At 36.0% G+C, this 144,179-nt stretch overlaps 1 protein-coding gene across 1 annotated transcript; it reads left to right on the plus strand.

Moving 5' to 3' along the window:
• The first annotated feature begins 14,452 nt into the window (after positions 1-14,452).
• Positions 14,453-71,687, plus strand: FLRT2 (fibronectin leucine rich transmembrane protein 2). The gene is made up of 2 exons (XM_061998680.1): positions 14,453-15,076; positions 65,452-71,687. The coding sequence occupies exon 2, from the start codon at positions 65,880-65,882 to the stop codon at positions 67,866-67,868; it is 1,989 nt and encodes a 662-aa protein (XP_061854664.1). The 5' UTR covers positions 14,453-15,076; positions 65,452-65,879; the 3' UTR covers positions 67,869-71,687.
• The last annotated feature ends 72,492 nt before the right edge of the window (positions 71,688-144,179 follow it).

The following is a 144,179-nucleotide window of genomic DNA, read 5'->3' on the forward strand; positions in this document are numbered from 1 at the left end:
TAGTGGCAACACAGGAGGAAAAAAATATTAAGAGAAAATATAGTTTGTGAGGAGGAAAAAGAAAACAAAAAAAGCAGGAATTTGTCATTTCTAGAAGACATGCATGTCTAGAAGACATGCATGGCTATTTCATCTTCCACTTTGCATTTTCTTTGCATATGGGAAAGCTGAGAGAAAGTTAAAAGCTGCTAACATTTGCTAACCGTCCTGCAGGGTCAAAAATATCTGTATAAAATACAGGAGAAGAGATTAACTGGAGCATTTTACCTGACCTTTTTCTCATTTTCTTTTTAAAGTTATAACAGCACAGTCCCTAGTGTTTGTTACATTGCACTTAATGATTTAGGACTTGAGATTATAGGGTAAAATGATGGGAAGTGAAGAAATGAAAGGATTGGGGAAAGAAAGAGAAAAAAGGACTACAAGAAAAGAAAAGCAGGCAGCATAAGAATAGTTATGCCCTCTGAGGCAATAGATAAGTCAAATTTTAGAACTAACAGAAAGAAATATTTAATCCACAGCATACCTCAGCATAGATGAATAAAATAACAACCTCAATTACATAAGGTGAGTAGCCAATCCACTGGCAGAAAGGAGATGAAAGCTAGGGAAAGTGATTAAATGGTAGCAGAGTCAGTCAAAAGGCTTGTATGTGCTATAACATTTATCAAGGCAAATTAAATGGCAGGAACAAGTGATCTCTGAAATGGCTGGACAAAAAAAAAGGACAGAATTTGTGGCAGAGCAGCAGAGACTCAGAAGACGGGAAATCAGAGGTAAAGTCCTGTTTGTGGCCTGGAGGGCCAGGAGAATGGAAATCCTTCTGGCTGCTGCAGTTAGAAATGGATTTTTTACCAGCTGCCTATGCAATACTATAAATGTGTTCCATTCCTGTTATATGACTAGCTGTTTTGTGTCAAAGCTCCCGAAGTTTCTCCAGAGCCATGTTATACTCAATGCTGATGAAGATCAGAAAATATCCTAGAATTCCCCTGTCTTTCAAATATGGGAACCTGCTAGCCGTCTCAAAGTACCTCTTGAGAATGAATGGTAACATTGACAATGGGTGATGCATTCTGATGGTTTGGATGGAAAATGAGGCAGTGCCAGCTGATACGAGTGGATGGGTGAGTGATGCTGTAGTTGACATAGAACTGGTAACTAACAAAATAATGGAAAAAAGGAGAAAGTTTCATTACATAAGACAATTAAGGATCTGAATCTATTTTACTTGTGAAGAGAAAATTCATACGCCATTTGATCATTATTAATAAGCAGTTGCATGAAAAATATGATGTATAATCTGTAATATGGACCAATGACTGAAAATTCAGGATAGAGAAACTCAAATGTATAATTAGCATTGAAGACAATCAACCATCATGATGAGTTTTCAAGACTTTTCTAAGCTGTATATTCTTTCTCAGTTAAAATGTACCAGCTTAATACAAACATTTTAAAATCAAATTAGGCACACGTATTAAGCAATGCTTCAAATTAAGCATACATATTAGGCAATATTTCATAGACCCACTCAGATGATTACATTATTCCTTTAAAAATATAACACTTGTTAAAGATTGGGTTTTTTTCTTTTTATGATAAAGAGCATATAAAATTAAAAGTATTTACAAAAGTAATTGAAATTAAACCAATATATAAAAAGTTAAGAAGGCTGGTGAAGTATTTTTTCACTTTTGTGATGACTTCTGCTTTTTTAATGTTGTTTAACAATTTGAACACACTATCAGAAATTTCTGTTTTAATGAAACTAAAAAAAAATTGTGGAGAGGTATGAAACTAAACTGATCTTCAGCAGATTTCTTGTGGCCTGTTACTATTTCCAGTCTAAAGAACTACTAAGCACTAAATAGTTCTTTGCTCACCTGATCTCCAGTAAATAATGTTCGTAATCCTCTGAAACCAGACTGCATGATGTCATGATACTATAGTTAGGTCTGCCTAGATCTCTATTAAAAGCAAAAACAAATAAACAGACTCATGCACATTCAGGCTTTCTTTTGATAGAAAACACCATGGTTTCATTGACTCCATTTAAGTTATACCAATGCATATCACTTAAGAATCTGAACAATAAAGTATATACTTTTTTAACCTTCTACAGGAGTCTTCTGTCTGATAACCTTTATGTAATCATGCAAAGAATTTCCTTGTGAAGGAAACGACACCCATTTGTCCAATCTTACAGATAAAGTGTACGGTATCTGTATAGCCCATAATTAAGGTTTTTGACATTTATTTCTTTCAAAGTAGGTCTTTCAAATTTGGATTCTTCATTTAAGTTCAAATTTAGATTACTTTCCTGGGCATCGTATATACGTGGAAAGATAGCTTTGCTGATAACAACTACCCTAAGATATAATGAATGATGAAACAGCTACCTAGAAGGAAAAAGATCTCAAAGACAAGGATAAGCAGACACATGAGAAGAAAAAAATTAGGAAATATTTCAATTAAATAAAAAAGAAAACATGATGCAAAATAAAACCAAGACAGAATTAAAACCATTAGCAAAAGACTTTATCTGGTCCTAACCACCAATCTAGTCATTATGAGCTGGCAATTTTACATCACAAAAGAAATTACTTTCAACAAGGAATTCTAAAAGTTTAGACTATGTCAAGGGCAGTGTTCAAAGCATAAAAGACAGACTAGGAAAATGTATGTACACAACTATGGGATACAACAGTCCTGAGATTTGTCCTTCTGTGTTTTGGCATATTAGTATTGTAGATAAATATTAGTGTTAGTATAAAAGCTTGCTAAATGTGGTAAAATAGTATCATCAGTATTTCTGGGGTGAAATTGCCAGAAGGTTACGAACACAGATGGTAATTAAAAAAATTAAAAGCAGAAAGCAGTTAGCAATCAGTAATGGACGGTTGAGGAGGAGTAAATAATGAGGAAGAATGAAGACAAGTGCAGAAAGACATATAGAGCATTCAAAATGCTAACAGATGACAGACAGTTCAATGCAGATGAATGAAATGTAATTATGACTTTGATGAGCCTTCATGGCACAAGACTACTCTTTGTTCAAGATAAAATATGAGAAATATAGTTGAAAACAGATGAAAAAAAGGGAGACAAGTCAGTGTGCATCATTGATGACTGATAAAAACCAGAAAGAAAGAAAAATCAGTGCAATTAATGAGTCTTAATAGTCCAATCATGTATGTCTGCATTAGTGTGCTCATGCTTCATAAAATACAAGCATTTAGAAAAACAGTGAGAAACAAAAGGGAACTTCTTCATATACTGTTAAATACCAGGTGCCTATCTGAGCACTCAGATAGAAAAAGATCATCAGTTTCCCTGACTTCTGCCTCTTCATCCAGAACTTTTTTAGAGCAAGATATACAACTTGAACAATTGGCCAAGTGGTTTATGGATTTTTTTCACATTTCTCTAAAGTGGCAAACAATGGCATGGCTAGAAGTAGCAGACTGTTGGCATAGCTATACCAATTCCCTGATTCACAGCATTAAAAATTTTTTAGACAGTATAATCTGAATCAGCTGTCTCAGTAGAGCTTGCCTTGAAAAAGGAGGCATTTTTTTCTTTTTCTCTCAGAAGTATAGAATTCTAGATTTGTAATAGTAACAAAATACATTGGAAGCAATTTCATGGTTTTTTTTCTTTTTAATTACAGCTACAAAGAAGATTTTCCAAAATTATCTACTTCCATGTCTCCAAGGATAGCTTTCCTAGGAGATGATTGATTTCTTAATATTATCCCTTGTCAATCTAGAATAAGCCTAGCTAAGTCAAATCAATTCTATGATAGTATAAGGTAAGTGACAGTAGACCAGGCCTTGAGGGTATAGGCAATGAAGACTGCATAGGTACTGCAATGCACTCAGCTGAGCTATCACATGGCACAAACACGATTCAGCATTTCTGGATAGTTTAGAATACAGAAAGGAAAAAAAAAAAAAAAAAAAAAGAAGTAGGGGGAAAAAAGGCAGAAGCAGAATAAATGATCCAAAACAAAGAAATGCAGCTTTAGCAGTAACAAGAAGTGAAATAAAGCCAGACCTACTAGCTCCAATCCTTTCTCAGTCACACAACTGAGATTAAAAACCTAGTGGAAATCAAAATGTCAATCTAAAACACGGTGTGAAAATCTAGAGGAATATTGATTAGGAATTTTTTTTCCCAGTAATTCTCTTATTCACTTACTTTATATCATTTGGTTGAAGGTTTTGTTGGGTTTTTTTGATCTTTTTTTCCAGTTTGAGGATTTGCATTCTTTAGAGAACTCTTTTTTCCCCCTTTAAATTAGAGCTGTGACAATTGATTCATTTGCAATGGGGGATCAAGCAGGACTGTTTAAAGTTTTCACCTCCCTCAGTTGTCCGCCCATCTTTTTCCTCATTTTCCCTCAACAGAGTGAGCTTTCTTAGACTGACAACTCCTGACAATTGCCAGTTTACAGCATAGCATAAAAGAATAGAAGCTGAAAAATGGCTCTGGTCAGTTCTAGTACATCTTTTGCTGTCAATTGCCAAGTTTGAAGAAAACATTTCAGTAATAACTGCTGCACAAAAAATACCTGCAGGAGCACAACAAAGAGCTTTGAGCAATAATTGGTGGGACCATCTCAGTTAGGTAACTGTAGAAGTCTGAATGTCTCAAACAACTGCCTTACTCTAGAAGTTACTTATATCAAATTATCATCAATTATAAGGAAAATCATACTACAATTGTTCAAAATGGCACTAGTACACCTTCCCTGTGAGACTTTTGAACCTCCCAAACAGTAATGAAAAAGACAAAGAAAATATCAAAACTTTCCATTTTTTATGCAATACAAATATCCTGTGTGGACTGGTAAAATTATCTGTTATGTGAGAGAAGAGATGGAGCTTGTTTGTGAGGTTAGGAAGTGACCCTTCAGAAAGTTGCTGTTATGTATTAAAGAAGTATTATATGTTTTTATTGAATTAAGTTTTCTGTTGGCTAATATAATAAATATCGGAGTTCTGGGGATATCCATAGGTCCTGACTGTGTCCATCCTCCCCTGGTAGCCTACACACACCCTCTACTTTGGTGTAGGGCAGCTTGGGCCTGGCAACCAGATCTAGTATGATCACTGTTGGAGGTGGGCACATCTCCAGTCCTGTCTTCTAGATTGTCCTTCGACATATGTGATAGCCTTCTTTGCAGTTCTGTCTCGGGTCTTGGGTGGATTTGGAGTCTGACTTTCCACCCTGTTGTGTCTGGAACTGTTAATAGATACTGTCCAGTCTAACTCTCTGCCATAAGCCTGGCTGAGAGCACTGCTTCTGCCTTGGGTCATCCTCAGTTTCAAGCTCCTTCTCTCTTGTGGAGCAGCCTTGCTCTAGCTGCTCCCTGACAAGAAGTAATAAGTCATTAATAAGTCCAGTAATAAGTCATTAATCATGAGAATGATAAAACTGGCCATAAAAACATTCAATGGCCGGTCATGAGTCAAAGATCAAAGAAATTCAAGAACAATGACAATGGAAATATATAATGAACCTATTTTGTTCAACAGTGGTTGAGGTAAATTATGTTGAGCAAATTAATGAAACAAGCTCCAAATATGTTCCTATAGTGAAATCCTAGCTTACCTCTGAACTTGGAGAAATCTTCCCTCTACCAAATGAATGCTAACAATCATGCATATGCTTCAGAAGTAAAATGAATGGGTCAAATTCTGAAAATGGTCCTCTTCCTAACTCATTTTGTTTGAACTCACTAAAAGTCACCAATAAACTATTACACACTCTAGCTGCTTCATTCTCTTCAGGGAGGATTCCACTGCCTACTAACTCTACCAAAAGAATAGCTTAACTTCTTAACATTCTTTTTGCCTGAGGCACAGAAAGAAAGATTATTTTATGATGTAAGTAAAAAGTTCAACTTATCCTCTGGGTATATTCTTGAATCTTCTTCATAACTACTCTGCCTAGGACATTCTCTATGTGGTATGTTTAACTAATAAGCCCATGGTTGATTTCAAGTGAAATTTGTCAACACCAAGTAAGCAGAATTAACTGAAAACTCATTGTGCTTTGAGGAAAGGTTGGTTTGAGTAAAAAGTAAATAGATTGCAATTGCTTAATTATTTATTCTGAAAGAGAATTTATATAGATATACATATATATATATATGTATGATCCATAGAAACCTTCCCATGTGCTGTTACATTTGCATAGAGCTGTTTTCTTTATACAAAATGGTCAGCACTCTCATAGGCTGCATGAATATAGTACATACAAAGCCAATACAGACCATTCCCCAGGGACTGTTCAAGGTCTTGAGAATTGCAAAGACTGCAAAATGGAAAACTAAGAGGAGTGGAATTTCCTAACAATGACCCCTGGCTGAATTAAACTCACCCTAAATTTGCAATCCTGGTGCAATTCTGCAGATGGGTTTTCTTGCCAGAAGGTTCCTTCAGTATCCCATTGGGGAAATAAGTTTTGAATATTTCACAGTTCTGCTATACTATGGGAATGGATTTGAGAAAAAAAATCTACTGGTACTAGTAACTAACTGTTCGTCAGAGCACTAATGTAGTAAGTAGCCTCATACCTCTCAGCTCTGTATTTCTACTTCCACATAGCACACTTTCCTCAGTGAAGCATATCCCTTCTATTTCTCTGCCAGCAGGCTGTGGTTATCTGAACAGGTGATGAACCTTTCACTGGTTCAGTAGAACTCATCAGAGATCCCTGTCCCTTCGAACATTTCCCCTAAATCTAAAAGGCAACGCCTTCCTCTTCATAAAGAGGTTATTGAAGTGACATAATCTCTTTTACTAGATCTTAAGTTTAAGACTGAACAAAATTAAGCTGGTGCATTAACTTTTGAAAATTATAAAGAGTTGCTGATTGCTGTGATAACCTTTCTATCCCCCTCAGTCCACAAATCTGTGATATGGGTGCTTTGCACTGCTGAACAGCAAGACAAAAGGTTTCACAAGACATTTTCACTGCCTCAAAATCCTCTCAAAGACCTGAAAGCTTATTGCCAATTTATCAGGATTCAAAACAGATACCATCTGCCTAGTCATTCTGCCCAGGTTTTTTTTGCATCCTCTCAGGTGATCAGTCTGTACCACAGTGACATTCTCTTCTGCCCTCTAGTAATAGGCGCTGGACAGGAGACCTTCTGGCTCAGTGGCATGTAAAGATTATTGCTCATTTATTTCAGAGTCTGGAGGTGCAATCATGTAGCCTCCAATTCTCAGCCTTGATGGTCAAGGTAATGGCTTTATACATTCTTCTTTAGGTAACTGGAGCCAACTTTCCTTTTCACCTATGCCTTTTATAAAAATATGTTCTAAATAAACAGATGGGAAGGATTAGAAAAGGCTTCACAAAATGGCATTACCTCTTTATCATAATCAAGAGATTAATCCAGAAGTAGCAAAAATCAATACATTTCAATAGAAAATCTGTATTCTCTTTTGTATCCTATTACACATAATTAGCTTATACTGGAATTAAAGAAGAGTTAACATCAGTTAACAACAGTTGTCAGAAAGATCTCAAAGTATTTAAAACAGAGTAGTTTGCTAGCATTGAGTAAAGTGCTACATGGAGATCAAGCAGCTATAGAGCTCTAAGAGCTATGCTGTGAGCCCTGGAGTCTATATTATAAATTGTGGCATTTTTTTCCTTTTCATCTCTTTCAATAATATCAAAAAACTTCAGCCAAGCTATTTGGGTTTTAGGTTTTTTTTAAATCTTCTGTCCAAATTTTATAATTCTAAAATCTATCCATCCATATTTATTTTGCTGAAAGAAAACTGGCTGCTCTTAGATAATTTAGAGGCATTCATTCTGTAATTGTAAGTATGATCTTCAAAATACAAAAAGTCACAGAAACAGAGTCAACAGAGTCAAAAATGAACAAATGATTTTAACTTGCTGAACCTACGGATAAGAAAGTACAAATGAATTTCTTTTTTTAATCGGTAGAAAATTAGAATGAGTGAGCTCTTGGAGTCTCTTGGGAGATAGGGTGGATGGCCTTGTGATCAGAAAGTGATGCTTTTTCTAGAGTAGATTGATAGTGTGCCTTCTAGCCTTCTCCACTTAGAATAAAAGAACAGCAATGAATACAAAAGGGCCAACTTAATGAATGCTGTGTGACTTTCACTGAGGTGGTGTTTTGCTTCTGTATAGTGCAGTTAGAGTATGTTTGATAAAAGTGTGTGGATTTTTTTTTTTCAGAAGCATATAGGTTCATTGACAGAATCAGAGTGGAAAAATTTCCCTTATTTTAAAATGTGTCTGTGACAGTGAAAAGAACCTTATGATTTCAGTTAGAAATTGTTAAAGAAACAACATACACAGGCCATTTGTATACTGTTCACAACTTTACACTTACATCTTCCACTGCCACCATGGTAAGTGAACCATAAATAAACACTTTTAAAAAATTTCTTTATATATTCATTTATTTCAGCCAGTTAGTTTTATTATTATTCTAATTTTCTCTTACATTTTGCATACATGAAAAACATAAAGAACCAATGCATAATGATGTTTAATGACTGCCAGATTCTCATGTCTGTTATGACTTAGCCATCTCAATGACTTAAATTTAATTAGATGCAATTAATTGTTTGCTGGATTAATCTATATTTGTGCAACTATTTTCAGTAAGAAAAATAAGGTGAGCAACCAGTAATTTATGCATAGAATTTTTACTTTCCTGTAGACTTTCTGCTTAAAATGGTATGGCATAACATGTGGTACAATTTGTCATAGTTTACTTTGGTGACAAATAGTGGTCAGGAAAATATACTCTTTATTGTTTCAAATACTATGTTACAGTTCAGTCTTTTTGCCTTATATATTTATATATTTTGAATATATCTGTAAGATGGCATATGGATAAATCTATTTTGATTTGAACAAAATTTGACATGAGTCTCTAAGGTGTTCAGAAGAGAAGGCAAGGGTGGGTGGGGAGGAAGATTTCCAAGAGATTTAGACCATCTTATTTCCTGGTTTTATTGGAAATCAACTTGACAAAGAGGCTGCAAACAGAAAAGCTTGGAGCATTCTCTCCAGTCTTAAAGATAAAAAAAAAAGAAAAAAAAGAAAAAGATCTATAAGACTCCTGGATTCCTGTGTCTCCTGAGACAAGGCAGTGAAGAATGGCCAAAGGCAATCCATAAAAATAGTTTATCATGATACTGTCAAGGGCTAAATACAGAAATCCCTTGGAGTAAAGAAGGGAGAACCTCTAATAGGTCAAGGCTATGAAGTGCAGTAACCCAAGGCATTATGCATATTATTATAAGGTGATATCTATCAGCATTTACAAGTCAAAAAAAGAAGGTAATAGTGAAGGGGGAGGGATGAAAGAACGGATAAAAAGCACAACAAATAAGGATAGTCTAATAACATACAGAAGTTTTATTATTCATTTTATTTGGAAATAAAATCTAATCCCTGCTCTTCAAAATGGTAGAAATTTACCATGTGAGTCATATCGTAAACTCTACCAAAGTCTGTTTCAGAGCCAGTATGGTATTTTAATTTTAAGCTCACCATAGAAGTGAGAGCTCAGAGAAAATTTGCATTGGGTGTGGGTGTTTCCCAATCTAATTTAGTTCTATCTAAAGTGTATAATTTCATGAAAGTGGAAAGGAATACACCCATACCTTCATCTTGCCTAGAATCCAATACAGTGTAACAATACCTTAATAACACATTAATCTGCTATTTTTAAAGTCCTTCTCCCTTCCCTTCTCTTCCCTTCTTTGATGAAGTATTTATTTAGTGATTTTTTTTCCTTCTGTCAGCTGCATGAATGTAAAGTCTGAACTGAAATTTGACATTATTGGAAAAAAATTAGACTATTCAATGCATTTTAGACCAGCTTCACTGTTACTTCTAATTCCTTTTACCTTCTCTCCTTCAAGATGAAGAAATCATTATAGCTGTGGAAAAAAAAAAAAAAAAAAAAAGAAGAGATTTATGAAGAAGACACTTCAATTTTTATAATCTTTCTTAATATGACCTCATTTCACATTCTCTTTAAAATAAGTGAGGTTGTGTTATGCATCAGTGGACCATCACTCCAGGCTAGCCATCTTCTATGATCACAGATAACTTAGAATACTTTTTCTATTTCTTTCAGTCTACTGCCTCTCGACCATGCAAAGCAGTTTTCTGATAAATACATGCTTCACGATTAAAAAGGAAGGACGGGGGTGGGGTCATGCACCAGTTTACACTGTGTTGGAGAGAGAAAGCGGGGAGACACTTTCCCTGCCGTGACTCTCCCGGCCGCCGAGCATCCTCACACTGTGCTCTGCTGCCACCTTGGCCGCGCCGCGGGACCTGCAGGCCCTTTGGAGAGGGGCTGCGGGCTGCTCTTCAAGGGAGCTTTATATTGCCTGTTGTGCTTAAACTCGAAACTGTGACATGTAGGTAGGAGGAGATTTTTTTTTTTTTAATTCTGACCGCTTGCTTATTGCAAGATTCTTTTCCCTTGTCCAGCCTTATCTTACACTTCTAATGAAGAGAGAGCACTCTGATTCCCATTCACGTGCACCGACCTGCCTCCCTGTCCTTCCTACTGTGTGATCACTGGGGCTCTGGAGGGAGCTCCCGGCAGACCATCGCATGTCCAGGTCCTCAGTGCCATACAGCTGCAGTTAGAAGTCCCCTCTGGTTTTTTGGGGTTTTGGTTTTTGGGTTTTGTTTTGGTTTTTTTTTTTCTTTGGAGGAGTAGGGGGAGCACAGAAAGGTGACAGAAACATCATACTGAAAATATGACATAAATGAATATCTGAAAACCAATGGAGTTTGCTAATTTCCTTGTTTCCCTCTCTACATCTTCGTACTAAAGTACTACAGTTTGATATTAGGCTTCAGGCTGGTAGCACTGGGTTTGGGAAGCTTTCATACACTTCATTTCATCTTTGAATTGCACATGCTTTTTTCTGTCATTTTTAAGGCTCTCTTCTGCTTCGGAGGATACATTTTCTGACATACTGGAGTTTGCTGCTGGTAAATATTTCCTTTGACTACAAAGTGCATGTGTGAGAACGGCTTTTTTTCCCTTTTTTTGGTGGGAATGTTTCTTTCTCGCTTGCTCCTTTCTTGGTTGTTATTAATAACCTGTAAACAAGCTGAATCTAGAGGTTTTGAGTGAAATCGCACTTTCAGATCTGTAATTTCAGCCACATCACACTGAGGAAAGTGCAGAAGCTCTTTATACACGCGTGTGAGAGCAACTCGTTCATGAAATGCGTATGACAGTTTGCATACCAGAGTTGGTGACAAAGTAGGAACCACAGGTGAGTCCTCAAGAGCTCTGCTTCTCTGAGAGGATTTTTCCAGCCCCTAACCACAGACGAGAAGTATTCAGCTCTGCAACTCCTCCCCAAAGTTGGTGGTTCTGATTTGTTTCAACTGTAAATAACCAAGAGTAAAAAATGACACGTAATAAAAAGTCCACAGCCAGGCAGCCGTGCGTGCTGAGCTTCCTCTCAAACAAGTGCTCCCCCATGGTCTGAGGTCTCGGTGCCCGGCAAAAGAAAAGGCTACAAAGGGTTAAGCCGTCGACTTGCTTGCCAAGCAAAGTTTGAGGAAGAATATGTCTAAGGCTGAACACGCTGCAGCCCCGCGTTTGAAACCTGTCACACTCACTTAGGAGCTCTGCATCTCTGGTTGTCACCGGTGAATAATGATCACACGGCGATAAGATCGCTGCGCAGCGTTGTGCCGGAGCCTCCGGGGGAAAGAGAAGAAAGGAAATTAGGACGCATTTAACCGCTTTAGCAGAGTGTTCTTCAGTGTCATCGCTGGGTGCCAGGGTCAAACGACCGGCTGGACAGCAGCTTGGAAAGAAAAAAATTTTTCCTTCTTTCCTTGAGAGAAACCTTGGGTATGGTGATCATGGGCAGCTATGGAAAACAGAGAACTTGGTGGTGATCCTTAAAATAATATCATGCCGGAGCCCAGCTGTTCTGTCACATTCTCCCCTTTCAACTTGCCGGACCCAGTGGGCTTTGGGTGACCTTCCGAGGAGGACTCACCTCCGCAGGAGCAGGTAACACCTAGTAAAGTCACTTTCTGGATTTATACGATTTAGATTTTATCTGAGTATATTTCTCTGCTTTCAAGTGTAGAATGATTTAGGCCAGGGGCAGTGAGGGAGACAGACATAATACGCCTAACTTATCTGAGTCCGTGAGTCACGGCAGCAGCCTGCAGCCTTTCAGAAGTTTTTAGCATTCCCACTTTCCTCCGTGACTGGGGGCACAGGGGGCAGAAATGCCTGTGGTCGACAAAAGTCTACTTTGTGTTAGATGTTATGGACGTGTTGCTAATATCGGGGACATGGAAGGGATGGGTCGAGTGATAGGGATTTTTTTTTTTTTTTCACGAGAAAGTGCAGTGGTTGTCTGTCAGCTTTGGGAAAGAGACATAAATCATACGTTCTGAAGCGGATCCAGAGCCAAAAAAAAAAAAAAAAAAAAAAAAAAGACAGGTCTTAGAAAGTAAAAAAATATCCAGAACAGCCTTTAAAAAAAGATTGTTCACTCGCCTTTAGACCCTACGGGGCTTCTGATTCTTTCATGCATCGGGACCAACCGGGAGCTGCAGGTAGACTCGACTTCAGAGCAGCCTCGTCTCTGAGCCGGGGATACAGGTTCGCCCCGCGGGTCTGACCCCTGCCAGACCTGCTTCTTCCCGGCTGGCTCCCTTCTCTCCAGCCCGGGGGCCTAGAGTAGACCCTGACCCCCGAGGCAGCGGTGCCGGGAGGGGAGCGAGGTCTCTCCTTCAACTCGTTTCCCTTCGACGAGTCCTCTGAGAAATGCCGGACTGCCTGCGCTTCCCCCTTCCCCCCCCCCCCCCCCCCTTCTTTCGGCCCCATCACTCCGCACACCCGCGTAGGTGACGGTACAACCTCTTCTCCGAGCGTGTGGGCAGCGAGGCGAGGCTCGAGGCTACCAAGACGCAAGGGATGTCCTATGTCCCCTCGGAGGGCACGGGGTGGAGGGCAGAGCGGGCGCGGGGAGCGGGGAGTCGCTCCGAACCCACCGTGCCTAGGCTGATCCCCGAGGCTCCGCGACGGGCTCCTTGGTAGAGGCTTATTAAGCCTCTGAAGTCGTGAGTAATTTAGTATCCTCCAAGAGAAGGGCGAAGGAAGTGCGGAGACAATGGCAAGTGATTCCGCTTCTGAGGTACGGCTGAACAGAAAATGCAAGCTAGTGAACAGCCAGGGATGAGGAGGAATCAAACCTCAAGGCACTTCAGTTGCCTTTTTTGTTTCCTCGACACATGGCATTGATCAGCTCTCCTCTCTTCCATACCTCCTCAACCTCTCTCTTAAAGTAATTTGCAGCAAAAGCCTCAATGTGTACTTGCTTTACTAATGGAAGTTTGAGTTAAATACTCTTCGCCCACCTCACATCCTACCTTGACATCTGTATCCTACCTCCGAAGTGTTTCTTGGTATTAAACACTCTTGCCTTCCAGTGGACTTGTCAGGACAAGGCAGCAGCTTACTAGGGAACTGAGCGGCAGTGGAAGGGTTACCCCGTAACAAGGGCAGACAGCCCAGGGTGCGTGCATACACATACACACACATACGAACACACACATGCACTAAATGTGCACAGGAGACGTGGTGGGAAGGGGGGATGTCGGGGTGTTAGGGCTTTAGGGCAAAAGGCCATTTCTTTAGCGGTTTTTAAGTCTTTCTGACTGATGCTGGAAGTCAGATGGAATACTAAAAGAGATCTGTGTCTTCCCTAAGGGTTGGACTTTTTTAAAAAATCTGTGTTATATTTATTACGTACAGCTATTGCCTACCTAAAGTTCGCAGGGGAAGAAGCAGAGGGAACGAAGAGGGTGGGGGAGGCGCGCTTGTCGGTGGTTGCACATGAAATATCGCCATGTTGGTGGAGAACACGACTGTAATTATTGCTAGCGAGGGCATTTCCCAGTTAGGATCACAGCTCGCAGAGTTTTTCAGCTCACTCCCCGGCTTCGTTTCCGAAACACCTCGAGAGCTCCCAGAGCAGGGGGCCGAGGCAGCTTCTCCGCGAAGGGCGGCGATGCCCGCATCTTCCTTTCCCCGCAGCCTCGGCCCCGCAGACTGACGTGGGGCGGGGGTCAGGGGGCTACGCAGCTCCTTGGGCAGCACCGCCCGCTTGGTTCCTCTAGCTGAGAGTAGGGGGCAGGGCGAGCCCAAAAGGGACGGGGCTCACTAATCTGTCCTCAGCAAGCACTGGGTTAAAAGCGAAGGGGGGGGGTGGGGAGGAAAAAGAGGAAACCTAGCCTGACTTTGCCTCTTGGAAAGCTTTAGGTTGCAGCCCTGCCTTCCAAGCATTCTTTAAAGTAGAAATGTGGGAGGGACTCCAGGAGAGAGAGAGAGATGGCTATCAACTGAATTCATTACAGTAAACATCTCCCTGGGGTGTCAGGCAGGGAGGAAAAAAAAGGCACGACTTACATTAGCAGGGAATAGTCAGATCCTATGCATCATTACTGCTAAGATCATCCTGCAATCCAGGCTGAAGGCAGGACTTGGAGAGAGCCAGACACACACACTCATACATATACTCACATATATGTGTCCGACGCCTTCTCCGACTTCCGAGGGTCCTGGGTCTCCGTGCCTGCTTCTCATGTGATCCTTTCACCATTTCCAGAGGACAAAAGGAAGAAATCCAAGACCAGGCGAACCCGTGGTCCTTTTATTCATTTTTTTTTTTTTAAGCGGAGAAGGAGTAGCAGCGAGGGAAAGAGCGAGCGAATCGAGGAGAGAAAGTGCGTTGGGGATGCCAGAGCCGCGGGCTGCGCGCCGGAGGAGGAGGTGGCGGAGAAGGGGGGAGGACGATGCTTCTGCCTCGTAAGGGTGGAGGAAGGCGCGGGAGCTGCTCCGGAGCGGCGGCCGGTGCGGAGCGGGCCCGCGGGGCCGGCCGAGAGCGGCGGAGGGCGGCGGGCACCACCGAGGAGCGGCAGCGGCGGAAAAGTTTTGGTGTCGGAAGCTAGAGGCGTGGAGGAGGATTATGATCGGCGAGAGATTCGCAGACACCGCCAGGTACAGCTGGGATTTCATTTCTCTCTCTTTCCCTTCCTGGTAATCCTAGCCCTGAGCGATTTAAAGCCGCAGTGCCCTTTGCCTTCTCCGAGAAGGCAACGTTAAAGGAGCCGGGATCAAGTTGTGTGTCAGAAATATCGCCTCCGCCTCATTAGAGCCCCATGTCTGCGAGTGTGCAGCGCCGGGTACACACACGCACCAATTTATGAATGGCCGGCGGCAAGTGTTCGGAGGGTCCCAGGGTTATTTTACGGCAGCGTGTGGGTGAGGAGCTGTACTCGGAGCTCCGAGTAGCTGTGGCGGGTTCCCCGGTCTCATTTCAGTGCCGAGCGGGCGGGTGCCGAACCTGACCCCCTCCCCGCACGGCGCCGGGCGGAGAAGGGAGAGCCGAGAGCTGCCCCTGCTGCAGGGGAAGCGGCTGTGCTGCCACCACCTTAAAGTGTTATTTTCACAAAACCACCTCCTGTCTGGAGAAACGGAACCTTTAAAGGTGAGCCTTGCTCGGAAGAGGCAACCGGCTTAGCTCGGCCCTGGCAAGTGTGAAGAAATCTCCGGGGAGAGCAGGGAGCTACTCCCGGCAGGAGAATCCAGCGGGTCTCCATCAGCAGCCGCCGGAGCGGGGCTGGTGTGAATGAGTGGGGCGAGGCAGAAAGAATTAGATCAGGAATTTCGGAATTCAAAGGAGCCTGGCATAGACCTGATGAGTTAGACGGTGGTTCCTGACAAAATAATAACTACTGTGGGGAGGGGAAGTGAGAAGGGTGTGAATAAAAAAATAACAGATCGCAAAAATAAGTCAAGCAGCTGAAAAGACCTCGGCAAAGCACGAGATAAAAACTATGAAAGATAAAGAAATCTGCAAAGTGAGAGAGTAAGTCTCCACCTTCTTTTCGGAATCAGTCAACAGGAGCTTTTAATTAATTTTAATGGAGGAAATCTGTTTTAAGGGTTATAGTAAGCTAATAAATCCAAGGCACAAGTAAATACCTGTACTGTGTGTGGAAGGTACTGATTAGATTTCTTCAAATGCTGCTTTTTGCAATGCAGAGCTCAGCTAAATTGAACGGGAGAGGCTGCTTGCGTGACACACACACACACAGAGACACACACACACACAGTTAAAGAGCGGTTTATTTACTGCATCTAACTTTACAGTGCTTGCAGGGAAGTGAAACTAGTTTAGAAATGGAAATTGATGGTTATTTGAATTTAAAAACCCCAACTAGCCAGGTAAAAAATCCCTGCAAACTTCAATGGACTTAACTTCTTGCTTCATTCACTGATGTGGTCTTTCTGCAAGAACACCTTTATTTATTTATAGTTACAGAGGAAATTCATTAATTGCTTTCAGCTATATATATTTTTGGAAGGAGAAAAATCCATCTTGGCATTTTTTCAAAACACTTAAAAGTGTACCTATACCTCCATCACCTTTCTTCCTTTAAAGAGTCAATATTAGCAGTGTTATCAGAGACATGTTTGCAGAATCAAAAAGATACAACCGATGCTATTTAAAAGTCACCATTTCTAAGTGTAAAAGTGATGTTAAAAATGTTATTTTTCTTGTGAAAATTATGTGAAAGGAGAGATTTAAAACATCACTACTATTTGTAGGACATTTGCCATTTAGACAGTTGCTCTCTATCCTGGTATGGTAGCGAGGCAGTTAAAAGTAAGAGAGTTCAGGCCTGGAATATTGTAGGGGAAACAAGTCAGAGCACTGTGTAAATATAGCGTCTGTAAAACTACCTGTGACTAGAGCAGTCATCACTGTTTTCCAAAGTCCAAGGCTCTAGCAAGAATTGGTGCTGGAATGCACCCAGCATTCTTAAAAGAGTCTCTTCTCACATACACCTACACCCTATGTTTTGTATAAGGTGATGTTATCTGCCTTTGACTTTGAGAGTCTGGATCTAATTTGAGCCACTGTTACAAGTCACATTTATATCCTGGCCTGCTGGATAGTTTGATTTAGGATGTAGACATATCTCCTTTTTGCAACCATACACTCTCCCAGTTGGAATCTGCATTACACAGGCTATGGTTTCCTTCAAGAATCAAGAATGTGCTTGCCTTGAACTGCTTAAAATAGCAGTACCTAAAATGTGGGATGTTATTAGGACTGACTTCCCTCCCCTTCCCGCAGAAAAGAAGGAGAGATGTAGTTTTACCAAGTCAAGAAAACAAAAAAGAGTTCAAACAAGCACCACTATCAGGCTTTTCCTGTATTGTATTTTCTATTTAAAGGATGAAAAAGAAATCAAGCTTAAGATAATAGTGTTTCCAGGAAGGTGAGAGCTTTATTTCTTAATCATTTCTGCTACCTCTTTAATCTCAAAATGAGTTCCTTTTTCAATAGATTACTTTCATGTAACTTTCAGGCTTTTACCAGATGGATTCAAATCCAGTCCGTTAGTGACCTCTATCTGTGAGAAGTGTATAGTCAATGGTAGTTTTTTTCCCCTTTTTCTTCACCATAGTGGATGGGAAACACAGGCTATAAATTGTTTTGGTCTTTTATACCAGCAAATCACCTAGCTTGTTAGGTTATCAATGTCATATCTATTATGGATAATGAGATTTCGTAGTGTTTGAAACAGGAAAACAAGAAAACCAAACTACAGTTCCAAACATGAATTAATAACTTGAAAAGAATTCTAAATCTGTTCCAGCTATTCCAGTGATAATATTATGAACATTTGCAAAAATAAAAATAATTTATCCAAGTGTTATTGGACATCAATAATAAAGAAATTACATTTATGTTTGTCTGATTATTTAATACTTACCTAAAGCAGACTGACTGTATGTGAAATTTTATTGCCCCTGAGTGCTTACATAATAACTGAAACTTGAGACAAACCCTCAGACCAGATACACCATAAGTAGACTTTCTAGTAGCAGGGTGTTTAAAATATGTAAAAAAAAAAATAATCCAACTGTGTCTATATTAGGAATACATGTCAGAGATCAAGGAAAAAGGGAACTTTATAAACAGATGGTCTCTTTTAGGGGATTATTAAACCCAGCTTCCCAATACTAATTTGTCTCTTGTTTATATCTATGGCTATATTCCATGTTTTAGTTAGTGATTGTAAATGACAGTTGAGGACTTGATCAGCAATATCCTTGGGTAGGTGAATATCATTGTTTGACATTTCCCAGATTGTAGTTGATTACCTCAGTACTTGGTAATATGATGTTTTTAGGGGCTTCCTTCCCTCCCCCTTGGGCAGTCTTTTCAGGAGTCTTTCTGCCAACGCTTTTTGTTTCTTTGCTCAAAAAACTCAAACGAGATGGAACTTGCCCTAGAGATATAAAAATTGATTATTCTTTTCTTTTAGTTAAATAAATATTTTTTTCTTCATAAAAATAATAGACAAGAATAATATATAGTTATTATTATAAAGACAGCTAATTTAACATACAGTGAAGATATGCGCTTTAGTTCCCCTACAGCTATATGTAACCTACACCTTTCAAGTAATTGTCTTCTTTTAAAGAAAAGCAACTACAAAAAATCACCACTAAAATATGTTCTAGACAGGTATGTTTTATTCATGTATTTAGTACAAACTCAAACCTTAATCTGTAGATAATACTCAGAAAGGAAGTGTTTGAAATACAAATTGTTATCTGTTTAACAAATTATATTCTCTTCACATCAAACAATTTGTCCCAGGAACAGTGCAATTTAATCTGGTATTTTCAGACACTGGTGAAAGGTGTTTCTTGACTATTTACCCAGCTAACAGGTTTTTTTTTTCCCTATCTTCAGTTCCGTCTTCTGATTTGGCCCTTTGAACTGAATCTAAATTAAATACTAGAAACAACTTAAACCACATCAATCATGCTCTAGTCAGCATTCTTGAAAACTTAATAATGCATAAAGAGGTCCATAAAATATCTCTTCTAAAAAAAATTGTGCTATTTATCATCTTTACCTAAAACCAATCTCCTGTATATTTTATTTCAAGATGTAACTGCTTTATTTATTAATTTGTTGTAAAAATAACCTTTTCTAGACTACTTTAATGCAAAGATGTATCTACAACACCATACAGTACAGAAAATTGTCTATCAAAGGTAGACGGTTATTGAAAGCATTCCTTCGCTTCTTGTAGGCAAAACTCAATAGGCTTTTGACGTACAGGATCAGATCATTGTTGGACTTTGTCCTGCAAAGTGATGATTTTACTTTGGCCCCAGGGGAGAGGTGACTTGATTCCAACAGGCCCTGGTCAGTATACTGTAGGATCTCACCCTTACTAAGCAGAATAATAAAGGTCACTGGTAATACTCTGCCTTGGCCTTCAAGTCAATAGGTCACTTTCATAACATTTAATCACCAGCTACTTATTCACAGGGTAAATTGTCATGGTAATTTTCTGCAATAGTTGTGGATTAAAGACTGCAGAAAAAAAAAAAAAAAAGAAGAAAAAGAATAATTTTGAAAGGGAGTTTAGACAATAATCTGTAGATTAATGTAGTGCTCAGCGGTCCGATTTTACAAATCCTGGACCAGATAGGGAACTGGAACTTCAGAATACCTAAGAGGGCATTTACTTCTTTTTATCATCATTTATTTGTGAGCATACCACAGTGAAAAGGTTTGGATGAAGGGGAAGAAGTTCTGCTCATTCATCAAAGTTCTCATTGCCAAGTTGTCATGGATAATCTAATTATCTTAAAAATGCAGAATTATATAGACATCAAAGCAGTTCCTTCCTGAAACATTCTAGCTATGACTAAACTAATCCAAAACTATTCCACAATCTTTATTCAGAGAAAATTTACAACATTTGTCTAATATCAGGGATCTTGAGGGAGAATTACAGGCAAAAGATTTAGGAATTCCATCTTTCTGATTCATTACCTGTTCACTGTCATACACTTTTGTGTTCAGCAAGGTCTGGGCAAGCTGATATGAGACGCTTCTCTCATAGTAATTACTGTAAACTGTATGGAAGTACTACATGACCCATTAAGAGCAGGAAAGGTCAGAGCTCTGAATGAAAAGTCTCATCAGCACCATAAGTGTGCAGCGATGTCATTCCCAGTTCCTTCTAGCAGCTTTTGCCATTCCTTCATCAAAAACAATAGGGAAAATTAAACTACAGAGAAGAGCTTTTCTCAACAGTGGTTCCAGACCTGCGCCACCATGTATGAGTAACTCCTATGTCACTGAGCTGTTCCATGAGTTACCCAAGAGACATCATGTGAAAAAGGGTTGCCTGTAAGAGGAAAGGACACCATGCTTCCACAGCATGTCCTAGCACTGCTGGGAGCCTTCGTTGATGCTCATATACAGTCCTTAATCTTCACACAGGTTGCAGAGGACCAAAGCATGGTCAAACTGCAATCATAGGATCATCAGCCAGAGGCTTGTAGGTTCTGAATTCCAAATATTTATTTCTCTTGAGATGTCCTGTATGTTTTTCCTACAGAGAAAAAGAAGTGCAATATTAGAACTGGTATTAAGTGGATATGATATTTGCAATATAATTGGAAATGAACACAACAATAAAAAGTATTATTTTATGTCAACATTTTACTGACAGAACAAGAGATTTAATATACAGTTCTGAAGAAGAAATGAAGGTTTTATATATTGTATACATATATATGATTTGTGTATGTGTAAATTATAGGTGACGATGACTTTGTCTGTAATCACAGAGGTCTCCCTCAGCCACTTCAAACCATATATCGTTAATCTTCATTCAAAATGAATTTCACTGGTGAACTACAAATGAAATTAAACAAGGAGGAAAACATGTTTTTCCTTCAGTGTATTGGAAGTTTCTATACTGGGTAAACAATCCAAGGTGCTTCCAAGGGATACTGCTCCCAAGGCTTATGGAAAAGGTCTGTAGCAAATTTACCTGTGCTTATGCAATAGGACTTCACAGCTGAAATCCTGCTTTTCAATTAATGTATTTGATTCCAGAATTAATCCTCCTGTCTTTCACTAGGAAGTTAGTTTCACAGACATTCTTCTCATGATTAGAGATTATTCATGTGAGTAATAATTTGAATACCCAAAAGTGATGTCATTTAGCTGTAATTGAAGATGATAGAACTCCAACAGTGTGTCTGTGGTGTCTTCATGTGTGTATGGGAAAACAAGCCATGTAGATAACAAGTTATTTAAACTACTAAAATTGCCTCTGTATTAGGATTGTAGTAGTATACGTGTTTGTCACAGACATAGCCTACATCAGTCTACTTTAGAAACTATTTGTAGGCTAAGCATCGGATGAGCACGACATGTAATGAATTGTAATTTTGCTAAATGAGGTAGTTTGGATGAGCCTGTTGCATGCCTGAAATTCTAGCTGAAACCATGTGAGGTGTTTCTAAATGAAGGAAGATTTGTTAGTAGGACCTTATAATTTCATTTGCAGTCTAGGAAGTTTTTCCTAGGTGGTGCTTCTTGTGTCATTGAAAGATTTGCATCCAACTGAATGTACCAAATTTAGTGATCTTGTTTGTCTGGTTTCACAGGCCACCTCTGGACTGATCTAGGTTTAACCTTATTCTTATCTTTAACCACTTAGTTTTGGAGTTAGTTGCAGATGCTCCTAGATTAAACATTAGTTGTTGAACCATACGAGTTGAAAACTTACTGTTTATTTCATAATTTGTTACAATTAAGTAAAAAAAATCACTGATACTTGAATTGGTATAAGCCTGGATCAGGTGGTTGGAGGACTGCTTAATATTTTAATATGTTAATATGCTCTGTATGTGTATTGCATCATGTTGTACTGATCCATTACTGTAAGTCCCCACATTATTCATTGAACAAAAGAATCTGGGGGTGGAAAAAGACATATAAGGTTAATAACAGCTCACTGTTATCTCTCTAGTACACTCGTAAAACTTTAATTCTTGATGTAAATGTTTTCAAATATTTCATTTTAGACATTTTATCCTCTGAACTGCTCATAGAAAATGTATTTCCAACACAAAATAAGTAAATGAAACAAGAAAAAAGGGCTATTGTCCAGATTGATAATTTCTCCTTCTTTAAAACAAATTTAGCAATCTAACAACAAATTTCTTCATACTGAAGATAAATATACAGTCAGAGACTGAAAAAATTAACAGAACATGAACACATGCATACAGACATACAAGGTCATTCCCAACTGTATTGCTAATCCTATGTATGAAATTGGTATATGCCCAACAGCGATTTTTGAAATAGCTCGTTCTGGTCCTGTGCCATGCTGCTCAGTGAATAGCTGCTTCTTGCAGATGTAAATGATGATATACAGTAAACAAGTAAATTCAACAGTAGATTGTAATATACTTTTTACTAGAAGTCCTTTTTTTTTATTTGAGAAATTATTTTCACTATTTGACAAATTTCAGAACCTTATTATTTATCAGTTGTGCAATGAAATAACAGTTTTTAGTTTTAAAAAAGTGTCTACCATTTTAACATTGAAAATACGTAGGAAAGCACAGTGGACATCTCTCATTTTTTTAAATTGTGGATCGCGAATGCCAAAGACAGAACCAAGTCTCTTATACTTGCCCAGAGATGCATAAGCCTCTGTGGCAAACCATCTGACAGTAAGGTTACTCTAATTGCTTTATTCATGTCGTGCTGTATCCAAATCTCTCTTTCATTCATGTGGCATTGTGTATTCAAAATGAAAAACATCCATGCAGTGATACATACACACATAAACAAAATGTAAAAAAAAAAATAATTCTGAGAGAATTAAGATGGCAAAAGATCATATAGCTAAATGTGTTTCCTTCTGAAGCTTAGGTAACTTCTTTCTTTTTTATTATTTAACTAAATAGCAGGGCAATTTGTGATATTGTAGAACCTTGAAATGGAAACTGTATATACAGAACTGTTTTCACGAGTAGTACAAAACCGAAAAGAATAATACAGTTGGATTTCTTTTTTTTTTTCACTGATGGCTATGGGGTACTGGCCCCCTGTCTTTACATTAGATTCTTAGGTTTTTTAGCAGTGTATAAAATTCGGTGGTTTTTTTTAGAAAAAAAGAAAAAAAAAAAAAAAAGCCCACAAGCCAAACCCAACCCTAAAGCAAAACCAAAGGAAATCCAAACTCTCAGTCCAGGAACTATGGAAATTTCAATGCAACAAGGTAGTTGTTTTCTGTCCCACACTGGATAATCTTATTAGTATCTATTTAATTCTAATATTTAATATCAAATGCACGTTTCGACTAGATAATCTATTATCACAGAAGAAGTAATTCAGATCTATCCTCACATCAGCAGAGTGGATCTTTATAAATCTGGTCTAAATGAGATGTTAGAGTTGCTGCCAGCAGCTCTGGCAACAGGACTGTTGATCTGCCCAGATTCTCTTTCCTGCAAAAAAATTCTTATCAACAGATCCACACATCTTACATGGTGTGACTGTGGATTTACAGATAAGAGAACAAAATGACTAAAAGCAGATGGATGGCATAAGCATAAATAGGTCATGAGTTGCCAGCTGTGGAGCTTGATCCTGAGCACTGGGAGAGGCGATTATAAATTTCAGAACCCCTTTAAGGATAAGGAGCTCTCTAGGTAGAAGGATTGGCTTTAATTCTTTGCCTTTGATTTGAAAAGTTGAAAGTGCATAAATCAGTCTGTATGAGCAGAGATGACTCTGAAATTCATAACCACTCATCTTTGTGACATTGATGAAACCTCTATTGGATCAAATGCATAGGTATTCTAATTATAAACCTCTGATATTCAGAACTTCCCCTAGGCCATCAATATCTCATATGCAATCATATTTTACAAGCTGCCAAATGATTGTCTGGTTATACATATGCTGAAAGAGAGAAGACATCCTACAGTCTAGCCAACCAGCAACAGAAAGGTGATTCACTTTGAGCAGCAGGAGAATAAACACCTTTAAGTTTCAGATAACATCAGTATCAGTTAAGAAGCTGCCTAAGTCTTGTGAAGATAGATTTGATTATCTTGGGAAGGAATGTTTAAGTATGTATTGTCTTCTGTTGAATAATAACCCTATTTGACAGAAAGCTATTCTTTGTAACTCTTTCAGTGATATTCTAAAAGAGTATCTCCTGCTTATTAGAAGCAGAAATAATGCAAAGACCTGCAGCCTTGCTATGAAATTTACATTCCCACTATCAGGGGTACTTTTCTTCATATGTATTTATATTCTGGTAGCAGCATACCCCTCTCTTGTTTGTCTATCTCACTTTCACTTTATTTTTTAAATATGTGTGTCAGCACAAGCTATATCTGAACTTTTAGTTAACTCTTCAGCTAAGAAAGACCTGTCTTTTAAGATGGGGTTCATTCTGTTCTTTTAGTCATATCAAGTACATTAAGGACACAAAGAATCTTAAAGGTACTAACAAAACTAAAATAAGCAATAATGCTGGTGAAAGCTTTTGTTTCCATTTAAATATTTCCCCTACTATTTTTGCAGGTCAAGTATTGCAGTAACATGTGGAGGGAAGATAAAAGCAGGAAAGGGAAAGTAACTAGAAAATAACTGGAGGAAAAACAGGATGAAAGTGAGCAATGAAAATTGTCCAGACTGAATGAAATGTAGAGATAAACAATCAACTTTCTGTGCAAGAGGAAATCACAGTTTCCTAATGATCAGTTTTAACCACCTAAGCTGTTATTCATCTGAGATGTTCAATCTGGAGGAGCTGAAGGGGAGACAAAGATCTCTGAAGTTCTTTCTGTGGTGAGCATAACACATGGGAATCATCAGACAGACTTAAAACTATCTGAGTGTTAGCTCTAGAACAGAATCCTCACTGGTTTGGTGGGTCTGGTTTGGTGAGCTTTGGTGTATTCCCTCTTAATATTATTCTGTGTGCTCATTTTGTGACCTTAGAAACTGTGCATGTTAATTGTAAGTAAAAATCTATACAGATTAAATATGTGGTGGGTAAAGCAATTAGTAAGTAACTAGCATAGGTATATACAGAGAAAGTCTGCTTTACATAGATAAATCAAAGGGGAATGATGAATATTATTTTTTTACTTAAAATATATAGTGTAGGTCCTGGCAGCTTTTATGTTCAGTTTTCTCTTGCCTTTAGACCTCTCATTTGAAAGCCGTGAGATCCATCATGTAACAAATAAGACTGAATTAAGCAATCACTGGGGTCAACAGAGTGAGGGCGAATTGAACTGAAGTAGGTCTTTATTATTCTTGCTTATAAGAAACATGCTGAAGAAAATGATCATCATGCACTGCAACATACAGAATTACGATGTTACTTTTGCGTCATCAGTGCATTCATGCTGTCCTATTGATTAAATCACTGACTAGGTCAAACATTGATCAAAGTCAATATTATAGTCTAGGTTTGCGGCATGCTTTTCCTCCTTGCAGCTGAAGGCAAGACAGAATTCAACACTGGATTCTAAAAACAGCAACGGGACAAGAAGTGGTGCATGCTGAGGATGGAACTGGCAGCAGCTGGAGAAACTCCCTACATGTGTGTACATATGGGAAGGTTAGCATTTCTCTTCCCTCAGGCACACCAAATACCCACAATCATCAGCAGCGCCTAGTTGATATGAAGGAAGGAGATAATTGTGGGGAAGGTTGTATATGCTTTTGCTTTGTTAGAGAGGGTGTGCATTTTTTTATGATTTCAGCATTCTTCACATGTTCTGTTTTTAATAATATTTGAGGCAACAGGTGACTCTACTTATATCCTTACTTGTAATCTTGCAGAAAGTCTAGTAAAGACTCTGACGAGAATTCAGTTACTGTAACCGTAAAAGAGAAGAAAAACCTCAATGGAAAGGTGGCACTATACGAGTTAACATGTTAGACCTTCATTCATTCTTTCGCATCAAGCTTCCTGTGAGTAATAAAACACAAGTCAGATGAATTTGACTGGTCTTAGTCAAACCTCTCATGGATAGTTGCCCATACAGGAATAACTATTGCGTAGATTAGCTCTGTGAATAGTTCCAGGACAGATGTGGGACTGAACTGCATAGATAAAACTGTTCTGGGGAACTCGTGTGTGATACTTCACTCTGTTGCATCTGTCTTGCCTTTTCATAAGGACTAAAATTCAGCCAAACATGGTTTTTAAGTAATTGTTTCTAGAGTGTTGAAGAAAACTCACATGTTGTCAGATTTGCAAATATTTTACTAGACATTTCAAATAAATGAAGTACAAGGGGAAAATAAAATACCCTGAATTACTTCTTACTAGCCAACATTTCATTTCTGAGAACAGGAAGAATGTTAGAGCTTCTGACCCATCATTCCTAAGATAAATAATACAAAAGTACAATATTTTTAAAGCTTAAGAGAGGACAGAATGACACAGGATTTCTCTTGCTGAATACAGTATCTTCCTGTTTCTATTTGAGATCCAGACATAGTTTACCATGATATATATGAAATGAAAAGTGGACTCATGTAAACCCACCACTATCAATAGAGGTTCATTTTTCCTGTACCTGCCAGAAGTGAAAAGATTTATTAGATAAGGAGGATTAACTGCTTTTTCACCTCTGTGTCCTCTTCCTCTGTTCTTATAAAGCAGAATTGAGCCTAAGTCACCCAGTACAAGTCCCTGTAAAATGCATGTTGTCAGAAGCACTATTTTTCCTGATGTAAAAAGACGCGTGGCAAATGAAAGTTGTAAGGATTAACAACAGAATTTGATCAAAGGAATGCTGATGCACAAGTATGTTCAGAAAGCTGCTTGATTTTAGATGTGTGGAACTTGCATAAAGCAGGGCTGGGACAGTTTACTGCAGCTGAATATCCACAGCAGAAACTAGAAAACCCTACTGAGTTCCTTGTTAGTGCAATGACTGTAAGCCAGCCTTGCTTCTTTAGCAATAAGGGGAAAGAATTGTAGTCCAGTAGCTGACATTGTACTGTTTGTGCCTTAGCTGCCTCTGAGACAGTAAAGGACCCTGCTCTACAAATCTCTGACACAAAGTAAATATTTTTTTTCTCGATCTAACTGGCGATTTAAGGAAATGCTAGAACATACAATTGTCTAAGCTCAAGTTTACAGCACCACTCTAGCTACTTGGCACACAGTTTGGGGTTTCAGATTCCTGTGTAGATGTGATTATGTAATTTACTGAAATATATATTAATACTTCATTTGCATTTCTTATATCCATCTCATAGAGCAATTGCTATATCCATAGTGATTGATGTATTTTCCATGGCATTTTTCGTGCTTTCCACCACTGTTATATCTTATGAAGCTTGATTTTCACATGCATGTGACTGCTGTGGGTATGTAGTATGGCTCTAAAAAAAATTATCAGCCTAACCTTCATCTCCTTTTGCCAGAGGACTACAGACATGAGGGATTTTTTCAATGCAACTATAGATTTTTGGCATTTGCATTAAATTTTAAAGTGGTCAGCTTTAGTGAAATAATTAATCTGCTACAGGAACTCTCTACCATGAGAGTAGGAAGAATAATGACAGAGGTCCTCTATCTATTTGCAATTTTTTATTTTCAATTAAGCCTGTAATTGTACATATTCTGATGATGATGTTGTCTAAGAAAGATAAGAAGAGTATGAGGAAATTACTTTATTGTTACTAGAGAAAATCAAATGCTGCTTTGTGGGTGTATATTTACCTCCAGAATCTCCATTAAGACTTTACACTGCTGTTTCCAAACAGAAACGGGCAGCAAAGTGTGTAAAGCTTCGCTGGCTGGTAGCCAGTAATGTCTTTTAATACATGATTCAGCATCTTTTTTCCAGTACAAATTCTAGTCATACCCCAGAGGCAGTTAATGTCTAAGAATACGTGTATCCATTTTGTTAGTCGTTGTTTCCTTTATAGAAACTAGTAAAGTGTTTTGCAACTAGATGTAAAACAGTCTGAATAATAATAAGCCACACTGTTCTGTTCTTTTCTATTTGATTTATATTCTACTGATCACCGTAGTAGCTTAATGCCAATCTGTAAAACTTCAGTGAAAGATGTCGTTACAAAAGATTTCTGGAGTGCTTGGTAGTATCAAATGACTATTTCATGGAGAGAATTATTAATACACTACATGAGACCTGGTCAGTTAGAATTGCAAAGCTTTAAATTCCCTCCTGAACATGAAATTCAGGGCAGTGCTTTGTAGCCATGATTATTTATGAATTCATAGATCAATATATATATATATATTATAGATCAATATATAAATATCAATAGATATTTATAACTCCATTGACTTTATACATAGGAACAATCTAGGTAAGTAATTAGCAAAATTATTTCATTTTTTCTGCATGTTCCAACTGCAAATAACAGTATTAAAAAATGACTCCCAATGGATTATTCTTTTACAAATGTAATATACAGCATCTCTCTCACATTCTTTTCCTCTCTCTTTCCAACTGCTATTGTAACCTCCAATGCTTAAAACCCTATGTATACTAAAACCTAGGATTTCCCACCAAGATTAAAGGGTTGTACCCTGTCCTATGATTTTATCTATTTTAACATCTCTTATCTGAGAGAGCTACTTTAGGAAGGAGTTTCCTAATACATATAGGTACAAAGCTGTTGTTTTAGACTGTGAGGAAATGAGATTAGAGATGATCTGACAAGAAGCAAATCTCTTCTTTCACTCTAGCTTCTTTCTCCCAGGTAATTAGACAAACTGAATAATTCAGACAGCCCACTGTCTTCCTTGCTTTTTGGGAATTTCCAGTAGGAAGGCTGTCCTGGTTACAAATAAGTACTTGTGCTCTGTAATTGCTGACAATCACATGGAGCTTCTTATTTCTTTCCCTTATATCCGTTACTATGCTGCAAATAAAATCATGTGAACTAAAATAGAGGAGGATCTTTCAGGCAATTTTTCACTGTTTAAATTATCTCATGAAACCCCAGTACCAATAAGGGAAAAGGAAAGCTAACACTTGAAATAGCAAGAACTAGTGTGTAACTGGTTCCACTTTCACCACGGCTTTTCTCCAGTATAAATCAAGGTTTATTCTTCTGAAATTTGGAATTATTTGATAACTACATAACCAAAATTGCAGACACTTACTCCTTGTTTCAAATCTTCATCTACAGAGTAAAAGAGAAAGAAGATGAGTATCCTTACATCAAACCAGTTGACAGTCTTACTACAAGACACATTCAGGGCTGTATATAATCAGAGATGTAGTGCATGTGCAGAACTGAGTAAAATGCCTGAAGTGAAGGTGCTGATGGTTTGTGAATCAATGCGTAGAAATCAGTGCATTGACTAATCAAATAGGTAACTGGACAGAGCTACTTATTTGGATGCACCACCCATATCCACAGTAGGGTTTAAAAAGCAACTATAAAAATCCACAGGATTTTTGAAAGCAGGATCAAAAGCAGAACATTTAGTCCGAAAGGAATGTCCAGAAATTCATTTTTTTAAAGCATCTTAGATATGAATTAAAAATACTAAGTAATAAGGAAATGAAAACAAATCCACTACTTTTTAACATACAATGTAAAAAAAAAAGCATTCCATAAACTGCAAAATTATCACTTTTTTTGAGCCATGTTTATTGTTTTATTTTGGTGATTAGCATACTATCCTGTAGAGAAACTCAAACATGTACTTAGTATGTGTTGATTTTGCCACTTTAGTTTGTGAGACCGAGGAGAATAATAAAAATAAATCCAGCAAAACAATTGTCTACTTCCAGTGCAACTGCAAGCATTAAAATAATTACTATAATTCCTAAGGAAGCTACAACTTTACAATATCTACTTTTTCCATACACAAGGTGAATTTGGAGTAAATAGGGGAAGGACATTGTAAGATTGTATAGAAAGTACAGCAAAAATCTGAAGAATACTGTAACAAAATGACTATTACTGTGACAACTTATGTATATATCACAGAGAACTGTAGGCAGCTGTGTTTGATTTCTAAGGGTTTTGCTCTCTGTTGTAGCAATGTAAGCCAGGAATATTTTCTCATGAGTATTTCAGTGCATATAGAGTATTACTCTTGAGTAGAACTGATTCCACATTACTTGAATTTAATGATGCTGAAGACTATATTTTTCCTCTCCAAAGCTTAATTTTGATGCATCTGTGCTCATTTTGCAGTCATTCCATGCCGAAGCAATAGAAGTTTCTTTGATTTTGCCCCTATGTTCTCCTCTAAGGTATTGTGCCTGTGAAATGCAGGCCACTATTTTATGCTATATATCACATTGATTCTTTCTATTTTCAGCTTGATCAAAACTAAATTTGAGAAGCAGTCTTCTTTTCACAGCTGAAGTCAAGTTCTGCAAAATTCTACATACTTTCAATTCCAGTCAAAGTTGTTAGGTTTTGAATAATTTTACAGGATCTCCACATATATTCAAACACACAAATGTCTTATGGCTGCCTCCATTTGAAGGATTAGGAGTCATGGCTCATTATATTGTTAGTTTTTTGAGTGAGAAAGATTTAAATTTGAATTTTAGTATGATCTAAAATATGTCTTAGACAGTTTGAGATAGAAACCCTTTCTAATGATCAAAATTTTTCATGCTGATGACTTTTTTCTTGTTTAATTGTAGAAGTATCACCTGCAAAGTCCACAAAACAACAGCAATAAGAAATAAACCCCATAAGAACAGGGAGCAAGTTGGCTGGTATACAATGAGAATGAAATAAAAGATCAGTCTTTTTTGGTAAATTATTATATGAATTATTAAATGAAACAATGGCAAAATGTGGTCAATCAAAACCAGTTTCCTTCTAGAGACATGGGAGGAATGTTTGTATGCATACTTCAAACATCTTGGTTTGTTTGAATTGCACAACCTGTTTCTATTCTAAAATGTCCCAAACTGATTTCCCAAATAGAGAATGTTTCTTGGAATAATTTTCACAGTATGAGGCTTATTCTAGCAATTGCTCCTATATACAGCTGAAGTTTTCCTCCCAAATGTTACCTGGAAAGAGAATATTGTAATGAGTGTGATTCCACTGCGCTGAAAGTATGAGATTCAGTTACTTATTTGATATTTAGTATATATGATGACATTAGAAAATAAACTCTGTAATTTAAACATGCAGATCTGTATGTCACTTGGTCTATGCCAACATACTTTTCTTAATTATCTCCTCATTAGATTGAGTTATGCTGGTTTAGGATTTGAACCAATGAATGAATGGTAAACTAGGTGATCTGATCTGTAGATTTACTTTGCAAAGTTGCAAAAAAATTAAAGAGAATGACAGGTATGAATGGTGAATCCATTCCTTTTAAATTTAACACAAAGTAATGAGTTTTCTCTTTGATATTATTCTCAAACTTAGCTGCAAATTTTAGAAATATTTAAATACATTTCAGATAAAACAGTTTGATTTAGTGAAACAGGTTATCTAAAGTAATACAGAATTACTTATTTACTGCCCTAAATACTGTTTTGATCTGCATAAACCCCTGAAATTTAGTACCAGCTGATTGTTATAGGTAATTAATTAATTTAGATGTAGTCTATTTTTTAGGTACTTGTGAGTGTAATAGCACCAAAATAGCTGACAGTCTCTGTTTAATAATAAATGAATAAAGTTCTTGGAGTCAAAGAGTTGGGTTACATTTTAGCCTTCAGCAAAATCAATAGAAATAATTTCTGCTGCCATCAAAGAAGTTCAGTGACTTCTGACTACCCTTTCTGTATCCCTTATGGCTAATTAGGACTTCATTCAAGCACAATATTGACTAGTTTTTGAATCTTTTAATATGCTTCTCAGCTCTTTGTTTCCTCTGTTATGCAAAGGGGCATCAATTCAACATAAGGCTACACAGAAATGCTTTACTTCTGATCTGATTGCTAGTTTTAACTCTACTGTAAGGTCCTACAAACTACCTGGAAAAATAAATATTCCTTTTCTTCCTACTCAGTGCAGTGATGGAACATGGATATTGAGACAAGCATGCAGTCCAAAGCCAGATAAAACCAAATATTATAGAGACACCTGCAACTTAAGCTAATACATACGAGTTCTGTATATAGTTCAGACTCTACTGCATGTTATCATCTTTCAGCAAAACACTGAGAAAATAACTTTGAACTTAAATGATCTAAAGCAATTTCATAAAACCAGGTGCTAATACTTACATGTGTGTTTTGCCATAGAGACTTGTAACATTCAGACTTGAATTCTTCACTCACTCTAGTAAATTGCTTTATTTAAAAGTGCTTGTCTCCAGATAATCAGATTAGAAACAGTGAGATATATTGAATATTCTTTGAGAAATGGAAAATTGTGATGCTTGTCTCACTAGATGGAATGTTATCGTTATGCTTTTAGCCTTTTTCTCAAATAAGCAGAACATCAGGATGTGTTTCTAAGAGCAAAAATTTTACATAGTCTCCAAGAAATTATGGAAATCTCAATTCTATAAAATTAGATTTGGCAAAGTAACTGGTTATTAATCTTAAAAACATGTCTGCAGTGACTGGGCTGGTAGAGCTGTCATAAGGAAACTTTGTCATCTCTAAAGAGAAATTAGTTAACCAAATTTTGTTATTTTTAATAGCAGAAAGAAATAGCCAGAGTTGACTCTTACCATAGGATTCATATCTTCTCAGTGAAAAAGAATGCATTGACTACAACATCATTGTCTTCAGTTGGAGCTGAGTGAGTAATTAAGAAGATACTGAGAATACATAGCACTGAAATAACAGTGAGTCTATTGTACAGTGGCAGAGTTTTTGCCTAGACACCTATTAATAAGATATATTCCAGATCTTATATCCTTAAGCCCAATTTACTAAGCTATTACACATGTATACATTTCCATTCACTTCAGGAAACTATATTCACATAAGAGAAGCACATATGTTGCATCCAACAGTTAAAATAGTATGCTGTAGAAACCTCTGGAAAAATACTGAGATCATTTATTTTATTGAACTCTTTGTGTATCCCATTCTCTTTTCTTTTCTTGGTCCTCTCTTGCTCCTATTGTGAATCTCCTCAAGCTCCTTTTCCTTCCTGATGGACTTTGGTGCAATACATCATTTTAAAATAAAACTTACTGCAACAGAAATTCCTTTCTGACATAAGTTGTTATGTTGCATACAAGATAGGGAGGTATATTTTATACTTGGATACTTTAGGTGGCATTAATAACATCAATATTTATATTGCCATAAGCTTAACTTGCACTAGAGTGTCATTTATATAGTGTTATGTTTCCTGCAAGTATACTTCCTGTCACATAACTTCTGGGTTTGTGAAGGTAAACATACAGCAGAACAAAGCTATGTGTATGGTTTCCAGTATTTTAAATGTTATAGCTATAAAAATAATGACCTTTATGCAGCCATCTGCATTTCTATGCAAAGCCTCCAAACACAGAGGTTCTTTGAGATTATTAATAGCAATAACATCATCTCAGTAATGTGAGAACTGTAGCTGTCCAGATTGAATGTTACTGCTAAAACTGCATTGGAAAATATTCCCATCTGTATTGGTTAAAATTTAAGTATTAAATCAAAGAATCACTCTTCCATTTCAAATATTTCTCAAGCATTTAGAGCAAAATTCTGGAGAGTTGCTATCATCCAGAAGTTATTAGGATTATCAAGAAAGTGTCGAAGATGTCAGAGATAAATTTTCACTAATTTTTTTTCCTACCAAAACATTAAAAATGATTTGGGGCTTGTGATTTTTTGTGATAAGCTTACCAAGTATACTAATAATAAAGAAGAAAGATTTAAATCCGCTGCACTATTTATTTTCTCTGGACTGATCAAAAATGCAATAGTTTTATTTCATTTACTTTGATTCAAAGTTTCCAGAGATTTAGGATAGAAAATGTTTTCATTTATTAGCATGAGTCCATAAAAATAAGCAAAAGTTGTTAAAGCTTTTTTAGATTAAGTACACAAATATTGTACATTATCATAATGTTCTTTGGTGCAAATGGCCTGAAATAAAATTTATCTTTCTAAAGAATTTTTATTTATAGTTTATTAGATTTATTTTTGGTATTATACTGTCATTTTCATTCCCTATAATAAATTGATGCCATACTGGAACTATTTAAAGAGATTATAGTGTTGGTAAATTTTAAATCATGCTGCTTGCCTAAGCCCATATTACTGAAATAATGCATGTTGAGCACTTTCCTGAAATCACATGAAATCAAGTACATGAATCGGCAAAAACTATCACCAACACTGCCAAAAAACCCACCTTTAAAAGTTTAGTGACATAAGCCACTTAGTGCACTTGTGCTTTAGGAGATTAGTGGAAGAAGTGTGTTGTAGAAACTTAAGTGAAATCCAGACTCTGCAGAAAATATTGGGAAATTTGGCTTCAAAAAGATGAGATTTCACTCCTAGGTGTTATTTCTTCAGATCTGCTGCAGACTCACTGAACTTACTTGGTCAAGTCATTTAAAGTTTGGTCATATTTGATTAAAAATTATGATCTATCCCAGAAAGTTTATTCAAAATTGAGTTGATGAATCATGTATTGTATGTAAAATGATTAAAGATGATGCAGTGAAAGACAATCTTTCTATGAAATACCCCATAAAAATCTAGATATCTCAATTTCTTCAAAATGAATGCCAGCAGCAAAAGAATATCCCATGTTTTGTTTTGTTGCTTTATTATTTTTTCCAAAGGAAACATGCATTTTTCACAACAAAAATTGTTAATATTGTGAGGAGGTTACGAAACATAGAAATAGCTAACTCAGAAAGGAGGCGCCAAAAAGAAGATAATATTATAATATAAAAGCTATTAGATAGATAGGGAGAAATAGAATATTCCAAAGTGTCTTTTTCATTGTATCAGATCAAGAGTCTATATACAGAACACTATAAAAATAGACAAATACCCACTAAAACGACTGTATACTCCTTGGTTGGGAGCTATCTTGCTGAACTCAGTGTTACAGAATATCTATAAAGTAAAAAAGTTATGATCAGGACAGATATTAGCTAGTTATAACAGAATATTCTTAGTTGCAAAATAATAATATTTTATGGATATGAGGATATGTGCTCTTCTAAGGGAGTGAATGAGAGAGTTGTTAATCAGGTAGGAGCTAAGTAGAAGCTTAGAAACTTGTTTACAAATATGTAAACAAATAGAATTTAGGATTTCTTTAGCATTTTTATCTTCAGAACTTTCTGAAGCATCTGGTGATGGTGACTGCTTTTGACAGGTCTGGCTTGCCCTTCTCCGTTCTGTGATGTATGACATATATTTTCCATATGAAACACTATTTTTCCTAGACAAGATCACTTACCATATTGTTTAAAAAATTGTGTGATCTTTTTATTAATTTATTTTTAGCACTAATCCTCTCATTCTGTCTGATACCTGTAACCTTTTCAACATCTACTTACCAGGTTTAGTACTGATTAAAGTGCATTTATCTAAGCTACTAGTCTCTGTTACTGAGCTATATTTTATAAAGATTTTTTGTGCATATTTGTATGCATTTGTACATGAATGTTATCTATGCCACATACATTTCTTATGAGAATTTTCAGCCTATGTAGCATTTTCTGTTTCATCCAGCAGAACTTGCAAGAAACTCAAGACAGTTAGCATTTGGTATGACATCACAGTGTCATTTACGGGGATATGATGATGCCATAGATAGTGCTTTTTATTTTTAAAGTAATACATAAATATAAGCAAATTGAACCTCCTAACCTGGCTTTGAGTGGCATATATTTCATTATCCCTAATGTAGGGAAATGAAGAGAGAAGTTTTTATAACTCCTTCCAAGTAAGTTAAATTAGTTTCAATATCAGGGTTAGAACTCTGTTACTAAGTTTTCAGTGAAGATGACATTGAAAAATGCAACGGCAGAGAGGCTAATAGAAATATGTATTTCAAAACTGATGTTCTGTCATCTGAGAATGCAGTAAAGAGTTAAGTACACATAAATTTCATCCTGGAAATCTGGAAGATTTGAAACAGTAACTCCCTCATAATTGGAGAATATATGAAAAGGAAGGAGAAAAAAAGAAGTGATGACCTTTGTTATTGTGGCTAATCATTCCCTTGCCTTTGTCACAATCAAGGATTTAAAATACATTTTGAGACAAATTTTAAGAACAGATAGCTGTGAAAAATGGGATGAAATGCAATTCACATTATCCATAGAGGGAGTAGTCATGCTAGACTAGCCTGATAGCTGTATTTAAGAAGAAAACCAATTTTTTAGAAGAATATTAGAGAGCCCTTCTTTTATCGGGACTTCAAGAGAACATCTGATATGATGAAATTATTTAACCTGAGAAAGAGACTTGAGGACTTACAAAACTTAAAAACAATTAGTTTTTAACTGGAAACAAACTAAAGGAAGGTGGCCTCATTAATGTCTACAAATATGTAAAGGGAAAGTGTCAGGATGATGGAGCCAGGCTCTTCCCGGTAAAATACAATGATAGGACAAGGGGCAATGGGTATAAGGTGGAAAATAAGATGTTCCAAAGGAATACAGGGGAGAATTTCTTCATTGTGAGGGTGATGGAGCACTGGAACAGGCTGCCTAGATGGCTTGTGGAGTCTCCTCTACAGACATTCAAAACCCACTTGGATGAGTTCCTGTGTGACCTACTCTAGGTGGTCCTGCTCTGGCAGGGGAGTTGTACTAGATGATCTTCCAAGGTCCCTTCCAACCCTAAAGATTCTGTGATTCTGTGAAAGAGGACTATCAAAAGGAGTAATTTATCTCCAGATATATTATTATCAGAATTCTTCTAGCATTCTTTGGAGCTGAAGATTACTAGCATTTTAATTTATGACTTCATTGGGAATAAAGCAAACCAATGACACAAATTTGAGATAAAATCTTTTTAGACTACTGCAATAATTGATGAAAAATCTTTGACAATTTTAAGACACAGAAATAATGGTTTTATGATGAAATTAAGCAAAAGAAACAAAAATATTGGGAATTGCTACATTTATATTAGTAATTGGCAAAAAGCTTTAATTTGCAGACTACGAAAACAGCAGATGGGAAGGGAGACTGTAAGTCAATCACAAAACATTTGTGTGACTTGGCCATGACAGAGAGGGAAGGAAGGAAGGAAGGAAGGAAGGAAGGAAGGAAGGAAGGAAGGAAGGAAGGAAGGAAGGAAGGAAAACATTTTAGTACGTATTAAGCAAAGTATTTCCCATAGGTAGTGAAAACTTGATAGTTATTAGTAGGAATGGCTAAAACTATTTGGAGCATTGTAGACATTGTAAAGAGTATTAAAAAAAAGATGTTTGAAGTGGAGTAGGTACACAGTCCAGCTGCCTTAATAATTAGAGGAATGAAGAAGCTATTTTACATGAGAGGACTGAAGGAGCTGGACTTAGTCTAGCAAAATAATAGCTGAGAAAAAGTATGATTACTTTCTATAAATAAACAGTGAGGAGATGGAGGATGAGCTATTTTTTGCTAGAGGAGAAGGTTACACAAGAACAAATGCATATTATCTAGCTATGAATGTATTTATTCTGCAAATTCATAAAAGGGGTTTTAAGATGGAGCTCAAATGAGATGAATGGAATTATATGACATGATTACTTATGATAGCAGGGAATTGGATTCACTGACCCAAGGTTCCCTCCAACCCTTAAGATTCTGTGATTCTGTGACCCAGGATGCCTCCTCTAGTTCTCCAGCATGTGCTGTGGAAATTGCAGTTCTCTGCTTGGACCAGTAGATCACCTGATTCTTTCATTAATGGCTTCCTCTTCTGAGATCTTGTTCAACATTATTTAAAATCTATTCGATTTTCTTTTCCAGTAGTGATGCAGTCAGGAAGACAGTTTTGGATTGGTTTCTACTTCGCTTCCTTATTCTTTTTTCCTTTTTCTCTATCTTTTTATATAAGGGAAGTAATGCTACACTTCTGTGTTTTCCAGTGAATTTTCAAGTTTTCCTTTATGTATTTGTGGCAGAGTGAAGGTTGAGTGAAGGCAACAAAGTACAGAAAATGTAGGTGGCAAACTTTATGTATGAGTAGATATGAAAAACAACCAGTTTTACAGCTACCGTAACGCTACTTCAAATATGAGTAGTAATGTACATTTTAATTTTGGTACAAAAGACATCAACAACTACTTTGATTTAACATTAAAGAAGTATTTTATTTTTACAGACATACAAGACATTCAAATAGAGATGTAAATATTTCTCTGTAGGAGTTTATTGTATAAGTTCTGCTGATTCTACAGAATTTTCTCATTCTTCCTGATCTCTGAGCTGATTCTGTGAACGATCTGATGCCTCAAAGTGCCTTATTGGCTCAGGTGACCTAGTTGACTCAGATCCCTTTCTTGTTAAGTGGTGTAGACAGAACTGTGTTTTCAAGAACAGGCATTGTTGATAATTTGCCTAGAAGGACATGTGTAAGCTATGAACAGCTATATAAAACACTTCATTGAGACTTGAAGAATTAGCTCTATAGTCCTTGGCCATGATGTTGCAAAAACTTGTAAGCCAAAAGAACACGTGTAACTGGTCAAACGCCATATACAAAAAGTCTCTTCTCCAGACAGAAGGTTTCCCTTTCACTTTCATTTGGTTTTGAAAAAGAAATATGGAAACTTTTGGAATACAAGTGAGTGATTTAGGTAAGTGGTAGCAGAAAGAAAGGAAATTATGGAAAGTGTTAAGCAAGTGTTAAACTTTTTATTCAACCTCTGTGAGTTATGAGGGCTGTTCATACTGTTCAGAATTTTGTCTCTGTCTTTCTGCTGCTGAGCATGTGTTAGCTCTGACTGTGGTATTGTCAGGCATGTTAGAAAAATATCTGAGGACTATGAGAGCAGCAATGCACAAAAATTCAAACTTGTGTGTTGCATTATGCCCTGTCAATCATAGTGAATGTAGCCTGACACAGCATGATATTTGTACCCAGATGGTCTCCAGGGCTTAAAATTCTTAAAAGGAAAGATTCTCCTAAGCTATTAAGAGTTTCATCTGAATAAGGAATGAAGGATGTGCCCCTTTGGAAACAATGGTGTCTCAAGAGATACCTATGTCTTTGTCAATTTAAAATTATGACAAGCAGTAGCAATGTATTTATTGTATAGCAGTAACTGTATTAATAGCTACCACATAACAGCTGAAAAACATTCCTTTTCTATATGGGCATGTTGCATTAGTACATTAGCAAGGATTCAAGAACAGAAGACAGACTTTCATAGAGAATCATGCTGTTAAAATAACATTCTCTCCTGTGCCCTAACTTTTATCACTGGAATTCACCATCCTGTCATAAATTGCTGACATCAGTGTAGTACAGTATTAATATTATGTCTTTAACCCTTTCAATACCATTTCTCTCGGTAAACATATATAGTGTATTTCTTACAGACACAGATTTTCTTTAGAGCTCTCACCACTCTTTCAAAATGATGATGTTAATGATGATAGTTCTTTACTTTTCATTTATAAATGAAAAAATAATTAGATCCTGTGTATTTAAAATGTTCATAATAGCAGAGTTTAATGAGTGAGAGGGAGAAGCATTCTTCAGCTATTCCAGTAGAATTTTCTTTTATTTTGGTGATGTAACTCCTTTCTCTGTATTGATCCTAAATTACAGTTCTTCTCTGTAGCTTTTGAGCTACATCTGTTACTGTGAAGCACAATCTTTGCCATTTTCTTGGTAGTAATTTTACTCTGCAGATTCTTGGTTTGTAAAGAAGTACATCTAACTGTAGGTATGGCTGAATGCAAAGTAAGAAGGCAGCTAGAATGAATGCAGAGTAAGACAAGGCTGTCAATTTACAAGTTATGGATAAATTTCTGAACTTTTCTACAGCTGAAAGGGGAGTGAAAAACAAGTGGTGTTTAGTGACTTGAATGACTGTAGAAAGGTACTGCACATTTGTTGAAAATGGGAAACACAGATAATCTATCGCACAAATGATCAAATCTGAGTTTTTTAACCTAGAATCACAATGCTAATCACAACTCTGAGAACTTTTGTCTTTTACACGCTAAATTAATACTTGAAATTAATTCTTCCCATTCAATGCCTTATGAAGCTTGTTTGTTTTCTATAGCACATGGTAAATGAAATCTTTCATTCATTTTGGTTTTGTCCTGCATAAGTACCTTTGCTGCCCTGCAGCAAAGCTTGTTTCAGATGTAAAAAATACTCCATATACTGGAGATCCTCCCCTCACTGTATCAGGCTGCTATAAATTCACCTGTTTTTTCTACCTTTCAAATGACCATTTAATTTAGAATCTATATTTTTGCAGCCCTGCATAGCATGGAAATGATATATTCTGACATTTGTTTGTCTATAGTTACATTCAAAGGTGATAACTTTGTAAAAAAGTTTATTAGATGTTCTGCTTCTGTCATCCAATTCACTGGCAGTAATTCTATCATATACAGTATGGCCCAAAAGTATTCTTGGCATAATTCCATTAAATCTTGCTTTTTATTTCTGTCAAATTCGACTCTCACATAGTGAGTCTGATTTGGTATGGGATTTAACTTATGTCAGGTAAGAGAACAGAAGTTGTTAGAAGGTACAATAGCTTAGATTGCCATGACTGACATATTCACCTTTGAATGTATCTTATTTTCTTTCAATGCACATACAGGGTGAAGAGACAGAGGAAAACTAAAAAAATGAACTTTTAAGCTGCAAAATTATATTTACTATACAGCCAGCTATAACAAGAGCTCATATGGTTTAAAATATTATTTTGACTTCATTTTGCTTGGAAAAGCATAGAATAGCTCACATATATCTTCTTCCATGAAAGAAGGACAGTGAAGTTTCTTTGTAAGAAGCTGATTATGTACTAAGAAAACACAGTATACAGATGGAAAGTATCACTGTGGTCCATCCCTGGAAAAAATACTATATCTTCCATTCTCCACTATCATGCCACTATTTCTGGAAGTGATGACAGACTACTGAATTTCCTAAGCTGCTTGAACTTCTGTTGCTTCTGTTCACACAAGCTCTGTTTTCACTTTTTCAGGACCCTGTTGGAATCCAAGAACCCCATTCCTTTGCAAACTACAAACTTCTTCAGTGTTTTTGCTGTCCCCTATTGCAATTCCAGTTATTACTTGATTTCTGATTTTTTTTTTTTTCATATATGTAAGGTCATACTCCACCATCTTTTCAGTCTTCCTTTAAATTCTAAGGTGTAAGTGTCTGCTGCAAGCTTTGGGGATTTAGCTGAAAGCACCCATTAATGATAATGGAGATTGTACATAAATCTGTGTGCAGCACGGAGAAATCTGTCCCTTCACTTTTTTGGTAAAGGATGATATGAGTGGCATTAATTTTTCTTTTATTTCATCTTAAGAATTATAAGAATGAAGATATTTAAATGGCTTTTCATTTTAATACAGAGTAAAAAGTGTATTAAGATGCCTATACATTGTTCTGTATTTACCCATCACATCATTTTAGGAAGTAGAAAAGATTTATTTTTGACATTGTCAATAATTAACTATTCTAGTGATGGTTTATCAGACTGAAAGCCTTGAACAATACAGCACAAACACTGTGGAAGCACGATCCATGCTTTTATCCTCTTTTCATACACATATTGTCTCACTCTATCCTTCAACTTAGTCCAGAAGGACCTTTCAGTGAACAAGTAGATAATTTCACCTGCATGCATATTTGCTTTTTTGGCCTCACAGAGGGTTAATTACCGCAAATGGGAACTGTGATTTTTGCTGTGCACACCTGCCCTGTGCTGGAATCCATTTACTTATTTCATCCAGAGTGGCCATCAGCTGGCAACAAATGCTAGGGCCAGCTGAAAGTGACTTGAAATAATATGCCAAAGTTTGAGGGATCCTGTATTTATTTTAGAGCAAAGATTTCCTCACAATTACCTTAATCTAATATTATGACTGAAATTTATGTTCTTTTCAGGACAGTATTTCTAATCTAAACTTTTATAGGCTGAAACTAGGAGCAGGTCATACAGAAACTCTTGTAGATCTATCTAACTAATGTGGAATCTAGGGCTAATTGCATTTGACCCCTACTACTTCAGAGCAAATTTACACTGTTTTAGCACTAAATCCTGATTATTTTTTTTTATTTGTCCCTGCAAAAAATCAGTAAAAATGAGAACTATGTTGAATTTTGTATTTTTAAATTGTGTTTTCGTGTTCAATAGTAATGACAAGTAGAACTCTTGAGGTTTTCCAAGGCATCTCACTTCATCGGTAATAGTTTGGGTTTTTTTTCAGACTCATTAGTTAAAGTTGTTATCTGTGACTGTGAGATGTGGACTTGGTTATGTGAACATGACTATGGCACCTTGTTGTCAGAATATATGCCTGAAAGGAAGACTGAGTACACATAAGTGTAAATATAAATTCACCTTTTCCCCCTTCCTGGCTTCAAAGAGCCAGGGCAGGCTGTGGGAACATGGCCAAGAGGAGGTGCAGTAGCTGATTATCTGTTCACTATACAAAAAAGTGTGAGACTGGCTGGAATCAACTTTCAGAGTCATCTAGTCCCAGGTCAGTGGTTGGAAGATGCTAATTTGTATATAAAAGTAAAATATCAGCCATATGGGAATGGTTTTAATATTCAATTAACAATTTAAAATTTGACAACGTCAATACAGTAAAAAGATTTTCAATGTCATTGATTCAAGATTTTCCACCAGAAAATATGCACTGCTGAAAAATAAATACCAGTCTAGTACTAAGCATCTAAAATCCTATTAGAAATCAAACTGTCTTGTTGCTCAGAATCTCCAAAATACAATTCTTTAGTTTTCTGCTTCAGCTAGTTCATGTACAGTATTTTTCTACTGTACAGTAGAAAAATGTAAAAAGTAGAAAAATGTAAAAAGGCATGTAAATCAAGTGTCACTGTGATGCATGCACTGCTAACAGCACTTAGACTGAAAAATGTCTTCATCTCTCTGAGCTTGACTGCCATACCTCTAAGTTTCATTAACTTTTGACAGTCCTTCCTGAGACTGAGATCTTATTTTCTTTGTATAATCACAGTCTCTAAATGGTAGGAATAATAATTTGGCATTTTGAAAACAGTCAGATGTTAACATTGTTATGATAATATGATTGAAAATGAGGAACTACCTTAAAATATTCAAATGGTTGCTCATGGAATGTAGTCCTAGTATTAATTGCCTCTTACTTTTTCTTAAATAAAAATACTTGGTTTTTTTCATGTCTATTATTCCCATCTGGGCTTTGACTCAATAATTATAGTGGTAACTAATTGCAAATTCTGTGTTTAGATTTATCAACATTTCTTGTACAAAGGATTACTGTGAGCTCTATTTTCAGAAACTTTCCTGTCACATTTACAACAGACAATTGATGTTAGTGAAGAGAGAGCCCCATGGATTTGTCTCAATTAAATTTCTGATTTGCTTGCAAATGTGAAGTGATAAAAATTGTTATTTCCATTCTTTTACTTATGAGTCTATAATCAGTATTCTCAGAAAAAGTACAGGATACAACTTTTCCAACCTATTAGAAACTACTGGTAATGTTTGGAGGACATACTTCATTTTTGACAGGGGCCACCATAGTTAGGGTGGAGATGAAGGCCAGCATCTTCACATACATACATCCTTTCCTCCTCATTATTCTGAGAGGAGGCAAGTGTGCTGAACATCCCATCTCTGAGACTGGGAACATATTTGAGTACTACCCATAAACACCTCTTGTGATGTATGGCCTCATCCTCTTCTGCTGACACTATCAGTGAAGCAAGTGAGATAGGAGTTCCTGTATGGCTCTAAGAACAGCTAAAGAGTCTCAGCAGTCAAGAGGTGAGAGTTAATCTCACTCAGCAAAATTTATGGGCTAGGAAGAACCTGCCAGTAATGCATCATCCCTCCTAGGGGACTCAGATGACCCAGAGTCCATGTACTCTTGTCGCTAGTCCCATCATTTGTCATGGAGAAACCAAAAAAATGGGGAAAAAGAAAGCCCCCTCTTCATTGTCCATGGGGAAATAGTCTACATGGTCATCAAGATTAATTTCTACACAACTATAGTATCCTGAGAGCAGTTCTTCATATGCAAAACACTAAATACTTAAATATTTTTTATGCATATATTGCTTACCTATAGAGAAATGTTCAGAACTAGTCTTGAATAGAATTGGTCTGACAGAATAAAGTAGAATAATATGTAGTGTTGCTTATTCCCAGTTGACAATTCCATCACTAGCCTGGCCTCAAAAAATGGGTTGCCCTGGGGGTCAGATGGGCCAGAGCCAACTATTTAATAGAGGCAACTGCTTGGCATCTGCTTACAATTGCTCTCAGATGGCAAATGGCTGTGCAGAGGCTGCTACTAGCCAGAAGAGTTTAGAGCAATTTGAAGTGCCTCTAAATTTTGCAAGTACCAGAGCTACCTTAAAGCAATAGAGCAGGCATTATAATAGAGCAGAGATCTATGATTTCTGGGATTTGCAAACCCTTGTGGCAACTTTGTATAGCTGATATGGTCAGTACACACATGAGAATACTGATTCTGCACTATTATTTTTAGTATTAGTAGAAAAATAATGTAAGAAGCCTTGCAAACATTTGCATAATTTGCTTTGTCTACCATCATATGCTATAGGCCAGAAAATATGATTTAAAGCACAATTCAAGATGAAAAGTCAAAACAATTCTGGAAGTAGGAGTAACATAGGATCCACAAGTAAGAGCAACGTCTTACTTGTGAATTTATTAAGGGTAACTCCCCATGTGAATATAGGAAGTGAAACATGGTTTCTACAAGGTAAGACAACAAATAATACCCTCTCTCTGAGAACAACTGGGAAAACGTTTGCTCTCAAACCCAAGCCTGGCAATCAATTACACTTAAAACGTGTTTTTTCAAGTGTGCACTTAAGACTGTGCTGCTGCTAGAAACATAGGAGGACAATGCCAGAGAAAAGAGGGCAGTGTGCGTTTACTTCCTTTCTCCTTTGCAGGTGTTGTCCAGCAGCCAATAGAGGAAGCCCTCAATTATTCATCAAGGCAGGTAGACAAGTATTTCCCAAAAGAGACTGTCAAAACCTTGAAACAAATATGGTGCAATCAAGAAATGTATTTAATTTCTCTGAACACCTGGAGGTAGTAACTGCTAGGTAATCCAGGACTCTTATCACAAGTTTATGTTGTTTATACACAGAATTTCTCTATTCTGGTTAGAAGCCTACTGATGTACAATTCTGTTTCTCTGTTTCACATGTCTTTGCATTGGTCTCTATGGTTATGTGGGAAGTCTACTTGTACATATTTTACTTTTAACCATAGAAGGTATTTAATGATGTACTTTTTCTATACTTTTTGAGTCCTTGACCACTTTTTTATTCCTGATTCCTAAGATCTCATTCTGCATTTTTTTCCAATAAATTATCCAATTTTTCCCCCCCAAGAAATTTCAGATTCAACTTCCTGGGTATTCAGTACTCCTTTGGTACCTAGCATCTCCAAACCCAGACATTTAATTTAAAAGATTTAATTAAAAGAAGCATTTGAAACAATTATTAAAACTGGTAGGTCAAGAGATCTTTTTACTCTCAGCAGGAGAGTGTCTGCAGCTTATTATTCTAGTTACAGCTGAAGTCAAATTAGACTGAACCTAATGAACAGATCTAGCTTCATGTCTGTTTTTTTATAGGTTTTCTAATGTTCATTGTTTTCTTAACTGTCCATTTGCCATTTTTCTGTTTGATTGGAGCTTCATTACTTAATGTTTCTGCTATATTTGAGAGATGAAAAGTCATTCAGCAGAAAAGTACATTTACTCTAAGTGTTAAATGTTCATATTATCTCCTATGGGCAAAGCCTGGACATCCTTAATTTCATTTATTTAGCATAGAAGACTTCTTTCAAGGAAAATACGTTTATATTCCATGCTCTTTTTATTGATACCATTTTGGGAAAATATCAGCACACTAAAGAAAACAAAAAATTCAGTCCACAAATCTAAGGGGACCTTAGCTACTGGAGACCCAATTACTTTGATTTTTAAGAGAGAAAAAAAAAAAAACCCTTAGAAATTCTGTTTTGAATAATTAAGAATCAAAGACATGTTTAGTTTCCAACCAAATACAATCCTTATAAAAACCCAGATACCATTTAATTCATGTAAGTCATAGGAGAGAAAGCATAGCAGTCAGAAATCAGTCCACTCTTGTTGAAATCCACAGAAACCTCCTGGAGTGGATTGTGCTTCACCCTGGGGACTGGAGAGATGAAGTAGAAAGAATGTAGAGCAAATGCTCAGAAAAGAGAAATCTATGGTGGAAATACAGACATGTGCAAATTTAGTTTATTTTTATGAAATAGAGAAAAGAATATCCAGTACTTGGTTCTGGTTGGGTTCTTTCTCATCATTTCATTGATATCAATGGAACCTTCATTAAGATGGGGGGTAGGGAGGTGGAGAATAGAAGAGAGAAGGAGGGAGAAAAAGAAGAAAAAGCAGTTGAGAAAATGAAACTGACAGCAAATAAAATAGCATTGATTTTGTAGAAAGATGTGAAGATAAATAATAAAACAAGAACAATGCCTGAAATAAGTTAAAGTTTTGGCTGAAGATTTTTAGCAAGGCTGCTAGAACATACAGTGTGGCTTTTAAGTTTACTTCAAAAGAAATCAAGCCATGGCTGCTAGATTTTACACAGTGCATGATGACACATTGCATCACCAGATGAAACTTTGGAATAAGATTTCATTTTGAAAAGGGAATTAGACACTTAAATATCCCATGAAACTGGAGCCCATTATCTTGTTTGTTATTCAGGTCTTTAAAAATTCCCTTGATGCAGAAATAATTGCATGCCTGAATCAACTGACTTTATGTAAAACAAAGTTTCAGATACTTTCTTCAAAATATTGCTCTCAAGCCTATTACGTTTAGTGTCATTCAGAACAGTCCCAAGAAACTTGGCAAAAATTGCCTTTTTGCTTTTTTTCCTAGTGTACCGAAAGTTCTCTCTTGCAGTTTTATGTCCTTATCATTCCACAAAGTATTAACTGTGTTTTTCTAGTCAGCTGCTGTTGTTAGCAATATAACTATTGCATCAATTGCAAAGCGGTATATCTTGAATTATAAAGTGAGATGGAGAAATCAAGTGATGTGATTGTCATTCAATGCAGTTAACAGAATATAGCACTGTAAGTGGTGATATTTGGTCCAGCCCTCCAGGCTCATTGACTTCAGTAACTCTGTCTATTCATGTGCATAAAAATTCTTTCAAGATCATACCCAAGGTTAAAACATGGGAAAATGGAAATGGGAAACTTTACTTCTGAAAACAGAAGGCCAATTGAAGCTAATGGGAAATTTTTCATTGATTTCAAAGGCAATAGAATAGAATCAGAACCATGAAGCTTCATACATGGGAAAGGAATCAATGACTATGACTTTGTACTTGTTTTTCAAAATTATGCTTGTATTATAGACCACCTTCTTTTGCCGATTTTAATATTCTCTGGCTTCTCTTGAAATAAAGCACATAGTTTTGCAAATAAACCTTTGTCCCTTTCAAAAATATAAAATAAACAGGAGAAATAAAATTAAATAGAACTTGAATATTTTAAATTAAGCAATAAAATAAGTATCGCTACTCTACTAACAATACTGACACTAATTTTATGGAGAAAACATACAGGATTAGATGCTATTACAACATAGTAGCATGACTTTTGTTTGATTGTTTTTTAAGAGAGGAAGAATGTTCACATTCTCAAATTTCCTTACCAGATTGTGACATCAGTTTTAAGAAATAAATATTTCTCCACAAATTTTAGATACATTTAGAATACAACCTGCAAAAAAACTTCTACAAGTCCATTTACCAATATTTTAAAATATCTGTGTAATCCTTCAGATTTTTATTTGAAATATAAAAATATCATGCAGTATGTTTTCTACTTAACAAGCACAATTAAATGGCTAGTGTTCATCAATAGAGGATTTGGTCTTAGAAGGAAAAATTCCTGAAAATTGGAGAGAAGAATTACCATGCCTTTTTCTTTATGTCTGGGAACATTTGCATGAGTTTGGGAAGACTTTAAAAACTGACTTGTGAAGTGCTGTTTTGAGTTTATGTTACATATCTTTCTATGAACATTTCCACCAGAAAACCAATCATAGGAATTATGAGCATTGAACATTAAGCAACAAGCTCTCCATAAGACAAATAATAAGGACATTTGCAATAACAGCCATCTTATTGCTATAATTTGAAGAATACTTTATTGTATAATTTTAAATAATATATTTTAGAAAATCATGGTATTTGAATCAAGAGCACTCCAACTTTGGCTTCACAGTTCCGTTCAAAAACCACAAAGACAAATTTGCTTTTCAATTCAGAAAAGGCAGACTTGCAACTTTTCAGCATTTGAAAGGACTTCTGTTGCCCACTGTCAGAGTGAACAAGGTAAAACCAGCATAGTCACTCTAATAGTTGGTACTTAAAATGAAAATGGATTTGAATATATGCTGTGGCTTTTGGCAGTATGTGTTTATGCTGTTCTATTACATAGCACAATAGTTTCCAAGCTGTTCCAAGCTGTCTTAACCACAACATCAGGGAGGTTGTGTACTTGTTTCCTTGCAACCTTGTAAATCATACTGTTCATTTACATACTTTCAATAAACAAGAGAGTTTCTGCAAGTGCTTTTGTTAAACTGAGTTCCCCACTGTGACACCAGTCATCTTCCCTATACTTGCATTGCCTGAGTCTGTCTGAGGTTGGTAGGAAAAAAAGCAAACCAAAATAACAAAGCTGGAACAGCCAAGCCTCAGACCATTAAGGGCCACATCTTCAAAGCTGGATGTCTAAGCAGAGAGAACATGTGGTTTCATTGATTGAATGCAGACTAAGAGACAGGAACTTGTAAATTTTAATTTTACGTGTGCACTTTGCAACCCTTAAGCAACTTTATTTAACTCTGAGGAAGATCTAGCATTGTATTTTTTAGAGTTGCAACACCAGTCGTAAAGGCCAATGGAGACTGAAGAGATATTTTGAGCTGTCCTCATTCTAGGCTGCTCTGAGGATGCAAGAAGACCTTCTGAAGGAAGCTGAGAATAACCTCACAGTTACATAAGATGCCAAAGCCCTTGGCCTTACTCCCGTATATCCCATATGCTACGCCTTATCCTGCATTTTGTGGAAAAGATAATCTGCTTTTGATATTGACTGTGCCAAGGCAGTTTCCTATGAGGAGACTAAAGATTTTCTGCAATCCCTATATTCCGCCACATTGCTGTATGGAGTCCACAACTGAACCCAAAACATATAGCCACTATGTCTCAGTTTCTCAATCTAAACTGAAAAATAAAAATGCTTTTTGAATTCCAGGAGGAGGCTAATAATGCTTGTCATGCAAGGATCATTAGCTAATCCTGGGCAGAAAAGCATCTGAAGCACAAGGCTTCATCTCCCAGGAGAATATGGATAGGGTCATGAAAGGATTCCCAGCATTGTATTACCTTTCAGTGATGAGGCTGCCTGTGACAGTAGGGCTCTGGACTCTGTGACCCAGGAGATGAGTCCCAGACCCAGCATTCCCTTAATACACAAGTGAGCCAGCGAATTCGACTGTCTCTGGCTGGCAGCCAGCTGTTCAGAAACATGGTCAATATTGTTGTTCCAGGGCAGAGCTCTTAAATTCCAAACTCACACATGTAGATGAGTGCTGGGGTGAATATAATTAATTGTATCTTGTATTATGAAAAAACAAGTTCACAAAGTCAGTGCATGAATATATGAGGCCTGGTCTTTTGACTCCTTATTTTGTGAATGAAGATTTGAAACCTGAGAAATTTGAAACACAAGTATTAGAAAAGGAAAATTTCCTTTGCTTCTGCTATGACACTGGCTCAATGAAGCCTGTGATACTGCCACAAACCCTGTTTCTTTGCCCATTGAATGCAAGCCAGCAGAGGACTCTTTATCTCATTTATTTTATCTTTGTAGTGAGATATCTGGGACAACCTACCCACACAGCTTGATGGAGGATGCTGTTTTTAGGTACTTCACTTCATTTTATCTTCTGTTATGCTCAGGAGAGATAGAGTTGTATAAATATTCAAGTGGGAAGCCAGGTAGGATGACTGGATTAATCAGTCATATTTACTTAATATTTAAGAAACACATTGACTGGATTTATGCCTGATTATAAATTCTGACTTCCAATCTTGCCAGTTCTGATTTTATTGTGAATCTTAGAGTACTTGGCATTTCTTTTATGTCTCCTTCTCCTACAACTTGTGAGTCCAGAAGAACTTGAGCTTTCAAGACCTTGCGGTTATAGGGATGTGAGTAGTGCTTGAACTTGTGAATGCTAATGCTGTTCAGGCCACCACAGCATTTCTTAGGAAAAAAAAAAAATCAACAGTTAAACAATGCCATTTATAGCTTCCCTGGGTGGAGGAGTATTCTGTTTACCATACATTAGCAGAGTGATCTCATTTTCGATTGTGTCTGTCTGCCACTTCCAATGTCACCCAAAGACCTTGTCAGAGGAAAAAACAGTGTCTACAAAGAAGAGAGTGTGAAGAATAGACTGTTTTCTATCAAGTGACACCAGTCTCTTCAAGAACCCCTTTTAAAGGTAGGCCTGAGTGCTCCTGGCTCAGTAATTAATCAAGGCACAATGCCGGAGTCAGGAAAGAGAAATATGACTATCATACATGCAGCTGCCTCCTTTTTACACTATTTTGGACTCTACTTCTGCTAAGGAATAGCCTTAAGTTGCCACCTCATTTTTCACCCTACTCATCACCCATCATAATGACTGATAACTGGATGCTGCTGATCTACTCTCAATTAGAAAGGACAACCAGAAAGTGAGTAATAATGTATATGGGTGAGAAGTATGACTGTGCCCAAGAGATCATGGGATATAATTATCCTTTAACAATAAAGCAGTATTTGAAGCTTCGTGTTTGTGTTAACATGGTAAGATCATGTTCACTATATCCTGCACTATCTGATACAAAAGCTGAGCTGATTGTCTCAGAGGGAGACTGAAAATACAGCATAGAAAAAAAATCTTAATTTGTGATCACAAATTTGTAACTACACTTTCTAGAGAAGGAGAAAATAAGCAAGACTTGTTTGCTGCTACCAAGCACTTACTGACTTCCAGTACCATAGCTGTCAAGAGACCATCTCTGGAATTTATTTTGTTTACTTTAGTACATTCAAACAGCAGAAAAATACTGCTTTCTTAGAAAATAAACTTAAAAAAAATGTTATTGTTATTACTTAGGTTAACAATGACAGAGAAGAGTGAAAGTTCTTGAAGTGTTCATCCACCAAAAGGATAGAGGAATTGATAAGAATGGGTGCTGAGGTGTTACTGGTGGTGATGGGATTAAATTTAATGTAGAATCAGAAGAAAAAAAGATGTGGATATCCTCTGTTTTTGTGTCTTTTTTGTCACAATATTATTAAATTTCATTTGTCAACAGTATCTCATTTAGAAAGAGCTAACATTTTTTGAAAACTCTTTTTACACTGGTGCACAACCAAAGTTCACTATTCTGAAGGTTAGTGGAAGATGAGCTCTTCAAAAATATTTTATCTCAAGGAAATGAAGTAAGCTAGTGAGCAAGTCTTTCTTACAAAGGACTCTGCTTGACAATCTTCCCAACAGTTAAAAAGGAAAAGACATAACCTAGCAAGGTCAGTCTTTATATAGACTTTAAATAGCAGCTAGTCTAATGACCTTTTTTACCAAAGTTTGTGCAGGAGACTGAGAGTAAAGATCCCATCTATATCATAAAAAGAATACAAGTGGAATTGATGAAAGAATTTAATGATATTTCTGCAAAGTTTAGAGAAATAAAAATTATAGATGTGTTGAAACTGAAATCCTAGATTCAAAACAGTCTGAGCTTCAAGGCAGCGCAATTCTATATACAGACATTGTGGCTAGGGTTTTTCTCTACAGGAAAGATTCAGAGGTCATTGAAGAGAAGAGTCCAAAACATGATGATATGTTTCAGTTCCTCTGTGGTCACTACTTCAGTCTATAAAGTTTCCAGTCCTCTAAAGTTAAAGCAGGATATTGCTATTTAGAGAACTAGAACTTACTTGAGCCCCGGAAGCACATTTTTGCAATATCATTTTACTATTTTATTTTTGTCCTCACTTTAAAAAAATGCATGGCCTCAAAAGCAGAATAGGGCAATGAAATCTCCCTTTTTCTTTTTGTTTTACCTGGAATGCTCATGAATAAATAACAGTTGCCTGGGATAACATTAATTGGTCAATTTAGATTTAGTATTGTATTTATGGTCATAAACAACTATCTAGAGTTTCAAAATGGTGTATTTGAGCTGTGAAAATTACTTTTAAGCTATCAGATACATTATGGAATGACATTGTATTTAATTTTTGGATCAAATACTCTGCAAATATAATGGACAGGTCCATACATGCTCCATTTCCACTGTTGTGCTCAGTCCCTAATTCTGACCATAAAATGTAGCTCACTAAAACATAAGAAATTCCAAACTGAGAGAGACCAACAGTCCATCTAGCTCAATGTTTTGTCCCTAGCAAAGACAAGAAATTGTTGGAGTTGCTTTTTTCTATATATTTTCCCCCTGCACACCCCCAGCAGTGCCCAAAGCTGTGGAACTGGACATATCAGAGGGTATATCCCTTCCTCTTCTCTTTAAAGGAAACTGTTTAAAGGCAGTGAAATTGTGGAATCCTTTTTGGAGCCTGTTAAAACTCTCTGCTCCACAGACATCTGTGGCAGCAAGATTCATGTCACTTTACTGTCTAAAAGACTACTTTATATTACCTGTTTTAACCAGGTATCACACTAACTTTAATGAATCTTGGTATTAAAAATACAATTTTTATACAGGAATTTTCTTAATTCAGTTCTTGTTGTCAGGCAATGGGAGTCAGAAGCTTCCCCAGTGAAAACTACTATATGTGAATTTGCAGTTCATTTACTATAGGTACCTAGGCAAATGACTTTAAACTTTCTTTTGTTATAGTGTATCTCAATGAGTTGTGGGAAGTGAATCAGAAAGTGATCAAAATAGCTGCAATGAATGTTTAAACATTTAATGCTCAGTCAATCCTTATCTGTGCTTCAGAAGTGGTTGGTTATTAGTAATAATTATGAGCACTATGGCTCTGAAGTTCCTTCCTCCATCATGTAAGCCCTACATAAAAGATTTGAGTAAATTTTTTGGATAGAGGAGAGTTAATGCTTAAAATATTTTCAGGGAATGTGGAAACATTTTTTTTTCCTCCTGAATACAAGATGACTTTCTGCTTCACTGGAACAGAGGAGGGAAATATCTCCCAAGAGGCTCAAAAGCCTTGAAGATAATTGCTGCCAGGGTGGGTTAGTTTAAGCCTATGTTTGGATAGAGCATGTGGCAGTATCTCTCAGGATGTATGGTATTAGGAAATACAGTTCATTTTGATTGAACTAGCAAGGAAAGGATTTCTGAAATAATATTATACAGTAAACAAGCTCCATTGCTGTGAGCTGAGCTCATTCAAGCTCCTAGGAGTCAGTAAGTCTGTTATCCTCTGGAATAACAGCAACTGTTTAATTTTTTGTCCTTTATTATTTCACACCACTTTCTGAATTCAGGCCAGCTACATACTATAATGGGTCAGAGATATCTAGATAGACATAGAATGAAATAACTGATAAATTCCTGACAAATCTAAACTGAAGGGGGGTATGTTTATGTGTATGTTTGAGGGTGTGTGTGTAAAAGCTCAGGTAACTTGCTTTCTTTGTAGTTATGCTAATCCTGAGTGCCACTTCTATTGTCCAAGCTGTATGTCCTGAATAACTATACAGATGCAGTAGCACAAAGACAGAGTAAGAGTGAAGAGGGCTTTGCACTTCATGAGAACGTGTACCTCTAGTATCTAAAATTTTGGTGTAGACATAGGTCAAGATCTAACATCTACAATTCTTACAAGGATACTTGTATTAGGGACCTACCTCAGTTTCTAGTCCAAGCAAAAAACCTGCCAGCAAACTCCCAAATCCCTTAGCAGATCTTCATATGAAATCCCTTTAAAGTATCTAGACATCTACACAGAAAACATAATAGTGTCTTCTTATTTGATTCATGCAGTGACCTGAATAGACAGAGTGCTCTGCAAAAAGAAAACAATAATTGCATTTTTGAGCAGTCATATTTTGCTGCCTGTAGAATAGCTTAAAACTCCCTCTCACTTTTTGGGTTTTTTTTAAAATATTTCTCCCTCTGGCCGTCTCTCAGGTTTTATTGTGCACTGCTTTTCTGCCTTCCTGAACTCGTTTGAGATGTCTAGTTTTGTATAAGCACAAAATGCTGATAAGAATACTACTGTGATTCCCTGCAGTAATGACTGTGCTGAAAAGTAACATAAGGACACATATTGATAAGGACTCCATTGTCTGAAATGCTTTGGCACATGTCAGATGGAATTTTCTTTTCGGCTGAAGGCCAACACCAGGCTTCTGCACGTCTTAGGACCCACTTAAAAGCTATTAGGAGAGTTTAAGTGGTGCACTAGTCTCTTGTCTGCCATCTGCACAGGGCTAAAGATCACCCACTGTGAAGCATTAATGGTAGAGGACTATGTTTTTTGCTCTGCTGCTGGTAGGTGTCATTCCCAAGCCTGCCGGCAATTTTGATTTCACTGATGCAACCACACACAGACCTCAAAGGCAAAGGGGAGAAGTGGAAAAACAAAGCTGAATTACTTTCTGTGCTCTCTTCTATCTTTGTCGGGATTCATTCAACATGAAGACTTTGAACTTCCCAAGTGAAATAAGCATAGGAGAGCTGTTTAAAAAAGTCTTAGAACATTTATTGAGAAAGTATAATGACAGAAACTTTAGGACAGAATACCAAGGATTTATTCTGCTGTGAGCTGCCTCTTCACAAGCACGCATAAATGACAGACTCTTTCCTGTCACTCTGTACATTGTGTAGGAAACTAGACTTACTGCTATTACTGTATCCTCTTTCCTCTATTCATTGTCAGAAGATTTGCAATGCGTATAGCATGTGAAACTCTTCACACAGAACGCTCTTTCCTGCAGCTATCAGCATGGGGCAGAACAGAAATTGGCTGGAGCAACAGATTTCCAGCTTCTGACTGAAACGATGTCCATTTGGCTCTACTTTATCTTAGTGCACGCTTGTATTTGCAGCATCTCTGATCCTTCAAGGAGAGAGTAGAGCAGGAGGAAGACGAAGAAGTGACTTTAAACACAGCTGCAGATGTAAACACCATTTTTCCTTCTCCTTGTCTTTTCTTCCCCAGGGAACTGCCTGCTGTCTGAAATTAAAGGCAGCTAGTAGTTCCTTGGTTGATGTAAACTGTTGCAGCAGGTATTTAAACATATAATCCATACTCCTTCATCCTGCAGGAGCAGTGCTCTTGCTGGCTGACACTGCCTTTGTTTATTACTTTATGATCCCTTAAGACCTCTCATGATCTTGTGGTTTTAATTCCATGGCTGAGAATCATTGGGTTAGAAATATCTATTTACTATTTGTAGCTTGTTCTTATTTTGACTCAAACCTAAAATTGAAGCTACCACGTGTTAAATTCTGTGCAGTCCCATGCAGCCTTCCTTTTTCAAAGAACTTTGAAATTAAATGGGAAATCTGAATGACTGCTGGGGAAAAGTAGTATTTTACCTTTTCACCAAGGGAGAACCAAATTGGAGCAAAGGACCAAAAACTTTGCTCTCTGTCAGTATCAGGACTTGGGGATTCACATCTCCATTGCACCAAACAACTTTTTTAATCCTAGAACTTATTATATTTTCCTCAATCCTTTAATTCATCAGATGTGTACATTCTTAGAATACATTTGGCCATCAGTGTTGAAAAGGGACAACAGAACCCTCTCACTGAAAGCATTTGTTATCATACAGAATTATTGGAATCCTGAATGAAAATGAGCAAAAAATAAGCGGCCAACCCAAAAAACGGTAACTGAAGAAAAAAGGAATTCTGTGAATGCCCTATGTCCTTGATAAACTTGTCTCCCCTACTGCTTGTGGTGTTTCTTTCATATCTCTACTTTATAGGGAATCACTGGTTTTACTGGTGTCAAGGTAAATGGTGAATTTTGAAAGAATGCCACCACATGCTGGATGTTTCTGTGCTGCTGTAAAATAGTTATTGCTATATCTTTAGTGTTTTATATTGCCATAAGATATTTTTTTTCATTCTGATGATTTGTGGAAGTACAAGATGTTTTCTATATGAACTGATGTAGTGTAATTTATGGATTAGAGAGAATAGTGGGCTTCCTCCACCCATATATACAGAAAAGTGTAATTGGATCACTGGGAAAAGATAACAAATCAAGATCTCCAGATCATAGTCAGGCACTATTGATGTTGAAATATTGTACAGTTGATAAATAATTCAGATATTTAGCTGAATATGGATTTCAGAGGCTCAGCTGTGCATTCTTCATCCATCATTTTAATGTCTTTCCCCGTTGTTGAATAGCCATCTGATGTGAATGAGTTAAAAATTTCTTGAATAACTTTTGTTTTTCCTGTTATAGGAGCTCTGTCATCTAAGCAAGATTTGTTCCTAGCTGGTTAACATCTTTTGTTCAGTGGCCCCATAAGAGACTACACCATACATGACAGGTTCTCTGCAGTAGTTAGGGTGCAAACAACTTTATTAATCTTTCTAAATAGATCCTTAGCAGTGTTTATAGAGTAGTTCTTAGCAGCATGCTAAGTAATACTAAAAGTGGAAGGGAAAACCTCCATCTGGCTTTGTTGGAAAGATGAAAGTATGATGACACTTTCAGCTTTATCTATATCAAGGTGCCTAAGAGGCTGAGGGGCAGCCAAGGCCATATTTTCTCCACAGGCCATATGCTACAAATAGAGAAGATAAGAACATGGCAGTCCGCATTCATTTACCTAAGACTCTAAATGAATGATACCCCACAAGGTAATGTGACACCATGCAGAATCTCATCAATAATGTAGCACCATGCAACACATTCAAAATGTGTCTAGATGTTGTCTCCACAGAAGCAATGTTTAGTCACTTAGGTCACTAAAAGCAGCTTTTTCAAATTATCCACAGACATTTTGCCAGACTGCCCACATATCTCTAGATAAAAGCAAACTGTTTGCTTCACAGTGTAGAATAATTTATAGGTAGGGACCAATTTGCTTGCAAAGAAACAGCAGGTTGCCTTCATTTTTTCTTAGTACAAAATGCATTATGCTAAACACAGTACAGAACATTTATGTTCTGAAAGGGGAATTATTTTAAATTAGTTTAGTATTATTAGTTTTTCTCAAACAGATGTGTCAAGTTTTTGTCACAGAAAGCTGTAAGCCCTCTGAAAAAGGGTCAAGAAAGCAAACAAAGAATATCTTTCTTTTCCTTTTACTATGTTAAGTGCAGCTGTCCAGAGGCAGATAATTCCACAGCAACTTTCACAGTTTTAAAATATGGAATATAAACAGTATTTTATGAATGCTTTCATGAAATGAAATTGTGTCAAAACCTACCTTTTTGGGTAAAAGGTCAATTTTTTACTCTTCCTTTATTCTTTTTTCTCTCTCTGCCTCTGGTCATAAATGATCAGAAAGTGTTGGACCTCAGGCATGTTTCCTATTGAAAACAGAATCAAAACTGACAAGTCTCCATGAAAGATTTTAGCTTCAGTGAAGTATCTTTTAATGAAAATGCATTTTGTTGAAACATTAAAGATAGCTTCTCATGTAAGATTCTTGTCATCATTCATTTCCAACTTTCTCAATCCAGCTTTACATCACCAGGTAGTACATTGCTGAGTTTATGGAGTCCTAGATGAGATCCGTCAAAACCATTTTGCCTCAGATATGTCATGGTTTAACCTCAGCTGGTGACTAAGCTTCACATATTCGCTTGCTCACTCCCCCACTGATGGGGTGAGGGAGAGAGTCAGAAGAGTAAAAGTGAGAAAAGTCACAGGTTGAAATAAAGAGTGTTTAATAAATAAAGCAAAAGCTACACACAAGCAAAACAAAACAAAGGATTCCTTCGCTACTTCCCATTGTTATGCATCTCCAGGAAAGCAGGGCTCCGTCATGCTTAATGATTGCTTGGGAAGACAAACACCATCACTCCAAATGTCCACCAATTCATTCTTCTTCCTCCAGCTGAGCATTCCATATTGTGTGTAATATGCCTTTGGTCATTTGGGGTCAGCTGTCCCAGCTGTGTCTCCTCCCAGATTCTTGTGCTATCCCAGCCTACTCACTGGTGGGATGGGATGAGAGGCAGAAAAGGCCTTGTTGCTGTGTAAGCACTGCTCAGCAGTAACTAAAACATCTTTGTGTTATCAACATTGTTTCCAGCACAAATCCAAAACGCAGCCCCATACTAGTTACTGTGAAGAAAATTGACTCGGTCCCAGCCCAAACCAGCACAAACATGAAATCAGTTCTTTGGGAATGAAAGACTAGGGAATTAATTCATTATGGTACTAAATAGATAATTCTCACTTTTTGACAAATTCATTAATTTTTGAACACTGCAGCATTAGACTGGTTAAAAACTAGACTAGGCCTTGGGGGAAAGTTAATAAAGACACCAACAGCCTACTAGTAGGTGCAATATTCCATTTAATATGGGTACTGGAGGTGATCATCTGTTCCTTTTTACCCACTGGAGTGAAAATATCATGATGGTCACCATCTGGAGTAAATTTTCAACAGTCAGAAATTTTATAATGAAAGCAGGGATATTTTCTTATAAACAAATGCTTGGGTAGTCAATGACTTTGAGTTGCCTTGAAGTCCTGCACAATTCAGAAACTCAAAACCTGAAGTTCTGCATATCTCCTTCTTCCTTGTGTTCTTTGAGAGGAGCCTACCTCCTTGTGCACAGGAAATAAAAGATTTTGCTTTTTAATTTTCCACTTGTGTCCTCATTACTTTAAAAGATACAATTAGCTGAAATAGTAGTTTCTGATGATTCTTACATTAGAATTCAGGACTCTACAGGCAGGAAGTCTTCAGTAGCAGTTTTCTAGAACTCTCCTTCTGGTTCTGCCAGAAGCTGAAATGATCAATAACAAAGGTCTATGCACAATTAATCTGTTCAGACAGGCATTCAGATTGAGTGGTGTGACAAACCCAAAGATACATTTGGATGGATAGCACAACAGTGTTCACTAATGAATGCAGCCTGCAGGAGGATATGCACTATTTATTTCATATTTTCCATTAGATGTTCTATAGTCTTTTATTTCTGTTTTGTATTGCTAAAAATAATCACATTCTCTGACATGTGTTGACTGGAATAAAAGTTATATTGACCTGTAGGGCATCTGTGTGCATAAGCAGGACTGAATTTTTTTGTCACAGACTGGAAACACAGATGTTTTTGGGCTCAGAGGTTTATTAATTATAACAGGTTATATGGTCTTGATGAAGTATGCAACATCAAGTTTTGAGAATAACTTCCTTCTTTAATAAATAATTAACAGTTAAAGTAAATGCAGGAATGAAGATACGTTAGTCTAGGCAAGCTATATTCTCCATGTCTAAACTTTGGTGCTTCAACACACATTTATGGGCAAGTTTGAGAAGCTGAGTACATGTGGCACAGCACATGGCATGGCAGGATGAATGGCAGCCTTGAAGACAGCTTTTCCTGAGGCATTACTGCTATTGTTCTTGTTGCTATTTCAGCCCTGCTTCCTGGAGTATAGTGATCACTCTAGTGATTATGTCTTGTAGTTTGTTCTCTCTTTTGGTCTGTCACTGATTTCTACTAATCTGTACAAGGAGAAAAAATGCTGTTGCTGAGCTCTATTCCTCACTGCTCTCTCTTTCTTTTTTTTCCAATGCTAACTCTCTTCCTCCCCCTTCCTTTTGCATGCCTCCTCATACCAATGCAATAATTGCACTCTGTAGTTAAAATACAAGTAAAAAGATGTCTTGGAGCATGAAGCATATCAAATGCAAGCTGGAAATAATGCTCATTAATAGAAATTAGAAATATTCCTTTTCCCAGAAATGAAGTGCTATACTGCTCAAATACCTTGTCAGATATGTAACAGAGATGCTGTCAAACAAGCCAGCAGTCACTGGTAATCCCAGACATCTGTGGGGAAGGAGAAGTATGTGTATATATGTGGGCACAGACAAAATTGGATGAAAAAGGGTCCCTTTTTAGTTTTTTTAGTTGGGGGAGAAAAAGTTTCTTGCTGCCTTCACGCCCCCTCCTGGCCAACAGTACTTGGACTCTGTCAGATTCCTGTTGACTGGCAAGAACCCATACATGACCCACATTTCCAAAGACAAAGCTTTTGTTGATTATAATATCATGCCTTTTAAAAGGGATTTCCTGAAGCCTGCATCCTTCTGGGAAGTATGTCTGCTTAATAATTTGCAGGAATGTAGCTGGAAAGAGATTAAAGGCTTGGAGGAGCTGGAGGATAGGGAAGAGCAAAGGGGAGAAGTATGGTAAATGACATCTTTACACCCATTGTTGCAAGATGTACCACTTTCTAAACTTCTTCCTGTCTCTACCAAGGCAAATCCAAATCCATTTCACTTGCCTCCATCAGGCTTCCTGATCTGAGCTTTTAAGAATAAGTGCAAACTGAGGGGCAAAACCAGAAATGTCCTGATAAGAGCAGAAAGGATCATGGAAGAAGAGCTCATTTGTGTACATTTGCTGAATCATTTTGCTAACAGTATTGCAAAGGCAATAATGTCTTTCTCTGCCAGAATCTGTCCGTATAGACTTCATAATGTCTGCAACATTGTACAGAGACACTTCAAGGTTTCCTTCCAGTACTAGCTACCGATCATTATCCTGGCATCAATATTTGCTTTAGAAGAGGTCACCAAGGATGGTTTCTTTTCCTCTTCACCTCTTTTTCTTCCTCCTTGCCTCCTCTTCTAATACAATATATATCCATAACTATGAAGCAGCCATAACAGCAAGCATGTAAAAGGGATTTTTTAAAAGCTTTTTTTTTTTCCTCTGGGTCATTTTCTCTGTGTTTTTGATGCAGGGATTATAGCCTTATGTTAAATCTTGAACAAAAGTTCTGACCCGGGTAATTCATAGAGAAATATACACAGTAAATGATTACCTAAGGTTCCTAAACAGTTTAAAAAAAAAAAAGGCAGGTTGTGTAGATGTGAACTCTACTTACGTGAAAAAAAGCGCGATTTGTCAGGTATTATTCAGGTATTATTTTGTTACCAGATGATAGAAATAAAAAGTTATTTTTGTTATCACCAGGAACTACACACTAGATTTCAGAGGAAAGGAGTTAGATTTACTCTCTGATTGTCATTCAATTCCAGACATAATAGTCTTGTACTTACTGTTTGTTATAGTTATGTAGGGTAAGATCACGTCTTGATTATGACCTTGGTTTGCACTGCCAAGAAAATTTTTGCCAAATGAATTGGTGCTAAATAAGAGTCACTGACTGGTAGTAGTAAAAAACAGTAGATATGACCATTTGGATTTGGTTTTGTTTGCCTTTCGAATTATGTTAGATGGCACTCACATTCAGATAAATGGATGAACTGCTAGGAAAAGTGTTGCTGAGTGGTTGGAATACCAGAGAAAAAAACCTTGGATTCTTAGGACATGATTTATTATTTTCAGGATGCTTTGAAAATGTCAGGATTCCTATCCTGAAAGAATAGCCAAACATTTGTAATTGTATTCCCTCTAAAAAGTTAATAGCCTTAATAGCCTTAATAGTTAATAGCCTTAGCACGTGAAGGCTAATGAAGACAGACAACCTGGCTTCAGGAGCACAACACTACTGTGCTTGGAATGGAGGGCTGTAATTATTCATATGCACGTGGTGCTCTGTATGCTATCACTTTCCTTTATTCCATGTTATCTCCTCTCAACATTAATAGGTTCTCAGGACCTTGATTACTATACCTAGGACTACATGTTTGGAAGAGTGCAGCATGAAAGTTGGGGAGGATGGCCCTAAGGGTGGCCTTGGAACTTTAGACACTATAGACACAGACACTGAGGCGATGCTGATCAGTGAAGTAGGAAAGAGTTCCATAAGTTTCAAGACCTGCCTGGACATGTTCCTATGCGATCTGATCTAGGTGAACCTGCTTCTGCATGGGGATTGGACTAGATGATCTCTAAAGGTCCCTTCTAAGCTCTACCATTCTATGATTCTAAGCAGGCTGCTAGTGTCTTGTGGGTTTTTTTTGTTTTTTTTTAATTCCCTAGATAACGCAAATTAATGATTGAGTAGCATTTTCAGTAATATATTAATTATTTAAACTTGTTTATTGAAGCTAAACTGTGTCATGGCTGCACACAGCAGGGTGAATAAAACTTGAAGTTGTGTGGTTGACTCTGACCACACAACTTAAAAAACTTCTAAGATTCTGCTTTTGCAAATAATCACCTCATTCACTGAGAGACTGAATTAATTTCGTGTATGAGTATTGAAAACAGAGAGCTTACTTTAGAAAGACAATATGACATGGGTGAGATGAAAGCTCAATTACTCTACCTGCCTTCAGATATGGCATTTTGCTAAAGAAAAAACTATTTCAGCCTTTCCAGCCGTCTGGAATTTGAAGAGGATGCTTTACCTTCACAAATTTTCTATTTTATCTCAAGTAAATTTCTCAACTCTTCTGTTTTTTTAATGTCTTTGGTATAAAGGGATGTAACTCACTTTTGCATTATGGCCCCTGAGATTTGCTGAAAAATACTGAAACTATGACCACCACTATTAAAGACTACTGAGATAAAGATTTCCCCTCCCTAAAGTGTTTAAACACATTCAATTGTATTCTTGCTTCCATATTTCTTCCCTCTGTCACACTACAGTCAACCCTAAAGTCATAAATATCTAATTAACTTTGTCCTTGTGCTGTTGCTGAATACAGTAAACAATACCAATGCATATTTTCCCTACTGAGTTTTATAGTGTCAGTTTATGGAGGACTGATAGCTGGAGATTAGACATTAGAATATTAATTTATATTAATAAAAGGACTCTGTTTCTCACCATCAAGGGGCAGAAAATAGTAGGAAAGTTTTAACGGATTTCTAGGGGCAAAGTCCATGTAACAATAAAAAGCAGAGAAATTCCAGAGTGTCAGCTTCCAAAGTGACATGCTTAAGTATCTGTCTGGTCGAAACTCTTTTAGTTGTAGTATCTAATTAGAAGTCTTGTGTGTTTTACCCAATTTGCTAGAATTACTACTGAAATCTTTAATTCAGGAGCTTCATTTACCTAGGTGAGAGGTACTCTGGACTGAGTCCTTAGAATAAGGTGAATGCATAAATCAGTTTTAACATGACATTCCCTTATTAGGAGATTCCCAGCAAACCAGGAGCTGCATCTGACTGTGGCTGCACATTCTCAGCTGGGCTTTCTATTATACCCGGGAGTCAAATAAAACCTAATCAATGACCAGACTTAAAATCAAAAGAGAGCTCAGTGCAGGCTATTGGCCCTCTTAGGAGGTGCAGACTATCTCTCTCTGATGATGGGAGTGAGAGAATCACTATTATTACTCTGTGTGGTCCAAAGCATCTTAGAGGAAGCTCTGCACATCATTTCTTATTTTAAAAAGACAGTGTCATGACAGATCAGAGCAGTTTGATCTAGATGGGAGCCAGGCCATATTAAAGGCAGATAAACTGTTACACTTAGGATTATGTTAGAATGTAATCCTGTTAGAGTTTCTCTACAGTATCACATCATCTTACATAATTGAAAAGAAACTACTTTTGACTGAAATATGGCTGCAAGAGAGAAAACTTTGAACAATGGGGTAGCAAATCTTAATATTTCTAGAAAAGAAGAACGCTCATTATAAGATGCATTCTAGTCTTGACCCTGATGAGTGATGATACTCCAAATAAATGTGGTAATCTACAAGTGCAAGTTGGAGGGTTATAGTGGTTGGACTCCTAAAGCAACTTGCTACACTGTCAGTCCATGAGGTTGCCAAAAGTAGCATTTGGGACATGTTACAAACTGCATAGCTGTAGCAGAAGAACAAGTTTGCATGCCCTACTGCATTACATTTATTTCTGAATTACCTGGATGGTGATTAACTGCTTAAATAAAGGGAAAACAAAAAATTCTTAAAAAAAAAAAAATCTGTTCACTGAAATTATGATTTGCTGAAATACCAGACAATGAGTTTTGATTTGGGTAAATAAAATCTGGAAAAATACTGTGCTTATGTAACTACAATTCAAGACCCTGAGAGCTACATATGCATGGTACATATCAAGGTTTATATTCTTCTTTAGTTTCAAGTATGTGAAAGACATTTTTTCTATTCAGTCATTGGAAACAATACATGACAAGATGAGATAACACACAGTACAGTATGTTTCATTGCATGCTTTAGAGTTGAATTGTTTGACTATACAAAAGAAAAAGAAATACTAACTGGGAAAATAGAAGCTAAAAATTACACTTAAAACATAAAAATAAAAAATACATGTTACAGAACTCATCTATACTAAAGCTAATTAATTTCTTTATTTTGCCATTCACAGGCAACTATGTAGCAGAATTAAAAGAAGTATCTAACCTTGATGTTTTCAAAGAAAGTGCTTTCCTACAGAACTGCAGTAGTTCGAGCTGATGTCCTAAAACAGTAGCTTAGCAGATGTGAGCCTGTTTCATTTAATGGAAAGCTAATTCTTAAGTCTGTTGACAATGCAGTTCACATCAGAAACAATATCAAGATACTAGTTTTAGGAAATACATGCCTTACAGCATAGTATCTTGTATTTGTGGATTACCATACTTATTAAAAAGACTCTTCTCATAAGTAGCTAATTCACTGTAGTGAGGTGCAATAATCTGGCAGTGTGCATTAAGTTGGAGAATATACATAATGGTATTACAGAAATAGGAGCAGAACATCCCAGAGTCTAGTAGGAGATAAAAAAACATAGTGTGATTAAATAATATGACCTAAAGTGTAGTCTGTCAGGCATCGGCGAATCCCATCCATTGAAGTCAGTGGTTCTGCAAAAGAAAAACACATACCTGAGCAAAAATTTTCAGTTGCACAGTTTAGTTTTAGATTTGTAAAATGCTTTAGTTTTAAGATTTGAAATAGTCTGAGAGCACAAATACTGGAGGTACAATCTGCAAACACAAGTAACAGATCTAGCTTGCATTGAAGTCACTGGAAGTCATTCAATCACTGTGATTACTTTGCATCAAATCTATTTCAAGACTATTTAACAGTAATTAAATAATTAAGCTAATATTTAATATTAATACCTGTTTTTACCAGAAAGCCATAAAGAACGCAACCTTAGAATAGTCTTCTAATGTATTTGATCTTCCCTATTAAACATTTCATGCTATTCAGCCTTTTCTTTTATCTTTTCTTTTACAGGCAGGCCAGATCTGGCAGATAGCTGATATGAGGACTTTATTGACTTCAGAAAGCTGAGTGTAACACCGACAGACTTCAGTGAAAGGAAATAACATCTTTCCAAGCAACTCATACACAGATGACTTTTGGTAGCTTTAAATTAAGCTGTTGCTCACCTGCAAAGACACGACTCTCATTTCTTTCAGCACACATGGAGGAAGGCAACAAAGTTTGTAATCCTGGCTAATAAGACTGGCTTTTTTATCAAAAGTAGAAGGTAGACCAATTATAAAAGGATTATTTTATACTTGGCCTCCAGGACTTTAACTCTGGCCTGAACATTGGACATAAGTAGAAGCCAATTTTAATGATCTGAGATTCTACTACCTGTGCTTTATTGTTGTTATCAATTCTTAAAAAATTTAGTACTTTATTTCTTTAAATTAGAAATGGGTTTGTGGACTAGAATGTGGCCCACAGATTGGGCTATTCTCATGAAATCATGGTTTATCTTTTCCCTGGGGCTCTACATGCAGGTGTCCAAAACTTTGGCCTGCCCAAAAGTATGCCGCTGTGATCGAAACTTTGTCTACTGTAATGAGCGAAGCTTGACCTCAGTGCCTCTTGGGATACCAGAGGGTGTAACCGTCCTCTACCTCCATAATAACCAAATTAATAATGCTGGATTTCCTGCAGAGTTACACAATGTACAGTCTGTGCACACAGTCTACCTGTATGGCAACCAATTGGATGAATTCCCCATGAACCTGCCCAAGAATGTCAGGGTTCTCCATCTGCAGGAAAACAACATTCAGACCATTTCTCGAGCTGCCCTTGCTCAGCTTTTGAAGCTGGAAGAGCTTCACCTGGATGACAACTCCATCTCCACTGTTGGCGTTGAGGATGGGGCATTCCGGGAAGCCATCAGCCTCAAGCTTCTGTTCTTGTCCAAGAATCACTTAAGCAGCGTACCAGTAGGCCTTCCAGTGGACTTACAAGAACTTCGAGTAGATGAAAATCGAATTGCTGTCATTTCAGACCTGGCCTTCCAGAATCTTACAAGTCTGGAGCGTCTGATTGTGGATGGCAATCTCCTTACTAATAAAGGTATAGCTGAAGGCACCTTCAGCCACCTCACCAAGCTCAAGGAATTCTCAATAGTGCGGAATTCGCTGACCTACCCTCCACCCGATCTTCCAGGTACACATCTGCTAAGGCTCTACTTGCAGGACAACCAGATAACCCACATACCACTTACAGCCTTTTCAAACCTCCTCAAGCTGGAACGTCTTGATATTTCCAACAATCAACTTCGAATGTTGGTAAAGGGGGTATTTGATAATCTCCGCAACTTGAGGCAGCTCACTGTAAGGAATAATCCCTGGTTGTGTGACTGCAGTATTAAGTGGGTCACTGAATGGCTCAAATATATTCCTGCTTCCATCAATGTACGGGGTTTTATGTGCCAGGGACCAGAGCAGGTCCGAGGTATGGCAGTCAGGGAACTCAATATGAATCTGTTGTCATGCCCCACCACCACACCTGGTCTGCCACTTATCATCACCCCAGTCCCAGCTACAGCCATGCCAACTACGTTAGTTCCCACCTCATCAGTTCCCCCCACAAGTAGCAAATATAATCCTCTCACGCCCACCATAGTCACACTCCCTACTGTGCCTGAGAGGGAGGACAGAGAAAGAACGATGCCTCCTATATCTGAACGGATTCAACTCTCTATCCATTTTGTGAATGACACTTGCATCCAAGTTAACTGGATGTCTCTTTTTACCGTGATGGCGTATAAACTCACATGGGTTAAAATGGGCCATAGTCTTGTAGGAGGAATTGTTCAGGAACGAATAGTTAGTGGTGAGAAGCAACACTTAAGCCTGGTGAACCTGGAGCCCAAATCCACCTATCGGATTTGTTTGGTTCCACTGGATGCTTATAACAATTATCGAACTGGAGAAGATACTGTCTGTTCAGAAGCCACAACTAAGGCTTCCTTTTTGAGCAATGGCAGCAACATCCCCTCCAGCCATGAGCAGACGACCTCTCAGAACCTGGGCTCCCCATTTCTGCTGGCAGGGTTGATTGGGGGTGCAGTGATATTTGTCCTCGTGGTCCTGCTCAGCATTTTTTGCTGGCATATGCACAAAAAAGGCCGTTACACCTCCCAGAAGTGGAAATATAATCGGGGCCGTCGGAAAGATGACTACTGTGAGGCGGGGACCAAGAAGGACAACTCCATCCTGGAGATGACGGAAACCAGCTTCCAGATTGTCTCCTTAAATAATGATCAACTCCTTAAAGGAGATTTCAGACTGCAGCCCATTTATACCCCAAATGGGGGCATTAACTACACAGACTGCCACATCCCCAACAATATGCGATACTGCAACAGCAATGTCTCAGACCTGGAGCACTGTCATACGTGATAGTGAGGGGAGATGGGGGTTTCTAGGACAAAGAAAAAAAAACTCTGTAAAAAATAACCCCTCAACAACAATGAAAAAAATTACATTTGATAAATGTTACACAGATGCATTTATGCATTTGAATACTCTGTAATTTATACGGTGTACTATATAATGGAATTTAAAAAAAGTGCTATCTTTTCTATTTCAAGTTAATTGCAAATGGTTTTGTAACTCTTTGCTTTTTAAATCTTTAAAAAATATTGCTAAGTACTGTACAGGGTTGTACAATAAGAACCCAATGTCATGGCAAAAGAAAGAATGACTCATTCTTCAAATATTAACCACTTTACTGTCGAAGCTGAGGGATGTTGTTTCTAGGTGTCCTGTAGTACAGGAAAATAAGTGCATATTAAAACAGGGTCACTAGAAATGAACAGAAGCAATTCAGATAAAATGGGTACAATCCTTTTAACTTGAATCCTGTAGTTGCTGTTGAGCTTCAGAAAATTAGAAATACTTCTGTTTCACTTTGTCAGTTCTGCATTTCATTCCTCCAACTGAAAGCTGGAGTTCTGGGTGCTACCAAAAAGGTTACTTTCTTGTTTGATTAGTTTTCTCCCAATATAGTCTGAAAAGGAAAAGTAGACAGAGCTCAATGTCAAACTCAAAGTGACCTTGATTTTTATTTTCAAAGGTATTCTGAAAATGTCTCCCAATACTATACACTTTTATGATAGAAACAGTTCCTATTTTTCATGATGATTAAGAAGCTTTAGGCATTCTCTGACCCTTGCATTCTCTGACCCTTATCAGTGGGAGATGAAGGTTATCAGTATGTAACAGATAGGTGTCATTAAGTTACACCTCTATTTAATAGAGTAGCATTTGTTGACACAGCATGTTCAAGTAAAGACTGAATGAGAGAAATTCCAAATGCGCCTAACTCCACAGTATTCATGCAGAATTTAGAATCTAAAAATATAAATTGTTGAAAAACATGATGCAAAATATGATGCAAATGCAAAGATTATTGTTGACTTTTATTGTTCAAGCTCTGTTTGATTCAGGTGTCTGAGTTACGTTTGGTATGGAGAAGTACGAAAAAAAGACAGAAAAACCAAATATTTTCAACAATTATTTATTATTGGAAACTCTTCAGACCTATTATGAATTGAAATCTGAGAAACTGGTGTATAAATCTTGTTTGTCCTCTCCCTCTTCCCCGCACCCCATTTCAAATGTAGGAGAGGACACTAACTAAGCATTTGATTAGCTCAGGAATGTTAGGAACACAAGTAGGCGTTGTCCCTCTGAGTTATCCTTCTTTTATCTCAAGTTTTTGGAAGTTTTCCACAATGATCTGTGCTTTGTAAGCAGTAGGTGGGCTTAAAATGTACTTTTTTATTCCCTCAAATTCTTTACCTTCTGAGTCCTTGAGCTTTACATACACTATGCAAAATGTCACTCATTAAAACTGTGATGCTGCCTTCAAAATTATATAATGTTCCAGTTACTCTATTGACTCTGATTGTCAAGAGCTCTATTTCTTACCAACTCAGTGATGGAATCTAGTTCTTCCTTTCTTTCAGTCAATTTTTTTTAATGTAGCTCACTTTTTTTCCTGAGCTTGGGGACAAGTACAAGTTCACAGCAAAGAGAGAAAACAGAAACAAACTTTCCTGAGGGACTAGGGAACCAAAAAGAAAACTTTGTACAATGACCAACTAAGGACAAGGAGAACGTGTTAGAAGTGGGGTGGAAGTAAAGAGTGAAAGACATTCATCATGGTACGCTTAGACTTTTCACTTTATGAGGCTGCTTATGTTGGGAGAGAGGGTTTTAATCCTTTCCTTTACTCATTTCACTCAATCCATTATTGAAGCCCAGCAGTATATGAATGTGCAGTTTCTGAAGTTCAAATCACATCATAACACTTATTTTCTGAAATGGCAAAATGAATCCAGTTACCATTGAAAGCAAAATACAATCATAATGTAGGGAAATAGATCCTTGCCCCATTTTATAATTACATTTTCAAATTCCCCTCTGTATTCCGTATATTTGCTATTTTCTCCAGCTATAACAGATATTTTAGGCAACCTGTGTGGTTACTGTAATAGTAAAGTCACTAAAATTTTGCTCAATAAAAGATTGACATATGATTTCAACTTGTGTACTCTAGGTAGAAACACCTATGCAAAGTAGATCTTTTCTGTGACCTATTTAATGACGATTCTGATGAGAAGCTTGATACTATTGTTTGTTTAATATGTTTTAGTTGAGAAAGCCTACAGTACAAGCAGTAAATAGTTGTCCTTCTGCATGCTACCATTACATGCTGGAGTTAGTTTGAAAGTAAGTAGAGACAGAGATTCCCATTGGATGTGGATGTAGTATTTAATTTCACTGAGACAACTAGCTATGTGCTAGATTTCAAAAGGCATCCTTTGAAAGTATGTGCTTACTAAAATTTTGTACTTCAATCACTGACGCTGGAGGCATCTTTGTTCTCCTTGATGAATATCTTCTGTTCCAGGCCTCAGGATACCATAGTTTCAAAATGAGCGTGGCACCTTATTTGTAGCAAGTGACCTATTCAGGGAATACAATTGTACTGCAGGTGAATCATCCACACACCCAGACTGATGACAACAAATGTGGTTACTGTCCCGATAGGGTGAAAAAAGAAGGCAATCACAAACTGTTCATTCTGATCTCCAGTGATGAAATGTATATATCCATCTGTGGACTATTACTTTCTTACCTAGATCAAAAATCAAAATTATGTTAAAGATAGCATAGTTTGTGCTTCTTTTCAGTATGAAGAATACTATATGTATTTTGACATGAGATACTGGCAAAGTTTCTTTCCTATAAATACTCTTCAGGAAAAAAAGCAGCAAGTCACGTATACCAAAATTTGTGGACAGAACTGGGAGTATTATCTAAAAGAATTCATAGTTGTACTCAAATGAAAGGTTATGTATTGAATTTGAAGAATATTTCTCCCAATTTTAATTGCTGTCTAGTTTCAAAACAGTTAATATATTTCAACTAGAACAGAGTTTGAGACTTTTCAAAGTGCAAGCCACACAAACAGCTGAAACTTCATTTCAGGTCACATGGGCAATTTTCAATAGATAAAATTATCTTCTGGTGATGTAAATTTAAGATTAGTATCTTTTCCTTTTACTTTGTAGAAACAGGGTTATCTTGATCTAGTGCAAGTATCTGACCACAAATATTAAATAATAATAAAGGCTGTAAAGAAGTCCTATTATACATGAGTGCGTATGTGACTCATGCACAATGTTCACTTCCAGATGCTGATTTCTGGTTCATTGGACTTCAGAACAAATGAATGGTTTACAGACAAAATCTCATCCATTTTACATTGTATACAGGTAATGGCTGACATAAATGTACAGAAAATATCTGAGTGGAATAAAATAAAGGTTTATATGAAATTATGTTAAAGCAGTGTCATCACATTGCTGTGGCCAGTGCTTGACTTCCTTCTGGAGACTTACATATTTACAGACATGTCCTCATTTTCAGATTCTGTCACTGTAACTATTGTACCTTGCATGTAGCTCTCTGGCAGTAAGAAACATGTGACGAATACATGGACTTTATGTTTACAGGTTCTTATTGGGGACATTATTATTGAATGTTTTCATAAGAAAATTTAGGGATTGGTTTACTTTGGACTAAAATCATAGCAGCAGTTTTGCCTATAAGCTGATAAAGGACTACAATGAATGAAAAATGAAGTTAGCATGTGCCATTTGTTACTGGAGTAATTAAACTATATTTTTTCTCTCAATCATTTTCCCTTTTCATGAAAGAAAATTTCTCCATCTGAGAAATGTATCAATTTTAATTTTTCAAGCAAAAGAACTTTATCCATATTGTATTCTTGTTATGGTTTTAAAGGTCTACATAAGTCACTTTTTTAATGACATTGAAGTGAAAGTTCAGTCTCAGCTTTTGACAGTGAAGTGGTTAATTCCCATTAAATTCTTCATTTATAGTACTTCTTCACCTTAAATTTAACATGGAGATATTAAAGTTTTTTTCTTTAAAACATGAGAATAATGGTTTTATCTTTCCAGCTCAGTGGAAAAACAAAACAGAAATGAGTGCCAAAACCAAAACTTACTGGCTCTGAGCCTCATCAAATCCTGCCTGACGCTCTCTTCTAAACACAGACATAATCCTAGGAAGCTGATGATCGCTCCTTCCCTGAACTCTACTGAACAGGGCACTTTGTATCCCAAATGATACTACAGGCAATATTGAAACGTTTGGCATTAAACATTTGTACAGCAGAGAATGTCTTGCTCTTTGAAAGGACATTGGCTAATAGTCCATCTGGAAAACAAAAGAGATTTGGTAAGTTTTTATTATACTGGAGCTCTGTGGAAATGTGCCTCATGAGAGCTGAATTCTGATCCTCTCAGAAACAGATAAGCTACTGAATTGTTAGTATCACTTGCTCTCAAATATCTGAAGATGATCTTTGATAAAATTGATTTTAACTGAGATATGCACACTTGATTCTGTTCTGTGTTTGGTATAATTTCTATCTTTAACATGGAAAAATAGATGGTTTGAAGTCTGCATTATTTGTTTTCTGCAATCTGCCATGTTGCACGCATTGTTAACTTCAAAACCTCACTATACACTATATATTATCTTGTTGACATATTCAGTAAAGAGTTATTTAAAAAAAATACATAAATTCTGCTGTATTTATCTGAACAAGTTAATGAAAATCAGGGTGTGAATGTACAAAAAGGAAATCAGAAGAGCAAAAATATTAATCTTATCTACTTCGTTCCTGGAAATATTTTCAAATGTTTTAGGTTATCTCCACTCTCTTTTCAGATTCTAAACCCCAAATATTTTCATCTTCTGTCTCTCAAAGAGTTAACCCATTTGTTACTTCAATTCCTCAGATTTAATCTTATCTTTATAAGATTATCTCATTCTAATATGCATACAGGAATGCACCTAAAACAAGAACAGATTGTATTCCAGTGTTCACAATGAATAGGTACACTTAAGCAGCTACATACATCTGTAACAAAAATATATATGTGGAAGCATGACCTATTGTATGCATAGTCATTTGATAAATGCATTTGACATCCTTGACAATCTTAAACCTGCATTTTACTTATTATCTATTTAATCTGTTTCTTTGAAATTTACTGATTTTTTTCCAGTTCTCCCTTCAAAATTGTTCTTGAATTTTCAGAGTGCACAGCATTCAGATATAGGCCTTAATAAATTTTTTAGTATCTTATATCTAACATATATGGTAATATATACAGTAAATAGAAAGTTTTAGCTACTTAGAAATGAAAACTATGTCTTGTGTAGCTACATATACAAGAATTAATTTTGAGTTTGCCAGAACCTGAAATACTGAATGTTAGAAGCTGCGTCATGTCAAAGCTTAGAAGTGTAATGTTGCTGAGTGTCTTTCCTCTGTAAATTATTTTAGTCTGTCTCTCAATCCTGACTATCAGGTAAAACTACAAACAATAAATCTACAAAGTAACTACAAACAATAAATGCAATAACTTTCCCAAACTTGATGTTTCTTCTGAGACAGATTAGACCCTGGTAACTAAACCTTTTGCCTTACCGTAGGAAGATTGACAATAAGTGAAATAAATTAGAAACTTTTGTGATAATTTATGTATTTCTGGCAAGAACAATATCATTTTAAATCAACAGTTTTGTTTTCTGAATTTATTTGTCAAATAGTGACTACATCATCAGATAAACTTTCAATAAAACAAAATAGTTTATCTTAATAGAGATCAATCTTTATATTTACTTTTATAATTCTAAGATCAGTTACCTGGAGCTTTTCACACATATGTACATGTATAGATTCCTGGGCTCGTGCATAAAGGGTTTTAGCTACAAGGAGCTCCTAAAGCAAGCACATGGATAAATATTTCTCTTTATTGTTCAGTCAAAGTTTTTAAAAATTTGACTTAAAAAGAGTTCTTCTATCTAAGAAGACTTGTGGTGCCACATGAGGAAACTACCCTCAGACAATAAAATATGAAAGAAATGTTTTAATTCTGCTGAAAATGCCACAGTCAGGGGAAGCTCAAACTGAAAATAATGAAAATAGTTCTATTACACAGGAAGATTTTTTTTAACAATAATTTACATTTCTGTAATGAATTAGTGCACTCTTATGCTAAAATCCTGACCCTGTTGATTTAAATTAAAAATCAGAATATTTATAAGAAAGATAGATATATGTTAGAAGGATTATTAAAAATGTGTAACTGAAAAACATGTAACAATATGTTTCCCCAAATGGAGTACATGAACTGAGTAAGGCAGTAGCCTTGAAGAGTTAACTGTATAAACTGTTATGGAAAATCCAACTCAAATGCACATGTGTTTGCAACTTCCACATGCTCTGAACAAAAGCAAGAGGTCTCTGTGACAAATACTAGTTAAGACTGCTAAGCTGAACACAGTCATTTTTGAAAGGCACTATTGTCATCAGGATTCCTTTAAAATAGTGTATTAGATGAAACCATTATTTCCACTCTTACAGACTTTGAGCAAGTGATCACACAGATAAATAATATTTTTTGTTATGGGGATTGGAACAGTATGTCTAAGGATGGAATACTGTAATATTCATTCTTTGAAACTGCCTCTTTTCGACGAAGAAAAGGCAGATTTTGTTCAGTGAAGATGAAATATAGTGATAACAATGGACAGAATATAGAGATATTCTTCTTTACTGACATTTTATGGACATGAAAAAGGATACATACATATCCTCTGTACTTATACATTTGTCACAGAATTTTAAATTTCCTTTATAATTTTCAGACTTTCAGATAAGATCCACTTTTAACATATGTACAATATTCCAAAACTTTTAAATCCTCAGAAATGACTGCAATCCCTTTTAATTAATAGAATCTAGAAAATGTGATAAAATGAATATTTACAGAAAGTGCACATTACTTTTTCAAAGCTTTAGCTGTAAGAAGGAAGGAAGGAAGGAAGGAAGGAAGGAAGGAAGGAAGGAAGGAAGCAAGCTGTTAAACCAGGATAGTTCTGTATTTCTATGTAGATGATAAGTCCTTCCAAATTTGTAACACACCCACTTGAATGTAAAAACTTTGTTTTCACTTAAAAGTCAAGCTATTTAAATGATGGCATTGTAAGCCTGACCTCACATGGCTTCATAAACTGGTTTGGGCACTCACAGTTCAGGAATCAATATGTAATTTCTTGCTCTCTGACTTATAATGTGAATTTTAAGAATTTTTGTCCATTAAACACATTAAGAAAATTTGAGAGTTGGTGTGAAGTCAAGTAACGCAGTATATGTTAATGTGAACAATTTCATTTATTCAAGCAGGTCATTAACATGTCTTTTTAAATGAGAACTGCAGAAAACAGACGTGCATTATGTTATTTTCAAGAAAGCCTTTCTCACCAGTACTACACACTATTCCTAGTTAACGAAAAGCATGCAGGACTTACCAAGCATATATGACATATATAAACATAGGAACATTTAAGAAAGTGGATGTATTCCAAATTATTATACTTATTCTAATAATATACAGTTGAGCATTTTGAGCAATTAAAAAGTCTCATAATCATAGAATCATAGAATGGAGGGTTGGAAGGGATCTTCAGAGATCATCTAGTCCAAACCCCCTACAGAAGCAGGTGAAACTTTTCATGTTAATAATGCCTAGCAAGCATATATACTATTTCCCACTCACAAGAAATAAGTTTAAGCTGTTTTTCACTTACTTGTGCATTGTAGGTTAGTTTTGAAGTTGATTTTTTTTTCCTGACTAAAGGGAGTATCACCATCTATTTAGTCACGACGTTTATTTGGAAATCTGTCCATGCAATCCAAAACCACTGACTTCTTTTTTTTTTTTTTTTTTTTTTGCATTTACATCATTTCTTCTATGCCAACATTTTCTAATACGATTGGCTTAGAGAACAATTACTACTTGCTGCCTCAAGTAATAATGACTTTGATAATTGTTTGAGATTAAATAAAAAAAACAAACCTGATTTCTAATTGCCTGATTTCATCTTGCTGAAATGAGCCACAGACTTAGTGTGCTGTTACAGGAAGGCTTAGAACTTTACTATTAAATATTCTTCCAGTGTTTCATTTTAGAGGTTCTCTATTTGCAGCAAATATGCAAGGACATTGCATGAAAAAACAACCTTCATTGCACCAACAATGCTGCAGCAGTGCATAGGAAGATTCTTTCCTTTTAGATCTACAAACCTATCCATCTCTGCCTGAGGTCATAAGTTGTAATACAAGTATTATTTCTTCCAAGGTGAGGACATGAGAAGCATGTCTACACTCATTTCTCCATAAAAAGGATAAGTCATCTGTGGAATGATCAAAGAATGGGCTCCCTCACTGAGTATATGCTGTTTCTTTGTGCTAAACAGACACCATGCCCTGCAGTATCCCAGCTACTCTCCTTCTGTTGAATACGTTAACTCTGTAGTTAAAATTACTCTTGTCCTTTCTTCTGCTTTAGCTCAGAAGGTTCAGAAGCTTTATGTTTTACTGTAATTTTTAGTTGTTTTGTATACTGTTTTTGATATTACCTTACTCATTGCCCAAGATGGAAACAAAGCAGGGGAGGGTATTTTATTCAGGATTGTGAACCAGATATTCCCCTCTTTTAAATACCTACTTTTGTAATTTAAAACATATTATACTATGGGTTTTGAGGGTTTGTTTTTAACCCATAATACTACATATATCTTGCTGAATATATTTCTCATTCAGAAATACAAAAGCATGGATTACATATTATCCTAGAATGTTAGTAAGCTTTATTGTTTTCCAGCTAGATATCATCCCTGCTAGTAATTGAAATGATGCAAATAATGAAGCTTCTTCCAGCTTCTGAAGTTTCTGTAAAAGATAGCTATGAATTTCAAAGCCAATGTAATAATTGGGTCAGGGGCAGAGAATAAAACAGGTATTTGAAAGACAGAAATTGTGTCAGTACAGAATGTATTTTTAATAAATATGGGCCAAAACAAAGTTTCTGTACAGATCTGGTGTATAAATACATAACTGTGGTAAACATAAGGATACAGAAGTTCCTTAGCCCTTAAATTTGTGGGATTTAATTAGAGTGCTGCTTATTTTAAATGCCTGAATTAATAGACAATTGATAAGTTTTTTCCTGGGTTGAGAAAAAAAAAATTGTTACATGCATTTGCCAACAATTTTTTAAAAATTTGAATATCAAATTTCTTTTTACATTTTTCCCCAGAGACCCATGTCACTGCTGAGCTTCAGTGAATTGGAAAGCTGCCTGTTTGTTGATTAAAATAAGACAGAACTTCACAGCAAACATTCCTCTTTCTTGTTATAGAAGTTAAATTGTTTAGAGATAAAGTTTTGTAAACCCAAATAATCCAACAGAGTTTGACCAGGAGGCAAGATTTCTATGTTTCAGAGACTGATCTTAAATTGAAATTGTAAAGAAATGCATTGACAGATGAATGCCTTCTCTGCATTGATTCAAAAACGTGACATACTTATTTGGATTTAGTTTTTGACAGCTGATAAAGAGCAAGAGTGAAATAATCATAGCAAAGAGAAGTAAAACACTAACAGCATTATTCTGTTGAGTGCAGAGTATTGTACGCCTGAAATAACATTAATTTCCTGATATTAGACTTTACTGCTTGCTGTAAAATTTTCTAATGAACATTATGGACTTCAAAATTTTATTCAGAGGATATTTCTCATAATTATTAAAAATTTTGCTTCAGAAACCATCCACTTCAGAAAGGTCTTTTAGCCATGCTAAATACCAGTCCTCTAGTGTCATTCACTAGCCTTGACGTATCTTTGGTAAGGCTGACTTCAGTTTGCTCACAGGTTTCTTCCGTTTGTTTTATCCTGCTTGACTACCTTGACTGCAGCAGATCATGTGGAGTATATGCTGTATTTTCCCACGTGCAAGTTTTTGTCAGGGCAGCGAGGGAAAAGGCAAAATAGGACTGATCCTTTCAGCCTTCTGATAGTAATCCAAGAACAGTTTACCAGACAGCTCCACCTGCACAATAAACTCTGAGCTTTGCAGGTGCAGAGCAGGTGCTCTGAAGGGGGAAGATTACAGCAGAGTGATAGACCATCACCATATCCCACCTCTGCTTGGTGTCACACTGCCTGCCACATGTGTCTCCAACATTCAATCTAACGCACAAGTTACCCCAAATGAATCCCTGCTGAGTGACCTGCAGTGTGTTTATGATCCCTTTGGGTAACATGAATGGCCTAGAGGGGACTTAAACCTGGTTTGTGAGTTTGGCTACATATTCTCCAGTTTCCATTCACTAACTGAATGCACTACACTCCTGAAGAAATGTTAAGACCATAAATTAAAGCCAAAGTTTTTAGAACTTATGGTGAACATAGAGTTAATGCTAACATTTCTAATGGTTTACATATTATATAATAATTTATATTAATATATTTGATAGGAGATCCACATTCTTTAAGAGTACTTGAATACATCTCTTTATTAAAAAATTATTACTAAAATGTGGATTACATAGGAGTTTAAAAGGGCTGAAATAGTCTGTGGATCACATTACAGACCTCTTCACAGGGAATTATTCTAACAGCTTCAACAAATCTGGACTGAATTCCTAGATCCTGAAACATATCTTTAGACAAAACTATGCTAAATCCACTGTTAGATTAGAATAATTCATATGGAAGACCATCTAGATGAGGTTTAGATTCTTCTGTAGATCAACATATAATTTTCTAACCTTCAGTGTCATTTAGTGTTTAGAAAATAGAAATTCTGATACCAAAATGCTAAAGAGCGTGAGTCTGCATGCCTGCTGATTCTTGCATATTATTTGACAAATGTTACATCTTTTACTGATCTCCTTGGGATAAGCACTGTGTTAAAGCTAATCATATTTATTATTTTACCATATGTAGCTATGTGGCTTCTGTTGAAAAATAGTAGGTTCACCTAGAGGCATCTTAGTAGGAGATAAGAATCTGGTTTACTATTTTAAAAAACAGTTCTTCTTAACTTTGTATATATATATATATGTATGTATATATATATACACATACACACTCCCCATGGGATTTCAATAAAGGTATACAAATTATAATAGAATTATCAAAATATCCACAATTCTGTTATAAACATTACAGGTAAAAAGGAAACAAAAAAAAAGCCAGGAGTTTATTATTTATTATTATTGAAGTCTTAACAGTCTAATCAAAAAGTTAGGCAACATTGAACTTTAACAGAAAAATAAGGAACATAAAGAAATGAATAAGACAACACCAATAACACCAAACCACACCAGAGCCGAAAAAAAATATCATCTGTAATAATACAGTTAGAATTTTATCACACATCTCCTAGCCATTAACCCTTTTCCTGATGTTGTGCTTACCCTTCCATTGCACTTCAGGAGCCTTCCATCTATTGGTGTATGATAAAACACAAGTACACTAACTCCTTCACTGGAAGACTGTGTTAACATTGTTGATTTCTTCTTGACTTTAGGATCTGCTTGGGTCATATTTATTTGTTTGCTAGTGGTCTTTTACTCATTGTTTTTGCTTTGTGGATCTACAAGTCCACAAAATATCCAAATTTATATTCGTTATACCCCTAAAACCAATCTTGTCTGTTTCTTTAACTAACTCTTGATGAGCTGTTCATAGCCATGGACTTTGCAATGCCAGCCTATGACCAATCTCTTATCATATGCCTGTATTCCTCTATACTGCATCATGTGCTTCCTCTTCGCAAGGCCTCCAATAACATGCAAGGCCTGTAATTCTCCACATTGCTTCATTACATTAGAATCACAAATATTTCATTCTTTACAGGGCAACTACTTATTATAGCTACATAGAAAACTACGATCATACCATAAGAAGACAAGCCATATTAAAACCAATTGTGAGTAGTCATCTGGTTATGGGACAAAATACTCTTACATATAAATCAGGTCAAAGCAAAGCTCCAGGCAGATTAAGACAAGGTCAGAGAAAGTCACAAGCCACAGTCCAGAGGCCTCATAAACTCTGTACAAATCCTATGGTCTATTGCTAGTAATGGAAAAACTGTATTGCTGAACTACAGGTGAGGACAGATAGAACATGTGTTAAAAATGCTGTAATAGAGTCTCTGCACATCCTCTCTAACCTAGTTTAGACACTAATGTCTGGACTATTATAAGAAAGATTCTATTTAAGAAGAAAAAGGAGTATCTTAGTTATAGGAGTACATATAAAGTGGCATAAAGTGTTTCAAGATATAATTTAAAATGTGGTTTTTTAAAAAATTGGCATTTTTTAGTTTTCTATTGCTACCTCTCTACAATTTAGGGTTTATGATTTAGTCTAAACAAAGCATTCTGAAAGATAATGTGCTATGCAAACCCATGCCAAAGTAGCTAATAGTTTCTGCAGTGATTCATCAACCATAATTTAGATAGGGAAAATCTGTTTCTGAGAAATCTTTACAAGCTGTCAATTCCAGTTTAGAAGACACTGTCCTTGGTGTGATGGTTGGCTTCTCTAATGAGATCACATTTCTCATAAGACTTTCCTAAAGTCTTACTCTCATGCTCTGGCTTATTTCTTCTAAATAGATTTTGAATCTTTAACTTTACCAACATTTAAAGTAATTAATTATATCTTGTATTGAGATATTACCCTCGCTAAAAAAGTTAGCGAATCAATGCTTATTCTTGAGAGGGCAGATATTCCAAATCACTCAATGCTTCCCTAAGAAGCATAGTTTCATGTGGTTGTATTTTATATGCCAATTCCTCACTCAGGTAAAGGAACAAGGGTCTGAAATCCATCTGAAAGTCAAATGCAATACTAATCAGATATTAAAGGAAGATATAGCATATTTAAATTGGATTCTTTAGTGCATCTCTTTTCTATAGGGCACCTTCTGCATTTTTATTACTTAAATAGAATCCTCAGTAGGTTTCCTAAAATGATACAAGGCTATCCTCAAGATTTCTTCCTTCCATCTTTTTTGAAAAATAGTCTTTCCTCTATTTTTTTCTTGTTTGGTAGTTATCTAATTATATCTTGTCTCACTTAAAGAATCAAATGTGACTACCTGACATATTTTTAAATTTATAGTGGGATTGTAGGCTTTATCAGGTAGTTAGAAGTAGGTAGCTTTTAGAATAATAAGAAAAACCTTTTTTTCTTAGAGAAGGAAAACCCATAGTCTCAAAAGAAAGCCTTTACTATATTATTATTATTTCATTATTACTATTTATTCATAGACCTTCTACTGTTAAATAAAGCATCACAGAACAGATAGTGCTAAAATTAAAAAAAAACATAATAACTATTTTCTGTTACAGTTTCAAACAGCTAACACAACTGAAGGCATATTTGTACTTCAGATCTAAAATTCCATATGTTTAAGTACTTTTTAAAAAGTTAATTGAAATAAAGGGACAGTATAATTTGATAGGAATGCCTACTAGTGTTGCTTTCATTCCTTGAATGATCAAATGAAACAATTTAAAGTTTTTGAAACAGACTGTTAATATACCAAAACCTTCCTCCAGAATATGCTGTTTTGCCTCTGATCATTGCTCCACTGGGTGTCCTCTATATGCCTTTTTTATTCTTGAATATGACTTGTTTTTCCAGTCCAGATATAATACAAAAATAGTTGTATTAAGCTGGAATACTTTTTTTAACTACGGGAAGAGTATATTCTAGTCACACTGCTGTGCTCTTCCTACTTATCCACATATTACTATAAACAGCAGTAGGTCATTTTGTCAATTTATCTGGCAAGGATTCTTTAGACTTTATTTTCTAAGGTTTTGCTTGGTATTAGGTGTTTCTCAGCAATGTTACTGCATCTAAATGTCATCTATTTTAACTTTTTTACTTTTATCAAAGAAACAGTTTGTTTATTAGAAACCTTTTCCTTTTGATACTTCTGTAATTTCTGTTCTGCTCAGTATTGACAGTTCAATGCAGAAGATGTGGTATTCCAAGTATAGAGAAGTATTACAAGTCTGTATCTCTTTTTCTTCATATTTCTATTTCCTCTTCTTCCTTGTTCTTTGTTGCTTCTTTTAGTTTATTATAACTCAGTAGAATCTTTAAGTGAAAGTATCACAGAATTCTTCCTCTAAATGTACTGCAAGCTGCTGGAAAGAACAAGTTCCAAACGTGGTTCTCCTTCCAAAATAAAACTGTTGCATGAGCAAGTATGAAGCTGATCTCCTATGAATTTATTTCATATGTTCCATATCCTTGTCCACTCTTTTATCTCCTCTTTTTTCACATCCATTTCCACTGTGTCCCTTCTTTTAGTTCCGGGCCACCTCTAGTATAATATCTCTATTGTGCCTGCACTGTTCTTTCCATATTAACTACTGCCCTTTAAATATGGAACTAGCTGGGTAACAGGCAAATGATGCTGTAGGTGACTGAGATAATGGTGATGGGGTGATGTAGTCATAATTCAGTGTAGGTCTGATGGTTGAACTCTATCTAGCTTACTCTGAGAATGCACAGTTGCCATCTTTGTAATCAGACACATCTTAAATTAAAATAGGATGCTAAAATTTACAATTTACCTCAATCCACAGTAATATCTAAGTAAAAAAAAAGAAGTAATCAATCTCACAGCAATGCGTTTTGATTCTGACCTTATTTCAGTGTTCTGATTTCACAGCTTCTTTTGTTCCTACAGTTATCTAGGGTGAATTCCACATTAATTTTTGTCAAAAATATTATTGTAATAAAGTCCTATAAAAATGAAGAACAAGAATACGTTCCTACATCATGTCTCCAAGATTTACAGTTCTCACTATGATTCCACAGTCTAAAATATTTTCTTAGTCATTGATTTTTGACTTTTATTTGCCCATTCCACTGTGGCTTTCACTTAGCTACTAGGAAGGGATTCTTTCCTTAAGCTGATGACTGAAAGGATTAGCTGTGAATGCATCAGATGCTCTTCTAATGACCAGGATTGAGTTTTTCAAAGACAACTTCTATCTATCTTCTGCTTCCATAAATGATTGTTACTGAGATAATCATGGGCAAAATAATGAAGTCTTGACATGTCTTGCTTGGTTGGTCTCTGAAATGCAAATTCTTCACTGAACAGTCCGGGAGGTACAATCTTGATCTCCCAAATTGTCTATGGTAAATGCAGATTTGAACAGTTAGAGCAGAATCTGACAATATAAACTCACCATACCCAACAGAAGTTTGATTGAGAGAGTTAATTCAGTTTAAAGTTTCCAGTAAATTATTTACCCTGAAAAAAAGGAAATAAATGAAATACTGCCATTGTGTTCAGCACTTGCAAAGTCATTTGGAAAATGCATTTTCAAAATACTCTTACCTTGTCTCAAGTGGTACTTAATTTTGCCTCGGTCCTTAATTACACTGCTAAACCTCCCTGACCTCATGTTACTGGCTGTTAGGATCTTCATCAAAGCCTGCTATTTTATCAAAAACTTTTTCCTATTGATTTTACAAGATGTGGTTCTGCCTTTGTTGAAAGAACTAACTCCCAGAGCAGACATGTTATTGAATGAGTTTCCTTTCATTGTTGGTGAGTATATCTGACAGAAGACGGGTTTGGGATTCCTTCTCTTTCCTACAAACCATGTTTATAATCTCTTTACATCTGTAAACTGCTATCAAACTATTCATGTGTACAATGTCTCATACAGTCTGACTGCCATTTCCTGACATTGTAAGTAGATTCATTGACCTGTTCATTTCCTTAAAGACTTCTCACACAAGAATTTTACATCCTAAAGTAGTTTTCAAGAATAAAGGTTAGTACCAAGTCCTCCACTTCAAAAGAATTCTTGCAACTGTTCTGGCTGTATTGCTTCTTCCAGGTCCTTTTGCCTTTGAGCATATCTTGCTCAATCAAATAAAATGTAGATTTTAAATGACCAAGTAACACTCTGAATATATGAAGTTCCTCCTTTATTCTATTACTGCTTCACAAAAAATATTCCTTGAGATATGAAGATTTTTGATTTTGGTTTGTTTTTTTTTTTTTTTTTCTGTATGGGTATATAAACTGCTGAACCACACAGATTCCTGAAGTATCTTGTAGTAACCAAACAGTAAATGAGGTAATACTATGTTGCCATTACAGTCCTTCTGATTGCATACATTTTCAATTTAGCCTTAAGCACTTTGATGAAAATGTCTATTAAATAATTTAGTTCTGGATAATAGGAGGCAAATGTCATCACTTTATAATTCTTAAAAGATCATAAATGTTGTCTTTCAGGTACTATCTGAAACAACAAAGCAATTACTTTAAGGTATTGGGTAACAGATTTTTTTGCCAGGGTTAGAGGAAGGGAATTTTTCTCCATCTAGCCTGAATTGTAAGTGTACTCATAATGATGATGAAGACTATTCAAAATGTCTGCTTGACATTCTGAGAGGGGAGCTTAGTGGGAATTTTCTGGAAGCATATATGCTTTTCATCCTTTGAAGTCTGGTCACAGAAGCTGCAGCAGTCTTTACTTCACCTTGCCTGCCAGGAATTTCCTGAGAACTTCAGGAACATTCCTGATCTTAAATGAGAGCAATGATGTTTAGCTGCACAGTATAGTGTGCATCTAACAGTCTGTAGGTCCATGTCTGATAAGGCCTCTCGTCTTTAGGGATACCTCTCTGTATGGATGTAATTTTCCATAAAGCATTTATTTTTTTTATTTTATGCCTGTAATAACACATTGAGATGTCTTCTACATAGAGTTTCTCTTGTGACACAAAATCATCTAGTGGTGACAGTGATCTTATTCAGGCTGATCCTTACCCCATAACTCCTCTGACTTCCCAATATTTGTGTCAGGGAGTGGATCCTAGTCCTTAGTTAGCTGTATCTTACTGTCAGTGGTAGCTCTATCTGTGCTGTCATCTACAACTTCTCTGGTTTTAGTCATTCTATTTTTGTCATGGAAAAAGAGTTCTAATTTCAGGCACTGTGCCTCAAGTAAGCAGTAACTTCCATTAGTGAAAGGCTCCCTGCATCTTCCCTCTCAAGGATAAATTCCTTCTCTTCTCCAGAAAATTCCCTCACATATATTGTTTTAACAACACTCCCCATTCTTCATGATGTGTTACAGGACTATAAAAGCTTCTATCTATTCCAGAGGCTTTTTGCCCCCTTTCAGTCCTATACACCATCTATGTTCTCGACACATTATGTCTTGCTTACCTGCCATCAAAAGCAACTACTTGTTTCTCTGTGTACAGTTACAGCTCTGGCTGTGATCATATTCTTGGTCAGGCAAAGGATTTTTTATTCTGTAAATTATCTGTGGTAGCTCATGTTTTAATTTGAGCAGAAACCTGCTAGTTGAATCTTATTCTTTTTCTCTTACCTGTTAAGTAAAATGAGCCCCTCTCCTTGATAGTACCTTCAAAACATTTACTTCCTGTTGAATAGATTGAGATTCAAGTGTGTGAATGATAGGAAAACAAACTACCTGGGCTGTACATTTTTGAAAAATTCCTTTGGGACCTTTGGACTTGAGTTATCAAGCTTACCACAGTGTCACACAGTTACTACTGGAAAATGTTTCTTTCTGTCTTAATCTCATGATGTAGCCTGTTATCCATGCATCTTAAATGGAAGAATAGTCTTTACCTTTTAAATTTCTCGCATCAATATGTAGGGAAGTTGTGAACTTGATAAGAGCACAATTTTGAGGATCACCACATCTATAGAATAGCTTCCTGTTAACACGAGTATTTTAAAGGCAACATCTGAATCAAATTATGTCAAAATGCAAATAAAAAGTGATTAAACTTTTAAAAATACGTTACAGAGGCTTCTAAAGAATGTGGGAAAAATTACACGTAAAAAATAGGACATTAATTTATTGAATTATACTAATATTGGATTTTTCTGTCTATTTCCAGTATTGAGCTGGAGACTCTTATTAAATATGTGTCTCCATTTTACTGCATAACTACTTTCTGAGGGCTTCTTCTTTGACAATCAAATATTCTTTCTAAGCCACATTGAGTTGTGCTCATTTTTTTTTGTTTTTATTTTTGTAAATATTTTCCCAGGAATTCTTCAAGCTCGTCACTTCTTGGGATCCTCTAGAGCTTTTCTTCCCAAGTAATTTTCTCTTCCCAAAGCTTGTTCACCTGTAATAATCTAGAGATAGTTTTGCCATTCTTCCTATTAAATTATAGACTGTTTTTTTCTTTGGAAATGCAAATTATCAGGCCATGTTATAGAGTTTCCTATTAATGTCTCTTAAACTCTTACTAGTAAGGTGCTCTCTTCTACATTTGACTACTATATGTATACAATCCAATGTGAAATGTGTCCAAGTACAAAGCCTATAATTGGATACAAACCTGTAAACTTTAAAATGTACTTAATTCAAGGCTATAGATGGAAAAACTGCCATTCATTACCATCTCTTAACTGAGACCAGACATGACATTAATCAACACTTTGAAATTATAATGGCCTGGGATAAATTTTGGCCAGACTAGTCTTTGAGGAATACTGTAGGCCTACCCAACAGGCATTGAATCAGTGCTTCCCAAAGATACAACTGAGATATTTTGTTGGGTATGTTATAATTAAAGTCAGAAGTGATGTATTGTACAGTTATTGAGATTAGTTGCTTAGATTAAAATTCCTGAAACTGTGAAACCTGTTTACCTAATTACTGAATCATAAAAAATTAGTTTGGGAAAGATGTTTTAAGCCCTATAATCCTTCCCTCTCTTTTACCTCACAACATTCCAGATAGATGTCTGTTCAATGCTTTATATTTAATGATAAATACTATGTCTCAGGAAATTGCATCTGGAATTTAAAGTTTCCCAACACCCTTGCTGAAACTAGTATCCACTATTACTTACTCTATTATGCCCTGGACATAGAGAATGAAGGAACATTTATTATTTGTTTAGACATGACCTTTAGATTTTAAGAACTACTAGTTTTTCTAACATGTACCATGTCTTTCTTGTCTAAGCGAGGTTAGGTCATGCAGTGATTTGTTGTAGTTCATGCTTCTAAGATCTTCTCTTTCTTTCCCTCTGAATCTGTCCAAATAGTTTGCTTGGTTTTTCAAATGCATCACAGAAAAAAATATCTATAATATTGAGATGCTACCAGTGCTAAGGAAATCTGAATTATATTTATCTTACTGCTGTTGCTCCAGTTTAATGCTTTCATTATCACAACACAGCGTTACATTGATTTCTTTTTCGCTTGTGACAACATTCTCTATGCATTATCCATGTGTTAAGGGATCCTTGGTCTACCTCTGGTAGCCCTGTGAGACCCGTTTTTCTATTTTCAGAAATGATGTTGACTTTCCCATATATATGATATTGCCTATTAGTTCTATTTTGTATACATAATGTTATAGTTCTATTTCTATACATTGTTTTCCAGCGTGGAAGTTAGGTGTGTTGCTCCTTATCTGCTAGCTTAAGAGTACCTTTTTATACACTTTGTGTTCATTTCTGTGAGGCACCTCTTAAAATTATTAAATTTCTTTCTATATTTCAGAAATTTAATTTCTAAGGACCTGTAGGAGTTATAAGTTAATGTTGCATGGATTTGCTACTTATTAATATTAATTTTATCTATTTATACTTAAAACTCAATTTGATGTCCAGCTTAAAACAGTTCTATTGTTTGTAAGAAGTTTCTGAACTCCTATATTCTGACTACTCATATGCTGTGAACATAAATAACAACATGAATATGAAACATCCCTACATTTGTCCAAGTTTCCCTTCTGCCACTTAATCCCTCTTTTTGCTTTGTGAGTTGTTGATAATTCAAAATAACACAAAATTGAATACATTTGTAAATGCTAATCCATATGCCAAAGCTTTTTGCTTCAGAAACTAAGGATGGGCTAATTCTTTTCCTTGAAGTACAGCTGTCTTACTTCCAAGAACACAGTGGTCAGACTTCTTCCTGAGAAAGATTTTTGGTATAACCACTATTTTGTAGCTTTATTGAACAATACTAATTTAACTTTACTCTTCTGTCTTAAAGAATACCATTAAAAAAAAAAAAAAAAACCAGAATGGTTGAAAATGGATGCTTAGTGTTTATATAGCAACAGAAAAAATGGTCCTCCTTAGATAAGAGATTAAATTTCAGAAGATGTTTTTTAACTGAGTATTTTCATTAATAACATATTTCCATTAAATGCAGATGATAGAGTTCCACAATGTAGAAATAACACAGAAATTGGCTAGAGCTGTGTAAGTTTTGTTTTTCTTAAGATTCTATTGGATGACAGTTTAGACGATGTTTGAATTACACTCTGTTAATAACGAGGACAATGCACAATATGAAGAGATGTCTTTAACATGCATTTTTGGATTAAACCCTAAACAAACTGAACAGAGGCCTTAGGCAAATCCAAGAAATAAAGGAAATAAATTGGATACAAGGGCCCATATGCTGCATACAAATCAGATCTATTATCTATGCTTACCTTATGGCAGAGATACCACTTATAAACTATCTTTATTGCTGAGCAGATATAAAAACTGTATCTTAACAGTATATTATATCTTATTTCTCACAGACGGGTGAAAAATCAGCTCTTTCTGTAGGGAAAAAAAGCAACAAAAGAAAACAAAAAACTTAGGTGTGTATATTTACTGTCTTTATATAATTGCAACACAGTGCAAACATAACTAACAAGAAATAACAGCTTCCTCTTCCCAAACACAATGTATCCCATCTGCTCAGCCTGAGCAATAGCAGCATAGCACCAGCCATCTCTTCCCAGTCACCTGAATATTAGAATTGAATTGCACTGCAAAATTATTAAATCAAAAGGTCAAAAGGGTCAAAATTAATATCCCTTGAGGTTGAAAAATGTCCAGGCTAGCTCAATGGCTGGTGGCTTGAAATATATTTTGATGATTAAGATGAATGTTAGGTTGTTTTTTTCATTTATTTGATTGTTTCAAATAACTTTTCTGTGATTGCAAAAGATTTACTACTCTCAGATATACTGTTGGCTACAGGAAATGTTCCTGCTCATACATATGGTGTCATAATTTGACATGACAGCCTTTTCTGGTAAAAGGGAAGGGGTTGGTGCGGAGACAGCTCCGGTAAGAAGTTGCTCAAAACTCTCCCCAGCTCTGAGCCAGACCCACTGGGTCTGAGCAAATCAGACACTTCCACAATCACTTTTTAAGAAGAAGCCGGAAGAGGAGGTTTCTTCTTGTTTCTTCCTTCTTCTGCCCCTTCTTCTTCTCCATCTGGTGGTGGTGCAAGGGGTTGGGAGAGAGAGAAGCAACAATGCAGACTCCAAGGTCAGTGAGGGAAGAGAGGATGAAGTGTGCTGGAGCAGAGACTCCCCTGCATTCTACAGAGAGGACTGGTGAAGCAGTGATTTGTTTGCATTTCTTTAAAGACCCCTCATCAGCAGTAGAGTTTTATTTTGATAATGACCCCATATCAGGGGCAGTGACTCATTTTGCTAAAAACCCCAAGCCAGGGGCAGTGATTCACTTCATCAAAGACCCCTTGCCAGGGGCAGTTACTATGGCCAGAGGAGGTTGTGTCCTGTGAGAGGGACCCAATATTTACAGAAGCTGTAATTGTGGAGAAGAACCCACACCAGAGATGTTCATTAAGGACTGTGTCCTGTGGGAGGGACGCTGTGTTGGAGCAGGGGAAGAATGGAAGGAGTCATCCTCATCTGAGAAGAGAGATGCGGCAGAGCCCATCTGTGAGAGACTCACCACATCCCCAATTCCCTACCCACCCTCCCGAGCTGCTGACAGGGGAGGAGGTAGAGATATTGGGAGCAGTGAGATGGGCCTGGGAAGAATGGAGGGATGGGAGAGGGAGATCTTAAAGCACTGGTTGTAATTTTCTCAATAATCCTATGATTATTTTTTTTTTTTGCTTTTTGCTTTTTCTTTTTTTTTTTTGCTTTTGTTCTGTTCTCTTTCTTGTAGTTAGTAGAATAAACTTTCCCTACTTTCCTCTCTGAGTAGTGGAGTCTGTTTTGCCTGGAAAAATAATTGGCAGCAAGCCCTCCCTGCCCTTGTCTCAATTCACAACAATCTTGCTTATCTTTTTCTTCCCATTTTGCTGGGGCCTCTGCTGGGTGCAGGTGGATGAGGGGCACCAAGCGAGAGACTGTCGTGGTGCTTCTGTGCTAGCTGGGCCAAACCATAACATATGGGTAAATAAAATTCACTTAAGCTTTTCTGATCATGTTTTAGTATGATTCTAGTAAAAAAAAAATCAAAAAAGCTAGGATATCATCTTGTTTATCTTGTGTATTACCTGTGATGGTGTAGCCAAGTCACTCAAGCTGTTACTATAGTATAAAATGTGAGATTAGCATGTATAGAGATGTATTGATGTAATAATGTATGACGATCTTTATAATTGTCTTTATCTGGATTCCTAGTCTGTAAAAAAGAGATAAGGTAGTGACGTGGTGCAAAAGACCTAAAAGGCTAAATCTAGTAACATATAAATTATGACATAAAATTATTCTAGGAAAGATAATGAAGGATATGCCTTCATTACATCATCAGCCTGTATATACCTTACTATACAAGTATTCCCACCATCTGCTGCTTGCAGCATAATGCAATACTAACCCTGTAGAAGAAACTGCTCTGGATTGGAATAATACATCTGTTTCACTAGGAGTTTGGAAAAATTCTGATCTTAATCTAAACATACCACCACACTGGAAAGCTAGCAGTAAAGTTTACTGACTATACCTAACAATCAGCTATAACAGCATTGATGGAAAGTAGCTGGTTTTTGTTGTTCTTCTGCTGTACATTACTTATATTAAGTTCTGTTAAAAAATGTGACCTAACAGCAGAAAAAAAGATCACCCCTTTGATTTCTGCTTGCTGCAAAATTCTGGATCCCTGTTGGAGATGGAAAGGTGAGCTTATGCCTCATTAAGAGCAGGAATGATCATAGGAGTGAGGGATGTTACAGTGCATATAAGGGGTCAGCAAACATGGAGAAAAGGGGAAAGCTGGGAACATCGTGCAGGAGCAGAGAGGAGAAAGCTCCTGAGAGCAGGAGGAAGCAAATACATAGCCAAGTCAAACAAACAGAGAGTGAGATCTGTGTGGAGTGTGCTACAGCTCAGAGGCCCTGGAAATTGCTGGAGTAAAAGATAAAAAAGTAGGAAAAATCTACTCTGCAAAAATATGCATGCATGTGGAGAATTTTTAAATCATTTACTTTAATCTGTCCCTACTGTATGTAACATATATTCTTCAAATTCATAAATAAAATGATATCTTAGATCTTTTCAGTGGAATCTAGTGAGAGAGCAAGAGGCAATTGGCATAAACTGTAACATCAAAAATTCCATTTAAACATGGAAAAAGAAGGGTTTTTTTCTATGAAGATAACTGAACAGTTGAACAGATTGTCCAGAGAGGCTGTGTAATCTCTGTCCTCTGAGATATTCAAAACTTAACTGGATGCAGACCTTAGAAACATGCCCTAGGCAACCCTGTTTAGAGCAAGAAGTTGGACTAGACCAACCTCATCAATTCGATGATTCTGTCTTGGGAGAGATTTTCAGGGTGGTTCAGGGTGGATGGAAGTTGCTGGTTTGTTTTTTTTTTTTTTTTCCCCAAGTTTATTTAAAGTGTGGACATATCTATATCTAACCCCTGGCTGACCTGCACTTCCACAGCAGAAATCTAGTAGTAGCTAACATCCGTGTAAATATGCTGCTGCTTCAGTAGGTCCAGGTGACTTCCACAAATTGAAAGCACAGGGACACAGAAGGCAGCAAAGGCCACTAGCGGTCACAAAAGCTATTCAAAATAACACGGAGAAAGTAATTTATACTCTAGTTGGGAGTCTTTTTCCCCTCCACCTGCTCTTGCTTGGCAGTTTCAGGTCACTTCCCTTCCTAATACAAGGCCATGATCAGGTATGCTTAGCTTGTTTTCTTCATGAGCCTGATTTTTAGCTCTGGTTTAGTCACATGGAGATGAAAACACTTTATGGAGAAAATTCCACTGTGATTATAGGCCACCAAAATGTCAAATGCTAGTAAAAAATATAATCTCATGCTAGTTGAGAAATGGTTTTCCTGCCTTCTAAATACAGGCTCAGTAAATGAATAAGATAGAGTATGGGAGAGCAAAAGCGAGTTGCAGTAACAACAGTATTCATCTTCCCCAAATCAATTCAGCAATTGGCTTTACAAATTTCCAAGATCCGTCACACTGGGTTTTATAACAGGAGTTGAGAGGAAAGAGAAACAAGAGTCTTTAATGATGAGACTTCCCCATTCAAAGCTTTATTATTACTTTTGTTCTACTCCAATATCCAGTCTCCTCACTTACAAATTTGTATTTTCTTTTATTGCTACTATCTTTACATTTGTTTTATTATCTGTCACATGTACATGCAGACAAAGAATTAAGGTTTCAAATCCAAATATTCTTAGATTTAGATTTCTTTTTCTGTTTATTATGATCTCCCCTCCTTTCTTCTGTTATTTGTCTTTTTTGCCTGGAATGACTGTCTATGAGTTTTTATTTGATTCAGTATGTCAAACTGCTTCCTTCAAACAGCATGAAGGAACATATGCGCCAAAGAAAGAAGACAGACATCTGCATGTTCTGCAAGAGTTGCAATGTTCAGTCCCTGCATTCAGCATACAAAATTATTAAAAGTTCTGTTTGGAAACAAATGATTGAACAGATAAACTACATTATTTGCATTCTCTACTGTGTTTTATGTGGAATTATATATCAAAAACGTCCCTGATAACTATTTTTCCAGAAACTGATTCAAGATGTTTTTGGTTCCAATTCCTTCCTAAATAATTTCAAGCAAGTTATACCAGCTAGCCCCATGTCTGGTATGCTAAATATGATATTACCCTACCTCAGTCAAATGATGGGAATGACTCAGTGTGATGATACTGATCATGAGGGTTGTATAGTTAGTGATGGATGAGATATGCTTCGCTATTTATGAAGATAGCTGTTTTGGAATATTGCGAGCTATTCATTAGGACAAACCATTTTTATTTGACAAAGAAGAGACAAAAATAGAGAATCAACAAAAAAACCCCAGAGGATGGTTACTACAGAAAAACACCTGGTAATCAGAGAGAATGCTAACTTACTTTTATTGTCTGAATTAATACTGGAACCTGAGCTCCCTGCTGTCCTTAACCAAGGCAAAAACTCTTAAATACTAGGTCTCTTAAATTATCCCCTTTCAATCTTTTCAGTTTAAGCTTCTCTGCATTGGATTTTGTAGAGGCACAGAATAACCTGGGTATAAAAATATCTATGTCATAGCCCTTAATAAATTTTGTGCTCACCAGTGGCCACAGCAAAATATTTCCTTTGCTGAAGCCTCCAGTAAGAAAGCTAATGATCCATTAAAATATCTTTGCTTTAATGGATGCTTTGTCTTGCACCACAAAAATTCCCAGAGAAAGAAGGAAGAAACACAGGTTTTAGTTTTATGTAGCACAAAACAATGGGACATGGATTAGTTTCCTTTCCCGCTGTAACAAGTGTCTTTTGGATATCATAACAACAAGGAATTTGCAAAGAAAATCTAAAAAATGAGCTGATTGCATATGGCAGTTTACCAGATGGTTTTTAGTTAAATAGTTAACTAAGGAAAAAGGAACTATATGAGTTATGAATTGCAGATTTGTAGTTTCCTTCATAACTAAAAAAACAGTCTATGAGAATATATAGCCAGATGAAACTTCTTCTTTGACATAAATCATTTAATACATGAGTTTGCTGGCTGCATAGGATCCAGTTTCCCATACTTTACAGAATGCACTTTATGTGTAGATGCAAATTAGACAATTTCTTTTCCCTCCCTTCCTCCTCTCTTTTTCTTGCTCTCTTTATCTATAATTTTCCTTCCTCCTTCCCTTCCTCCTTTTTTCCCTCCCTTTCTCCCTTCTTTCCTCTTTCTTCTTTCCTCTTCAGTCCTCTCTCTCCTCTTTCTCTCTCTCCTCTTTCTCCCTCTTCCTTTTTGCCCAATGTGTAATTTGTTTCTATCATTTTTTTTTAGAAAAAAAAGAAACAAGAGTTAAAATGTCAGGAAATAATTTTGAAAGCCTAATCTTAGAGGAAATATTTTGTTGATCTGTTGTGGCTTATTAAAGAGTATTCTTTAGTAAGTTACCAGGCAAGCTTAGTTTTGTGCAGACACATGGGTTTTAGGACAGGGAGGTTGGAGAAGTGACCCTGCGTGATCTATAACATCAGACATCATTGTGTGAAGCAGGTTAGATGTCATTTCTGTACAGACTGAGTGTGATGAGATGAATGCTATTTGCGTGAGCGATGACTGCAGATGATCTCATTAATTTTTCATTTTATGGACACTGGTTTCAAAGGCAGACAAAAGTGACTCAGAATGTACAAACGACATAAAGGCTAGTCTCTGGCCACTCAGAGTATAAGCAAGTATGGTACAGGGTCTGCTTAAATGTCACATTGAGTTGTTATTCCTGGCTCTGAAGAGCTTTGCAATTCTACTGGAGCCTGGAAATAAAGCCTACTTAAATACAAAGCAAGATGCTTACTTTGAAGCACAGGTGAGAAATATTATTAGGATGCTCCTTTAGGATGTATTTCTGGGATTCCTACATTAAAGGAGGGTGTGTACAGATGCGTTGCCACCTGAGGCACTCAGCAGCCAGAAGCTGATGAGCACCATGAGGTGGACCTTCATACATTAGTGGAAGCATTCTACTGCTTATGCTCATTTATTTGACCTGTTTAGGAGGTTACTTGATAGAATCCCTTGATGGTCAGTTTTGAAAGGTATAGGAGTCCAGGAAGGCTGGACCACGAGTTTCAATAAGGCCAAGTGCCGGGTCCTACACTTGGGCCACAACAACCCCCAGCAGAACTACAGACTTGGGGTAGTAGCTGGAAAACAGAGAGGGAGCTGGGAGTGTTGGTTGACAGTGGCTGAACAGGAGCCAGCAGTGTGCCCAGGTGGCCAAGAAGGCCGATGGCATTCTGGTCTGTATCAGGAACAGTGTTGTCAGCAGGAGGAGGGAGGTGATCATTCCCCTGGACTCAGCTTTGGTGAGACTGCACCTTGAATACTGTGTCCAGTTTTGGGCCCCTCTCTGAAGGAAGAACATTGAGGTGCTGGAAAGGATACACAGGTGGGTTACCAAGCTAGTAAAGAGTTTGGAGCACATCTCATATGAGGAATGGCTGAGGGATCTGGGACTGTTTAGCTTGGAGAAAAGAACGCTCAGGGGAGACCTTTTTGCTCTCTACAAGTACCTGAAAGGAAGTTGTAGCAAGGTAGGGGTTGGTCTGTTCTCCTTAGTGACAAGAACAACAGGAAATGGTCTCAAGTTGTGCCAGGGGAGGTTCAGGCTGGATATGAGGAGGAACTTCTTTACTGAAAGGGTTGTCAGGCATTGGAACGGGCTGTCCAGGGAGTTGGTGGAGTCACCGTCCCTGGAAGTGTTTAAGAGACGAGTGGATATTTTATTTAGGGAAATAGTCTAGTGGTTGATAGGAGTGGGACAAAGGCTAGACTCCATGATCTTAAAGGTCTCTTCCAGTTGAAACATTTCTGTGATTCTATGATTGTATGATTTATATATATTTCAGGAATTATTTTATCCTTCTCTTATGCTTCTGCTTTTTTTTTTTTCTGGTGATGAAAGCATTAATTTTACCTTTATTTAGATCCTCTATCTTTTTAAATCTGAAAATAAGCTTGTGCTTCAGCCTAATAGCTTCTCGCCTACCAGTTTCTCCATATCATAATATTAAGCAGTTACTGGCTCAAGGTACTTCTTAGATAGAATAACCAGTTAGAGAAGTCTACTTTGCCATAGTTAAGAGTTTACTGAAACTGACTTTTCTGAAGAGTAGTGGAAGTTTCACAAAGAATCCCATATTCAATAAACAGCTTGCTCTCTTAAGGAGCTACTTTAAAGGGTGTACAAGGTTTCCAGTAGGATTTTTAGCTGACCTTTATCTAAACAGCAACTCTGCAGAGCAGCACATCTTTTGGTTCTCCAGGGTAAGACTTAAGATTTTACTGTGTACCTAACTGTATAAACAGTCCAAGTCAGCATCACAAAATATACAGCTCAGAGTGGGCTATGTAAATCCACTGAGAGTTCATTTCATATATATATACATATACATATACATATATATATATATATATATATAGGGTTTTTTTCTGGTAGGTGCTTTCAAACACCTGGGGTTCTTTTTACTTTCTGTTCCTCCAAGTACAATATTTACCTATAGCCAGACTGTACTAGTTCTTTGTGTGCATGCAGCTTCAGAGGAGCACATAAGGAATCTTTATACTCTTTTAAATCTTGTAGAAGTCCAGATAGAATGCCTGCTCTCTGTTAGGAAGGAGAGTTTCCATATCTAAGATTTTTGAATCTCAAAGTGGTTAGAATAGGAAAAAGAAAGGGAATATGACCTGACAGAAATCAACTAGAAATATCTGATTTATCTACAAATAATCCCCCTAGGAAGCAGGCAGACTCTTGTAAATGTCTACAGAACCCCTTTTAGCTCATATTTAATAATTGGTTAGATATCAGGTTTACAGTGTCCCTTTACTTTCATCCAGTACAATGACATTTTATGTACTTTTAAGGAGCTGCCTAATTTCTATGGCCAGATAAGAGATTGCAGATTTATGAACTACTTTATTAATCATTGGCTTGCACCTCTGATACAATAGGAGCAATATCCAGCAGGTCTATTGAAACATTTATTCAGAGTTATCTTGGCATGCCTTATTTACAGTGGAGCTTGAGACACCAGACTCTGCACTCTTCTCTAAAGCATAATTCTGTTCATCTATATGATAGGTAGGTAATATTTTATTATAAGCCCAATGAGACTGTGAACTTTCATCATCGTTTGTTAAATATTCAGAAAGTACTGGCTTAAAGGAAGTATGTAAAATGACACTAGCTGCTATTATGAGTTGTGTCTCCCTGCTGATGTATATACCAAATCCTGCTAACATAAAATCTAACATACAGTGAAGTACGAAGGGCTTTCTCTGGTGAATTATTATTTGTTTTATGATTTACTCTAGCAAAAAATCTATGCAGTATATGAGTAGATAATGTTACCATACCAGTATTTTTTGTTTAAAAATATTTTAAATTACTTTATGAAAATCACATAGTCTAATTTTACCTTGGATGAAACTAAATGTCCTAAGTTAGAAAGTCTGTGTTTATATGTTAAAGAAATTTGCATCAACAAAACTGTGTCAATGTAAAAATTCTGATGCAAATCGCGTCTGAGGATTTTTATCAAAACAGAGATGGATACTTTTATGAGAACACATGGTTGAAAATGTGGTAAAATAGGAATCAGTGACTTGTTTTCTCCTTCTGAAGGGCATCAAACAGTAGAAATCTGCAGTGTGTAGTTAAGTTACACTAGTACAGAATTCACTAGCAAAGACAGAGCTTTTGTAACTATATTACAAGCCTTTTTAACATGCATAGAGGGTGCAGTCCTGTTTCCTGTGTACATCCATTGGCTCGAGTCACATTGTATGTGCAGATACTGTGGTCATTATCTGCACCTTTTTCATCTGGTTGACTGTCAGGTGGGAAAATAAATATGTGAATAAACAAAGAGGGCTCAGCTGCTCACCCATATACATACAGAAATTAGTTCCATCCCTCCTTTCCCAAAGAACTGTATGTAACATTACTTCATAGACATACTTCGTGTACAACTAAAATGTGGAAGTACTATTATGTCTTAAAGTCATTTGAAACTTAAGCCTCATTAGATAATATATCTTTTTTTTTTTTCTGACACACACTGAAGGTGGAACTTTATTTCAGTATATAAAATCAGTCAGAACCCAAGCCTTTTGCTCTCATTATAGAGTAGTTCACTCACAGTGGTGCCACAGAAGGTTCATTAATGTCAGCTGTTTTGCAGCACGATGCCTTTTGCACTGGGAGGAGGATTGTTGGCATCTGCCTCTTTGTGATCAGTCATGGTACTTGAGAGTTACGAAGACACAGAACCTTTATAGTCTGAATGCCTACGTAAACTTTTCAGGCAGCAGCAGCTACAGATATATATACACATATATATAACTCTGTGATCATGCTTGGTGCTTTTTCAGTGCCTTATGATTTTCAGCCACTGATTACACTTTTTACACTGATTACAGTTTTCCTAAAATGTTACAAAGTGAAAATGAGGTGAATTAAATGTGATAGAGAAAATAATCTATAGATAAGCAAACAAATTCATAGACACTCTCTCTTTCCCCCATCTTTTTGTCAGAAGCACACACAGACACATAGAGTCATTTATTTGGATTGCTTTCACTGAATAATAAAATATACACCATATGTTCTGAAAGCAAACATTTTTCCCTCCCTATCTTTCATTGTAGTCAATAGGACCACTAATAAAATTAACTAGTAATTTTTGTAGAAATTTATTAAAAAACCTCTGCATTGCATAAATAATGATTTAAAATTATCTCAGTATACTTTGTATATTATATAGAGATGTATTTTTACTGATAAGATGCTTTTCTGCAGTGCCACTGGATTTTACAGTGAAGTGGATGACCTGCAGAGAAGCTTGCATGCTCAATTAACCCCTTTTAACTCTATGCAATTACTGATCACATCCATTACACTTTTGATGAAAAACAAGCTTAAATAATCACACCATGAACCAGTACAAAACTAAAACTTTAGCAGCAGTAGTGCAACAGCTGCCAGGATATAAGAAAATAGTAAAGACAAGATATTGAATCATCATAACACCCAGCATTGAATTTTTACAAAATTAAAGAGACTATATTCCACTGTTCTGATTGCTTCAGCAAGTGAAGTGGGGATGTAAGAAAACAGTTTCAGTCTGTAGCTCAGGCACAGGTTAGATTGCTTGTTGTCACAAATTCAGCTATTTTTAATCTAATTGCTGTTTTATATTCATGCACTGTTAGGTAAGTGGTGTATTGTCCCTATCAGAATCCAGAACAGAAAATACCTCTAGGACATTGGTTCTTGGTCAGTCTCTCTATATGACGAATTGAGCTGCTGAGAACAAAATACATTAGAAAAACATCCTAACAAATCCATGTCTGCTTATTCTTTCTCACTTCCTGAGAGGTAACTAATCAAAATCCAATGTTTATCTAAAAGCAAGATGAATTTATTAAACCTCAATGTAAGGCAATATTAGAAATATGTTGCTTTCTTTGAAACCAGAATGCAGCAAAAGACAAGAAAAGAGAAGTTTAACTGCTGTTCTCTGATTTCCAACAGTAAAAACAGAGACATATGATCTGAATATAGAAGTCCAAAAGCTTTCTACCTGGAAAATCCAGGCTAGCATTTTGAAGGTCTTGGACTAAAACCTTGGGCGCTGCACACATGGATGCTAAAGAAAAAGACAAAAGATGTGGCCAACTGAAAGGCACTGACACTGTGGCAGGTGTGTTCAGTGTACATCATACTGACAGGTCAGGTCAAGGAGAGTCCCAGTTGGCACTTTCACTGTTCTGTCAGTAAGTGATGCTATACAAAAATCTGCAGGAAATCTGCAGGAAATCTCTTCAACACAAAAGTTATACAGATTATTATGAAATTTTAGAAGAGCTTACAGGAACCAAAGCTATTGAGAGTACATTACTCAAAAAAAATACCAGAACATTTTTAGTACTCGTCTTTCTATCAAAACAGCTCACTAAAACAATTTGCCCTGTAGCTGCATGATCATCAGATCTGACAAAAATAAAGTGCAGTAGTACCTGCTTAGAAGCATGTGAATGTGATTTTTTTTTTTTTTTTTGATAAGTCCTATTAGGTAGTCTAACAAACTAATAAAGTAACATTTTAGAAACAAACAAAAAACCAGTGAGAAGTTCTAGCACAGCAGTCTACAAATAATACTTCACAAAACAGAAAAGGTTCATCTGTCTACAACAAGTAAAGCAGGAGAGTAATGGCCTAAAATGACGGAATCAACTTGATACATTAAAGACCCTCTTGAATCCAGAAAGATGATAACAGCTACATGGAATTATGCATAAAATAAACCAGAAATTATTTGCATGTCATTTCCTGGTTATCGGGAAAATAACTGGTAGGTATAAACTGCACAGTTACTGCTGATTGCACATTCCAGAGAGCATTCTTGGTAAACCACAGCTTCTGCTCAGATAGAGTAACATTGTAGTGCCATAAAGGCTGTAAGAATACCACACATGGAAGTGTAACATGAGCCTGGAAAATAAAGACATGCTTCACTTATCTCAGACAAATTTACAGAAAAGAGCAGTAACAGAGGAAAACTGAAGAGAAGGAAGCCTGAAGGAAAGCTAGCAGAAATAAAAATTGTTGCATTTTAATTTTTTTTTAAAAGAAAAAATGAAATCTGGGTGGTTTATTGGCTTGCTCAGTTTCTGTTGACTTTGATGGATAAATTGCAAATTGCTAACTGAAACTGCTTTACACTGAAGACTAAAAATGAAGGCTCTCAGTGAAAATGCATCCAAAGAATCAGAATTTTTATCAGAAATAGCTTATTTCACAGTTGTACAGAAAATAGACAATATTTAAGTTGAAGTAGAAGCTGCACTTCAAGCTTTCATATATTAGAGTTTTCAGTTAGATTTGGAGCCTGATCTGAGTTATATACTGTTGTAGCTGTAGGATAGATACAGCTCAGGACAGCCCTTCTGCATGCAGACATGGGATTTGTGTGTAGATTTTTCTGGGGGAGGGGCTGTAGTGGTGGCTCTTGAAGTTGCTTGAAACTTTCCCCAGCTCTGAGATCAACTTCTGGGGCTGAACCAATTGGGCATCTCTGTAATCACTTTTTTAAGAAAAGGCCAGAAGAGGAGAGTTGTTTTCTCTAGGAGAAGGCAGAAGGAGCTGGAGGAGAGGGAAATGACCATGGGGACCCCCTCTAAGCTGAGTAGTCCCATCTGTTTTGTCTGGAGCTATAATTGGCAAGTGCACTCTCCCTGTCCTTGTCTCAATCCATCTCACCGGGGCCTCCCCCTATCCACTATAAAGGATGAGGGACATGTGGAAGATAAGTGAGCATTTGTATGGTGCTTTCATACTGGTTCGACTTAAACCATGACACTATAAGAGCAAATAAATTGGCTAAAAAACTACCAGTCAATGCATATAAGTCACCAAAAATGAAACAAAATTTTAAAACCTTCATATGCATTGTCAGGTAAAATTTACTTGATCATCTCTTTCATAATTGTGTCTTAATTAGATTTTAATAGCCTCAGGGATCACATTAATTTTTTAATAAGTTTATAGCACCTACTCTGCATGCTCAGTAGAACTTCGACATGGTATTATAACAAAAGTAGTAGGAAGCGATATCAGTATTAACTACCACAATAAAAAGGAAATATTCCTCCAATTGTATTTTAGAATCTCACAAGCCTGAAGGAAATCAGGCAGATGAAAGTAGAATCAATGACATGGGAATCTGGAGATTTTTTGCTCTCACTGAAATGAGACTACCTCTGCAAGCAGGAGGCTGTGCTCCTTAGAAGTTACTAGAGTGTAACCACAGCCTAACACTCTCTTCTTAGAGTTCATCTTTATTTGAGTGCCATCACTTGACAAAAGAGGTTATTGTGACAGATCAGTATCACTGGAATATTTTCACCTCTCAGCTAAGCTGGTATTCATGGAGCTTGTCATTCAGAAGGCCAGCACAGCTACTTTGACAGACACAGGAATGAGACTTATCCAAGCGTAGGAGAAGTCACAGTAACGTGAAGAGACTCTCCCTCTCCTCAGTGACTCAGACAATAGGTTGTGGTAATGTGCAGCTCCTTTGATGGCTTCATCCTCTTGAAACAGCCTCACCAACTACGAAGGTTATGTATGCTCCATGTTAGTCTTGGCTTCTCTGCAGTTGTAGTTCCATTTCTTTACATAATTTGTACTTTGGCACTAGAAAAAGATTATAATAAATGAAGTGTTGCTTTCAAAGTTTCAGACACAAAGATTTTTTTTTTAATCCTGTTTGGCAAAGGTGGCTTTAATTTGACTTTCACAAGTGCAAAAACCTGTCCCCTCAGAAGTTGGTCAAATTATTAATTTTATAGCAAGGAAAACAGAGTACAGTAAAATCTTTCCACAAAGCCAGAAAGCTTAACCTAATTAAATGGCTGTTTTGACAGGTGGTTTAAAGGGGAATGAATGCTATTGAAAATGGCTACAGAGTTGTACATGATGAGTGTCTGTGTGTTTATGTGTACAGGTGAAAATGTGACTGTGCGGGGGGTAACAATAGATCTATGTCCATAAAGCTTTTTTTTTTTTTTCCCCAAAAAGGTGCAGCTGTTCAAGATTTATAGATTTATTTTAATTAATTGTGTTAGATATATTGACTCAGGTGAAGAACTAAACTTGGACTATACTAAAAGAAAGATATTTATGAAGGTCTGTGATGTTATTCATCAGGGAAAATGAGATGTACATTTTACAAGGGGAAATAAGCCTTGTAGGAAACATATGAACATTGTCATAAGGGATCCAGTGTCTAGTTCTGCTCAATATCACAAAAGATCTTTGCCTCGGTAAAACGATGCATTAGTAGTAAGAGATAATAAGCATTCAGGTCTCCAAAAGCATGCTGAAAGGGCTCAGAATCCATTAGTTTTAGCAATTTGGCACTTTAAGAGCTAATCATGGTCTTGCATGCAGAAGTCTCTCCTCTCATCCACCTCCTGTCTACATGAATTCCTGGACTCTCCCTTCTTCAATTGCTACCTCTGTATGCAAATCTGGGTTGCAGAGAGCTAGCTTAGATATAGTTGCCAAAACAATGAGGGACTTCAGGTCTAAAGTGCTGTTTAGTCTCTCTAGTGCAGATAAGATCCTTATTATTTTACTTCGGTTTGTAAAGTCTTGTAGTCTGTTGCCATTAAGTGATGACAATTAAGTTTCAGTAGCAGAGCAAACACACTGTGGTAAGGTAAACTTCTAAAACTGTAATATGGTTTTGGTTGAGTTCACCTATCAGTCTAAGAGAATATGTTTCCTTCTAGAAAGGTAAGGCTGTTCTACCAGATACCTTTGTGTCTTTGAAGAAGATTCTGTTTGAGTTTGGTGACCTTTGTTTGTTTGCTACATATAGAGTTTGCAGTCTTCTATTGATGCAATGTGTACAGTCTGACTTTATTTAAATTCTGCTTTTTAATATCTACCCAGAAACTTACTGATGATAAGTAATACTGATGAACAAGTAGACTGCTTCAGGTGCACACTCAGTCTTCAGTACTCTGATTCTCTGATATTTCCAGACTTGTACAGCTCATTCTGTATTAGCTGTAACATTTTTCAGTGAAACAGAAATCCTAAATCACCTAAACATTGCTTCAGTTGGTCTGTTGGGTATTTCTGTGAGAGTTCTGCTGTGTGGCCTGAGTGATTCAAAGCAAAGAGAGAATCTGCAGACCTGAGCACCTCTGAATTTAGAACTATCCACCTGTGTGACTTCAGATGTCCCTTCAATGCCCCTTCTTCACAGTTTCATCCTTTCTTCGTACTTAGAAAGCATTCTCTATAAAAATTTACAAAACGACTTCACACTTATAGCACAACTGAAATTATTTTACAACATGGTGACTACAAAAAACTTTAAAACTAAGGCTGTCATTATCAATGAAAACCACACATCATGTCAATCAATAGTTTCACTATTTCTTTGTGCTCCTTAGCCTGGTTGAATCTGTTAGTTGTCTCTGTGGTTGTGTCTCTTGCTTCTGCTCTGAGATGTGCTTAGCACAACAGTATGCCAATGAGCAGATCTCTGAAGCTCTCAAAGACTGAGAGTGCAGTGAATTTTCTTATACATGTCTCAGTTTTGCCAATGCAAAAGTGAGAATAATACAAAATTGTTCAGAAAAGCATTCTAACGTACACTGAGGAAAAAAAAAAAGTATCCTAGGGGCAAATTTTTTATCTGATCAACAGTAAAAATTTTAGTCAAAATTCTTATGCACACAGATTATACTCATGTAATATTTAATGAAGTATACATGTTTTGCTGAATAATTTCCGTATAACTAATACTTAAGTGTAAGGGAGTCTATTAGGTCGTTTATAGTAAGAGCAGGACCAGTTAATCTAAAATGTTCTACTAAGTTTCATAAGATTTGCAAACCATGTTAAAGCAGCATGGGAACACACACTACTCAGACATTCACTTCTATGTCTTTGTTAGTACTGTGACATAAAGGAAGAATTACAATAGTGGGTATGGCACGTGAATTTTTATCTAACATTTGAGAATTTTTCACTAATTTGTGACAACTATATTATACATGAAATGATTTTTAAGGTTTTGTGGATTTGAATCAACTTGCCGATTAAAATGAAATAAAGTTCAAGAAAACTAAGGAAATATTTAGGAGAGTAAAAATTTTGTACAAATGATCTAGGGGAGACAGGAAAAAATTAGACATATTAAGCAAAGCATAGAAAAATCTCATATGATAGAAAAAGAGGATTCTACATTTTAGATATTTCTACTTTACATTAACACATAAAGCTAGTTGTCTGAAGAGTCCTTTGTCAGAACAAACAGTCTTTTAGCTATGGAGTACATCCACAGTGTCTTAGGAGTAACAAGCAATTGGGGAAAAGCAAACATTAAGACAGTAAGAGTGGATAAAAGAGGGAGATAGGGCAGAGTCAGGAGTTTGAGCTTTTTTCAAGAGGAGTACAAATCAAAACGCTTGTTGGGTATCAAAAGGACCCACTGCTTTACTATCCAAGCTTGGGGACTTAACTGAAGTAATCCTGTAGAATGAACACGCTGCCAAGGACCATTGAAGACTATAAATTCCTAATGGTTCCAGACAATAAAAGCGAAATTTCAGGATAGCAAGCACTTTGAATCTACTGCATTTAGTGAAAAACTAATTTAGAAACAAAATATTTCTCCTCAAAAATGTAAGCTGTCTTTGGTTTTCTGTGGTTTTCATTCACTGTGAATGAAAACAAGAAGATTTTACTGTAGAGGGAAAGGCTAGAATCCATTGGAATCTTGGCATAAAATAAGGAAAGATAAATTTAAAAACAGGCAAGGCCAAGGCCAGAGCTCCAGGTAAGAGATCTACAGGAAAGGCATACAAATCTTTGAGCTTGTGATATGTACAACTTGCTCAGGAATTGGTCTGTAATCAAACAGAAAAGTCATCATCTGAACACCATTAATTCTAAAGGCCAGAGATATTACACTTTGAAAGCAATTTTCTGAGTATGTCTCTTTGACACAATTCCAATCATATCTTATTAGAGTAAGTCTAAAAGAGTCCTTAAAAATTTGCCTCCATAACACATTTACTTCAAGAGTAATAAACACCCATCCTACACATGGTATTTTAATATGATTCATTTTGGTTTTCATTTGTCATTATAAAATACTTATAACTGCTTTACAGTTAAGAATGGTCAAAACTTTGCAACCCATTCCAAAAACAGTCTTTCTGATATTTAGCATGCCTCATCATATCTTCTCAGAATACTAAGAGAAAATACAAGGCATTTTTTAATTAATTGCATTTCATAAAATGCACCTATCTTTTATTATATTTAAAACAGAATAATCCTAAATTTTCTTCTATATTCTAACACCAAAATTTATTTTCCTTTTAAATCTCAGATCTGTATTGTTGACATTGATTAATGACTTTGGACAGGGTAGCACAAGAGTTATGAAGATACAAAGAAAAACTTTTTCATATATAAAGTGCAACAGTTGAAAGAAAAAAAACCAGTAATGGAACTGATTTTCATTTACACAGTTCTGGCAGCATAAAAAATCTTAGAATGGGCATAAATTTTATTTAACACTTTAGCATTTCTTTCTACTGCCAGAATGTGTAATGGGACCTTTATGTAAATAAGAATCAGGGCCAATGTATTTGGGGATTATATTTCTTTGGAAATCTTTGCTATACCTAAACTACTTATGTTTTGACTTTGGGGACTACTCATAGATTAAGTGTACGAGATTCTTACTTTGAATCAACAATATATGAAATCATCCATATACACTTAATAGCATACTTCTATTACAGAGTAAAAGGAGAAAGATTCAGTGGGTCAACCTGAAATTTTTGAGACAGTAGGAAAGGAAGAAATTAATTTTAACAAAGATTTTGTGAGGGAATAATTAGCAATTCTGAGTTCCTTCTTAATAGACAAGATGTAAACAATGTTTCTGCCATTACCATATTAATGTCTTCTAGAGACACTTTCATGACAGCAGGCGGGAAAAAGAGATAAATGGAAAGAATTGAAAAGTTTCCCAAAATTCATAATTCTTTGTTGGAATAAAAGAGGCTTCATAATAACCCTGGAAAAATTTATTATTTTGATGAAACTTTGAAGGATACATGCTGAGCAACTACAATGACTAAAATTTATGAATTAACCTTTCTCTATCACCTCATAATTCAAATTGTGATGTAGCCAATTTAAGTTATGAAGGTCTTTCCTCTACCATGAGAGACATGGAAACTGCCATATCTTTCAGATAAAATGCATTATTCTTGCATTTCAATATGTTTGATTTTAACAATTGAAAGTATAAGTATTTTCTCTATGGGCTTAATAATTTGCATGCACAATTTTATCAGTGCTGGCCTTTAAATTGTGCCATTAATTAAATTTTAGTGTTTTTTTTTTTTTTCCGAGCATGTCTCAGTAATAAAATAGATATTTTTCCCATGCAATAGTCACACTGAACTATCCAATCAGAATTTTATGATCACAAATGTTAAATAAATATTATTTAAAAGGCTGATACAAGAAAAAATTATTTATTTGCAAAGAATAATTTTGTCAGAAATTTGGAATAATTACTATTAAAGAGAAATATGTTCTTATATTTTAAAAAATCAAAGAAAAAAAAAGAATATAGCTCACACAGTTAAGGTTTTGGTATATTAAAGAACTTCTTAGTAACTGCATACCTGTGAATACATAATGAAACTGGGAATATTTAATCTCTAAAACCACACTTCTGAATCTTGACCATAATTTTCAATGTCAAAAGTACCAGCAGTGGTTACAGAAAGACAATTCATGTGGCATATCTGAAACGAATCATGCAATCTCATTGGAGAATGAATTCACAAGGACCCCAAATACCCACATGTCTGTAAGAGGTTTATCTACCTGCAAATTAGTCAAAAATCCAAGAGTTGAATATCTGCAAGAGGATCCCAAATGCTGGTTGATGGATCTTGGCTTCCCTTGTGGTGCATGGAGAAAGACATTTGTCATCAAGTCACAGTGCAATTTGTCTTTACTCCATCCGCTTCTCCTCACACAAAGTACAAAATGGGGAAAGCCTGAGAGAGCCAATAAAACTGCTACACTTTTAGCCTTAGAGTTAGGGTTACCAATAGGAAGCCCAGAGCTCCAGCTGGATCAGAGCTGGAAAGTGAATGTCAAAGGAAGGGGTTGGCTGCAATATGAAATGTCCTTTAGAAGCCCCTTTCATGCTCCCACTACAGCTGGGGCTCTTCTTTCTCTCCCTCTCAACTCAAGCCCTAATCCTAAACTTAAACCAACCAATGCTGGCCAATATATTCCCAGACAAACAGGTATTGGATTAGGAGGGGGAAAGATCTGAGATCTACAGACAAAATGGGGCTGAGGTTGCCGTGAGGGCTACTATGGGAACTCCCCCTGCAACAGGAGCTGCAGTCTGTTTCCCATAGCAGAATCTCTGCCTAGAATCTCAAATCCATATTTTCCTCTTAATACTTTCCATACTTAGAAAGTATTTTAATGGTTAGACTTAACTGGAAAATTTTAAGCCATTGGAGAAAAGACTTGATTTGTGTGTTGAAAGAGCATACGCTGCATGCCAACTCTGCAGTCTCTCAAAAGTCTGTATTACTGTAGGCTTAGCAACATACTCATATGGCTTTTGGACTGATGCTGTTTTATGTCAGTTGGCTTAGTGCACATGGAGATGACATATGATGGCATCCTCTGATCCTTCTATACCTACCTTTCACATTGCCTCATAAGACAGGGGTCAACTCCTATATTTCATAAAAATATGAAGAACAATCCCACTTTATTGCACAATTAATGCAAAGTAGCTCTTGTGGTGGAGTATTTTACTTTAGGCAGGTCTGGTATAATGGAAGTACTTTTAACCTTGATTGATGTTCTTCAGAAAGATGTTAGATATAAAGAATGAAATGGAAGACTGTAAAAATCTGAAGATACATAGAATGTAAAATTTTGAGAATAATCGTCAGTCAACTGCAAACTAGTGAAGAATATTTTCTACCATTCAGAGCAACACAATTACTGACATCAAGTAGATTTATCCGTGATGGCTAAGACTTGTGTGACACAGCTCTCTCAAGGAGGTTACTACCTTCTTCATTGAAATGATATTCGATTTTGTAGCTCCTACAGTTTCACACCTCCTGCGTCTAAAGAAAAAAGTGCAGAGTGTTTACAATAATAGGCCAGTTTCAAACTGTATCCACTTGCTCATTTGGACATGTTAAGATAGTAACATGAGGTAGAAGTGCAGAAAAGGTTTTGTAAAGCACAGATGCAAAACTCAATACATAAACTCTTACTTAGTCGTTCTTGTTTGCTAGTGCACGCTTACCTGTCCTGATATGTTTTGTGGATACTCTCTGTATATGCACACACATATACAATATGATCTTTTTTATTTTTTAAAGTATGTAAACTAAAGAAGAACAGGGCTTCACTGTGAGTAGCTTTCTACTTTTTTTCCTTTTTCTGAAATATTATGTGTATGAACTATCCTGGAGCTGAATAGCAGAAGAAATTTCAAAATGGAATTGAGATTATTTGTTTAAGGATCAAAGTTTTTTACTTATAATAGCACATCAAAGAATCATTAAATATCATGTTAATTCCTTCTGATTCCTCAGGTCTCAGTTTGTTAGGGTACTACATTACTTGACAAGGGGCCATGTAGTGCATGCAGAATGCATGAAGTTATAGGTTAGATATATGCACCTATCAATAAGATGCAGAAGAGTAAAATTCCTAAATAATTCTTCCAAAACCTGCTAATAGTTTCATGTTTTGTTTTGTTTTTTGTTTTATTACTTAACCTAGAACATGCTTTAGGTTATTTTCCCAGACAAGAGTCTGAGCTGTCATATTTTTCATATTGTTTGTCCTATAAAAAGAGACCTGCCTGATATTTTTATTTCCATTCCAGTTGCAAAAATTCTCTTCTTCCATTCCTCCACATTTTTACTTTTTCCCCTCAGACTTCATGAATAGATCAATAAGTGATCTCTGCCTAATGATATCTTTGGATCATCGAAAATTGTAAATTAGGAGTTTTCATGTTATTTTCACACATGGACAGGATACCAAAGGTAAACAACTGTTATATCTAGATTTCTTTAAGTGAATATATGTCTGGTACTTTTATTACACTGAAATATATTAAAACCAATTTTAATCAAGTTACCTTACAGTACTTGTAAGACATTGAAGACTGAGGTGCATTGGCCAATCCAATGACCTTTAGATATTTGTCTTCCTGTGACAAATTTTTTAATATATTAGTGGAAGACAGAAGACTACTATTGTTTTTTTTCTCTCTCTTAGACACTGCTGAATGTTGAAATAATTTCTGTCAGCCAGAACAAGAAAGTACTGAGCTGCTTACATATGTGATAGAGATAGATTAGATCTTCCGACAATTTCAGAAATATGCACATCCTGAAAAAGATCCCTGAAGTCTTCATGAAGTCTTATTTCTGAACAGGAGCCACAGGCACTGGTGTGCATCTGTACTTCTTTCTACTCCAGCTTAACAGGTTTGGCAAATGTATAATAAATGCTTGTCAAAATGGTGTAAGTGAAGTAATTATTACGTTATTATTAATTATTAATGATTACATTATTAATTATTATTACATCTAATTCAAACTAAGACATGCAATGTTTAAATGTCCAGTCAAAGGTGAAATTCAGTGATAGCCCTGAGAGCAAAATCTGGTGTTCTTAATGTAAGTCCTTTACTCCAGTTGTAGAAAACATTTTGGCAACAATTGATAACTAATTCACTCTATATTTACATTGAAGGAAATGAAAACAAAAATATTTTCACTGAAAACAGGGGGAAAAGTGATTGTAATCCTATTCCAGGAGACTAAATTTTGTCATATCTGTCCAGAATAGTGTCAAGAGACTGAAGTCTCCCAGTATTGTACTTCAAGTGATAAAAGAAGGAATGCAATTAATTTTTCAGAGACCAGAGAAACCCAAGGTTATTTCTCTTTGCTGATACAGAGGCAAAGGGAAAAGAATGCTCTTTTCATCTCTTTAGTTCTTCAGTAAATATTCCATTCTAAGGAGCAAATGATGTTCATTTTGTATTGAAAATGTAACCACTAGAGGGTATCTCTGTTCAAAGTCACTACATATGACTTCCAGGGTTATGAGCAATACTAAATGATACAGACAAATCTTGCATTTAGATACACTAGGTTAGTTGAAGGAGATGAAAAATAAAGTGTCATTGCCTCACTGGTTATCCTCTGCATATATTCTTCTGCAGTATTGCCAGAATGAAATTGTCACTGTTAAAAGAAAAATAAATGATTTCACTAGAAAAGTGCATTATAATATATTGATATGTATGGATTCTTGTCTGTTGTATTATTTAACATCATAATGAAGGACTGATACAATGTACTGCATTTCTAAGTTAACCCTTTATATATCCACAACTATAACCAGTCAAGGCATGTTATTATTGCCTTCAAGTTTAAGCCACTTAAATGGCCAGACTTATTACCAAGATCAAATAAGTATACGTGAAGAATCCATTTTTCAGTTTCTTTCTGTTTTTTTTTTTTCTTTGTATGTGCTTCAAATTCTGATTTTGAGACCTTGTTTGGATTCATGTGCAGGAAATCAGAGAGAAGTTGTAAATCATAGAAAAAAATGATACTTTATTGATGATTTTTAACATGTCCCTCATCTAATAAGCAGAATGTGGGCACAAGGTCCACATTCTCTGTAATTTATACTCCATGATTTTGTACAGAAAATCTATAAATTGTTTTTCTCTCAGTTTCATTAGCTAAAAACATTATGATAATGTTAATTAATTTACAGGGTGACATTATAATGTGACGATAGCTGATATATGTCCAATATTTTGAAGATATTGTCTGCAAAAATACATGTGGTCAAAGTTGTCTGTGTTTAGAAAGCTGTACAGCATCCTAGGTTCTCCTATCGAAAGCACTCAAAAGAGTTTTATTTTCTGACCTCCTTTGTCTTCCCATCTCAAATAACACAAATCTGTTTGTAGATGAGGAAACTGGACACAGCTTATAATACAGATATAGATCAAGGATTAAACTCAAGGAAATAAGGATTCTTAGATGGTCATGTTGTGAAATGGGAAATTAAGTCACCTGAGCTGCAGTACAGTTTGATATTTACAGTGCCACAAAGTTATAGAAGTTGATAGGATAATTTTTTTTTTTTTGAAAGTGAAAAGACTTTGAATGTAGCAGGTGAACCGTGACAAATTACACTGAATTTCTCTTCCCCAATTATAGTGCTTTGTCCTGAACAAACACAGTTCTGGAGAATCTGGAGCTATAATCACAGGTTTCTTCCTGACGTGTTCCCCACCAAAACCTTATTTTTGCCTGTTTTGTCCAGGGAAGATGTGGCAGAACACAAACCTCAACTCCTTTGTCTGTGAGATCAATGAATATTTTTATTCAAGCTTTAGGAAAGTGACTGACATTCCTTGTAATTACTTAGCAACATTTCCATCACAAAATTGCTGTGCTTTATTGCAGTGTAACGTCACAGCAAATATTTAGCTTCACTGAAATTGAACTATCTGAACACAAGCTCTTCCACGCTATCCAAACTCAATCAGTTTCGCTTAGTTTTTTTGTTGCACTGTTACATAAAATCCCTTTGTTATGGCTCAAGGAAAAGCCTCTGGAATAATATATTGACACATCAACACAAAGTTCACAGTGAGCAGTCATTTAATAGTCAGGTGCTTTATTTATTTAATCCTAAGAACAACTGCCTCCGCTTCCTAAATTTTAAGTAACCAAAACTTATTTTTAAGGAGAAAATTGTGCAAATAATCATTAAATATGTCAGGATCTGACTCCAGTCTTATAAAATTATTTTATTTTATATTAATGTCATTAGGAGCAGGTGCATCCAGAAATAGATTTGGTTTCTGCCAGCTCTCGATGCTGGCTTTTGGGTGACTGGTATAAATACCTATTTAAGACATGCTGAGTATTACAGAAAGAATGAGATATTTAGGAAACTGTAGTAGCAGTTGGCATTAGATGGACTGAAGTTAAAAAGAGGTTGCAGTCAACTGGATGGAGTTCCTTTATCCTTGGATTGAACATGAGATGTAACAGTATAACCAAAAGTAGAGAGCAAGCACTAATGCATAAAGGTGAGAGGAAAAAAGAAACAATTTGGAGTCAGATTTGGTTAGTATACTGCCTTTGTATTTGAAAAAGGTACAAGACAGATGTCAGGAGGACGGGGTCAGGGTCTTCTCAATGATGTCCAAGGACAAGGGGCAACGGATAGAAGCTAAAATGTAAGAATTTCCAAAGAAGGAACATAAGGAAAATCTTCTTTACCTTGAGGGTGACAGAGCACTGGAATGGGTTGCCCAGATGGGTTGTTGAGTCTCCTTCTCTGGAGACATTCCCATCTGGATGAGTTCCTGTGTGACCTACTCTAGGTGGTCTTCTCTGGTAGGGGAGTCCTTTCCAACCCTTAAGATTCTGTGATTCTGTAATAATGTACATGGTTTAAGACTAATTATGTGGTTTTGCACATGAATATCAAGATATAGAAAATACTCTGGAATAGTCAGCACATAGAACAGAATAATTTTAAATTGTGGTTAAGACATTACTAAAAGAGAAGATCATTGTAAACTTTTTCTCTAGTAATATTTTTAAAAATCTAGACAATTCATGGTGATGCTTATATAAGAACTGAACTCTTTTGACAATATGACCATTGACCTCCTTAGCTGAATTGAGATACTTAACTCACTTCAGAAAAATGCAGTGTAATATGTTTACAGAGAAGTAAGACAAAACTTAGATTTTTAATATGAGAGTGCAATTTTGCAAGTGGAAAAGCCAAAGGAGATTTAGGTAATGGGGACAGGAATAAAAAATAATATTTGTAATGCTGTATGGAGACTGAAAAAAACCAGGGAAATCTTAGACTTTTTACAGAAAGACAATACATTGTAGATCCTATTGCATTATGTTTCAATAATAATTGATCTTTACTTATAATCCATCTCACCTGGAAAAGCACTTGGGGTTCTGATTAGCAGTCATAGCGCTGTGCCTGACTGACAAAGACCTGAAGCCTTTACATCTTTTAACTCTTTGATGAAAACAGAGCTGCACTGCTACTATGATAGAAATAAGTTCACGGTTTTAAACTAGTAAACAATGATTAATGTACAACAGAGAGAAAGGGAGAGTGAGAGGATTGCCTAGAAAATCAAGATAATTTGATAGAAGATGCATGGAAAATTATTACAGATGCAAGTAACCTTGTTAAACATTGATTGGAGAATACAAAAAATTAGGATAAATTCTTGTTTCTCGTACTCTTCATAGATGGTTTCTGGAAATACAGATCAATGTCTAATAATTAGTGACATGTAGATGAAAGACAACACTGTAGAAGCATATTTGTCTGTCAGATTGCTGTCACCGACTCAACAAAACTTAACTTTAATCCCTTGCTTAGACTCTTGCCTATCTGGACTCTTATTTTCTTAGTGTTTCATAACATTTTATTACCTCTTCTCAAAACAATTGCTAAGGTCTTTGGTGCATTGGTTATCTTTCCTTCTCTATTAATTTTTCATCCTTACTGAGAAAGGATAAAGTCTTACCTTTGTCTTTCGGAATAAAAAAGACAAAGTTAATTAAGGGTTTAATTTTTTACAAAAGGACATTAAGTTAGACCCTAGAACACAAGTGTGGAGAATGAGATGAAATTGAGTGAAGACAAATTTAGTTTGACTATCAGGATATAATTTCTATGATTTAAATTTATGTCTGCAGAAAAATTTCCCAGAGGACCCAATATAAATAATGCAATACTCATTTGAGTTATTTGAGGCTGAACTAAACCAGATGACATAATACCTATTCACTTCAAATATATATGACTTTTGAAGCTGTATTACGCGGCCTTTCAAAATAAGTATATCAATAGTATGTTTATTCAACACCTTCTATCAATGAAACACAACATATGTACAATAGTAAACAACTCTAAAGAACTGTTGAACAAGACCTTAAAATTAATCAAAATAATGTGATTATAATTCAATCTGAAATGTGGGAAGATGCAACCATTATTGCTTCTAATAATAGCAGATTTGCTTTTAACAAATATTTCATGATTTTGTAAAAATACAAAAAGCACACAGGGTCAAAACTTTCTTGCCTTATCATTGCTGCCTAGTAACAAGAGAATTCAATCCTGAAATAACTTGTTCAGTATTGATGTCAAAATAAGACACTAAATGTCAAATCATTTTATATGGTTCCAGTTGAACACAGATGGTCTTTACATTTTCAATATTTTATGGATATGAATTTTAAGTAATTAAAAATCTGTGAGAAAAACAAAGCAAATTGATGTGATTACATGGCAAAACTTGTATTGATAGGATTAAGACCAATAATACCTGTTGAATGTGAATCAGTATTTAGGGTTTTTTTCAAATTTCTATATACTACATTTATCTGTTAAAAAAATAATATTTTTGATAGAAGTGTGCTGAATTTATGTGAGCGGAAAATTTGTGTGCCAACATGTTTGGAAAAACTTTCACAGGAAAATACAGAGGTGTTAAAACTATTCTTCTAGTTAATCTTATTATTGGCAAAAGCAGATCTGGGGTAAAATAGTCATGTCAATGTCCTGTTACATTGGGTGGCGCTCCATTCCCATTTTATGATGTAAAACTACAGATCAGGTCCAAAAATTCTTCGATATTAGATTACAGCAGCAGCAAACTCTTTGCAGACACCTTGTAAGAGACTCGTACAGATGGCACAACTCTAGGTACTTCCTCAGTAGAAGCTGATTATGTTGCAGGGTATTGGCCAAACTGCATGTTGACCTAGTCCTAATACTTGGTCTATGCATTTTTTCATTGTCTTGTACAGTACTCATTTTTTGTGTGGTTTTGTATCCTCTGCAGACCAAAATTAGACCTGAGAAAAAGAAGGTTATCCTATACATTCTTTAGGGACAGGATAGCAGTATCGGTTCAAAATCTGGTGGAATAATTCTCTAGATCCATTATTGTTTCTTTCATTCTTTTATTAGTTTTATTAAATTTCTCCTTGTTTGCTCTGTATTTTCTCCATCAGTAAAAAGTTTCAGAAGACAATTAGAGTTGATAGTTTGTATTTAATATTTGTTACACTGTAGTTAATCAAATTCATATTCCCATTAAAACCTTATCATTAGATCTTGTCTAATTCTATCTGAAGCTCTTTGCTGAAATTTCGCCCTATTTTTGTTCGAACTCAATTAGTTTATTGACATTTTCTGAGACTTTCATATTTCCTGTGTGAAGGGCATTGAATGAATTATTATTTATTAACATAATTTTTTCTGACCAGGATGTGATTGGTTTTGTGACCCATATTCCACAGGCATAAGTCAGAAGTGCAACAGTTTGTCCTGCTAATTCATTCCTGCTTCTCCTATGATAAGATAAATATTCTCACATGTGAGTAATTAACTTGATACAATGTGAGTTTATTAGACAGGCATTTTGAGTAGAATGTGCAATACATTTTTACATCAGCTCTGTTGCCATGAAGGCACAAGATATCACTTGCATCACTCCCTTTCCATTCTGAAAAGCATCCTGATTTTTCTGGTTGTACTTCTCTGTCATCCCACATCTTGTCCTACATCTTGTCCTGTTTTACTGTGTTAAATCTCAGATTGCCATTCAGTATAATGAAAGCTAAAATGTTGGGGGCTGTATCTACACTCATGTCCATACCATGTAATTAACTGACACATTTTGAACAGTAACATTGTAGAAGGTGTTTATTAACACTGACCTGCCAGCTGTGTCAACAAGCATCTTTTAAACAGTTGTCTATGCCATAGGCGATGCAGCTGAGAATGCACAGATCTACATGGCCTCATCTATAGTGTTTGATTATAGGGTTTTCTTTGCATTTCTTTTGTAATTATTGCTTTAAGTGGTTTTTTTTTTTTTTTCACTTGAAAAGTCATTATAGCTTTGTCAGAGAGGAATATATAATCATATCTGTCTGCCTGTCTGCCCTAGAAGATTAATGTACAATTCATAGTATTTAACCCTAAAAGGTTTTAAAGCAAGTTTAAAGCTAGAAACGTTTTATTAACAATACATTTCTCAAGTAGAACACAAAATTGGTAAAAAGAACCTCAGCTATTTGAAAGGACCTAATTATCTATTTGGCCATCATTTCACTTACACTGTTATTAAGCACCAGGCAAATAGGTTGGGTTCAGCAAACATTTTATAGCTGCACATACTCATATATTTTGTAAGACGATCTTGGATTAACTGCATAGTCATTAGCATATTATGTTTCTTTATACTCAAATATATAAAAAATACTTATGAATGGGAATTAAAAATGTGCACAGTATTTTACTTAATCTGTTTCTGTGAAGTTATTGAATGTGTTAATATTCAGGACAAGCAGAGACCTATAACCCATGCTTTTGAAAAATCCTATCATACCAATACATTTTTTCTCTACTTTCTAAAATTTTTTATTTTAAGTTTCGTATCTCATTCTATGGAGTGCTGACTCAATATCTTATCACGATGCAGGTGATATTCAGTAAGAGTTATTAAAATGGAGAGATATATATATATATACATATACACTTAAATTAAAACCCCTTTGATATTCGATGTATATTTTATCTATCCTACTGCAGCCCAGTGTCTGGTAGATGTTATTACTGACCTCATCCAGAGGTTTAGAAACAATATGGTTACGTTCATCTGGTACAGCTCTTATGACAGTGAGCATCACAACATGTGAAGAAAACAGCAATCCTGTTTTGAACTTGTGCAAATTAGTTTTCACAGCACTACCCCTTTGGTCTCATTGCCTTTGATTGACTGTATTTGCTGGATTCAAATGTGAACAAATCCAAAAATTGATGAGATACTTGTATTTGGATATATCTCACTGACCCTTCATCTGATACTCCTGAAAACAATATACATGTAGAATTTCTGCAGTTCCTAGAGCTCAAGATACCTGGTGAGTGTACTTTGGGCCTTTGTGTGATACGCTCAAGAGCTTCACCTCCAGAGCAACTACAGGATACAGAAATAATAGGAAAATGGAAAAGAGATACTTTAATATCAGAAGGACTGTAAAGTGGTATTATAAATGTTCAGGATGTTAAATTAAATCCATAGACCCAATGTCCCTAATTTTTGAATACATTCAGAATTTGAAACTAGAGTTTTGAAAATGCTCTTCCTTTTGGAATAAACTAAGATAAACAAAAAACAGAGACTCAAAAGTTTCATCCTAGTTAAACTTTAGTAAATGAAATTCATTTTTACAATAAAATCAGTTTGTGGAATCTGAGAGCAAGTTAAGCAAAGTGTCCAAATCACTTCAAATAAACAAGTGACAAAATTTTTTAAAAATCACATCACTGGTCCTCTGTTCTAATATAGAGACAGAATGCTGTCTTCGTATTACAGTTATTATCATTATACATACTGAAGGAGGTAAGAGTTGTTCTACTTAAGCTAGAATAATAGAATAATTTCAGTTGGGAAAGACCTTTAAGATCATCAAGTCCGATCTGTCTACCTTCAGAAGAAACACTGAGAAGGCATCAAATTGAAATCATCCTATGGTCTCCAATCTTCTGAACAGGATCTGAGACACACTTAAAATTGGCCCAACTTTCCTAATATTAAGGCATGAATGACAAAAATATCTTGCACTCACTATGCCTTTAGATCCTTGACAAGTCATAGAATCATAGAATCAAGTTTTTCCAATTCTTGTCACACATTTCATATGTGACATAATGGTCACATATCTACTTTGAGTAACACAATTCAATGATACATGGCCTAGAGGTTTACAGCTACAAACGGTTAGGGAGCTCTAGTATGTTATTTTGTATCACATCCCACAGCTCACTGTAAGTGAAGAGTGCAGCAATGAAGAAATGGACATCTCCCCATGAGCAATTCCACCCAGCTGCCAGTTCAAGGGCAAATCAAGTTTCATTGTCAGAATATTGGGAAGGAAAACACAAAGTGGAGAAGTGAAATATGAGTACACTCACAAAAAACCTCACAAATGTGAGTATGTTTTTCCACCATGCCAACAATATAGGGCCAGGAAAAAAAAAATGGATTTATCTCTGGAAAAGTAATCCCTTCAACTCCACTGGCAGTAACAGTGAATGAAGCATTAAGGATACCTCAACTCTCAGCAGCAGCTATCTTTTTCAGCTCCTTTTACACAGTGTCAAAAGTGACATTATGTATGAGGGAGGACAGATAGCTGGAAGAATACCAGAGAGTCTTGATATGGAAGAGATGGGGAAACAAAATCCCTCCTTGTGCTCCTCTGCTGCACATGTGGAGTCCATATTTTTACAAAATGGTCTACACTGTAAATTCCTGTAAATCAGTCTCAACAGATGGCAGATATGGGATAGAAAATAACCAGACAGGAACAAAAAATACAAACTTTCTTTCCTTTAAAACTTTAAGGTAACATTCTAGGAAATAAATATTAGTGGTTGTTCAGTAGAATCCGTATGTATTCATTATGGTTTGGTGGGTTTTTTTTTTTCAGAGTTCTCTGTGTTTCCCTCTACTTTTCAAATAAAGTAGTTTCTTGTACAGCTTCCTATTCTCTGCATTATAATGTCAGAAAATATACTGTCCATTAATCAATAATTTGTGATTTCTTTTCCTCTTCCTGAAATGGAAGAAAAAGAAAAAAAAAAATCCTCCATACATTTGACCTCCAGGAATATTATTAATAAGTCTTCATTTGATAAAATCACAAAGTAATAATCTTATCTTTAGTATCATAGAAATATTAGAATGAAAGGATCCTATGATGGCAGACCTGCCACTCCTCCCGTCTGAGGCAGGATCAATTACTTCACAGAATCAAAGAATGGTCAGGGTTGGAAGGGACCTTTAGAGATCATCTAGTCTACCCCCACTGTTAAAGTAAGTCCACCTATATCAGGTCACACAGGAATGTGTCCAGGCGGGTTTTGAAAACCTCCACAGGAGACATCTGCATTATTTTTGGTCATCTTTTAACTGCTTTGTTTTTAAAGATCCCAGTGTCAAGATTTGTCAGTCTTCTGTTAGTCCAAAACTTAACTATGGTGAAAATGTGAGCTTTCTTCATACACAGTCTAGCTTTCTCAATCCATTGCCTAAATCTTCCTAAAAATTACATTGATTACTTTTCTTGTCCTACTATGGTAGTCAACAATAATGATGGACTACTATCTTTTGTATAATAATGTTACAGTTTCAAGTATTATCATACATTAGTTTCAGTGTTTCTTTCTGGATTAAAATTTACATGTCTGTGAATATTTTTTTTTCCTAATAGATCCTTTTCCTAGATTCTTAAACTGCTTTTTATTAAAAAAAAAAAAAAAAATCTGCTTTAAATGAGGAGCCCAATGCTGGAAACAGTATTTTAACTGAAGCTTCACTTGTGGCAGGCTTACTACACTTTAATCTCTGTTCAAAATAATATTTGGTTTAGTTAGCTAATTTCTAACAATATTTCCCCATTAATGTAGTCCAATTTTCAGATATCGTTTTTCATAAGACTTTTTGATTGTTTCTTCCTTAGTGTAGATCCTTTGTAATAATCTCCATTAAATTTCTTCTTCTGTTTTAGACACATCTGTCATTTTATTGCTTTTTAGTTTCCAGTCCCTGAATCCTGCAATGCAAATTTTAGTTGCAGTTTATTAATAAAGATATTGTATAATATCATACTCAGGAAAGACCTCCTCGGAAATAATGACACTAACTTTTTTCTTCATTTTTAGGTTTTTTTGTCCCATAAGGATTCAGAAATAATTTTAATCATAAACACAGCTCAATGCATCTATCTTGTTTATATTTTATGTATTAATTTTCTGCTGCGTCTTTTGTTTATACTGCTTTGTTGACAATCTATATTAAGTCATGAAGACTAAAGCAAAACACCAAAGAACTTTTCACTATTGCATTTTAAATCCTATTTCAGAAACCTTCCTAAGATTATCCTTTTACAGGTTTAATTAATTCTGAGTTGTTGTAATACTCGTCAAAGTTATTTTATATTTACTCAAGGATATATTTCCTAATTTCTATTCCCCATACTGTATTTTGCTTTATTTAATTCATCTTCTGGTCATTAAAAATTGTCTGATGTGCCAAAGTTATCTTTTCTTATTATCATCTCTATTATGATATTTTTATTATTATCTTTTATCTTTTGTGATGTACAATGGCTGAGATAAAGTAGAAATAAAAAGTGATTTCAAAATGAAAAGTGGAAATACACTGTTCTGAGAATATTTCAGATATCTGTATTTCCACTGTTCTTTTTTATCTTTTTGTTACACAGAGATATTTCTGTTAATACCAGATTCCTTTTGGTTACAACATTTTGCAAGAAGTGTTTCAGAGTGCAGTCAAACTTCATTATTTTATAAAAGAGCACAATTTTAGCATACTTCTTTAGCACAGCTTTCAAATTTTTTTGTCTCTCACTTTGCCTTTCAACACCAGCTGCTCCTGCACCCTAAGTATAGCAATATATCATTTGCACACAAAATTTGTAGAGATATTTTATATCATCCCTAAAAACTAGATACAATTTGACTGAAAAAAGCATACTTTTGTTTGTTTATGAACATAGAGATCTGTTTGAAAATAAGATAATATAGCTATAGTTATTAGCTAGAAATATCTTACAATTATTTGCTAGTAAACAAAAGGATCTTATCAGCATCCTGTGACCAATGTTTCTGTTTGAACTGAGTATGCAACATATAAAGTTATCTCAAAGTTTTCTACCTGTTATGAAAACTTGAATAGATAACTTTGTCAAATTATCTGTATAGCTTCTCATGCACTGGGAATCTAAATAATTTATTTATTTACATTTTTGATGACTTAAAGAAATTTCATGTTTGCAAGAGTCCTTCTATAAACAATTCATAGATTAAACTTCTTAAACAACCACTCATCAGTTTTCCTAGTGTACACAGGGAAAATAAATTAGTAGTCAGACAGAATATCTGCATTTTAAAATGTACTGATTATAATTTAGGATCCCTAAGGAAGGCTGTTCCACCGTCCCTTACAGTTGCTATTGGGGTGATGCTGTCAGTAGATGCATCTTTGGGTCTCTCTGGATCAGTAAGGTTCTCCAAAAGTGACTTTTTAGAGGCATAATTCAGTTTTATCTAGGATGGTAGACTCCAGGGCAGTCTTATCACAGGACTGAATGTTCTCCATGTAAATTCAGCAAATTCAAAAAATTTACTGATAGCAAAGTTCAAGATTAAAATTTTGTCCCTTTTTCCGCACTTCACAAAATCTGTAGGGTGAATAGCCTACATAGCATTATCTGTACTCTGAGCATGCAAGACTGTATGCTATTATGGTAAGAACAGTCTTAGCAGGGATTCAGCAGCATGTCTCTCTTCTAAAAAAGTTCCTAGAGTCAGAGTATAGGAATATCACACTCACAGTATCTGCTTTGTGATCCATGAGCCTCTGAGAACTCTGATACTCCACATGGGAGACCAATTCTCTGTTTACAGTATCACAGCTGCTTCATTTCCTGCTGCTGCTGGGCAGTGAATCTGGATAATATCTTGAAGAACTACTGCCATGAATAGCTTTCACCTGACAGTCAATTCAATGATAGTCAGAAGTAACTGAACATTCTTGGGTTATTCAGGAAAGGATATTCAGCAGATACATGGCAAGATATAGCCTCCAAGGTAGCAAATATAAACTAGTATCTGAGACCTTAAAGCAACCGGTTACTTGCGTACCTTATTATTCTACTTACACACCTTGTTCTCCTACTTCCCTGGATACACAAGGACAGTGAGCATTTAATCTTTAGAACATGCCTTTAAAGGATGGAAAAGAAGAACCTGGTGAGGTGAAATAGATCTCAAGGACCTTTTATGATTTGGGGCAGCCGGATAGGAAGGATTAATGACACTGAAGAGTAGACTAATTGCTCAGCCTGTTAATTCATGAGCAACAAATCTCTTCACATTATACAGAGTTGGAAAAAGTCCAAATTAAACAACAATTTATAGTATTATAAATGTTTTAGTGGGCATTTGATTTTACTTACTTTATTTATTGTAAAAAACATACTCTGTAATGTCAGACAAGGTGACAGAACTACTAACTGTTTTTGCTAAGGTGATATAATTTTCTGGCATTTTATGAAGATGAATAACATACTTTGAATTGTTTCTGAAGGAAATAGCTGAGCTTTGATTATAGTATTTGTTATTAATTATTCTGGTAGAGAAAAATATTGCCAGCATGAAGGACTAAAAATACAAGGATTCAGCACATTTTTAGCTCATGGTAATCTCTGGCTCTTTTTAATTCTTTCTTGTGTTTTGAACCTTTACAAATTTTAATTTTTAGCATTTATTTCTTTCCACAAAGCACCATGAAAAGAAAGGTGAAGTGCATCTTACTGAAAGGTCAAAAAGGGAATCTTTAAGGAAAACATCAGTCTAAAATCAAGCTCAAAATAACAGGCAGTACTACAATAATTCTGTAGCCAAGAATATGTTTACCTAATTTCTATTACTAAGAAAGCATTTTCAGGATTATTAACTATGCCACAAATACACTACTACACTGAAGTGTCATACTTTAGTTTTCATTTTCCTAACCTCTATTTCTCAGTCACCCAAAAGTAGTGAAAGGTATAGGTTTTTTCCCTTCAAATAGCCTTTATCATAACTCTATTCAAGCAAGTAAAATTGGTCTAAAATTAGTTTTATGATTCATCAATTATTTCTGCAGAAATAATTTTGTAAATGCACACAGACACAAGAAATTATATTATACACATATAAAAGTACATCTATTTATCCATACAACAATTTGGCAATTAACATTACTTTTTGAAATAAAATTAGCTTGCTCTTATTCCTTTGGTTAATTCAGTTCATGTTCCCTCATGGAATTGGAATTGCTTTGTGGAGGCTGTGAGCTGATTTTAATCAGGTAGAAACCGGAGCTTCCTCTTTTCTCATAGCTTTCCTTGTGTCTGTGATACTCTGTCTCAGTTCTCGGGCAAAAAGTATTGCCTTTAGGATATAGGTCATAGATTTTGAATGTTCAGAAAGTAAAGACTTATTCTGAAACAGGAAAAGCAAAGTTTCTGTCTAGCCAATACCCTGCTCAATAAAAGTAGCACTTCTCCATATAGAAAGCTGTATGGGCAAATACCTCAGAGCAAACAGCAACAGATAAAGGAATTTTCATTTGTAGACCAAAAATATTGAAATATAATAATTTATAAATTATTATGATTTTTTAAAATCTACAACTATTTCTTCTTTGCTAAAGCAAAGATACCATTGGAAGCAGTTAGAAAGTTACTGCCTATATTCCCTATTTCTCCACTAAATGATAGAATTATAGCTTTGACACAGGATATTTTATCATACTTGCATATCCCTTTAAATTTGAGGATAGCTATCAAGATCTCCAGTATGTAACAAGTTACAAAATATTTCCATGGACGCTTTTTTATTTGGTTAGTCTTGTTTTCTGTTGTGATTGTGGTTTGTGAGTTGGGATTTTTTTAACTAAGACTTGAACCTAGAGAGTGCTTCATGTGCGTATATCACAGCATGAAGTGAGAATCTGGTTCGCTGTCCACAAGTTCACCTATATGGGCATCTAGCTACTTTGAGTGAGAAAAGGAACACGCAGGTAAAAGTCTTAAGTTATTTATAAGGTGATGTCCATAAAAGCTGAAAAGTGTCTCATTTGGTATTACCTTGATAATGAGCAACTTGTTCTCATCTCTTGTATCATATTCCTCTGAAATTTACTTTACGTGTATACACATGAAAAGCAAGTTTATTCCAAAATTCTGCCACTTTCTTTTTGCATCATTCCCCCACCTCTAAAAAGCTAGACAGCCATCATTTATTCAGAGAACCAGGTATCCTTAGAAATATTGATTTTTTTTTTTTACCTTATCCCAAAGTAAATGAAACTAAAAGAAACTAAATCAATTGAATTAATTTATTCATTACATTTAGTTCACCTAATTGGTCATGTTAATATAAAGTTTATACATTTCTTCTGTTAAACATCTCTACAAGCAAGTAGAGAAGCTACTCAACAAGTAGAAAGGCTAACAGGTTCATACTGAATTCAGGACAATTCATAAAATTCCTCCTGTCTTGGCACTGATCAACCTCATATTCCAATCCCCTACCTAAACCTTCTGTATCTATCTCTTTTCAGTGTAGATGTTTCCATTTGTTGCTATTCCTGCCACCATGGTGTGTGCCTTAAGAAAATGTCACATTTTGCAACTTCATAATTCTTTTCATTGTGAATTGCTTTGCCACATGAGGTCAAGAAAGCTTAGTGCTGAAAGAAATCAGGGTCTCCATCATTTTTTTAAATTTATTTAATCCTGTTAAACATATAAGCTAAAACAGTGCTTGCACTTTTCCTCTCTTGTTTTCTCTCTTGCAAAAATATTGTCAAGTCTCTTGAGCTCCTTTAGAGCAAAACGAAACTAACTTAAGCCCCTATTTTCTTATGCCTCCACTGCTCTGGAAATAACAGAAACTATCAGTTTCCACTCAAACAGTTGAAACAAAACCTAAAGCTGATGTATGCATACCAGTACAATTCCATGAAAACCTCGGTCCAAAAGAGCTTATTTTCATTATCTAATCTGACCAAGTATTTGTTTGTCAGGAAAATTCATCTTAAGCAATTTAAGATCTATACCTAATGTATAGAACCACACGTTAGAGCATAATGCACATCTAGAGTGATCCCTGGAAAAAAAATAGATACAAAACTCTTGCTAATACTGCACACTGATTAAAACACAAAATTTCCTTTTAAGACTCATGCATGGTTTTGAATTTGGTGTTGGTTTGTAGTAGGGGTAGAAAAAATAGTTTTCACACTCTTTCCTATGTTAATTAAATACATGTTTCTCCTAATGGGTTTTGGGTTTGCTACGCCACCTTGTGCAGTGCAGAAATCTAACATTTCTTATTATTACGTACATGTGTGATACAGTTTCTGCATTACAAATTCAGTATGTACAAGGCTTGAATTCTGGAAAAGGAAGATGAAATAGTGCATCGCTAAGTATTTTAATTACTTATCCATATTTTAATAGTGAGATTAATGTTTTGTCAAACCTTCAACCCAACATATTCAAACTCAGATTTTGTTTGGTTTTTTTGGATCCACAGTCTTCACTTATGTAGTTTAGACAGATATTTGAAAATGTTGCCATTAACCTTAAAAATTCCTTTACCCTCACTTATACTTGCTCATAGACATAATTACTCCACAGACTAAATCTGTTGTGAGGAAGAGTACCCAAGTGCCAGAATCTATTTGATAACAGCACTGAGATTTTAATCCTCCTCACTCATGGTACAGATTCAGACTGTGTACTGAACCTTCTGTCTATGTATTCTCCCTTTTACAACAATTTATGCATAATCATTTTGTACCATATTTTCATTTTTAAGCGACTTTTATTTTCTTATTCATGGTGCATTTGTCATTCTGTCTTTTTTTTTTTTGTAGGAGCAATAGACTTTTACCTATTATTGTCTTGCATCTTTTGGTTTTGGTTACCAAGACGTACAATTTATTTTGTCTGGAATTTCAAGAGAAAATGGTAACAATCTTCTGAATGCCTCTTATGAGTAACAATAAATTATATGCTTCAATTAATTATATCTTTTCTTGGATTTTAAGTGAATAGACTTTTGTCCTAAGTTATGCTGTAAAATGCTGTAAAACATTAAATTATGTATTTCTTTTTCTGTTTTTCCTTGAGGAAAGTGAGATCTGGAGGAATAAAAAATCAACTTTGTCTTCACTTATAAGCTGGTCTAAAAAACGTTATTATCATTTTCCTGAAAATCTTTTTCTCTCTAAAACACAGTGGAACTACAGTAATGATATTTTCCCTTTATTTAGTATGACTCAAATTTACAAGGACTAAATAATAATGGTACGGTTCATTTTATAATAATTTAGATTATTACTCAAAGAAAATTTTCTCAGCTCTCTACATTCAGAAGAGGTTCTGGCTGATTAAACAGCATGAAGGGTGTTGAAGACATCCTAATGGCAAGGGAATTCCAAAACAGTGAGGGAGAGATATGAAGTTCTTAGACTAACTCCAAACTAACCAAATAGCCATGCAATGTGACCCACTGTGTGCCAATTGCACACAGAAGCATGTGCAGCTTATCTCAACATGTGCAGAGCAGTTTGTGAGCCAACTGGTTGATGTAGTCTGAGAGAAAAGAGGACCCTGGGGAGAGGTGTAGAATCAAAAGTGCACTTAAACAGCAGTGGTGTTTCTTTTTCTTCTGACTGCATTCCTTCCGTCTGTTGTTGTTTCAGGCTTTTAATTTTAAATATAGTTACATTAACTTCTCATAAGATAATAGTTGGTCCATCTCCAGATACGTATTCTGAGATGATATCTTCTGTTTCTGAATAGTTGACTCACAATTTTATTTTCTACAAGGGAACATGAAGGATGGCAGATTATCAACTTGGTAACATGTATTTCAGTCCAAGTTCTGATTTTTTTCATTATTGGCATAATTACTGAAGGAAACGGGGACTTAAATTACATTGAGCTTGTTATGGAGAGTTAAAGCACCACTTGCTCTGGATTATTTTTCTCATTTTGCTTGAGGCTATGATATGAAGAAAATACGGGTCTTACATTTGATTAGACAGGCCCATGTATACAACTGCCTCTAGAAGAAGACTTCTTCTCCCAGGGGAAGGCTAATGAACAGATACCTAGCAGTGAAAATTCATGGGTTCTACCTACAAAAAAAGTATGTTAAAATATGACCTTTAATTTTCCAGAGAGGGTTTTGCACCTCAACTGTAAACTCCAGTGACATCTGGAGCAATCCATCTGGAACAAGGCAGGTCTTTAATTTCTTTTCCTCATATAGGTGATGAACTTTGGGGAAAAAAGTACCCTCTATTTACAAAAAGGTAAGGGCTGTAGGTTCAGTTGTGGTTTAACCCTAGGAAGAAAATTAACTCTTTCTCAGATTAAACTAGGACAAACTGCTTTTAAGATTCACAAATGCTTTTTTTTTTTAATATAAAATACTTGTTATGGTTTAAAATTTGTAAAATATCTCTTCTCCCACAGAGATACTGATTTTTTTTTTCCCTCTTATGCTTTTCTTGCTGTTTCAAATTCTGAACATCTCACAAATAGATTCCAAATTCTAATTAAAAGAAAAGTCTGATATAACATGAAAGATATTTCAAACTTTTCATTGCAAATGAAAAGAAACAATAACATTTTTTTTTTTTTACAAAAAGGTCTGAAGTAGATTACAGGACATTAATAAACAACTACACAAAAATCTATCATCTGACAGTAGCTGAAGTCTAAATTTTAGCAAGTATTAAATATAACTTTTCACAAGCATTTCCTTGGACAAAACTTTCATCTATTTGAAAACCTTTATTCACCTTCATGTGTAACATATTTACAGAAATGTTCATGTCAGATATAGTTACTATAAAAGACAGAATTTTCTTATTTGGAGGTCATCTAGTCACAGAACAAAACCATTTTACTGGGGTGACACAATTCTTTATTCAAACAGTGAGTTACTGCCAGCAATATTTAAATCATTCATGAGCCAAACAAAAGTTGACATTTGTTTTCACAAAGTTTTGACATAAATTTATGAATTATGAAGTAAGTCACCATAATCAAAGGTACATAAAGATCATTCAAGACACTGTAAAATTATGCATGTGATTAGGGAAAGGAAAAAACAGTAGTGACTGCAAGAGTAAAATGTGATACTTGACAATTTTAATTCCTGACTGCTAATCTCCTACTGCTAATCTCCCACTAAAGGAATACACCCAATTAGAAACATGCACAGGATAACAGACTCTGAACGCTTGCAAATTTGTACATGAATAAAGGAGTTAAAATCGTACTTGTTTTCAGCCTAAATGAATTCAAGGCCAGTATTATTCATTTCTTTATTTTCTCACGTTATCTGCTTTTTCCCATGGGACAAATAATATGCACTCTTCACTCCATTTTACTTGAAAAAATTTTAAATGTCTTCAAATATTTTGTAGAAAGATATCTGTCTTACATCTACAATCTACTTCAAGAGAAAACATTGTAGCAAACGTTAATTAGCTTCCTTAGGTGAACAACTAAACAGAGAACATCAATGTAGTGGTTTATTCCAAATGCAGTGTTGCTGCCACACAATTTAGACTGAAAACACCATAATTAGGCTGCAACACAGGAGTCTAAAGTCCCATTAGCTCTCTTGATACATCCAAGTTTTGTCACCTCCACCAGTGGCAACGTAATATAACACTACAACTTGTTAAACTCCTGACCTTTCCTAAGGATGCCAAAGTACTTTTCTGATGTCCAAACTATTTAGATGGAACAGAAATGGGGTCATCTATCAGCTTAAATAGACCATGCAACAGCCTCAAGTTAGTAATACTGCCTACCAAAATCATCTTGATTTAGAAATATTCTAAAGTGAGCAGTGAATAGTCTACTGCTCACTCCCTTTAGAACTTCTTTGTCTTAGCTTACACTATGCATTTTCAAAAATCTGGTAAATGATTCTATTATTTCATTGATATGTAACAACCTGAAGATTTAAGTAAAGTTAGATTATGGGAGCAACAATGAAAAGTGACATAGATAGTTTCTCTCTCTTCAGGAGGATATAAAGTAATTGCAGCTCAGCTACTGAGTGTTCATGGAGGACTGCACTTCATAGACCTATGGACAGTACTTGGAACAAACTACGTTGCATGTAAGCTCTAAGTACTGCTCATAGTCTTTCATTACATAAAATTAGATTGTACTGTCCAAAGGCATCTTCAGAGACTTCTACATAAGTTTTCTTTTTCCCCTCAGAGTATCTTCTCTAACTGTCTAGTCAAAACAAAACTCACTAGCATTGGATTATACCAATAGAATACCATTCTATTGGTATTGGTATTTGCAAGAATATCATTCTTGCAAATATATATGATATATATTTTTATAATGCTATTAAAGTTCTTTCAAAGACCAGGCAGTTAATTAAAAATAACAAAAGCAGATGCTTTTCCTTTGATTAATATGATCTTAGTGATGTCAAAACCAGCAATCCTTTGAACAATTTTTAATATGAAATTTGCATCTATTCAATGTTCATAAATCAAAATTGTTTTCTGAAGTTTTTTGATATATCAAAATTACCATAATGTTGACCTTCTTTTCCCCTTCATTTAAATAGTGGTGGGCTTTGACATAAAAAATACTCATGTGTATAACACAAAATTACTAAAATATAAATTATTTTCCTCAGATAAACATTCACATCACAGAATCATGATAGGATTACAGAATGGTTTGGGCTGGAAGGGAAGTTAAAGATCACCTAGTACCTTGTCACAGGCAGCGACACTTTCTATTGGCCCAGGTTTCTCAAAACCCCTGGCCTTCAGCACTTCCAGGGATGAAATACCCACAACTTATCCAGAAAAACTGCTCCAATGCATCACCACTCCCACAGTAAAGAACTTTTTCCTAATAACTAGTCTAAATCTATCCTCTTTCAGTTTAAAAACATTAATTATCATTCCGTCACTACATGCCCTTGTAAAGTGTCCTCTTTGGTTTTCTTGTGGGCCCCCTTTAGGCACTGGAAGGTTGCTATAAGGTATTCCCAAAGTCTTATATTCTCTAGTCTGAACAACCCCAACTCTTTCAGACTGCTCCACTCTCCAAATAGTAGTCTACTATTTTAACATCTTTGTTTCTTATTTATGAAAATATAACAACTTCCTCCTAGTCAGGAATTTTCAAGTATTCTGACAACAATAAAGAATTCATTTTTACTGTCATAACTTTTGTAGACAGCATCAGTATTCATACTTTATTAAACTGAGACTGACCAGAGAAGTCATATGGTAATTTTTCTGTTGTGTATATGGATACTTAAAAAAGCATGGTTGCTGTCATTACTTAGTTTTTTCAGTTACTCACAGACATGGAATGGAAATTGCCTTCCAGAAGCATTACTGCCAGTAAAATTCAAATTCAACAAAAAAGTCCAAAGGATGAGAACGTCGCCGAGACAACCATATAATAAGCCTCTTTTGAGTAGCACAAACTACGTAAAAAAAATGAATAATGTAGGCCATGTAGGTGCTTGTCCTCTACTGTTAATGGAATAGAGCAGGAGAGAGTAAAAATTTAATATATCTCTCCCAATGGCAGAAGACACTTAGGAAATGTCTCAGAAAATAATGAATGGTATCTTATACTATATACATTTTCAAGAAAATAGATTTCTACCCTTAAAACAGTCTTCTTGAAACAGGAAATATTGACATATTCCAGAATAATAAAAAGAGAATCATTCACGATGTAGTTTAGGTTCAAATTTCTCCCTTATTAATATACAGACAAATCTCAAGAAAGACAGTAAGAGATCCTCTCCTGAAAAACATTAAAAATCCATTTTTGTATGAGGGGTTAAGATTAAGTCCTTGCTGAGTCAACAAAGCAAAGACTTCAAAAAGGTTCCCCCCCTTTCAGGTTACTGACTAAACTATCTAGTCCGGTCTGGATTTTGTGCCTGTTAATGTTACAACAAAAAACCCTCAATCTTTCAGAACAGTCATACTATTTCCTGCAAAGAAAGGCGTCTAAGAAATCACCATTCTGATAGAAAAATAAGTTTTTCCAAAAAATCTCAGTTATTAGGTCATCTCCCTTAATAATTTACTTCAATTACTTTACAATAGAGTTTTGTTTGTTTGTTTGTTGGTTTTTCTTTTCTATAGTGCATAATAAAGTAGTACTCCACTACAATAGGTAAAAATATTTTTTAAGTTCCATGTATTAAAAGTTAACGCTTAGACTTTTCTGGTATGATAACACCTTTTGTAATGATGGAGTCTTGAGCTGATCATGACAGAAATTGTATCTAATAAAACATGAAACCTGCAAGGTAATTAACCCATTACTTTGCTGTAATTGTGTTTGCTATATGGAGTATTACATTGTTCACTTTTCTGCTCTGACAGGAGGACTCCACAAAACCAGAAAACTTACCAAAAAAAAAAAAAGTCTTTCCCTCAAAGAAGCAGTTCACAGAAACAGGTCCTTATTTAAACCAAATGGAGATAGTTAAAGACAGAGAGTGAAAACCATAAGTTAAGAAAAGGAGGTAAAGTTCATAGAAACAAGCAAGAAAATAGCAATAAAGAGAAAACTGATGAAAATTTTAAAAAATAGAAATGTCAATGTATTTTTCTGTAGTTTGTACGAAAACTGCATTTATCTCAATGGTTCTGGACTCAGCTCTGACCCAGGGAAGGTCTCACTGCACACTATTCTTCAATCTCTTCACTCATCACTATATCCAGTTTTTCAAAGGAAAAGAAACATCAGATTGTCTTCTCCAGGGCCCTGAAATGGAGATGAATCTCTATGCTTTTCCTTCTCTGTAGTGGTTTATGTGCTGATTGAAGCAGATATGAGGAAATTGGACCAAATGCTGGTGTTAAATCCATTAGCACAATGACCTGCCTTTGTGAAGGAAAAAAAAAAAAAACCCAAAAACCTAGAACTTTAACAGCATGTGCAAGGAAAAAATGTACAATGAGGACACTTAGCCCCTTTGTGAGTTATTACCCTACTAAGTATTTGTTTAAAAGTTTCACCATAGGTAGAGACTTGGAACATGCTACAACTTGTATTCTGAAGTTATTTAACAGTGTTCTCTTAAAACATCGTATAATTGGAACATTAACTATTTGATTAATAGAGATTAATAAAAGAAAAAAAAAAAGCTCTGTCCTTTGACATGGATTTTTTTGTGAGTCACAGTATCTTAAATGCATATCATGCAATCATTTTCCACAAAAGAGGTGTTAAAACACAGAAACTACTTCAATCAACCACATGATTGAAAAAAATTAAATATTTCAGTATATATATTTCCAGAATTACATATAAATTTCTAGAAACCTATTGCTAGAATTAAAAGGCATCATTGTTGAGGTGGGAAGAGACTCATAAGTACTATAGATTTTATTACAGTTGTTTATTTTCTCCAAAGCATGAAAAGTTCAGTGCTTGAGAGTATCAGCCATTATCCTGACTCTACTATTAGATTTGAAACTGCAATACCAAAGTCAAAGCAAGACAAATACTCTGTGGCGTGCTCTACAGTCTGTGACCTTTTGTAAGGAGTTAGTGAAGCCCTGTCTGCTTGCTAAGCTGTGAACTGATACATACTCATGTGCTGCTGGTCTCTTGGGAAAGAGGCTACACATGTTGGAACCAAGGGAGTCGCTAACAGTGGACTGTACAAAGAGATCTTGCAGTCTCCTCTGTAAGGGTGATGAAGTAGCTGTAAGTACTGCACATGCTCTCTACCTTCCCTGGAATATTAACATTGCCAAAGAGTGCTATAAAATAAACAAATTTTGGATAAAAATATCCTTAGGATCTAGAAGCAAGACAGAATGTAAAGCTTTTTGTGTGGAGGCAGGGGGAGGTTAAAAAGAACATAGGAAAAGGATAGTATCTCCAGAATTCTTAAAAAGGAGCTGCCTCATTCTGAAAGGAAAGGTAAGAAGACCACTTTGTGACTGGCACACTGAATTGTGGCCCCCAGAGGATGCTTCCAGCTGTTACAGTCACTCTTGAAATGTAAGCAGTATAGACATATGATGAAGAGCTCTTCAAGCTTGTTGGCAACCAAGTCCAGCTTTGGTCAGAGGTAAGGACAGGAATTTTGATATTCTTCTATCTGATGATCTAGGACTTCTCCAAGGTGTTTTGTTGGAATATACTTAGATCCTTTAGTTAGCATTTGTTCCACCTGCTTGTCCTTCACTAATAGTTTCATATCTTACTGATGCTTAACAGAGACTTCACAAAGAAATTGAGTTTCTAAGAATTCTGTTTTCAGGGTAGAAATTTGTTTTCTTGCAAATGTATATAGTACAAACCATGTAAAAGAAGTGACACTGCCTCTCTCACTGAGGGAAGAGTTCTACTAAATAATGTTATTGTAAGATATCAGAGAATCCATATGGGATAAAGATATTATAAATGAAAACCCCAGAAAAAGACACTCATTAAGTTCAGCTACTCTTACAGCTATCTATTATGTGAGAAATTCTGACTTGTAGTTTGGTCATGGTGCTGTAGAGAGAAGCAGAGACAATACATTTTGTAGGATTTCTCTAGAATTGCACTTGACCAAACTGCACTTTTTGGCTACTAGCCATGTAAATGATCTCCTAAAATGAGCTCACCTCATGCTGTCTCAATCTTGTTGTTGCCAAGCAGTTGTCATTAAAGGGAATAAGGTGATTGCTGAGACTGAGTGCAATGTAGTGTAAAACATTCTTGTTACTAAAAAGTTGGTTTTGAGGTTGCAGCTTCAGTCTTTGGCAGTAAGCCTGATGTGGTGCACAAACAACATGCAGTATTCCTAGAAAATACAGACTGTCTGCTGTCAGAATCAGCCTATGAATACATGAACAAAAATGAGACAGGCATAATTCAAAAGCAACCTGCCTTTCAACATATGGCAATGCTACAGTGTCCCACACAATCTATGAAATAGCATAGCTAATAAAAAGAGGGCCTCACGCATTAAAGGAAGAATATTTAATTTCATTTATTATTTTCTAGTAGAAAGTACTGTGTAGTAGAGGTATGGTTATGGAGGTGATCCACACATGCCAGACTGCCATGCAGTAATTTATTTATATATACACATCTAAAGTGTATGTAACTGACGATGGAAAAAGAGCAACACTATGCAAAGAGGAACTTTCTCAGAAAGTTTCACAACATCCATCAAAGACTCTCCAAGGCTGAATCTTCCAAGCTATTCTTTCAGGTCAAAAATGTTATTCCATATCATATAGCCCTCATATCTGTAGCACCAAAGGTAGCACCAGAGACGGTAAGCATATTGCTTCTCTCTGTGGAGAGAGTGTATGATGATTTTATTTTCCTACATAAGCACAGTTAATTTTACTATAACAATTTATTGTTGCCTTGCTAGTTATGTGAATTCCATCTTGGAGGTTTGGCATGCTTCACAGATCATCTGTACTGAGAAACTCTTGTATACAGGAGTTTAGTCTGGTAAGTCATGAGTTATAGTCCCTCACTCACTCCCAGTGTGATATGATTTCCAATTTTATACAGAAAATACAGTTTGAGTTGGAAGAGTAATGTGATAATGCATTCAAAAAGTAAGAAACTATCCTCTTGATATCAAGTTAGACAGTAATTGTAATTTCAGAAGAAAATAAATAAAGTACTGTGGAAGAATTCAAAACCCTGTGGCAATACCTTTGTGTATAGAGCCATACAATTCCGAGCTGAGCCATTAGTACTAGCTGAGGAAGACTTGAAGCACAGAGCAAGCATTTAATGCATGCTGGTTTTACTTAAGCATAAGCAGCACATTATTATATAAAAAAACCTCATAGATTTTTCTTAGCTATCATAAACCCTCCTGACATAGTCATTAATGAAGCTTGTGGTAGTCCAGTGAATTTCATGGAGATGAAACAGATTGTATAACAGTCAGCCTTCACTAAGGAGGCTTTATTGATATTCGGCAGTGTAGATAAGTAGCATGCAAGGCAGTAACTTCAGTTTGAATTTTCCTCTGTTAAAATGAATCTCCAGTAGAACTATGAGAATGCTACTTTTGCAACACACACAAACACACACATCCCAGAAGACAGAAGTGTGTAGATGGCTGCAATTTTCTTATTATCTGAAATTTTACTATAGTGTCAGACCATTGTATTACAATACTTTTCTGGAATCTGGACATAACTTATCATTTGGACTTCAAAGCTCTCTTTGGACTTTCAATTCTGCTTGCTACTAAGTAGACAAATACCTAACAGGTTAAATGTAACAATTTTTCCTTTAAATAAAGATCAAACTTCTCTGATCAATGTAGTTTCTGAAATTAGTCTTCTTCTCTACCTTTTTCTCTTTTTAATCCTCTCACACATTCATGTAATCACTAATGTTCCTTAAGTTTGCACACATTTAATTCTTAGAGTTATAGAGAAGCTGACTGATAAAACTTTTTAAGGCTAGATTGCACCACTATAGTCACCTTGTTGAGAAGCAATGTGCTTGCCATCCTAAAGAAGGGTCAAAGGCTCCTAGAGGAAAGAAATCTTCCTCCAGGCTGGTATTTTTTTTATTCTTCATTGAGAGAAACACGTGCAGCAATCCTGCACCTTTCCAGTACCAGTTTGGTTTGAGAACAGTAAGATATGTCTATTATAAAAAAAATGGACTTTGTATTTGTCATGGTTTAGGCCCATGTTTTTGTTGTTATTTTTTTGCTGTGGACAAAAGGCCATGATTAGACTTAAGTACCACAGACTTCGGAACCCCCAAAGGGCAGAGAGGGCTGAATTGTCTCTTATGGCCTCAGGCAAAACAGACCAGGATACTCAGCTTGGGGAAGAAAATGAAACTTAATTTAATCTGCCTCCAACTAAAACATAACAAACAGAAGTATCCAATGGAAAAAAAAAAAAAATCCAACCAAACAAAAAAAAAGAGAGTAGGGCGAACGATGTAAGTGCAACCAACTCTTTAAGATCACCTTTCACATACCCCTTCTCTCTTCCTGGGCTCAGACCCTTGAGCTTGGTATCACTGCCTCCTCTTCCCATAAGCAGTGCTGGGAGTAGGGAATGGGGGATGCAGTCCGTCCTTTCCTGATGTCTCTTGCCACTTATCTCAGTCCTGAGGAGAAGTGCTCTTGGCCAGCCCTCCCTTGCTGCAGCTCAGGGTCTCCCACACACTGGGCAGCCCTGCACAGGCCACTCTGATGGGACTCTGCAACCCCAGTTCATCTTCTCCGGCTTGGGATCTAAACTGCTCGCTCCCTCTGACCTGGAGTCTCCAGCTCTCACCCTCTCTGGCACAGGGTCTCTACTTCTCGTTATGGGCTGCAAGGATGTCTCTGGTCCAGCATCACTCCTTCTATCTTTTCCTGACTGAGAGGTCTGCAAAGACGCCTCCATCTTGCCCTTCTCTTCCATCTCCCTCACGCATTACAAATTCCCATCCTTAAACAGTTCTGTCAGAGGCATCAGATTGACCCAGCTGGGCCAGAGGTGAATTTGAACCCCAGAGCTGGGGGGAAGTCCAAGAACATTTTATCAGGTCTGCACTGCAGCCCCCTCCCCCTCTTACCCAGCAAAAGTGGCTCCTCACAAAACCATGACAGTTTTATATTTCTTGTTCTCAAAGTTTTAGCTGAAGTAATAATATTTAGAAATCCAATTAATTACTTCAATGAGAAACACTAGGCCTTCCCATGAACATTCCCAACGTAGTTTGAAATGATGGTACTCGTAGTGGTTTCCTGTGCCTGCTACTTTTAAGAGTTGCCACGTCACTCTTTGCATAGTGTGTGCATGTGTGTTCAAAAAAAAAAAAGAAAAAGCATTTGATGCAGCTATAGAAGTAGTGGATTCAAAGGAAAGAAGGCTAAGGTAGCAGCAAGAAAATGAATTTGCAATTAAATGATATGTTTGCTATCTTGCTTTTTAGATATACATGCATGTCTCTAAAAAGCTCAGCCTGATAACTTTCCATTTATAGCTGACAATCACTAATGATTGGTTAATTCTCCATCTGGACTTTAAATAAGTTACTTAAGCTTTCAGAACATTTTATGCACTTGTGTATATGTATGTGAACAAAAGTTCTCACAGGAAAAAGCTTTGTCTCAAAAAATCTGTAGCTGTATATTTAAGAAGTCAAATGTGTGTTATTAAGGTTTGAAGGCTTCATGGTAAATAAGATGGATTTAACATCTTAAAAGATATCCCAAATCTTCTGAATTAAAGTATACTTTGTGGTAACAGACAATGGAAACAGTCTATGCAGGTTTATACGTTTCAGGTTTGCCCTATGCAGTTTTTAGTCCAATTCACGGAGCATTCTTCATTTTGTAGCTGCTGTTAATAGTAATCATATAAGTCTACATGTCTTAGGGATAAATTAGGAGATTTCTTCAGTTGAAAGCCAGAAATGAAGTCCATACCTGCCTATTCCTACTGACAATTGAATAGATTCTATTAAATTAATTTTTGTTCCCAGTATAAATGTGAAAAGATACAATGTTGCTATCAAAGTCATGTTGAATGCAGTTTTTGGATATGCAATTGCACAGTATAATTGTCATACCTAAAGGAATGGAGGTTTAATACAATTCTGCAGTACAAGCTAACCACCTAAGAAATATGTTCCAGCAGAATTTTCATATAACAGCATGGAGAGAAAAAATCTCTGTAGACTCAGAAAAAAACCTGCTACTTACCTTAGCAAAAATCTAACTTTCTATGGATTCTTTTTTTCATATGCAAAGAGAAAGAAGAAGATCTACTTCAGAAACTGATCTGTAATTTTTTTTTGTAATTAAGGTGATAGCATCATTGTGTGTGGCCAGGAATAGATCCTTCCCATAACAGAAAGCATCTCCAAGGCCAGAGTACACATTCAGGAAGACTCATATGCTAATATGTAAAAATTGTGTATATAAAAATCATTTCTATTTGTAAATTGAAAGAATACTAATAAAATATTTGTACCAGTTAGTCTAGATACATCTACTCCTAAACTATGAAAATTCTCTGTGAACAAAAGGACCTCATCGGAAAAACATGTCTTAGTCAGAACTTGCACAGGGAAATCAAAATTCATGCAAAGATAGCAAACAAGCTCTTTTTCTTTGTATAGTTCTGTACATTTAGCAGTTTTAATCAAGGCTACATTTTTTCCCCATACTGCATTGTCTTCCCCACTCACCAATGACTCCTATTTAAAACTGAAGACAGTAATTTACAGAAATATTTAGATATAAAGACAATATATCTGTCCATCTTAGAAAATGATGGGCAATTTTATTACCTCATTGAAAATACAGGATAATATTTGAGTCTAATTAGAATAAAAGAATCATAGAATCATAGAATAATAGGCATTGGAAGGGACTTTTAGAGATCATCTAGTCCAACTCCCCTGACAAAGCAGATCCACCTAGATCAGGTAACACAGGAATGCATCTAGGCAGGTTTTGAAGACCTCCAGAGAAGGAGACTCCATAATCCCCCTGAGAAGCCTGTTCCAGCGCTTTCTCATCTGAACAGTGAAATAGTTTTTTCTTATGTTTAAATAGAATTTTTTGTGTTCCAGCTTCATCTCATTACTATTTGTCCTGTCACTAGATATAATAGAAAAAAAGGATGACTCAATCTCCTTACATCCACCATTTATGTAATTGTAAATATCAATGAGATTCTCCCTGAATCTCCTCTTCTCTGGATTAAACAGGCCCAGAACTCTGGGGCTATTAGAACTTTATTAATTTTAACTTTTACACTTGAAGTAGAAAAATATGTTGAATTTCAGCAATGAAAAATGGATTATGTTCAAGCTAATTATGAAATCGATTAACATTAGCTGCTTTTTATTTCTGTAGTGGCATGGTAGTCAAAATTTACATAATCTGCGTCATAATACCTCACCACTATCTGCTGATCAGTAACTTGTAGTTCAGTAAATGTGACTTGCACATAAGTGATAAACTGTTTCATTTTCTGTCTGGATTACTTCCTTGTCCCAGTGTTCATAAAAATGATGAGCAGCAGTATGCATCAAAATTTGGTGCTATCTAATAATTTCTGATCTCATTCTTTCTTCTGTGTTCTCCAGCAATGCTAATCAGTGTCAAAAAATGAAACTAGCTAAATGTGGCAAATTGGAATGAATAAAGAGAAATAATCCTTTACCTTTTTCCTCTTCTCATATAACAACAGAACAGAAAGCTACTGATATCCTTTACACACACTGGATAGTGACGCCCTGAAATCTGAGTGCTTAGCTGGGAAACTGTTAAGTTGAGAAATCTCTTTACCAACTTACAGGATCTGTCTTTTTCATGCTATCCTCTTGTATTCAAACAGATCTCTTGCCTCCTCTGAACCCTTCTTTCTTGCTGCCATCCCCACCTGACCTCCATGATGCTTGTACCGTACTAGGGAACAGGTTTTTATTCAGAGGGAGATATCACACACTGCAGATCCCAATGAGAGGCTGAAGAAACACCTTGAGCTGTGAAACTGACACAGTGTTTCACTTAGCCTTTGGGAAGCCTGGATGAAACATGTACCCTTTCACTGAAGACTACAGTGTAACATGTAGACTACAAGAGTAAATATGCTTTAGATATATATACCACAAATACCAATATTACTGTTCTTTTGATGGGACTTTCTGTATGCCAGGGGACCCTTGTTCTTGGCTGAATATACACTTTTTATCCCTTACCTCAAAGGTGCATAAAACAAATTAAATCCATCCCAGGGAGTACAGTAGTGTTGACATTTTCAGTAACTGTGATTTGCTGCTCAAGCAACAAAGTCTTGTGCTCAGAATGAAATTTGCCCGGTGAAGAGTAACCATTCTGACTAAGCAAAAGTGTCTAAGTGGCTTTTAAAGTAAAGCAAACTACAGATATAAACATATCTGTTTAAAAGCATTTGACAACATTTGGTAAATAATGAAATCTGTGCTAATGCAACACAATTGGCTGATAACTGCAGTTTGGTGGTTTTGCAGCCATTCTGTATTAGGATGCGTTTGCATTCACTATTCTATTTTCTCAATGTGGAAGAAATGTGCACCCAGCCCAAGAAACACATTTGCTTGTTATATAAAACCTGCTAATGTTTAAAAATGTGAAATAAACAAAGGAATCATATGTAGTTAGGTTTGGTAAGTCATTACTGCATTAATTTTCTGCTCTTGAGCTTTTTCAAAAGAAGCTAGTTTAGAAAGTGTGGTTAATTACTTGCAATATGCTTCCAATTTGAGAACAATTTCCTATTTGTTGTAAACAAAAAATAGAAGGCTATTCCAAAGCATTTATAACGTCAAAACAGGGTTCACGTATATCCAATTACCCTTGCTAGGAAAAAACTTGTAGACATTGATTGTACTGAAATCTGTCATAGATTCTCTGGATCAATAATTCTCAATCTATTTAGCATTATTACAGTCCATGCAGCATTTTATGGGCTTCATGTGGGTTCTAATCCCACTATAGAGTTTGAATGCAACTGGTGCTGAGAAACAGCACCACTTTTTATCATGTCTTTAATGGCTACAAATGAAATAATAGTTCAGCACTCTGTTGACCATGTAAAGCATAGCAATAGGGATTGAGGTGTTTGGCACTGACAACAAACTAATTCCTTTTTCATTTTACAGTGTCTGCCATACCCATGTATGCATTTCTGTGTACGCATAAAAGAGCACATAGTTCTCTAAGAGAACAATGAATTCTGACGTCCTATATCATTAAAACTGCATCTGTCAGACACAATGTCTGTTTCATATGCTTTAAAGCAGTACATGGTATAAACTTCAGCATTTCCTTTAACTCAGTTATATAGAATAAATGTGTATTAATTAACCAGTCTGTAAATGAAATTCATTCCATGGTGCTGTGGCCAAGGACAATAGCAGTAATTTAATTTTCAAAAAAAAGTCATAAAAGAAAGGTGAATTACTCTTTGAATTAAAATTTTTGAACTTCATTTAAAATAAGTAGTCCTACAGATTTTTTTTCTCAAAAAGGTGGTTTTTATATTACATGCAACAGAGCAGTCACTGCCTTCTAAACTCTGAGCTCAGCAGAGTCATCAGAAATAATCTGAGGTTCTAAAACATTTCAGAATCTCTTTTGATTTCTATTTATTAATATTACATTTGGAGAAAAAAAGCCAAATTTCTTCAGGGTTACTCATAGTATCTGTCGTGGTTTGGCCCAGCTAGCACAGAAGCACCACAATAGTCTCTCTCTCGGTGCCCCCCCTCCTTGTTAGGATGGCAGAGGCCCCAGTGAAATGGGAGTAAAAAGATAAGCAAGGTTGTTGTGGATTGAGACAAGGGCAGGGAGGGCTCACTGCCAATTATGGTTCTGGGCAAAACAGACTCCAGTACTGTACTTAGAGAGGAAAGTAGAAAAGTTTATTCTACAAGAAATAGAACAGAATAAAAGAAGAAGGGAGTGGAGTGATGAGAAAATTACAACCAGCACTTTCAGATCTCCCTCCCCCATCCCTCCTTTCTTCCCAGGCACATCTCACTGCTCCTGATATCTCTACCTCCTCCCCCCTCAACAGCTCTGGGGGGCAGGAAATGGGGAACGTGGTCAGTTTCTCACAGATGGGCTCTGCTGCTTATCTCTGCTCAGATGCGGATGACTCCTTGCCTTTTTCTCCTGCTCCAATACGGGGTTCCTCCCACAGGACACAGTCCTGAACAAACTTCTCTGGTGTGGGTTGTTCCTAGCAGCTGTGACTTCTGTTGATACAGAGTCCCTCCCTTGGGACATGGTCTCTTCTGGACATAGTTTAATAAGCTTTTTCACTGTGACTTCTTCCCCACACTTAAAGGTTCTGTGAGTATTGGGTCCTTTCCATGGGACACGGCCTCTTCTGGCCATAATTTTAGTGAAGAAAATCACTGTCCCTGGCTCAGGGCCTTTAATGAAGTGAACCTCAGCCCTTAGCTCAGGGTTCTTAGCAAAATGAGTCTCTGCCCGATTCGGGGTCACTATCAAGATAATTCTATGCCATTGATATGGGGTCTTTAGCAAAATGCAAATAAATCTCAGCTTCATCAGTCCTATCTGTAGAATGCAGGGGAGTGTCTGCTCCAGCACACCTCCTCCTCTCTTCCCTCACTGACCTTGGAGTCTGTATGGTTGTTTCTCTCACTCTTCCCACTGTTTCTCTCACTCTTCCCACCACCAGCAGCCAGAAAAGAAGGGACAGAAGAAGGAAGAAACAGGAAGAAGGAGGAAGAAGCTTCCTCTTGTAGCTTCTTCTTAAAAAGTGATCGTGGAGGCGCCTAATTGTCTCAGGTCCAGCAGTGGGTCTGGCTCAGAGGTGGGGAGAGTTTTGAGCAACTTCTTACAGGAGACATCTTTACAACCCCTTCCCCCTTACCAGAAAAGGTTGTCATATCAAACCATGACATATCAAAGTATCTGATATAGAGATTACCAGTTCTGCTGTCTGCTTTCCCAAGGGTACTGCTACATTTCAGTTTTCACACCTTGACTGTCATTGTCAGGCTCTCTTAAACTACTCTTATACTAACCAGAAGGGTTTTAACAAGTGGCAACAGATTGACAATAACAATCTAGTTACACATCTAAAGCTATTTAAGAAGCTGATAAAGCTACTGTTGAAACAACCTTGTGACTTCTGTGGTCATCAAATATGTTAAATTATGAAGATTATTAAACTTACTCTGACTGTTCCAAGAAATGTCCATAAAAATAATTGTCTTGCTTTTTTTTTTCCCTTAGTAAATAATCCTCAAAGAATTATCGTCTGATATTTTTGCTTGGCCAAAGCCATCCAGAACTTTTAGGTAAGGTTTTATTTACTTTCTTGTCTACGCACAGCAGAGAATTTTTCTGCTGAATATTCAGTAGCTATATGTTTTCTCCACATTTTTACCAAAGTTCAAAATTCCCTAGATGACACATTCACAATAATGATACATTACGTAACATAGAGTAAGTTAGTACACATAAATACACCAGAGAAATGTAACCAAAAAGCCCACACCTGGCAGGAATCTGAGATTTTGATTGAAGTTATTTATGTCAATATAAATTGAGAACAATTCTACAGATTTCAGTAGACTTTAAGGAACATAAAATAAGCATTACATTAAAAAGCATCTGAATTGTTTAATGTAACCAGTTTATGAACTGGAGCTAAAAGTGGGTGACCACTGAAAAGATCATTCATTCATTCATTCATTCAGCTCACTGTTCATTAAATAAAAGAATGTTTGGTTCCCACAAATATCTATGGCATGACTGCTTTTGAAATATTCTTGTTATTCTCTATTCAGGAAAGGATTTAGTGGATTTTTCTGGGTGTGCCAAGCTGTCTCCAGGTCAGTAATGGTGCCACCCACAAAGTCCTTTTGCCTTTGTAGAGCACACACAGTCTAGCTCCAGATCTCTTCTGACCTAAAAAGCCGAAACCATGCCTACACAGAGACAAATCTCGTCTATTGAAATGGAAAAGTATCTAGTAATGGTCACAGCTTTGCAGGCATCATCTTATTTTTGGCCCTTTTAAGGCAGAAAAAAAATCCTAGTGAGGAGCAGCAATGCTTAATGTCTCCAGTCACTCATGCCTTCAAAGTAAAATAAGTTGGTGATATGATGTTCCTAAAATTAATTAACCATAGTTAATTAATAGTCTGCACATTAAAAAGTACTGTTACACTTTTATTAGATGTGGGTTCAACTGTTTATTCCAGATAAAAATGTATAACCATTTATATTTCAGATTTATGTACACATTTTATTTTCAATACTTTGTGTTGCATATTTGTTTTTAAGTATAATGGCCTTCATAGCTGATGTAGTAACCTATTTAGCCTTAATCCAGTCTTTCTTACAGGTGAGCAGAAGATATTTCTGGGACTACACCTCCTGACATATTTGTATACAGTACTCTACTGTAATTTCTATTCCCTCAAATAGTTTTCCAAATTTTTTGACCCTCCACAGTGTTGTTTCAATGCTGTTGGCAAATCTTTCTCTGATGTCTCCTTATGTCTTGAATCCTTT

This window comes from Colius striatus, chromosome 6 (assembly GCF_028858725.1).
Source record: "Colius striatus isolate bColStr4 chromosome 6, bColStr4.1.hap1, whole genome shotgun sequence".
Lineage (NCBI taxonomy): Eukaryota > Metazoa > Chordata > Aves > Coliiformes > Coliidae > Colius > Colius striatus.

Bases quoted from the DNA above. Each gene is read 5' to 3' on its own strand.
- FLRT2 (XM_061998680.1), top strand. From the start codon at position 65,880: ATGGGTTTGTGGACTAGAATGTGGCCCACAGATTGGGCTATTCTCATG.